This window comes from Chionomys nivalis, chromosome 17, assembly GCF_950005125.1.
Source record: "Chionomys nivalis chromosome 17, mChiNiv1.1, whole genome shotgun sequence".
NCBI classification, from domain to species: domain Eukaryota; kingdom Metazoa; phylum Chordata; class Mammalia; order Rodentia; family Cricetidae; genus Chionomys; species Chionomys nivalis.
In genome coordinates this window covers 18,798,507-18,925,897 of record NC_080102.1, presented here as the reverse complement: position 1 = coordinate 18,925,897, position 127,391 = coordinate 18,798,507, and the positions used below count along the sequence as shown (strand labels likewise).

General features: G+C 45.2%; 2 protein-coding genes across 2 annotated transcripts; both read left to right on the top strand.

Moving 5' to 3' along the window:
* Nucleotides 1-19,663: 19,663 nt before the first annotated feature.
* Nucleotides 19,664-74,812, top strand: Anxa13 (annexin A13). The gene is made up of 13 exons (XM_057792185.1): nucleotides 19,664-19,845; nucleotides 44,393-44,472; nucleotides 46,615-46,751; nucleotides 46,871-46,946; nucleotides 54,919-55,013; nucleotides 57,849-58,019; nucleotides 60,447-60,480; nucleotides 60,602-60,681; nucleotides 61,976-62,044; nucleotides 62,993-63,094; nucleotides 67,800-67,875; nucleotides 71,626-71,738; nucleotides 74,326-74,812. The coding sequence occupies exons 1-13, from the start codon at nucleotides 19,664-19,666 to the stop codon at nucleotides 74,443-74,445; spliced, it is 1,335 nt and encodes a 444-aa protein (XP_057648168.1). The 3' UTR covers nucleotides 74,446-74,812.
* Nucleotides 74,813-90,676: 15,864 nt separating this feature from the next.
* Klhl38 (kelch like family member 38) lies at nucleotides 90,677-99,676 on the top strand. The gene is made up of 4 exons (XM_057791958.1): nucleotides 90,677-90,871; nucleotides 91,475-92,825; nucleotides 98,143-98,248; nucleotides 99,267-99,676. Exons 2-4 carry the CDS (start codon nucleotides 91,476-91,478, stop codon nucleotides 99,554-99,556), a joined length of 1,746 nt encoding a protein of 581 aa, XP_057647941.1. The 5' UTR covers nucleotides 90,677-90,871; nucleotide 91,475; the 3' UTR covers nucleotides 99,557-99,676.
* The last annotated feature ends 27,715 nt before the right edge of the window (nucleotides 99,677-127,391 follow it).

Here is a 127,391-nt window from a genome sequence, read left to right as displayed (position 1 = left end):
ACAAGAAGACCCAAGTTCAATGTTTTTATTTTAAAGCAATGTTTTTAGGTCACGTTTCGTTATACACTACAGCTACGAACTGAAAACATTTAAGACACCTAATCCATACCTCAACAGCTGGCAAGTCTGAGGCATACTCATTGGATCTAATTAATTGAAACTTGGGGTACACACTGCTCTTACGTGGGCGCATTGGTCTCTGGTTGTACGATTGTAGTAGCTTCATGACCTGTTGAGACCCTCCTCAGCGTAACTAAAATTTACTGAACTCTAACAACGGGTCAGTATACAAAAGTACAGCCTGCCTGCTGGGTACCCGTTCCTTAACCTTGCAATAGACAGACTGCCATCTCTCAGGATGCCGTGAAAAGCCCTATTAGAAGAATAAAGTGCGGCCTGGCAGGGTTACATGCCTAGTTCACAAGATTGCTCAGTGTAACGGAGCCCAGTGGGGTTTGATATTATTTTATATAAAAGAGTGTTTTGTTTGCATGTATGTGTGAGCACCACCTGTGTTCCTTGTGCCTTCAGAAGCCAGAAAGAGAACATTAGGTATCAGTTGCCCTAGAACTGGGTTGCAGACAGAGGTGAGCCTCCACCTGGGTGCTGTGAACTAAGCCGGAGTCCCTCACAAAAGTAGCAAGTGATCTTAGCCGCCCAGCCCTCTCTCCAGAACCAGACCAAGGCTGTATAGAACCACCCTTGAATTTCCCAGGGACAGCCTTCCCAGAAGTATTCCGCCTCCTACTCTAGCTTAGGAAGTTCGCTTAGAGTCAGTGACATAAATTCCCCTCTACATCTTTAAGGATTCTACATGTGGACCAAACAGTATTCAAAATCTATGTATCTAGTACAGTGTAAGTAACAAGAACATTAACGACATCTTCGTCTTCAAATCCCTACAAATCTTTATTTCAGCTGCTGGTGCCAATTAAGCTGGCGTGAACTTAGGAAGTTCATTTTTGTTTGTCAAATTATGTTAAATCGAGCTGGGCCTCAGCAGAAGCGGGTCATGGTGGACGAATGCCTGCTAAGTCAGTAAGGTACAGACCCACGAAAAGCAGATATGTGAAGGAGGAAGTAATAGTGGGTCAAAGCTGTGTGCACAGGAAGGAGACTAACAGCAATTCCTTCAGAGTCAGAACTGGCAGCAGTGCGTTGATGAACACACGAGGTGCTAGTGGGAGGACTGGAACTCCTCCGTCTCCCTCCAGGGGAGTGGAAACTAAGCGATTCTGGTTGTTCTTAAACTAACCCACAAGGTCCAGTGACTGCCGTGCGGGAACTCCGGTAACAAGACAGCTCCCTAGGCATCAGGAAGGAAGGGGAAAAAATAGCTGCTAATTGGGTTCCATGAACAACACTGGGGACTTCATTGGTCCTTTTGGAAAACAAAAATATCCATTCTTTTTTTTTTTTTTTTTTTTTGGTTTTTCGAGACAGGGTTTCTCTGTGGTTTTGGAGCCTGTCCTGGAACTAGCTCTTGTAGACCAGGCTGGTCTCGAACTCACAGAGATCCGCCTGCCTCTGCCTCCCAAGTGCTGGGATTAAAGGCGTGCGCCACCACCGCCCGGCTTCTCTGTGGTTTTGGAGCCTGTCCTGGAACTAGCTCTGTAAACCAGGCTGGTCTCGAACTCACAGAGATCCGCCTGCCTCTGCCTCCCAAGTGCTGGGATTAAAGGTGTGCGCCACCACCGCCGGTTTAAGTTTTTTTTTTTTTTGTTTTGTTTTTTAATTGGTTTTTCGAGACAGGGTTTCTCAGTAGCTATGGGGCCAGTCCTGGAACTCACTCTGCCTCTGCCTCCCGAGTGCTGGGATTAAATGTGTGCACCACCACCACCTGGTTTTTTTAAATTCTTGACTGGGGCCTCTGCCTCCTCACTTGGCCTCTGCCTTTCAAATTTTAAAGAGATTGAAACTGTGGGTGTTGTTGGCAGAGCCATTTCACAAGGACACCCTCTAAGTAAACAATAGATTCAGACACGCAAATGAGTAAAATTCTTTCTCAGTCTGCTAGATTAGAACTGATTAAGGAAAATTACCCAATTGGTTTGAGCAACCTGAGATTGTTTTTAAAAAGTGCCAGCTGGAGGCCGGAGGAGTTCTGTGAGTTCAAGGCCAGCCTGGTCTACAAAGCTAGTTTCAGGACTGACAGGACTGTTACACAGAAGAACTCTCTACAAACAAACAAACAAAAAAGTAAATAAATAGTGACAGACCTCAAATGGTTCAGGCTGGCCTTGAACTCACGGTAACTAAGGTCTTTGGATTTCTGATCCTCCTGCTTTTACCTCCCTAGCACTGGGATTATAGGTTTGTGACTCCGCACCTGGCCTGGCAGTCTACTCTTTTGAAAGACTATCAAATTATGGTATTCCCAAAATTTTGAGAGAAATAATGAGACGTGGTAAGTTTTAACTAAGGAGCTGTTGGAGAACCGCACTCACAGAGCCCAGGTTAACACGCCCACGTCTAGAACCTAGAAGTGTTTGTGACAATGTGATTAAATTAAGATATGCTTAAGATGGGGAGATTGTCTGGAGCTGGCTAAATGGGCATAAGGTAACCGCAGAGCCCTTAACTAGGGAACAGAGAGTCTGGGTTCAAGAAGGGATGGATGGAGGAGGGAAGTGAAGTCATGATTTAGAATCACAGCCAAGGCTGTGGAAAGCTACTGGGAGCTGAAAAAGAAAATGAATTCTCCCCTGAACCTCAAGAAACACCCCTGTCAAGACATCTGAGTTTCCAGTCTCCTAGACTGCAAGATGATAAATTCTTAATTCCAAGCTTTTAGTGTGGGGATTTGTTAGGAGAGCAATAAGACATTCTTATAATCTCCCAATAGAATCTTGTTAGCTGCATTCCTCGGCCCCCGATCTGCCAAGGTACTCTTTCGATGCTAAACCCTAACACTACTCCCATACCCAAACAAGTGATGGGCACAGTTCTGTAATTACAGTCCTACAGTTCCATATGCAAATGCCCTCTGGAGGAATCATCCTTTCTTAGCATTAATATTTGAGGAACAGATGAGTTATATCCTTTTCAGAGAATATTTTGAAAGAAAAAGAACTACTCGGGGATTAAATGGGGATCAAGAAATAGTTTCTAAAACAAAAAGAAGGAAGCCACTGTATATATTTTAAATTTCACATTTTTTTCTGGGCCTACCCTCTGTTAGAACAGAAGCCTCCCAAAGTCAGGGGCTTTATTTAGTCTGCTTCAAGTTCAAGCTTACATTAGCTGATAGTAGGCACTCAATAAATAAACACTGGAGGAATGGGCACATGGAGCAAACTACTAATTAAAATCCAGATTAGAGGGCTCTCTTGAAAAGTCCTCAGCATTTCCCACACCAGCCAGGGAAACTGAACAAAGTCTACCTTTCTAAGACATGTGGACCAGAAACACCCCTCAACCCCCACCACCCAGTGGTTCCTACTACCCTCTGCTGTGGTGGCTGTTCATGGTGGAAATCATCTACACTCTGTGCTGAAGTGAAGAAATGCTTCTGAACCTGTATCTGTATTTAAAAGAAGAAAATTCCAACTACACAGGACATCCCAGCCATCCTCTCCTGCCTCCCCTACATACCCTCTTTGGAAATATTAATACAGCTGCAACCCCCTTTACTGGCCCCACTGTTTATTTCCTTTGGGGTTTGGGGCATAGAATGCCCATCTCTGATGCTCATTGCCATTTCTTTACCTGGAAAACTGCATAGTGGCACTAAATTAAATTCTTTTTTTTTCTTTTTCTTTTTATTGTTTATTTATTTATTAAAGATTTCTGCCTTCTCCCCGCCACCACCTCCCATTTCCCTCCCCCTCCCCCATCAAGTCCCCCTCCCTCATCATCCCTAAGAGTAATCCGGGTTCCCTGCCCTGTGGGAAGTCCAAGGACCACCCACCTCCATCCAGGTCTAGTAAGGTGAGCATCCAAACTGCCTAGGCTCCCACAAAGCCAGTACGTGCAGTAGGATCAAAAACCCATTGCCATTGTTCTTGAGTTCTCAGTAGTCCTCATTGTCCATTATGTTCAGCAAGTCCGGTTTTATCCCATGCTTTTTCAGACCCAGGCCAGCTGGCCTTGGTGATTTCCTGATAGAACATCCCCATTGTCTCAGTGTGTGGGTGCACCCCTCGCGGTCCTAAGTTCCTTGCTCGTGCTCTGTCTCCTGCTCATGATTTGGACCTTGAGATTTCAGTCCGAAAAGCCAAAGGCAGCATTGGAGAAGGTGGAAAGAGCAGAGTAATGTCTCCCTTTGCATTATGAAGTTTCCGTGAATAGCAGGGCATTGTGGTTCACTTCTGTAATCCTAGCACTCAAGGGGCTGAGGCAGAATGGTTGCTGAAAATTCTAGGCCAGCTTGAGCTACATAGAGAGTTCAAGACTTGCCTGAGCTAAAAATGAGATCCTGTCTCCAACGGAACAAGCAGAGGATTTTCTGGGCCATTTCTTTTGCAAATGATGGTCACCGCTAAGGAGATATAATTTATTTTAGGGAGAAGCAGATAGGTGCTCTGCCATACAGCCTTTTCAAGAAGTCAATATTTCATATCTATGTATAATCAGGGAATGGTCTATTTCTGACATCTGGAGTCAGTTTATGTTCCAAATGTTCTCAATCTGATGTGGAAAGGGAGGCGCAGGGCTCATGTGCCAAACCAAAAGGCCTCCTCCCCAAAGCGGGACAATTGCAGTAGTGAAGGTGTCCAGCAGGGGCTGATCTCATACAGCATTTGTACATTTAAACCCCTGGCTTCTGCTTTCATCTAAGGCATTCTGATAGGCCTGGCAGTCCTGAAACAACTCCTCTAATTCAACCTCAGTAATCATTAGCACCAACTACTGTTGACTGTCTTCAAAATCATGTCACCTGGGCCCCTGGGCAGTGATCCAACTGAAGTCAGTCTGGTCTCAAGGTCCCCATGCATGCCTTTAAGTAGCTCCCGGCCACAGGACAAGCTAGGCAGCTATAAAGCTCACGTTATTCTTAGCTGAACATATTTTCACAGTATCCACGATGAAAAGTAAAGTCACATTGAGAATGAATGAATATCCTGTGATGATTTTGGCTTTTTGTGTATGTGTGTTTTAATGTTGCTTTGGTTCTGGGTCCTGGGTTAGCTTTGAACTTGCAGCAATCCTTCTGCTCTATCTTTCAAGGGCTGGGGTCATGGTGTGAGCCATCATACCTGCTTGGGAAAATGGAGACAGAGATGAGGTGTTGAAAGCAGTGACAGCGACATAGTCTTGGGGAAGTTCCCCTAGTCTTGTCACCATCTCTTCAGCAAATAAGCTCATGTAAATAAGGAGATATCGTCAGGGGCATAAAACACAGAATGTTAAAAAAAAAAAAAAACACAGAATGTTAAAATGTTAATATTATATTTAAATACAGAGATAGTCCTAATAATACTGGAAGCACTTGGGAAGTTTGTTTTGTTTTTAATTACCAGCGTTCAGACCTCACACCAGATCAACCAGACTTCAAACCAGAAGGCAGCTGTCAGAATCCCCGAGGTTGGAAACCAGGAGCTGAATGTTTATAAAGTAGCGCCGGGATTTCTGGTGTGCAGGAAGGGTTGGCAACCACTCGTAAACATCTTTGTGTCTTTGTTACATGAATTTGTAAAATGAGGAGAGATTGGACAAAGATTAGTAAGATCCAATTCTAATTCTCTAAGTCAGTAATTCTATTGATCAGATTTAATAAATCTATCATATAATGCGCAATAAGAAATTAATATCTTCAACCAACACTACTCATTGTTCAGCATCCTGTGAAGAGCAAGGAAATATTTTCCATCCTTTGATAGCAATCAGGAGAGACGTAAGTCGTAAGTGTACACTTTTGAGCCAACATGAAAGCCACCTGGGTTTGTTTTATTTACACATTGGTCCTTTTTTTTTTTTTTTTTTTTTTTTTGGCTTATTTGGATGTTCTGTCGCAGTGGCTTAGGGCTTGTTGGAAATATGTTTTGTTTCCTTCTACTTATGTCACTCAAAGTTTACCTTTAGCACTACAGTCGCCTTTAGCAACAGGTAAATCTTCACGAAGTACAAGTTCGTCTACTAATGTGAGCTGCGATCAGAGATCAAGTTCAAGCAGAGCAGGATGGCCCTGTGATCTCACCAAATGAGATGTGGGGGATGAATAGGGAACGCTATGGCTGTGGCTATGACAGACTCTGGCAAAATGGTAGTGGCTGCTGCTTGTATGGAAACATCTGTTCCCCACTTCACAGAAATGTGAAACTCTCTTTCCTGTAGGTTTAACTAGTGACTATGTCTTTTAAGGAATTATACAACCATAATAGACAATAACTTTTGTTCTTTTTCTTTTTCTCTTTTTTTCTAATATAGGAAGTCTTTTGAATCACATACCTAGTAAAAATATGCAAAACTATCAGCTAAAAAATTAATTTAAAAGTCCAGAGATACTTATATTGCCTTTGAGAAAATATGAGTTGTTATAAAGACATCCAAGGTCAACTTTTGAATATGAAATAGAGTTTTTGAGTCTAGGTACACGATTTAATATACTGTAAAGTATAATGTAGGAGGGGGCACAAGACACTAGAGCAAAGAAATAAATCTCATTAAGGACTTAGAGAAGTCCTGTTCCGCTGAATATCAATGCTGGGATAGATCAGAATCATATATCAAAGGATGTTTTGTAGCCAGGAATTACATAAAAGATATCATGAAAGGCAAGAGTACATAAATTTTTTTTAAAAAAAATATCCAAATGTGGTAGTACATGCCCATAACCACATAACTCAAGAGGCTGAAGCAGGAGGCTTATGAGTTGGAACAAGCTTGGGTTACATAATGAGATGCTGTGTCAAAAAGACAGAAGAAACAGGATGATGCCGCTGCTAGACTCAGTTCAGTGTTTTTAGGAGCAGAGCCCACCTGGAGATAATTTGTCGTTTATTTTTGACAGAGCTTCAGGTAGCCCTGGCTAGCTTTGAACTACTGACCCTTCTGCCCCCATGTCTCACGTGCAGGGATTATAAACTTACTACTAAGCTCAGCTAAGTCTTTCCTTTACTAATTCAACTGTATGCACACACACACACACAGAGAGAGAGAGAGAGAGAGAGAGAGAGAGAGAGAGAGAGAGAGAGAGACGCACATGCACACTGATTTTTCTTTCCTTTAAAAACTTATGAACATATTCAATAGAACAAGTCTAGTTTATAATCAGTCCTATATTTGCATGGAGCTAACAGCAGCAGCAACAACAACAATAACAACAACAAAAGCCCTTGATATGTCCACACATCAAGAAAGAAATATTTCTGCCTTAAATATTTACAAAAATTGATGATACTGAAAGTTTCTTGCCCAGCTATAAATGCCAAATATGCTTGCTTCTAGTGTGGCCACTGGGTTCTAGAATAACAAGGAGCTGACATTTCGGTTTATAAGTAAGCCAAAGTTAAAGATTGACTGCATATTGCATGAAAACCCAGTAGCTGGTACAAGCTGGTACCATCATCTATTTATTACTGATATGAGAAACTAGACACACCTACTATGGACAGATAATGACACGAAACTGTGGGCGTATACCTGAGCTGGTTGGCCATGTCGCTTCATCACGACGACGATTACTGATGGTTCCTCTCTAAGAGACCACACCATTCCCTAGACCGGTATTTCTTCACAGGTGGAGGTTTTGTTCCCAGGACACATTTGACGGTATCTGAAGATGTTCTCTGTTGTCGAAACAGAGAAAGTGACCCTGTCTTGTAGCACACATCTGTAACCTCAGCACTTGGAGAGAGGTAGAGGAAGAAGGATCGTGAGTTCAAAGTCATCCCTGGTTACATAATAAATTCAAGTTCTCTGTAAAGCATTAAGTGCTATTAACTGTTGAATTACCTCTGCAGACTGCCCCCACACACCTTAGTTTTTGAGACAGAATCTCTCCCTGGGACCTGGAAGTCACCAAGTAGGCTGAGCTGGCTTACCAGTGAGCCCCATAAATCTGCTCACCTCTCCAGTGCCAGCCCCAAGTTTTCATGCACACACCACCATGCCAAACTCTTTAAAGCCTGCACTCTGGAAGATCAAACAGGGGTTACTATGACTTCAAGGTAAACATTTTACTGACTGAGCTACCACCCCAGCCCAAATTTCAGATCTTCAACTGCCTCCTCTCTCACCCCTTGTCGCTGGGAGGCTTGTTTGAGAGAGAGGGTAGAGCAGCCTCTGCCTGGCCCCATGTGATAGTAGCCAGACTTCAGGACACTCTCTTCTGCTAGCTTCCCAAGAGGCAGCCTTATTCCCTGATTACAGCAAGCTATCTCTGTTCAATATTTTTGCTTGTGTTGTTTCATCTTTTAAGGTTTTTACATTTTTATTTCTATATGTATGACTGTTTTGCCTGTATGTAAGTATATGTACCACTACATCCATGACTAGTGGCGTCCCTGGAGGTCAGAAGAGGGCATCAGATCCCCTGGAACTGGAGTTATAGATGGTTGTGAGCCACCATGTGGGTGCTGGAATCTAACCTGGGCTCTCTGAAAGAGCAACAATTGCTCTTAACACTAAGTCATCTCTCAGTGGTTTTATCAACCCTTGATGTAGGATTTCCGTCTGTATGCTGTGAATATGTTTTATGACCATTGGTTAATAAAGAATCTGTGACATCTTTCAAGAGCAGTATAAAGCCACTGTACTCAAAACAGTTACCTAGAAGAGAAAGGAGAAGGAAGGTATCTATCAATTGGTTCTTTCCTGCCCTCAGCCTCTTATTGGTCAACATTTGAGTGCTGAGACGTTAACCTCCAGCCCAAATGCGGTTCCTGGTCTACACAGGCGAAACAGAGCTGCCCCCACCACAGCACCGCGTTGCATTCAAGTCTGCTGCTCAGCAGTTATCAGTGGATGATGGTGACATCTTCATCACTTACAAAGGTGGCATTCTCTAGCGCCCAGCATGGAGGGGAGGGGGGATGTAGGCTTTCTTGACAGTTCAGCAGGCAGTCCTTGGCAGGTTGTCAAGGGACAAGGAACACAGAGATGGGTTGTTGTGACAACTTTTAATATCAAACCTATCTTTTGGATCAACGCCACACTCTTACCGACCCAAGGGTACACTGACCTCCGGCCTTTGTCTGGATCCCAACCTCTCCTGACCGTCTTAGTGAGTGTCACAGGACAAGCACACTCTGGACAGGTGGTGTAGACCAAATGGCCTCAAGTTAAACACTCAGCAAGTGTGTGTACTATCTAAAATCAGGCATCTGGAATCATCCTGCTGCTGATGCTCAGGGCTGGTCTCAGGTTTATACTGAGCACTTACTTTTTTTTTCTTTACAAGGAATTTTAATATCACTTCAATCACAGCTATTTCTCCTCACAGTCTTTGGTGTACAGTTCATTTCCAGTGATTCTTGCCACCAAAACCCTCTACAATGGAGCTGAGTCAGCAATAAATACAACTGCTGTACAGAAAATGGTCCAGAGGTTCCTAACAGTGCTGCAAACAACAAGATGCCCTTCTTTGTCTTTTTAAGTTTGAATGATACTCCATTAGAAATATTTATAAATTTATGTGTGTGGATGTAAATTTCTTTACATTAATACACTGGCAAGTACTGAGGTTGTTTCCCTCTCTTAGATGCTGTGAACATGGAAGTAAAAATTTCTCTATGTGAAATAAGCCAGTCACAGGAAGATCACTGTGTGATCTCACTCACATGTAGGTGTGCGTGTGTGCTTGTGTCTTTGTACGGTGTGTGATGTAGACCAGAGGTCAACATGTCTTCTCAGTTGCTCTCCATCTTACTGTTTTTAAAAATTATTCTTTTGCCTAACCTGGAGCTCTTCAGTTTGTCTACCCCAGATGGCTAGGAGTGGAGGGGCTCATCAGTTTCTGCTCCACTCCCAGTATTGGAACCCCCAGTACTGGAGTTATGGGCACACACCGCCACACCCAGCTTTTACGTGGGTTCTGAATATCCAAGCTCATGCCCTCATGCTTATAGAACCTTTTGGGAAGCCAAAAACAAATAAACAGAGACCAGAAACCTAGTTATTAAGTTCAAGAGAACAGAGAGATGAGACGTATAGGTCAAAGGTTACAAAATTGTAGTTTTGTAGGATGAATAAACCAAGAGGTCTCATCAACATTCAACACAAGAACCAGAGCAAACCCCGTTGTGCCACCCTCTGGAGCTGATTTTAGGAGCTCTAGCTACACACAGATTTATAAGTGTGAGAGATGGTGGCTGCATCCGTTGCTTACTGCAGTAATCCTCTCCCTGTGCTTATGCGCATTAAAACATTGTGCTCTATACTTTAAATATATATCATAGAAAGACTTCAGACAGGCCGAGGAGATGACTCAGGGATTGAAGCACTAACCAGACCAATGGGAGGACTGGAGACACAAGCCCCAAAACCCACTTAAGTGCCACTTGGGTGCTGTGGCCAGTTTATAATTCCAGTTTCAGAAGGTGGAGACGGGATCCCTAGAGAAAGCTCTCCAGACTAGCCATATTGACAAGCTCTGGGTTTAACCAGGAGGCCCTGCCTCAATGAAAGAGGTGGGAGAGCAATGGAGGATGATCCTGACTCTAACTTGGACCTCTACATGAGCACACGCACGCGCATGCATGTGCACCCACATGCAAGAATGCAGAGACACACATGCTTACCATCACTCAGACATGTGCATGAAAAATGGGGAGAAACATATTTTAAAAAGAAGAGAGAAGCCCCTGTCCACATCTTTGTGTTTGCTAGGGGTACAATCATCTTGTACAACCCCTTAATTCACAAGCAATTTCTGTCCGAGTGTGTGTCTGTTTGGTCAGCTGTGGTCAAGCACGGCAGCAGGATAGACATCTTCCACACCTGCACCCACCAATGACTTTTGGGGGGTTCGTGTTTCTAGTCACGTCCCATGCACCCCAAAGTAAAATGCGAGGATCTTCAACTTCCTCCTCCCAAGGTGATGGACAAACTTAGGAAGAGGACTAAAAGAGGAATTTAAGAAATAAGTTCCGAGAAGTAAAATAAGTCACATGTCTGAATTATTATTAGTAATAATTATTCCTAGTAATATTCGATGCATTTCTTGTTTCCAGCATTGACTCTGAAAGTCTCCACAGCAGGAAACAACAGGAAGCTGTCTTTATCTATGGAAAGTGATGACTGCCCCCTCTTCATTTGCACCATGTGGTAATGACATTTCCATCAGCACATTAGTCAGCAGGTAATTTATTACTTCCTGTTCTATTAATCATTTATCTGTTATTGCTCGGCATGCTGATATTATAACTTCCTCCAACCCCCATTGAAAGAGCATCTGGGAAGACACCTACCATCTAAAGCAGCTACCGAAAGGCTCCTTTGGCGCTGTAGGACTTGGTGTTAATGGTTTGCCATTTGTGGATGATCAAATCTCAGCAGGGCTCTTGAGTGGAGCCCACACAGGATGGGTGTGTCAGGGGGAGGGGGGGGGAGAGCAGTGGCTTCACGGGGACCTTTCAACCTGTGCCTTCTTGACAAAGTGCTGAGCTCGGGTGGGCCAGTGACACAGAGCCAAGGAATGGGGAAGTTTGAAAGACAAGCAACTCTTATCTCAGACATCTCAACCCCAATGTCCCCTCATAAAGTGAAACATTTTGAACATAGATCAGGCTTTTAAAAGCCATTAAAAAAAAATCACAGGACTCTGCAAATGGGGCTGTTGCCTCTCAATATTGGCATTCCTTTGCATAACATCACGAAACCAAAAGTCAGTAATAAAAATATTCTTCCACACCGCACTGCAGGCGAGTAAGCACGGTTCTGGAACCAAATGCAATGTTTTGTATGGATGCAAACGCATCTCAGTAAGACAGGGCTCCATGAGTGCTCCTAGTTGGGATCACAGAACCTGGAGATGGAAGTGGGCTCACGCGCGGCCATATGGTCTGTTCTTTTGCTTCAGGAGTATCAGCGTGGAAAATATAAATAGAATGGGCAGGCCTGTCATCAATCACTCAGCTGACGGCAGAAACTGATGGAGGTGAATAAGGTGGCTCCCCAGGGACCTCTGACCAGCCACCTGCTCTTCCTCCTTCCCACCAAGCCAACACTGACTCTCATCAAACCTCTTTGCCTAAAACAAATCAAACTGGCTGGTTTTTAAAACTAAATCAATTAAGGATTTGTTTATCTTTATTTAAAAAATAAAATTGCCCGAGAAGGGTTGGTTTTTGTCCAAATGATACATGTATTTCTAAGAAGCAGTAAGGTTAGTTTTTGAAAATAAAGTGTATTGTGGGTTTTTTGCTCTCTTCACAAGACTCGAGTACTGAATCCCACGAGCAACTTTCTGTCTCCTCTCGTCCCCTCGCCTTGGTTTCTAGGTGCCACAATCTTTTCCCTAGCTGTCTCCCTTGCTGCAGTTAATGTTATCACCTCCTGGGAGAAGCAGGGACACCCTTGATTTTCTCTGGTTTCTCTTTGATCATCTTTCTATCCAAATGGAAGCATTCTTATCTAAACAAATTCCTCAATTCCATTTTGACATCACCTCAGATCCCCTCAACATACCACCTGACTAACCGGCCCCTCATCACTTCAGGGGTATTGGCCACTCCCAAGACCATCCTTCCTCACGTCCCTCCCCACCCCTGCCACTTCACTAATCTCAAGTTATGGTACACACACCCCACCCCTAGGACTCTTCTTTACCACGGTTACTAGTTCTTCTTTCCCAACTCTGCAGCAGCCGTTGCCTGGAACAGTCATTTGATACTTGAGTTCTAGCCTGTCTTCTGTTACACGCTTTAGTGTCTTCTACCACACAGGTGGATCTAGACATCCTGGTGGGCAAGCACCCTTGTTGTTTGCTTCGTTTCTTCTGCCTACTAATTCTGAACACAGTGTCTGCTGTAGCATCCCACATCCATGTGTTAATGGGATTCTGCAGTGTGGACCAAAAGTGTTTTCTGCCTCCTCCTCCTCCAGTTCTCTGATCTCTATCTTTCCTGTTCTTTTCTCTTCCCTTGCCTTCCTAACACTGCTTTTTTTTTCCACTTCTGTAGTAGTTACTTCTTTATCAGGCTGACTTGTGTCACATCCACCCTTCTGTGACTAAACACGAGGAGATGAACTCAGGAATTGCTGAGAGACCATGCAGACTTAGACATTGTTAGTTGATTACCTAAGTTCATCTATGCCTCTCAAATTTTAGGAGCCAACAATTGCTTGTTTGCTTAAATTATTGAGGGTTAAGTTTCTAGTCATTGGTAACCATAAGAACCATACTGAGTATGCCTTCTTCTGTAGACCAGGCAGACCTTGAACTCAAAATCCTTCTGCCTCAGTGTCCCAAGTAGCTGCAATGGCAGGCATGCACCATCAGGCCCTACTCTGATATGGCTTCCTAAACGCAAGTAGTTCTTTGTGTTTTAGTGGAGAGATGAAGTCTAGCTCTTGGTTTTTCATAACAAACACCCGAGAAGCCAGGCAGAAATGACCTTGATATAAGTACAGGTCCCAAATCCAGAGCTTTGTGCTTTTAGTGTTTCTTTCTGACATTAAATGCAGATTTGATTGAGGTGCATTTCCCCATATGATGTGTTATTTTCCCTTCTGGAGCATGAGAATGGCAGGAACCGTCATATCCCTGTCTACCAGTCACATGTCCTATAGTCCAGCAGCAGCGTGCACGTAGGCTAAGTTCCCATTCACACATGCCGCCCAAGTGGGAGGAAGCATTCCATTATGTGAGATTTGGGGTTGATGCTTGGGCGAAGCCCGTGTGACTTGCAGGGTGTTTATTGTTGGAAAGTGTAGAAGTAGACATACGTGCTGCTTTTAACAGCTACAATCCCTTCCTGCCAACGTCAGCATTTTCGTCCTGGTCCAGTAACTGTTTCTATGAAGAAACCTCTGTCTGCAGACACGTGGGTACTGAGCATGTCAAGCAATAGCCTTGTCTCCACTCTGGGGACTTTATGAACTACCATAAAGGCGGAAAGTGTAAACAAACATGACAGAAACACTAACAATTTTGCTTTTGTTTATGTGGAGGAAGATGTCAGTCCAAAAATCAACACCACATAAATGAAATATTTTTTATTCTCTCTGCACTGAGAAAGACTGAGCAAGTGTTCAGCTTTGGAAAATTAAGAGTCTATGTACATTTTTCTGTTTTAACTAAGACTAGATGACTGGAAAAGAGCCTGAGACATAAGTGGTCTTACTGTGGTTAAGTTGAGACCTGCCCGTACTTAGTGAGAGACAACGCTGTCCTAAGTACTGAGGGGACTGCAGCCAACAGATCTCTGTGCCCTCTTTTGTTTAAACTTTAATTTAATTTATTTATTTTTAAAAAGAAAACAAACTATCTTTTTTTCATTCTACATACAAATCCCAGTTCCCGCTTCTTCCCCTCCTCCCATTCCCTTCACAGATCCCTTCACCCTAAACCCCTTTCATTCCTCAATTAGAGGGTAAGGCACATTGCCTTGGGGAAGGTCCAAGGGTAAGGGGGAGGAAGGGAGGAGAACTTGAAGAAACCAGATAGTCGAGATGGAGTAAGGACAGAGATGAGAGCAAGGAAAGAGATACCTTGATTGAGGGATCCATTATGGGGCTAGCAAGAAACCTGGCACTAGAGATTCCCAGGAATTCACAAGGATGACCCGAATCAAGACTGTAAGCAATAGAGGAAAGGGTCCCCGAACTGGCCTTGCCCTGTAGTCAGATTGATGAATATCTTAAATGTTACCATAGAACCTACATCCAGCTACTGATGGAAACAGAGGCAGAGAACCACATCGGAACACTGAATTGACTCCCAAAGTCCAGTTGAAGAGTGGGAGGAGTGAGAATATGAGCAAAGGGGTCAAGATCATGATGGGAACATCCATGCCCTCTTGAGGCTTGTCCCAGTGAGGGAGAGAAAGACACACAAAGGAAAATAGTGTATTCGATACCTTTACCATCACCTTGACCAAAATCCCCCCTGACCAAAATCCCTGACAAAGCACCTTCAAAGGTGGATGGATTGGTTTGGTTCAGGTTCAGAGGGCTCATTCCGTCATGCCAGGGAGGGCATGGAGGAGCAGAGGAGCTCACATTTTGACTGACATGAGAGAATACTGGAAGGAGCGGAGTAGGGTACAGCCCCCCCCAGACATGCCCCCAGTGACCCATCTCCTACCTTTAGCCCCCTCTCGGCGATACCATCGCATCACGGCTCCCATAGGGGACTAACCCACTGAGGAGGCCAAAGCCTCCTTATCTAATCAGATCTGGAAATGCCCTCATAAACACACCTGAAGTTTAGCTGCACTAATCCCCTAAAGTGTCTGTCTCACAGTCTGCTTCACTTGACAATAAAAATTAACTCTCACCAATCCACTGAGGCCGTCATGTTCTCTCTTGCGTGTATAAAAGGGGTAGGGGTGTGGGGGTAACTCGTGATCTAAAAGGGAGCTTCGGTGGATGCAAAGGGGGAAGGAAGGAGAGTTTACAAAGAGTAATAGGAATGAATAAAATCAAAATACCGTACGTAAAGCTGGGCCGTGGTGGCACACGCCTTTAATCCCAGCACTCGGGAGGCAGAGGCAGGCAGATCTTTGCAAATTTGAGGCCAGCCTGGTCTATAAGAGCTAGTTCCAGGACAGGCTCCAAGAAACCCTGTCTCAAAACAACAACAACAACAAACTGTATGTATCTGTCATAATTAACTCCTTTGTTTTAAATAATATATGCTGAAAAACAAGGGGCTCATGAGTATTATGTAAATGGAACTGTGTTCCATACCCATTACCATAAATTAAAATACTGTATGCTGATCTAATGATAGGGAAGTGGGGGCGGGGGACGAAATCCACAAAGGAGTAGGAGCTTCAGAAGGAGCGACAACACAGAAGCAGGGAGGGCTGCAGATTTTAAAAGATGGTCAGTGAAGTCTATTCCGAGGTAACCTGTCAACAGAGGCCTAGAGGACGGGAAGCACATGCCATAGAGACCGGCGACTGCAGAAGAGCTCACCAGGCAGAAGGGATGGTGCACGCAAAGATGCCAAGGCCGGCTGGAGTGTGATTGCTGCATTTAAGGAACAGCAAGGAGGCTGCTAGGCCCAGAACACTCAGCTTAAGGGGAAGAAAATGGGAATGGGGGAGGATGTAAGAGAGGAAATGGGAATAGGGGAGACACCGAGCATTGCAGGGGCTGAGGGGCAGGTGGTTGTAAAGATTGGCTCTCAGGAAAGCCACTGGAAGGTAATAATAGCCAGGAGAACCACCGGAAGGTAATAGCCAGGAGAGCCATAAAACCTAGGTTGATCACCGGCTCATTTGTACTCTAGTGACTAAAGACAGAAACCGGGAGACGCATTAGGGCAGCAATCCTGGAGGACCTCTGTGGTATTCGGGCTGTGGAAGTAGAAAGGTGGCCAAACCCCTACTCTACTAGTCACCATGACAACCTAGATACTCCCACACATTGCCAACAACCACCTTGGCGTGTGTACCTCCACTTTATGAACCCTTAAAATCCAAGACAAAAACCAAACACATCCTTTCTATTGTGCAACACCTATTACAGTTTATAATAATTATTTGTAATGATGCAGGGAAACCATCATCACTAGGTCGGTGACCTTTACCCCGGCAGATTATGTTCCCTCATTCTTATTCTTCCTCTCCCCCTGGAACCCAGCAATCTCAGAAATGCCTTCAGTCCCCAAGACTGCAGCTGCTGGGTGTATCCCAGCTACCGCCATCCATCTCGGGAAGGAGAAGACATCTAGGGTGTTTAATTCCTGCCAGATGGAAACCTGACCTCGGGAACACGCAGACAGCCAGGATTGCTCTTGGTGGTGGTGATCTTGAAAATTAAAGGCTGTGTCGACCTGACTATTTCATTTTCTATCTTTCGCCTCCCTGGGGCCATAAATTCATAACTGGGTATTCACGTGTTCAGTAACTAGGCACCCTTGAACACAAGTTATCTCCACAGCAAGAGGTGTATCTAATCGCTGTGCTCATTCTCCTGACCTTTGAGTTTCTACCGTCAAACCTGAAAGAGGGGGGAACCAGGAACCAACACGGATTCTCTGGAAGTTTCTAGGAGGGGTGAGTGATGCATAGGGCGTGACTCCCAAGCGGTGCAGAGGTGGGGCAGGGAGGACTTGGCCCTGGGAAGCCTGGAGCTGCCGAAAGAGGTGGAAATTGGGCACAACAATTAGAAAAAAATAGCAAGGAGCCACTGTGTGGATCATTTTTGTCTTCTTGTCTTCTTCCCACAGTGAGTTCTTGGAGACAAGAGACTTCTGTACACTCACCACACATCCCTACGACCTAACACTCTGCCTGGAACCCAGTTAGTCTTCGAGCTTTGATTTCCTCCAATTTGTAAAACTTTTGCCTGTTTCGAACCTTAACACAAGCTACTACCATCCAGTCTGGAGTACTTTCAAATGAGAACACCTTGTCCTTTAATTCATAGCTTAAATATTAGCTATCTATCTGGGTAATCCCAACAGTTGGAAGGTAGAAGCTGGAGGATTTCTGCTCGAGGTACAGAAAAATGTGCCTCTCACCTCAGAGGTAATAAGAGACGTTACCAGATTCTGGAGCCAGATGAACATCACCATGGTCTGGGAACACCAATTTAGAGTCTCCTAAATACTGTGTTTTACATGGTAAGGAGTTCTGGACAGTGTTTATAGCTACATAAGATAAGAAAGTCATCAATAAAGGTGCTTTTGAAATACCATGGTGGGAACATCAGGTAAGCAGGTTATAGCAAAGAGGAGACAATGTACATCCAAGCCTTTGGGTTGGTGGACCCGTTACAAAGATATTAGGTCGGATGTAGAGATGGGCAATGGGTAACCATTAAGGAGCCAGATCTGAAACATTCCAAATCTCCATAATTATGAAGTTCTAGCCAGGTAGTCAGTCCTATAGGATGTTTAGCACAGATTAAGACACTTTAAAAAAAATCTAGAAACTTCAATTCACAAGATTACCCTGGGATACATGGAAAGACTATCTCAAATATATATTAAATAAATGTTGACCCCTCTAAAATCCTGTTCCCTTTAAAAGGAAATATGACACACACACATGGTAATCTCTAATATGACATCCTTTCTTTATCTAAAACCTTTTTTCTGATACTGGCAGATACTAGGGTTTATTGGATACCTACCAAGATTCCTGTGACTCAGAACAAGGGATCGGTCGGAGACACATGGGTAGTAGCAAGCAAAGCGAGAGGATTTATGAAGAAAGAACTCTTCAAAGAAAGGAAGCAGGTCAGAGCAGAGAGGAGGAGCCTGGAAACCCAGGAGCACAGTGCACAAAGGAACCTAGACTTTCTGTTACACGCTGTGTGCTTCCCAGCTTATTTGCACATGGACTTTCTCAGGCCAACTCACTCCATTACATGTTGGTCTTGGTGGTGGTGGTGGTGGGGTGTTTCCAGCCTTCCTCTTTGCCAATGGGCTTTGCTCATATGCTAAGCCTGTAACCCTTGTCTAAAGCTTCTGAGCCTCCATTTCTACCCTACCTCAGCCTCGTGTGTACCCCATATAACTCCTTGTTGGTACTTACTTGTTTGTTTCTTACAGAGAACTGTAGCCACGTGTTGTAGGAAGAAAAATAAACCCTTATCCATCTTTCTCAACTAGCATGTCTATGGTCACAATCTATAAAAGTTAAAAAAACAACAAAAATGAACATATTTAGAAGCGTGATTTAAGAAAATTGCATAGAATTTTGGTTTTAAGTTGTAAGAGAATTTAGCATAAAATAATGGTGGCATTTTCACCAACAGAAAAAAAATGAATTATTAACAAGTTAGTAGTTTCAACCACGTAACCAAAAACTAACCCTGGCTATAGTCATGGTGTTTCCTAGCTGGCTAGGGTTGGGACAGAGTGGGAAGCGAGAGTTGGGGTAAGGCTGTACATATTCCTAGCCCCAGAATGGGGGGTCTTATCATCTGACACAAATGATTTTTTGTGTGCGTGAGGAAGGGTGTCATGTAGCCAGGGTGTTGTTCTCAGACTCACTATGTAGCCAAGTGCTGGCCTTAAACTCTGTATTGTCCTGCTTCTACCTCCCGAAGACTGAGGTTAAACGTATGAGCCACCCGAGGGAGAGGGAAAGATGCTCCCCCTTCGCCCCTTGGCCCTTGCCACCTGTGAAAGACAGAGAGCTGACCCTGCCCCTCACCAGAGAGTGGGCCCTGTACCTCTCCCGGGCAACACAGTAGAGGTGATCGCATTGATGGAGGCATGGATGAGCTGACCCTGAGAATGTCAACGTCAAAGATGGAGCCCCGTCCCTTACCTACCATATGGTGGTGTGGGCAAGAGAGGGAAGCCCCTTCCACGTGTCCCTCTAGGCCTGTGGTAGGTGGAAGCGCTGTCCATGAGGTCACTAGAACGAGAGAGCTGGCCCTACCTCTCACCAGGTATAACACTAGGCAGAGAGACCCCTACACCACAAGTAGGCAACATAGCTGGCCCTGGTGTTGTAGGTTCAGGCGATTCAACTTCAGGACATGAGAGCAGGAGAACTGGCCCTGCCCCTTGCTGCTTACTACATAGGATGAGCTCTCTATGGCAGTAATGGAGAGCTCACCTTCATGCTGAGGATGAAGAAGAGCTGAAGGGATGACCAACCCAGCAACCACCCAGACCCTGAACCAGGGCTATGAGTTGGTTCATCCCAACATCTGTCCCATCTATGACCTGTTGGAGCACATGAAGAGGCAGGTCCTGCAGACCCAAGGATCCCCACGACACAGGACAACGGCAGAATATCCAAGAGGACTCCCTGTGAAGGCCCAGTACTGGTGAGGTAGCAAAAACCAAAGACCTCAAACCAGACCAGCAACTCAACGCCATGAACACTTGCAAGGAAGAAAGTACGGACTGAAGGGCTGTGCGACTCACTGTGTACACTACAGCTTCTACAATGAGATTTTTCTTTTCTTTTTCTCTTTTCTTCTAAATTTGATTTTGCTTTATCCTGGAGGGGTGATTGTAAGGTTGGAGGGCAGATGAAAAGGGACAGGAAGATGAGCGGGACTGAGATGCATGATGTGAAATCCACAAAGAATCGATAAAAAGGAAAATTTGAAAAAAAGAAAACAACACTGAAACACCAGGCCCAAGACAGTGGGCTGCACTCGGGACACTTGGGGAGGGACCTAGATCACGTCACAGTGCCCTTTCCCACAGTTAATGCTAGAGCAGAGCTCGCCGACCCCTTTTCGAGAATTCCTTCTACAAATGCCGTTAGCATCTGATGTGTGCCTTGCTCCGCCCTGACCCTGGGTGTAGCAGCAACCAAACCCACAAGGACCCACCTTTGGTAGGGCTCTGAAAAGAGACAAACATAAATAAACATCAATGGTTGGGACTGGAGAGATGGCTCAGAAGTTAAGAGCACTTGTGGCTCTTCCAGAGGACTTGGGTTCGGTTCCCAGCACACACATCAGGTGACTCACAACCACCTGTAATCCAGGTTTAGGAAGTCGGAGGTCTTCTGGTCTCCACAGGCACCAAGCATACATGTGGTACACATATACATGCAGATTAAATGTCATACACAAAAAATTTAAAAGTATATGTTTAAAAATACTTTAAAAATAAAAAGCCTAAACACCTGTGGGATTTTTTTAATTAAGCAATTTAAAGAAGTTTCAGGTGGGGCTGGTGGAACAGATCTATAATTGCCGTTATAATTGCTGCTACTCTAGAGGCTTGAGGCAGCCTGGGCTACAGCGTGAGTTCAAGGCCAGTTTAGGGAAAACAAGTGATCCAACTTATCTGTAGGGGGCTGACCTAGCACCCAAGGCCCCCAATTTAATTCCAGATACTGAAACAAAGGAAACAAAATAAAACAACAACAAAAACAACAAAAGCCTTGGGAAAACACAAGACTTCAGCATCTCAATGCAGAAAAGGGGTTTCTAAGCAAGAGATGGTAGAGACTGACATATTCAAACACACTAAAATCCACAATTTCCTCTCACGTAAATACCAACATATTCAAACACATTGAAGCTCCGCAACTTTCACTCATAGATATTTACACGCTCAAAGCAAAAACAGAACAAAGGCAAAATAAAATATTTTTAAAATCCTAATGAAAAACAGTTGTTCCACTTGGCAATAGCCTCAGTTTTACTATAAAGCGTTTTATGAATAGAAATGCAAAGACCAGTAAGTAACTCAACTAGAAAACAGGTCGTGCAGTCAAGGCAGTGATGGCACATGCCTTTAATCCCAGCACTCAGGAAGAGGCAGAAGCAGGTAGATCTCCGTGAGTTTGAGGCCAGTCTAATCTACAAGAGCTAGTTCCAGGATGACTAGGTCTGTTACACAGAGAAACCCTGTCTTGAAAGTCCAAAGGAAAAAAAAAGAGAGAGAGAGAGAAAGAAAGGAAGAGAGGAAGGAAGGAAAGAAGGAAAAGAACATGTACAAGAAAACAGAAGAAAAATTAACAAAATAGCTTTAAAGGAACTTAATATATTATGTCAAAGATATTAAATGAGGAACTATATATCAAATCACCATTCTTCCTCTTTGAAATTGGCAGGAATGAAACGTTGGGCCGTGGGAATGCCTGCAGCAAGTGGGAAGGAGCACGGTGCCATTCTAGAAGTGTCTGCTCTGTCTTTCCAACACAAGGTCAGTGGGTGAGCTGACCCTCAACTGTAGTCCAGCCTTCTAATGCCTACGTAGAAGACAGCAACCACTAGAATTTTAAGTACCTTTGCCCTTCATAAGCGATCTCATTTCAAGAGTCAACTAATAGACAAATAAAATCAAAGGTGTAAGACATTAATGCAGAAGATCCAAAACGATGGTGGACTGGTTAAATAATGCCAAATTTGTGCTTGTAACAGATTAGCATCTCTTTAGTATAGAAAACACACAAGGCAAGGAGCAAAATGCATCATGAAACCCTTTTGTTGTAGATACATATACCAGACAATAAGATAGATAGATAGATAGATAGATAGATAGATAGATGATAGATAGATAGATAGATAGATAGATAGATAGATAGATAGATAGATGATAGATAGGTAGATAGATGATTGATAGATGATAGATAGATAGATGATAGATAGATAGATAGATAGATAGATAGATAGATAGATAGATAGATAGATAGATAGATGATGGATGGATGGATGGATAGATAGATATGATAGATAGATAGATAGATAGATAGATAGATAGATAGATAGATAGATAGACAGACAGACATACAGACAGACGGACGGATGGTAATAGGGAAACCGACCTGGGTGCATATGCATAGACCATTTTAGGAAGGATTCATAGAAGCAAGGTTCTAGAAGGAGGGACTAAGAGATCAGTAGGCTTACTTCTAATGATTATCTTTCTAGTGAAAAAAAAAAAACCTTACTCAGATCTGCAGCTATAATTTTTTAATTTTAAAAACTATTCAGATTATAAAAATTGTAACCCCATACAACTCAATGTACCCATCAAAAATTATTTGTAATAAAATATCAATAGTGATATGAATAAAATGGGAACTTCAGTATACTTGGTTAATGCCATGATGATGATGGCGATGATGAAGATGGGTTTTGAGACAGGGTTTCATTATGTAGCACTGGCTGTCCTCGAACTCAGTATACAGACCACACTGACTCTAGAACTCAGTATACAGACCACACTGACTCTAGAACTCAGTATACAGACCACACTGACTCTAGAACTCAGCATACAGACCACACTGGCTCTAGAACTCAGTATACAGACCACACTGGCTCTAGAACTCAGTATACAGACCACACTGGCTCTGAACTCAGTATACAGACCACACTGGCTCTAGAACTCAGTATACAGACCACACTGGCTCTGAACTCACAGAGATCTGCTTGCCTCTACCACCCATGTGCTGGGATGAAAGGTGTATGCTTTCAAACTCAGCAATACTTTTGAGATAAATCTATATCTACATATATCTAAACATAAATATGTAGAGATATATTTCTATAGATAGATACAGATATAAAACCCACAAATCCAAGAATAACTTGGTACTATTGAGATGGATCTACAGGTAAAGGTGTCAAGGCTGATCACCTGAGTTTGATTCCTCCTCCTCGCCTCCCCTAGATATACATATCAGGGGAGAATCAACTTGCAAGTTGTCCTCTGACCTGCATATGCTCTCTATGGCATGCACATGTTCATACACATACACAATACATACAACATACATACATATGTACATATACACAGAATTTAATTATGAAAAAAAACTCATGCCAGGAGGGGGGAGTACATGATTATAAGACCAGCACTCTGGAGTTGAAGCAAGATTGCTTCCAGTTCAAGACTAGTGCAGGCTATATAGCGAGAAACTATCTCCAACAAGAAGGGGAGAGAAAGAATAATTCTTTCAACTATTAGAAGTGAGACAAGCTTAACCTTTTAGCTGTGATTATGTAATTCAACTTAAAAGGTCTACATTTCATTTCTCTGGGCGTATTTTCTCTCGGATGGCCTGCCCATACAGCCTGGGTAGCTAAAGCCCATTCAGAACTATGGCCACTCCCTATCCATCCCCAACAGTGTATTCAAATCCAATGGCAAAGTTACTTATTAAACACAAGAGATATTATGCCCTTATGCCCTGAGAAACCCATTATATACTTTATCTGTGGGAGGCCTGGTCTCTTCCTGAAACCCAGGACAGCCATCTCAGAGAAGAGGAGATGGGGAACCGTCATGTAAGTATTCCCTGGCTGTGGGGATCAGTTTTCTGTTTGGTTAGCCTGTGAAAGAATTTATCTATGAACTCATGATTGATATCCTCATGCTTCATCGCTTTGGTGCCTCCTCCTTGCTGGCTTAAACAGGAGTGTACCATGCTTTTTAAATGTACTTGGAACATATGTCTCTCCTGCTGGGTGAAAGTCTTGTAAGAGGGACTTTTAAAAGGTGTCTCAGATAATGCTATGAAGATTGCAGAGGGCGAACGGCTTGCATGGATCTATCTCTAGGATGTATAAGTAAAGTTTTTAGTTTGTGGCAAAATTGAGCAAAAACTCCTAGACTATTCCTATTCGGAGTTCATGTGATAGACAGATTCCTATTGTTGAAAGTATCACTACAGCAGGGTAAAGATACTCCTGTGTGGCCATATGATTTAGACTACATGGTGAAAATCTTCTAGTGTTATTTCAAGCAGCTTCAAAACACCCAATATTTGCAATTATTCATGGCACAGACTATTCCATTTTTCCTTCTGAAATGTCTAGGCTTATGAATAGCATGTCTGAAATGATCAAAACTGACCAAAACACTTAACTGTTCGGAATCTTTGGGGCATAAGGTGAATAAGAATTGAATTGGATTTTTAAGTTGAGATAGGAATATCTTAAGCTAGTCCAGTAAGAATTTGAATAAGGTTGTGTGCAGCTACCATAATTTCTCACGTCAAGATTTCATATATGCATTATATTCAATAAAGATATTTATAGAGTATGCCACTAGGATAAAGTGTCACAGGTTAAAAAAAAATACTCCAATTTTTCCTGCAAACTAGCTTTGCATATAAGGGTTTGCCTTTATTGGTATGAAAGGGACACGCAGTGGTCACAAACCCACAGTGCTGTTTTCAGAGGGTCATTAATTTTTAAATCATACGTAAATAACCTTTTTCTGTCTAGCAAGATTATGAGTAATCTATTCATTATCTCTCCCAGAAGTCAAAAACTACGTCTATTATAAATTCTTCAAACACACACAAGGGGTTTCAGAAGCCCACTGCCCCAACACCTGCACTTTGGAGGACAATTTTGTCCCTTGAAAAATTACCCTTCACCAGGGCAGCTGCTTTTTTGAGACTGGAGCAGAATTTTTTTAAATTTCATTTTTGAATGCCAGGGCCCCTTCTTACTCCTCTGAGAAGGCAATTAATGGTTGTCCAAAGAGGACATCTCAACTTTGATAACTTTGCACCCACTCAAGTACAGCCCACAGGCATTTAATTTTCCTTTCAAATTACAAGATTTCACATGGATGCAATATCACCTAGCTACAGTCTTTTGTTTCAGGCTGAAAAGCTCATTATGGGGCATCACTTGCAAATAAGGATCAAACACACACACACACACACACACAGAGAGAGAGAGAGAGAGAGAGAGAGAGAGAGAGAGAGAGAGAGAGAGAGAGAGAGACTAGTTTCAATATTTGCTGCTAATGGGAAAATATAGCTTTCTTGGACTTCACTGCTCCCAGCCCCATCCCATTAATAAACCCTTAGGATGCTTTGCCCTAAGTTAAGTGACAATGTAGCAAGGAAATTTAACAAGCACAGGATTGAGTACATCCTAAAAGAGCAGAAAAACAAACTTAAAGAACAAAATGTTATCCCAGAAATGGCTCAAATTGATGGCCCGAGCAAGTTTCTTGACTATCTCCAAGCCAAAACCCAAATGCTGAAATTGAGTCACAGAATACTAGTAAAGTACTAGTTCCTGCAGAATATTAGTAAAATACTAGTTTCTGCAAGCCTAAAATACGAGGTGGTGTCCTGCTTACTCCAATCAATCTATCGAGAAATTTTAGTCGTGGTACTTCCTGAAATGCCATTGGGCCCTTCTCTTAACTCTAATATTTGATCTCCACATCAACGCATACACACACACTCTCTGATCTTTGCTCTTCCCCTCCCATGATTATGAAATGAAATTTGACCTATTTAAAATTTAAAATACATACATAAAGGCAGGCACTGGACTCGTGTGCCAGTACTTGGTCATCCTTACGATCCAGGGTACTGTGTACTAAGTTTTAGGCCCTCCAATACCTAGGAAAGTCATACATTCCTAAGAACACTTCCACAGACCAATATCTACATAGAACTATTTGTATAACATTATTGTACAATCAAGAGAATAATGACCAGGAGATGCATCTTCCAAGTACTGACGTCTGAAATCTTAGCCAGGCCAGAAACCGAAGAATACTTACACTTTTGCTTTGTGCTTTTCTTTTGCCTCCCCATTAGTGATTTTATTGCTTTTAGTTTTATATATGTATATACATATACATATATGTGGTTTTTCGAGACAGGGTTTCTCTGTAGCTTTGGAGCCTGTCCTGGAACTAGCTCTTGTAGACCAGGCTGGTCTCGAACTCACAGAGATCCGCCTGCCTCTGCCTCCCGAGTGCTGGGATTAAAGGCGTGAGCCACCACCACCTGGCTTAGTTTTATTTATTATTCTTGTATATGTGCATGTGCGAGCATGCATGCCATGAAGTATACATAGAGGTCTGAGGACTACTCTGTGGAGTCAGTTCTCTCCTTCCCCTTCTCAGGCCTTCCAAGGCTCGAAATTAGGTCTCCAGGCTTTTGCCACAAGTGTCTTTACCCACTGAGCCGTCTCACCTGTCCCGGTTTTCTTTTTTCTTTAGTTACTTTTCTTTATTCTTCCTTCCTCCCTTTCTTCCTACCTCTTTCTTTTCCTTCCTTCCTTCCTTCCTTTCTTTCTTTCTTTCTTTCTTTCTTCCTTCCTTTCTTTTTTTTTTCTCTCTCTCTTTCTTTCAGCAGTAAAGACATAATTCTTTGTGCCTAACCTGTTTGGAATAGTAGTAATCGAGACACAAGGTTAGTATCCTCACACCATAGTCAAAGAGTCTGTACAGTGTAATCTGTTCTTGTGCTGCTGAATATCAATTTTTTTTAATATTTATTTATTATGTGTACAATATTCTGTCTGTGTGTGTGTGTGTGCCTGAAGGCCAGAAGAGGGCACCAGACCCCATTACAGATGGTTGTGAGCCACCATGTGGTTGCTGGGAATTGAACTCAGGACCTTTGGAAGAGCAGGCAATGCTCTTAACCTCTGAGCCATCTCTCCAGCCCCGCTGCTGAATATCAAACACAGAAGGATAAGATACATTGAAAATTGTACTTAGGTTTAGCTAGACGGCTTATCACTTCTGTTATGTTGTGTGGGTTGTCTCCAAGAGAACTGGCATCTAGAGGAAAGTAGGAAATTGAACTGAAATGTGACAAAATAATAGAGAGCGAGAAGGCAATCTAGGAGGGACACAAAAAATGTGGAAGTGCTCACAAGCCAAATGGAGGAGTGGTTTCTGGGAAATTATTTGCAGCGTTGATAAAGAGAGTCTAAGGGGACCCACAGCTTTGCTATTCAGCGCTGGGCCCTTGGCCTAGGAGAAACATCTGCAGTACCAGGACACTTATCGTAAACGCAATACTGGGACGACAGACGGCTCGGTTGATAAACTGCTTGCTCAACCAGCATGAGGACCTGAGTTCAAAGTCTCAGCACCCCGGTAAAAAGTAAGGCATGGCATGGCAGCACATACCTATAATCCCAGGATCTCCAAGAGACAAGGGGATCCCTAGAGATTTCTGGCCAGCTAGTTTAGATGAATCTTGGCATTCCAGATTCAGTGAGAGACCCTGCCTCAAAAATAAGGTGCCAGGCTAGGCAATGGTATCATACCCCTTTAATCCCGAGAGTTGGGAGACAGAGGCAGGTGGATCTCTGTGAGTTCAGGGACTAACTAGTGTACACAACGAATTCAAGGCCAGTCAAGAGCACATAGTGAGACCTTGTCTCAATAAAAGAAACAAAAGTAGAGAAATGATTAAGAAAGACACTAAGTATCAACCTCTGACCTCTACAGAGGTACAAAAACAGGAGGAATGTACACACACACACACACACAAAACACAGAATCTTAGTACCACCCAGAGCTACTGAACTTCAACCTCTATCTCCTGCTCCTTCGGAAAGTCTCATGCATAGGAAAGGCTTACAGTCTTGGGTTCAACTTCCCAAGATTGGATGGACATTGGACTCTAAAATCTGCTGGTGTCCAGGCTCCACCCTAGAGATTTGAAATCAATTGCTGTAACTGTCGTCCTAGACATTAGGACCTACACATGTTCCCTAAGTGACTCAAGCCTCATGCTTCCGTCTAACCTTCAGGCGAGCTCGGCATATTGCCATTAAAAGCGGGAGTCTCCAGGAGTGTCTTTGAAAGAGAACCAACTGGTAAACAGTAGCTCTGTCCAGTGCCCTGTTGCACTTCCCATGAACATGCCAAGGGAAAGACTTGCTTGGGCTAATATTTAGCCAACATAAACATTATCTAATGGGGAGAACGGTTGGTGACCAGCAGCAGATGAACACAAAGGAAGCTCAGGTAAAAGTGGACCAAGTGATACCTTACTTGGGAGGTGCCCAACAGGCAGGGAATTCTGGGAAAAGAAGGCAAGCTCTCGAGGGAAGTGAAAATACTGTAGGGAATCTCAGGGAAGAAGGGATAGTTTTAACCAAGTGCGTGCATTAAATTGTGACCTATCACTCAAGGGTACCAAAGGCAACCCCCAGCAGATACACCCTGCAACCATAGTAGGAAAGTATTTATGGTGGAAAGCTAGTCAAAAGGACCGAAGATAGTAAAATACTCCATGCACAAAGCATGCCTCATTCATTTACAGATAAGATTTCATTCAAGGTCTAGATACTTTTCAACTGATATTATATGCCCTGAGTTTCTAGGATTTTTGTCTATGGCAAATAAAAGCAGCCACATTGAAAAGGTGGTGAGGGCTGCCCAGAACACACAGGGTAAGCACTGATACACTCACATAGGATGGAAATGAAAGTAACAGATTCAAACAAGGATCTGAGGACTGGAGGCAACAGGAGCCACTTAGCCTACAGATGCATTCAAACACAGCCCGTTGACGCAACCAAAACCGAAGACGGACAGAGGTTAAATGGGCTCTCGGAAGTGTTGACGACAGCCAGTGTCTATCCAGGGCTCACTGGGATGGGAGTTACATAACACACACTGTGATCTTCAGTGTCTGAGCTTTCATTGTACCACACTCTGGACAGAGTCCTCATGACAGTCCCGGGGGACACTGGTGTGATCCCTCTCCCAAAGAGAAAGTGAAGCAACACCCCCACACTGGGACCCAGGCAGCGCAAGGGTGTGTGTGTGTGTGATCTTCTTGCTCAGTTACTGAAATTTGCGTGGTCCTCCTCGAGCTCCTCTGTTATCCCAAAGGCTGGGACTAGGACACAGCATCCCAGGCTGGCAGGAGCTTGTCCTCTGTCTTTCGGTACCTTCTTGCTTTTAACTTGTGCCCTGCCCCACTCAGTTCTCCAGGTGCTTAGTATGTGCGAATCCCATGTCAGCTCCTGTGACTTAGTTTTCTCAAATGGCATAGGAACAGGATCTGCTAATGGGATCTGAGGCCTTCCCCAAAGTCTGGTACCTGCCCTATGGGACACCTTCATCAAACAGGGGCTTCCTTATCTTTCCCATTTCCTTTTCCTGCTCAGCCCTCTACTGTATCCAGCACCACAGAACCTCAGGGCTTTGAGGCCCAGGGTGGGGGAAAGTTGTTCCCATCTAGACTATCCAGGCTAGGTTTGCCGTCCTCTTCCTGATCCTCTCAGGCCCTCTGAGGGAGGAAGCCCCTTTGGGACAGGAAGGCAAGGCTATCATCTCAACAGAGGCTGAGGAGGGGTGGGAGTGTGTGTGTGTGTGTGTTTGTTGTGACATGTTAGGGGTTGACGTTGCAGAGTAGTTTACATCTTCACCTTCTGAAGACACTTGAACTTAGGACCGATGTATCTGTGACAAGTATTCCAGGAGTGGCAGGGGCCACCAGAGCAAGCCACTTCCCCATCACCATCTTCCAATGGGATCCGAGACCTGAGATAGAGGCAGCCTGCCAAACCGAAGCTCCTTCATCCTCTGCCTGTGCAGGGTTGGCCATTGGCCTGGGCCCAGCAAGGAGCAGATTGTGTTCTGCCCTCTGAGCCTCAGAGCAAATGTGCTGCTCTAAGAGAAGGAAGCCTGGCCCTGCTCCAGCCTGGATCCGGGTTCAGACAGAGGTGCTGAGCCCCATGTCAGATTGTTAAATGTTTTCATTCTGTTGCTCTCTCCCACTCCTTTTTGGTGACATTTGCAAAGGAAAGCAGCTGCTTGCAAGGTCTGGAAGCAAGGGAAAGGGTGTGAAGACAAGGCTAATGGTGGAGTTTACCGGAGGTTTGGGTTACCTTGTATGGGAGCCCCAGAATACCTCTCTCGTTAAAGGGCCCCTGATTATCCCCAGCCCCACTCTCTCCTCCAGCTATGGTGACGGCAGAGGCAGAATTGAACTCTCAGCCCAGTTCTCACAGGAGAGGAAAACTCCTCATAGCTTTTCAGAGAAGGTTTTTACCTATACTCGTACATCGTCTTTACCATGTGCTAGGATATCACATTCAACAGGACAAAAAAAAAACTATAAAATACTTAAATGAGCTTGTACCATAACACTAATATTATTGAGAGTGTCTGCTTCCCAGGCTGAAGTGATTCATTCATTATTCTGGTCCTGTTCTAGTCCTTTATAATTGGTGGTAATTATTATGCTTTTCTTTTTAATACAAAAAAATGTGTAAAAATAAAAACTTGAAAAGGCAAAAAAAAAAAAAAAAAAAACAAAAGAAAGTGGGGCAATTCAGACATCCATTAAGAGGTAGATTATGGGGACCAGGGAGACAGCTCTGTGGGTAAAGTGCCTGCTGTCTGAGCTTACGAATCTGAGTTCAGATTTGAAGAACCCACGGAACAGCTGGGCATGGCAGTGCGCATCTGTAACCCTCAGGACTGGGCAAGGGATATGCAGGCAGGAGAGCCCAAGATCTTGCTGGCCAGCCAGCCTAGGCAAAACAGTGAGCTCCAGATTCAACAAGAGACCCTGTGGAGATTGATGAAAGGAGACACTAATATTGATCTGTAGTCTCCATACGCACATGCACAGGAGTATGGACACGCCCTCACAAACATGTATACGCAGCACACACAGATACAGCATGAATATGGACTTAGCAAGTTCTCATATTGTGTCTTACGTTCATTTAAGGCTCATATTAAAACAAGAAGCTAGCCTACCGACTATGATTAGTCAGGGTCCTAGTGGCAGATATACTTCTAGCGTGGTGATTTCTAAATGTTAGCTACAGATCAGCATCATGGGTAGAACATAGGACCAACTGAATCAGTGGCCTCATCTGAACAAGCCCCGTGGGTGATTCAGACGGACACTTTGAATGGGCTCCGGCAGGCCCCAGCATGGCAGACATGACAAGCATGTTGTCAACAGGTTTTGCCTTTTACCCTTATCCCCATTCCCTCGGCCTTGCAAATATATATATATATACACACATATTCCTAAAGCTAGCTACCAAGGTCTAGTCTCTTATTTGGCCACTTCCTCCTCCTGATGCTGACTACCAAGGTTTGGCTATCGAAGTATTAAAGTCCAACAATCAAAATCCCCCTTTGGCTTATCAAATCAATATTAAACACCTCATCCTAACACAGGGTTTCCCCTTTCCCTTTATAAACTGCCATTTCCCTATGTGCCACATCTGTCGCCTCTCTAACCAGAGGCAGTCCGTTGTCCCTCTGGAGCAAATACCCCTGCCCCTCTCCCTTGTTCTTTTCCCCTTCTCCCTCATCCTCTATCTCCTGCCTTTGTCTCTTATTCTCTTCCCTTTGTCCCTCTGGGGAAAAATGAATCTCACTTGTGCTGAGAACTTTAGGGGTATCTTGTGCCAACTTCATACACACATGTCACCACAAATTCTGCCGTATTCAAGCCTGTGTTTGCCAACCAGATAGATGGTCTACTAGAGGCCTTCACACTTTACTGCCGTAGCCCTGGTCAAAGCATAAACCTCTCTCAGGCCCAGGGAAGCTAGTCTCAGCTTTCTCTATGGGTCATTCTCACCACGAAGCCTCTAGAGATGCCAGATAATGGCCCTGAACGTGTGCATAGCTCCAACCTTCCTCCTTGCTTTAGGCAATAGGGAACCCCAGTCAAGTTCACTTTATGAGGTGACCAAATGTGGGCTGCCTTTAGATTGGCCATGCTAAGATGTGGGAGAGAAAGACTGGGAGAGGAACGCTTATCGCAAGTGCAGCACAGGGAAGCAATGGTCCTGGAGACAGTGAAAGGCCTCTACCCCTTCCAGCAACCAAAACAGTGGCACTGGCTTTGAGAGAGTAGGGCAGCTGAGAGGGTCAAATCACTGTGCGGTTTGCTGACTGTGTATAAAGAAAAGGAGAAGCCGACAACTTCGGTGCCTGGCTTGGGTACCCAGATAGCCGGCCTTCCGTCTCACAGATGGAAGGCAGCATGGGGGGGGGTTGCAGAATCAGAGTAAGTTCAATGCTGGTGTCTGTTGAGTTGACATACACCCAGCATCACCTGCATCAACACCTCGGAAAACAGGGAGCTTGTTGTATTTTAATTCAGCCAAGAAAATATAAGTCCCAGGTTCCAGGAGGAGCTCCACCTCAAAAGAACAGTCAGAGGGAGATAGAGGATCCCCGGCACCCTTTTCTGTGCCCTGCGTTACCCTCAAAGACACATATACCCCCCAAACACTCACAGAGAGAGAGAGAGAGAGAGAGAGAGAGAGAGAGAGAGAGAGAGAGAAATAGCTGTATTTTTTGATCTTGTAACTTTGGGTCTTCAGGACCAATCCCTTTACACGCTCCAGCACATCATAGATGGAGCAGATGATGGGATGGGCCAACTCATAGCTCTGGTTCTGGGTCTGGGTGGTTGCTGGGTTGGTCAGTCCCGCAGCTCTCCTTCATCCTCAACACCAGGGTGAGCTCTCCAGCACTGCCCCAGAGAGTTCACCCTATGTCAGAGAATTCTGGCCGGCTTGCGTCATGTCCTGGATGGTGGAAGGTCTCCATGGCCAAGGCTGAGTTTACCTTTGGGAGTGGGAGTGTTGCCTTACCACTGCCAATTTCTTCAAAGTGTGGTTTTTCCTAATGCCGTGTCTCATGTCCCCGCCACTCACACTAACTTTCAGGTGCCTAAGAAATAATAAAGACTCAAAAAACAGATAGGAAGTAAAGCAACTCCCTCTTCTCGTGATGGGGGATTTGAGTAGTTATAGCGGGGTGTAGAGGGAGAGAGAAAAACACAAAAAGGCATTTTAAAGAAAAGAATTACTAGGCCTGAAGCCAACGCACATTCAAAGTCTCTTACTGGGGGAAAGAATAACATTCATTGTTTTGATAGAGACTGAGATAGGAATTTGCTAAAGTGAACTCAGCTGTTTCACCTTGCTTCTTGCTCAGCAAATCAGAACTTGTCTACACCGTTGTTTAGACCTCTCTCTGTCCATCATATATAATACCACAACAGCCTACCTTGGCCGCCAATATTTTCTCTCTTCAATACCAACTGCCAACTTCTCTTTGACTCTTCAGGCTTCTAGAACATGCCAGTTATTTTTTATCTTATAGGAAACAAATCCCAAGTTTTTGCTCTGGGTGAATTGGCTAAAGACAGTCTTTGGCAATATAAAAAGGAAGCAGATCATTCCTTTCTAATGAAAAGAATATTTCATTTGCCATAACCCCTGGAGACATGACTCCTGTCACCATTGAGAAACAGCCTTCATCCCCCAGTGGCCACCCTGCCCTCCAAGCTCCCTTTCCTCGGTGCAGTACAGTGGTAGGTAATTAGATATCTGGAAATTTAACACCCTTCTAAGGTCTCCAACTTCCAAAACAATCTGTGGACAACCTTTAAGTAGACAGTCACTTTCCCCACAACACAAATCTCATTTCTAGATAGTTAATGCTGCTCCCCTTCTAGTAGACACTCTAAGTTCTTGGGACCAACACTTTACTAAAAGACCTGAAAATGGGCCAACTGAGAGCTGTCACATAGACATGATATCCTGCCACACAGACTGTGGTGCCCTCAAAACCAGGATGCAGAGAACAGAGGAGGTAACAGCAGGTTTCTTGTTGAGGTCTATACTCAGCTCCAATTTTTCTTCCTAGTTACCCTATCCTATCCCGTTACTCATCTTTCAGATTTATCCCCAGAAAGACACAGCCTGCTTTTAAACTTTCCTTTGATGGCAGCCCAGTTCTTTGCTCCTACTGCCTGGAGATCTTGCCATAGTCAGTCCCCATTTACCATTAGAAGCTCAGCCTCTCAACACCTACTAAAGTGATGTGTTGGCAGCATCATTACAAGCACAAGCTGTCTAGACCCTGGTCACGTAGGACCTTGGTACTATTGACATTTGGGCTCAGATAACACTTGGTCATGAGTGGTTCTCTATGGAGAATGTTTAGCAATCCATGGCTTCTCCCCTTGGCTGTAAGAGTAGTCGTGCCCTATTTGGAATCATTGTAAATGTTTCCAGGTGGTGCCAATATTGCCCAGAAGGAGAAACCACTCCTGGTGAGTTGAGAGCCAATGATTTTGTTACACACCTTCTGGAGAGCAGGACACGGGGCACAATCTGTCCCTATAAGCCTTCACTTCTCTAGATCTGCATCAGTGGTCATATCTGTGACCCTTTGCCTTCACATCGACCGTAGCCTAGCCCTTATCACAGGGGCAAAGCTCCTGAAGATTGACCCTTGTCCTCCTGATGAAGACACTGGCAGTTCTGGAAAGCAGTTGTTCTCTGTCAATGATTTTTGGTGGTCAGGGAAGGAAGGCTTCACCACACAGGTAACGAGGAGGCTGACAGACTGCTAAGCTGAACAGAGCGATACTGTAGGGAAAGGCAGTGGTGTAATCCCCCACAAGTTCATTTAACACATCTTCTGCTGGGTTGGCGCCCACTAAAGGTCTCCCAGCTTCATCTCCCTCTAGCCTCACTCAGCATGACAGAGAAGTTGGCCACACATTTGCACTTCCAAATGTCCATTGCTGCCCTCAAGATCAATGGTGCCTGCTACTTGAAGGTGCTGGCTATAGAAGAGTCTTAAGTCAGGCTTCCTCGCCTCTGGCCAACACCACAGTCACCTTTGATAGATAAATGTCATATCAACACACATAACCTAAGAATGCTTGTCTTTCTAGAAAATTCCCTAACTATGCTAATTGCCATTAAAGAGTAAGGCAGGCACGGTAATGTACACCTTTAATTCCAGCACTTATGAGACAGAGGAAGGAGGATCTCTGTTGAGTTCCAGACCAGACTGGTCTGCAATAGTGAGTTCCAGGACAGCCAACTAAATACAGAAGCCTTGTATTAAAAAATCAATTTTAAAAAGTGGCAACATATAGAATAGATGTAGAAGGGGGTTTATTTCTTTTTTTTTTTTTTTTTTTTTTTTTTTGGTTTTTCGAGACAGGGTTTCTCTGTGGCTTTGGAGCCTGTCCTGGAACTAGCTCTGTAGACCAGGCTGGTCTCGAACTCACAGAGATCCGCCTGCCTCTGCCTCCCGAGTGCTGGGATTAAAGGCGTGCGCCACCATCGCCCGGCGGGGTTTATTTCTAATACAAGAATTTTCACTCATTTTTTTCAATACGCAGTCAATCTATAAATAAGACATATCGAGTTCTGATCCAAATTAATGTCTTTTTCTTTTCCTTTTGCATATGTCTCTCTTTGTGTGGTATGTGTGTATGTATGCATGTCAACCTGTGTATGGGCACATGGGAGTGTGCATGTGTGTGGAGTCTTGAAGTTGATATCAGGAGTCTTCTTCAAATGCTCTCCCCATTGCAACAGGGACTTAACTGAACCCAGAGCTTGCCAGCTTCAGCTACTCTACCTATTCAGGTTGCTCCAGGAATCCCTTGCATCCTGCTTCTCCACCCTGGAATTACAGGAGGACCACTACACCCACCAGGCATTTACATGTGTGCTGGGGGGGGGGTCTCGACCCCAGGCCTCGCATTTGTGAGTCAAGCGCTTTAATCACTGAGCTGTCCTTCCAGCCCCCTTTGCCTTCTTTCAATCTCGTTTGTCAAATTATCCAAAATGCTTACTCATATAGAGTGATGCTCAATCACTTAACAATCATAGTGTCACATAAAAACTGCGACTCTGAAAGCAGAATGCACAGCAATCCCTGGCTCTGTGACACTCCCAGCACCCCAGTGTGGACAGAGCTCAGGTTTCTATATGTACGTCCTGGCTCTCTGATATACCCCAAGATTAGTAACTGTAGATACCTATGGGAAGGGGCACTGAGACTAGGGAAAGATCCCCTCTTAGCTGGTGTGATCATGGAGGATTCCCTTAGAAATAAACCATAACCACATGGCAGAACACCAAATATTCCTGCAAGATTCCAACTGGGTTTAATGTGCCCAGCAGAATGCACAGGAAAACAAGGATTTCTGTTTAGTAGTCTTCGTGTTTGCCATACAAGCACTTACGTGCATTTTGATATTTAAAAAAATGAAACTTTTGATCAGATTGATTATCCAGGGAAAACCATGACCAAAAAACAATCAACTTAGTGAAAGCAACATGTCATGCTTAAAACGCAAATGGCCCCTTGATTGTTTCACGTTGTCTCTCAATCTCTACTGCCCGTGTCTGAGGCTACGTCATGAGGATATTTTCTGGCTCTGAATTCATGAACTTTAACTGTGCAATAATTTGTGTTCAGACTAACTGGCTCAAAATATAAATAACTAACCATTTAGAGGTACGAGGTCATTACAGGGACAGGAATCTAGTCCATGAGCAAGTGGGTGACTGCCAGTAGGTGACTTCATAAGCAGACCGAAAAGGACAGGATTAGACACATTCCTCCAGCGCGTCCCAGAGTTCAGACTTAAATACAGCCTTCGTGATGTGGGGTGTATACACATGTCACTTGATCTACTAACAGGCCTACTAATGACCGCTTTTAAATCTGTTTGCTTTTTTGCATCGGTGAATGAATCTTAAGCAGAAACTCTAGATTAGCACCATGAGTAGTGAACTAGCATCCGTGTATATCTATAAGAGAAAACAAAAGACGGTATCAGATTCTAACAAAACTTGGTGTAGCCTGCTGATGGCTCCGATCCTGTCACGTGCTCTCAGATTTTAAAGCGAGGGAGAAAAATGTAGCTTGCATGGAAGAGAATAGTCATTGACACAGCAAATACCTGAGGCCTCGAGGGCCACTGTGTTAGTATTTATATCCTGTTAGCATACAGAAGTAGCCATGGAGACATAACTGGACAGGCTGACTGTTGCAACTTTAGTTCCCCAAACAAATGATGGGTTGGTGATGGCCCTCAACCTATGATGCCCATCTGCTCGGTTAGAAGAGTGCGAAACCCTAACGTGACCTGGCAAAGACAAGCAGAAGAATTGAGAGAGAACCTAAAAAGGAACCCTTTTTCTTTCTCTTATTAAGTTGTTTGTTTGTTTATTTATTCTGTGGGATGTGTGTGTGTGTGTGTGTGTGTGTACATGCACAATTACACGCCGTGGTATACATATGGAGGTCAAAGGCACATGTGTAGACTTCAGAAACCAACTTGGGGAAGCCAATTCTTTCCTATCACGTGAGTTCCACGAATTCAACTCAAGTCTTTAGGCTTGATGACAGTCACATTCACCCACTGGGTCATTTCTCAGGCCTGGCAATTCCTTTTCTATGACTTCCAATGACTTCCAGGTCTTGGTATTTTATGTCACCTATTGGAAAAGCCTCTAATTATATTCGGCTCTAATATTCTATGATAAACCTCTTCCCTCTGTGTCTAGCATTTTGAATAAGGTCCAGGCTTTCTTATCTAGGTAAGCCCTCAGTACATTTTCAGCCCCCTTTTCCCTTCATTGGAATAATAAGAAATGTTTATAATTATTGTTAGATCAGTGGCTCTCGACCTTGACTGTCCATTAGAAATGCCTGGAAAATTTCAAACTTAGGTAAGACTGATCTATACCTGCCTTTCCTGATTTAGTAAGACCAAAGTGGGGTTCTGTCTGGTGTATATTTTGCACATCCAAAATAATGGTGATAGCAGCCAGGGTTGAAAAACTAATCAACTTTATTCTGGCCAGGCCATCTTCCTCAGAGCCCATTTTCCCTCCATATGGCATTAATTCTAAGAGCTCTATGTTAGCTCAAACTGCCCCATATCTGAACATCTGAGACCTTTCTTTTGAGTCTGGTCTTCCCTCAGGTAAGGTCTAAGGGAACCCCCTTTCAACTAGCATTTTCTTTCATTTCCCTGCTCCATCATCCCAGGAAGCCCGATGTCATTTTCAACTTAGGATAACTATGCTGATAAATTTTCTCTTCCCTTCCCCTATCCTCACATTGCCCTTGACCCCTGACAATGACATGAACAAGGCCAAACTATACATCGTATAAGGAAGAGGGGCCTCAGCTCCTGAAAAGACAGAGAAATGTCTCGGGTCTGCCTAGAAGAGTTCCTCCATTGGCTGTGTGCCATATGCTTGGAGCTGGCAGCATGTGACCCAATTCCCTTCATGCATACATGTACATTGACCAAGTGTCTCAGTGAGTGGCCATTGTGCTGGGTATGGGGGATGCGACAGTGAACATGGAGTGACTCTTACCACCAAGAAATCTATTGTCTAAGGAAAAAGCTAGGCTGGTAAATAGTGAATAGATTGATATTTGGTGAACGGAAAAGAACAGAAGTCTCTAATGTAGAATATAAACACAAAAGACAAAGTCACTGGGTGTGCTAGAAAATAAGACCGTAACCAAAAACCCAGTTTATAGGTTTGCCAATCATATGGTTGATTTCCAATAACCTGTATGACCTCTCTGGGCCCAGAGTTAGGAAGAGAGGCTCACAGCGGGCCCTTGCAAACTTACCTAGTCAGGTTCAGACAGGATGATGAACATCAGTCTCCCCAGAACTGTCACAGATTTAGTACTGAAAGTCCTGTAGCCCAAGAAAGCCCCAGGTCTAGGCAGACAAGTTAGAGATGGTTTCAGAACAGAGTTGAAGTTTTAGTATATTCTTGTATACTATTACTGGTTCTTTGACTATGCCCAGAATTAATGGCAACAGCAACCATTTTTTTAAAAACAAATGAACCCGAGTGGTGGTGGTGGTGCACACCTTTAATCCCAGCCCTCAGGAGGTAGAGGCAGGTGGATGTCTGAGTTCAAGGCCAGTTTGGTCTACAGATGGAGTTCTAGGACTGCTAGAGCTACAAAGAGAAACTCTGTCTAAAAACAAACAAAAAAGAAAACAGCAACAACAAAATATGGCTCACTAGGCTCCACTCTGCCAATCAGCCCCAGTCAGGAACTTTCAGTTAGGAATCCACTTGAAATACCTTTCTTCTTCCTCCCTTGCCTCACCAATATGACCCCTCGGGAAATACACAAAGCAGCAGTCACTTTACATGGATTCTGTCAGACAGACAAGTGACATTTTGCCTTTTGTCAGTATTTGACAGTTTGTCAGGCTTGAACACAGTCACTTCCCACCTACCCCCCAAAAAACACATTAGAAGTGTCCTTCTACTGGCCATGCCTTTCCAATCCTCAGAATACCTTTGCTAAAAGCACACACACACACACACACACACACACACACACACAGCAAGCTGTAGTACTTTCTGTTCTGGAAGAATGGAGAACTTGAAAGTGTAGGGTAAGATGGGGAGAGGAGGAGGAAGTGTTCTCAGAGCTTGTGGAAGGATTGAAAAGCTGATTTCTCCTCTGCCAGCTCTGGGTCATCACACCAAATGGCCAATATATAATCTCCCTGAGGCTGTTGGGTAAGGCAAATGTCCATCTCAGTTTCCAAATGAGAAGCAGAACACATGGTTCTGCTTGAGTGGAAAGGAACGCTGGGAGACAGTCCTGGCCACAGTGGCTCTCCTGAATGCCCAGCCTGCCTAAGAAGAGATGGAGGTTCATGCTACCTTGTAAAAAAGTGGTACCCAGGCTTCAGTTTTCATTTTACTTTCTATTTTTGCTCCATTAAGCATCTCTTGATACTACAGCTATCTAGGCAAGAGGCTCTTGACTTCTCTGGCCAGGGGACAAAGGTCAAATGATGCTTCTGTGAAAGACAATATTTCAAAGAGTCAGACTGCAGTTTCCATCACTAAAAACCCTCATTTCACCAGGGGCCCAAAGCATCAGTCATAGGAAGTCAATAGCAAAGTGTCTGGACCCAGAGCGTCGTTCCATCACTTGACCTTGGATGGATCACGGACCTCTCTGCCTCAATCTTCTAACTCACACAGCCATACCACCTGTCTCCACAGCTGCTGCGAGGATTAGAAAAGGGTTTTACGTAAATGACCTAGACCAGGGCCTGCCTTGTAACAAGCCATCTGTTTTTGGTTGTCATTCTCATTGCTAAGTTTTCCTCCCCTAGACTTCTCCATGGCTTTTAATCCCTAATGCTAATTAAAAGTACAGAGTGGTTTTGGATTTGACAAAATATACAGTTAGTAATTTTTAGTTCACTGTAGTAAAGGTAGGTTTCACCTTTGTGTGTGTGTGTGCACACTCGAATGTTCGTCAGTGAAGGTTCAAGTGTACACACACTTGTGTAAAGGCCAAAAGACAACCAGACAGCTTCAAATGTCATTCCTAAGGTGCTATCCATATTGTTTTTAGATTTTGTTTCTTTAAGACAGGATCTCTCTAAGTACATCAGGCTAGGCTGGTTGGCCAGTGAGTGCTTGCCTGCCTCCCCAGGCCAAGATTACATGTGTGCAATGCCATACCCAGCCTTTTTTTATGAGGGTTTTAGGGATTGAACTCAGATCTGTATCCCCGCAAAGCAAACACTTTACCAAAGAAGCTATCTCAACAACCTAACTTCCAACTTTGAAGCCTCCAGGCTAAGCACCGCGGGAGGAACTCACTCAACTCAGTGCAAACTAAGTAAAAACAAAAGGAGATAACCGAAATAACAAGTGCCCACCGCATGCCGACCATTGTGCCAAATGCTCTGTGTCCGTGTCCTCATAGCAGGCCAATGGGAGGCAGGATTCTTGCTAATGTTCAGAAGGGAAAGCAGACTTAGAAAAGACAAGACGGTAGACAGCTTTGTGTCTGGGTCAAGGGTAAACATCTTCAAGGACAGTCCTTTTTCAAGCCAGACCTCGGTTTTCTCAACTTCACAACATTCTGAATCAATACAAGGCAATTTTACAACTAAATGTGATTTAGCATTTAAAAAAAAAAAACAATTGTGCCATTTGTGACAACTCTCATGAGCTCTGGGAGCATCCTGCTAAGTAACCCTGCGAGTCACTGAGAGATCAACACCGCGTCCCTCCACTGACGGGAGGTACCTACAATAGTGGGACTCATAGAAATGGTGCATGGAGCAACTCCCAGGAGTCAAGGCAGTGAGAGGAGACTGTTGATCAGCGACTGTAAAGTCTCAGCCATGCAAAACAAGCCAGTTCTGGGGATTCACCCTGCAGCATGCAGCCGCTAGTCAACAAAATTCTAACACACACTTAAAATGAGTCAGGCGTGTAAATCTAGTGCAAAGTGCTCTCCTCACGCATTCAAGGGAACACAGGAAGTTGGGGAGGTGAGGATGTATGTCAACCCTTGATCATGGTGAGAGTTCCGTGGGTTTTTGTGTGTAACTAAAGGCATCCTGTTGTATGCAGTGCATTGTGCCAGGTACCCTTCAATCAAATTGTTAATTCTTTTCAAGAATATTGTTTTGTTTTTTAAAAAATAGTACAAGGTAAGTTCGGTCAGAATAGCCAACATTAGTTCCTGGTGCCGTAAATGGTAGCAATGGTAATTGCTGCCTCTGAGAAGAATCTAGACATGCCCAGGGCCATCCCCAACACAACTCTCTCACTCTGCTCCTATTTCATATATCCAGAAAACATCATCTTTTAATCCTGGCTCCTGCTTTCAATATCTTCAGCATCATTTACTTCACCATGGCCCCAGCAGCAGCACCTGGCGGCTCAGCAGCCCTCTGCCCTCTGTGCTTCCTGAGCCCTCCTGGCTCAGAGCCCGGATACCAGGCAACCATTCTCAAATATTTACTAAGCAGAACACCCCAAACCAGGACCTCCAGAGACCTGTGGTAGAAATATTAAATCCCAGGGCCGCTCCTATTACATTGCAACAATGCTTCGGAGCCACAAGTGACCCTTACATCCTTACGTCACCAGGCAGCCCACCTTCTACGTGCTACCAACCAAGTGATGTTTGTGCTACCCTGTTAGAGACGTGACTGCATCTGACCACCACACTACACATGAGCAAGTGCAGGTCTGCTTTAGAGATGAGCCGGCAGCTCTCATTAAAAGGATAATAAAGTATTGTTTCTGAGGAATAAAAAGAGCCAAGCTGAAGAGCCAGGCTTTCTAGTCAGGCTCAATTCGAATCCCATTAACTCAGCCGTGCCTGTTCTCAGTCCCAATTCTCTGCTTAGGTAACAACAGGATTGGAAAATAAGAGTATACTGTTATAAATCTGGGCATTTCCAGGACTCCAGAGGCTGAGGCAGGAGAATTGCTCTGACTTTGCGGTCAGTCTGTAGGAGAGAGTAAATTTTGGGCTAGTCTGAGATGGAGTGAGACTCCGTTTCAAAAACAAAACACCCAACAACAATGACAACAAAAGACTAAAAAGGAATAAATAGTATGTAGGAGCCACGTGAACTAATTAAAATATATCAGAGACAATTAAACTCTCTGAACAGTGCTTTCCTTTCTCTATCCTTTCTCGCCTTTTTATTCCTCCTTCCTTTTTCTTCCTCCCTCCTGCAAACAAGTGTTCAGGACCAATGGTGGCCCAAATAGGCGTTTGAATATATATATATATATATATATATATATATATATATATATATATATATATATATATATGTCTGTGCACCCTGTGTAAGCCTGGCACCTGCCGAGGCCAAAAGAGGTCACCTGATGCTATGAAACTGGAGGCATAGACCATCGTGAGCCGCCATGTGGTTGCTGGGAAACAAATCCAGGTCCTCTGGAGGAGCAGCCAGTGCTCCTAACCACTGAGCCGTCTCCCCAGCCCGATAAAAACTTTGAAAGCAAGATAACAAGTGCTCTTTTGTAAATAAAAAAATCCCCTTCCTTAAATGTTAGATGGTATGATAAAGTCAACAAAGAGTGTGGTAAGTTAGAATGTTTGCCAGCAGGTAGATTATACAGCTAGTAATGGGTAACATTTCACAATCTATTTACCTTAACTACTGGGTCTTCAGTGGTCAACTGCAATAAAGGATACTGTTTGGACATTATGATATAGAGAAACATATATAGGTATATATCTATATACATATATGTGCATCTATGTACAGAGATGTATATTAAATATACATGAATCAAAATATTCAGAATATGAAACTTATGTACATATATGTGTGTATGTGTATATAAATACACACACACATATGTATATATATATATATATATACACACATTCAACTTTCCAAATTTGTTGATGAAATATGCAAAACTGAGCCAGGCATTTCGGCATGGTTGTGACACCTATAATCCCAGCACTTGGAAGTCTCAAGGGTCAAGGTCATCCTTGGCTACATAGTGAGTTCAGGAACATCCTGGGATATGTGAGATCCTGCCTCATAAGCGTGTGTAGTCGATATCTCCACAAATATCCCTTCCTGAAATGTTGTAGACATCACTACAAGACAGAAAGGCAAGGGATGACTGAAGAAGCCAGGTCAGGCTGACATGGATGCTCTGTGAGGGCGGGATGCTTCACGTTGGCGTGGAGCAAACATGTGGCACAAAACTGGCATTTTAAATGTAGTCTCATGACAGCCTGGACCTTGCCAGAGAGACATTGTCTGTTACAGAGAAGGACACCAACTCCCAGGGAGCAGCCAAGGAGCAGAATCACAGAATCACAGTTGAAGCATGATTCCCCTGGCTCAGGCCCAGGCCTTCACACTGATTGTTACTGGCATTCGCTCTCCTGTGTCAGCTCTGCTTCCTGAGTGTCCCTGGGTGCCAGGACTGCTCAAAACAAAGGCATCGAGACACAAAGGCTGTCACTCCCCCTCCACGTTCAAAGTAGGCAGGGTGTCTCTGTGCTCATTCAAACCCTGGGAACATGCAAACCTGTGCTGGCGTCCCTGCCACCAGCTCTGTAGCTAACCTAGTTCCTCCCCTCCGTGAAGTTCTGCCCCGTGGCTTTGGTTCCGAGACTAAAATCTCTTGACTGGCAAACAGGACTAGGACCCAAAGTCAACTGCCCATTTAACAATGAACAAAGGCTCTGGCGTGCCTGCTACCTGTGCATTCCAGAGGAAAGCCTGTCCCAGCTTCTCCAAAGGAGCCCCAGGACATCCCGCAGTCAGCCAAGGAGCCACTGAGAGACATAAATACAGTCATTGTGGAGACAGACCCAGCACAAAGAAGAAAAATCCAAACAGGCTGAGATTCCCTTTCTCCCCCCCCCCCCCGTCTGTTTTCCTCCCTCATTCCTCTCCCTCTGCCTCTCTCTCACACTCGTTCTCTTAAATCAGGACACGACACAACATTAACCCTGCTGTTGCAAAGAACAAGACTTCATTCTCTTCTCAAATAGGTTGGAAAGGAGAGTCAGTATCGCTAACAGTGATTCCTACATGGAGCAGGACTTGGTCCTTGTCCTTCCTGTCGATGATGGTATTTCAGATACAGAGTCCACTCAACATTATGTGCCAGGCAAATCCATGCCACACACACACACACACAGAGGCATATGCAAGCACAGATCAAAGAAGAAACGTAGGGTGGGTTCCATGCGTATGTCTGTGTGGCCTGCCTCATGGGGTCCCATGTTCAAAGAACCCCATGTTTGCCCAAGTGCTCTGATATCACCATGTTGGAATTCATCAATTTTGAGCATCTCTTGGTAGTGAGTCCTGAAAATAGTGTGGCAAATCTTGCCAGCAAAAGCAGCAGGTACACTTTCTCAAGCCCGCACGAGAGCTGGGTAAGGAGACTGGGAATGCTAGTCCTCTGCCTGAGCAGAAGGCTTGGTGAGCGGCAGGACGGTGCAAGCTGAAACCAGGTATCCTTGCCTATAATAAACACTATGAGAGTCGTGGTCATTCTTCTCTGTAGATAACAAAAGAAGGTCTATAAACTGGCTGGCATGTAGCCATGTTCTAAAAATGCCAGTCCGTCTCCTGGCTTGTTTCAAATACTTCAATACAAACCATGTCGGGCTGGCAAGTGGGTAAAGACACCTGCCACCGAGACCGGCGGCCTGAGTTTGGCCCCATGGTAGAAGGATAGAACACTACAAGTCATCTTCTGGCCTCCACACAGACACTCGCGTGCACACACCCACAAATACAAACAAAATTAATAAATAAATATAAAATTTTTTTAAAGAAATTGTTTTTTTTTTTAAACTGAAGAACCATGCCTTCATAATCAAAAAAAAAAATGGTGAGGGGTGGCCCAAGGACTTCTTCAACTCTCAGAACCTAGGATTCTCCATTCATGTCAGACTACAGACTGGGTAAGGACACTTAGGATCACCAGGGCAGAAACCCAACTCCTACTTTCTCGGTCAAAGTGTGAAGTCTATAGTTGTCACTAATGAAACAGAAAGTCAAGGGTCCAGGCACTGCCATGCTGGGGATATTTTCCCCCCTGCCCTCCTCCTCCTCCTTCACCCAGGCTCCTCTCTCCTTGCTAGCTCTTGCCGTCATCTTCTCCCTTCTCGCCCATGCTTTCTGTCTTGGGTATGCAGTGGGCAAAATAGCCACCAAAACAGTTGTAAATTAAGAGTCTCTCAGTTCCACATGACCAGTTGAGAGTTTCATTCCTCTCTCTGTATATTAACCAAGGGGAAGGTTGATTCTGTATGAACTGTAATCTCAGTCCTGAAATAGTCACGACAGCCAGAGTGACAAGGCAGGTGTCCACATGCTGACCGACAATGACGATGACCAGGCCTCGTGACTGTCAACCCCGTTTGGGACATCGAAAATGGGGGTGGGGCAAGCCACCCAAGAAATGGTGATGCTAAGCAGATAAATATCACACGCCCATGGGCCCATGGTCGGTTTGCTCTTCGTTTCCTCTGCGCAAGGAGCCGAAATGGAGCGAAGGTGATGTGGCCCCTGTCCCCTAACCCCCTTCACTGAAGGAAATACGTGGGTGCCTCATAGAGTGAGGAAAGGCAACGGCTGAGAGAGCTCAGGTGTACTCAAGGTTATTAGCTGCAGAATGGCGATCTCACCCACCTTTACAATTTTAATCGGCATCTGTTTACGTTCATGGTACCTGTCATTTATGCAAATGATATTTGTTTTCCAGGTTACTGCTCATGAAAGTGCCTTTTAAAAAATAGCTAAATAAAAACAAAGTGTGTTGATTGAGTGAAGAAAGACCTTCACACTCACAGCCTTGTTATTATTATGCAAATAATAAGGATATCGGCATAAATAAAAGAATACATCGGTGCGTGCCCTAACTCCAAAGACTGAAATACCAGACAAAGCTCAATATACAAACAGGACTTTTCTCTCCCAAGAGAACTGAAAAACTAAAATTACTTTCTTGTCGGCACCCATATAGAGTCTCTGACAAACTTAATGATGTTCTTCCTGTGTGGGTGGCACCAATCCAGGCCAGCAAAAGAATCTGTAATAAGATTTCCTCAGCTTTGGCCAGCAAGCCTGTTTCCTGGATGTCCTTGGCATATCTGTCACGGAGGACAGATTCTCCAGGGACACTGGCCCACTGTGTCAGGCTTTGTTTGAGAGAAAAGGACACCCAAAGATGGGCTGATATGAAAATCACTCACCATAGAGTTGGCCAGAGCAATTATTATTGGGCACAGAGGAGACCCTTCTCCCACGATCACCCAAGGCCAGCTGCCCCAAGGAACACTAGCCATCTCTTTGGGGCCAAAACTTTCCCAAGTTGATTTCAATAAAAATCCACTTGTAGACTGGAATTTGTCCTTTGTTTGGTTGGCGACGAAGTCTTCTAGTTGAACATCAATTCCAACAAAATTAATTAAAGAATGTCTGTATTGTCCCCTTTTGAATTATTTCCTCTCCAGGCCAAAGAGAAAAGCCATCAGGGTTTTGATGCAGACCGAGATGCCAAAAACCTGTACAAAGCCTGCAAAGGAATGGGTATGAAATAATTTTGTTCATTTATTTGTTTTTGAAATTGATTAAACTTGATGTCATGGCCAACATTCCCATAGCGACAGGAGGTGACCTACCTGTTATAAGTATTCTAAGCTAATTCAAGTTGATCTCTTCCAATGAGGTCTCAAAGTTATACTGGGGGCTCATTGCTTTTTAGGGTATTGGAAGCTAAATCTTGTGACATTTAATTTGACCTTGAAGTCATGGGGAACTTCTTTAGGAGTCAAGCTTATGCTATCTTCATCTTGTCTTACTCACTTTGGCCTTTTCCATGGGAAGTCATGAAGAATCAGATCTGACAAGAGCTGGATTCAGGGCCAGGAAGATGCATCTAGAAGTGACAGCCCTGCTGGGCAGTGACAGCTTGAGGAAATCAGAGAAAGCGTAGAGGCGGTGGCTTCCTGCTTACGTACAGCTGTGGCCCATCTCTATTCTCACGTCCAGCAGACAGCATGGAAGATTCAGGGTGTTTGCTACATGGAAGGGAACCCCAGGGTACTTTCCAGGCAGCTGAGACTTCCATGATGCTCTGTGGCGAAGGCCAGATGCCTGACCAAGGGGTGGAGATGGGAGTATGTTATTGGGTATGGTGATGATGCAGCATGCTCAACATGAACTTTTCCGTTCTCATCTAGAGTTCATTCTAGAACATCCGGGCTGAGCATTTACTGAATGCCAAAATCAGAGTTCTCATGTGACTCAGAATGGAGCCAAAGCGCCTCTTACCGTGTAGAGAGCCTGTGTGAGCACTGCCCAGCTCAACTCACCTGTCCATCATCACCTTGTTTAGCCACCATGCCCAGCTTCACTTTAATTTTTTAAGAAGCCAAATTTTAAAAGAAAAAAAAATACAAGATGTATTATTTTGATGATACAGTTCCCTTGATCCCAATTTATATAAAAAATTTTATTTACCCAATATTGACAAAATTATAAATGAGGTATTTTGCATTCTGTTTTGTTTCTTTCTTTGTTGTTTTGTACTAAGTCTCAGAAATTTGTCATGTGCTCTGTACTTACGGAATATTTTGATTTGCATCAATCACCCTTCAAGTACTAAATAGCCATGATTGGTCAATTAGTAGCTGCTGGGTTGAACGGAAGGCCAGAAGACCCAAATGTAGCAAAGATTACAGACACTCTCACCTAGGCAAGTCAGAATTATAATGGTCAATGATAAAATGATGGGCTGGAGTGATGGTTCAGTGGTTAAGAGCACTGCTTGCTCTTCCAAAGGTCCTGAGTTCAATTCCCAGCAACCATATGGTGACTCACAATCATCTGTAATGAAATCTGGTGCCCTCTTGAGGAAGAGACCTGGTCAGTCGTCCTCATCAACTTAGACCATGAAACCCAATGGGCAGGTTCAACAGAACCTCCATATATGGGCTGCCCAAGTATGCTTCAGCATTGCCAGGGCATAAATTTATTTTTTCATTTCATGATAAAATTATAGCTTATTTCTCCAAGTGAGGCAAAACTTAGGTTACAGTTTGGGGTCTTTTTGCTCTCCTGGTGTCTTATGATGCCCTAAGTATGTGGACAATCTGGGTCATGGACAACCCAAAATGGTTCCCAACCTCTTCCTAACACTGGCTCTCCTTCTCGGCCTGGGTTCCTCTGCTGCCCCTCTCCCAGTTCCTCAGCACCACACCCTCCACCAGGTTCTGCTTAAACTAACCCTTTATGGTGTCATCACCATCAGCCAATGCCACCAAAGGGAACGCCTTAATGCCCAGTACATGGACCAGCCTTTTAAATAACAAAGTCACTGGAGATGGTCTATGCATGACTCCTCAGATGTCCAAAGGCATGCTAGTCATCAAAGGGTCTTTGAGAGACATGGGGAAGGAGGGGACTGTCCATTTTGCATCTCCAATAGTTCTCAGTAAGAAGACTGCAGAGCCTGGGACCACACCCTTGGGTCAAGCTCGGGTCTGCTGAGGTGCACAGAGGTCAAAACACTCAGCCACTCCAGAGCATGCGTCTGGCCTAGAACTCAGGTCCTAACCTTCAGCCCAGCACTCTTCTCTGCACTATCAGTATGTGCTGTGTACAACACCCCCATTGGCCCTCATTACATGGTAACCATTAAGCCTCTCCTTAACAGTGTGCTCAGATCCAATTAGGTCAGCCTGTGTATTAAGCAAGCCCAACCTGTTCTCCATCACAAAAGGTTGAATGGAGGCCTCTAGAAGGTTTAGGCCCCCAGAATCTGGGAGAATGGCCTTGTCCTTATTTGGAAAAGGGGTCTTTGTAGATGTGATTGAGTTAAGGATGCTAGGAAGAGGGTAACCTAGGTAGGTTCTAAATCCAATGATGGGCATCTTTAAGAAAGACAGAAGAGAAAGATGGTGGTAGCCAGGTTGGGGACATGGGAACACAGATAGAGACTGCTCTCATGTAAATGACAGGTCAAAGAACACCAAGAAGCTGGGAGAACCAGGACTATGACCTATCAGTACAGTGACTTCAGATTTCCAGCATCCAGAACTATAGGGGCACAAGTCGTGTCATTTGAAGCCATTGAATTTGTGGTCATTGACACAATAACCTCTAGAAATGAATGTAGGGAACAAATGCCAGCTGGTGGTCCCCTCCTGCAGACAGGATCCAGGCCCACCCATCACTTCTCTTGCCTTCCCAGTGCTCACCTCCCCACCCCCGCCCCGTGTGAGAATGTGAAGCCTTGCCTTAAGCTCCAGAACTAGGAACACAGGTTTCTGGGGTCAACCAGGTCAGCATAGGCTGGAGCTTCTGCTGCTAGTTTAGCCTTGTTTATCTGCCACATGGAACCTTGCGGCCTTCAAATACTGTGACTCCCTCCTGCCAAATCTCCATACCATCCAGTTACTCTCCAGAAAATTGCTGGGGAAGCATACCACAAATGCCCCTGGGTGCTTCCAGGCTGGTGATCACTTTGGCTCTAACAGAGCGATGTAATTACTCCCCTCCAGTATCTGAAGTACAGCCAGCACAGAGGGGCTTTGTTTTGTTTTGTGTTTGTTCAGTTTTAAAGCCTTTCCCAGAACCACTGGGCCAGCTCAAGTGCCTCAAACCATTACAAATGTTTACAGGAAATCGCTCAGCAGCCAGGCCTGCTTCTAAGACACACAGACCATGAAATGCGGAGGGAGGTCACCTTCAGCAAGCTGCTTCTTCTTTGGGTTGTAAAAACAGTTTTCAGGATCAACCTGAGATTTGGTCTCAAATGACTTCAAGGGTATCTATGTGTCATTATCCTGTCCTTCCTCTACTTATGGGCTGGTGCTAAACCCTCCCACAACTACCGTGTTCTCTGTGTTTGTGTTTTTGCTGTTTGTTTTGCTTTCCTTTTTTTTTTTTTTTTGTTTGTTTAACATGGGGTCTTGCATAAGCCAGGATGGTCTTGAACTCATTATATAGCCAAGTTGGTCTCAAACTTGTAATCCCCCCTGCTTCAGTCTCCCTAGTACTTGAATTACAGGGGTATACCAATATGTCAGATCTTTCTTATTTAAAAGAAAGGAAAATCTACAGAATCAAATTTTTTCTAATAAGCTCATGTCTCCCTGATTGTCCAGATACAGGTTGCATATCACATCACAGTGGAGAATATTTACTATCGGCCTTTGCTATGCTATATACAGTCCGTTTTAGTATCACATACAGGTCAAACCAATGCAGAGTCAAAGTTCTATCAAATGGTATACAAACTTCTCCTGCCATTCATACATACAGATATGCGTTCACTTATTCAGAAAGACGTGAAAATACCAAATGGAGGCAGGAAGGTATGGGAGGCTCTAGGATCTAAGCCTGAAATATTGAGGTCCTTGACAGGGACAGGAAGAACCCCCAATGAAAGGAGGGTCTGAAGAACTGAAAAGGTACATTCTATGATATTTCAAAGAATATGAAATCTTTTCTGAGGTGAGATTTCTGGCACTCAAACACTTAAAAGTTAGCCACGAAAACGTCGTAGGGTACACAGATACATGTCACCTAGGTGAAAGCCCTGGGGGACACAAAGAGAGACAACATGAATAACAGTGTTGGAACCAAACCAGAAAGAGAAGAGACTGGCAATTAACTCCTGTTATTTTTGCGAGTGAGCTCATCCTAGGATGTTCTCTTTATGTGGTTGAACCCAACTAGCTGAAATCTTCCCACAGTTACAGAGGTGGAAATAATCCTTGAGATGAAATGACCGGCCCAAGGACAGCGGCTACCCCAGGGCTCTCTGTCCCCTGGGCTGCATCTCTCTCCTTCTAAGTTCTGGCTGGGTCTTTCCAAAGACAGTCTTAAGTGTTGATGCAAAGCCAAAATGAAGGTAGAACACAGGTGTTTTCCAGGCTCTATTTCTTCCCTTTCTCATCTCTAATCAGAACCTTTCCACATTCCGTCTACAATCATAGCCTGTTATGCTCCCAGCTCCTCCATCAAAATATGTCATCTCCGTTTACTGGTCCCCTAGAATCCCAGTCTCTCAGTAATCTTCACCCACCAATTCATTCATTCATTCATTCATTCATTCAGCTCTATGCAGAGGTCACTGTGCCGGTTCTCTTCCCCCTTCAACTGAAGGTAGTCACCACAACTGCAGGTCTCTCAGGGTTTGGGGATGAGGAGAAAAGTATTGGTTCCTGCCGTAGAATCTGAAGACATTGCTGAGTACAGCGATTATAGTCATGTCTTAGAATCTCATAATGACTCGCCAAAAATTACATGGTTTAAAACCATGGAAACACATTGATATTACAGTTCTGGAAGTGAGAAGCCCACCATCAAAGGGTCAGTGGCTCACCTTACATTTCTAAGGGCAGTGGCCATTTCAGAAGAGGCAACAGGCTGAGTGGGAGAAATGCTAGCCCAAAATCCCAGGAGCTCGGCTTTGCATCACCTTTCTTTGAGTAAATAAGTGCAGGACAATGCAATGTGTGCGTTCACAGAACATGCTAGAACTACCATAATCCACTGTGTAAAGAGACTCAAGTCTATGTCAGACTCGCCCACATCCCTGAAGAGTCAATAATCCATTGTAAGGTTTCTGGACCACTAATATATGAACTTTCCCAAAGTTTTGCCAATGCAAATGTTATTGACTTAGTATTTCCTTCTTATTCAATTTATTTTTAACTCTTGTTCTCTTACAAAACACAAGCTCACATTAAAATTAAATCATAATTACTAAATGTAAAAATAGTCATAGATCAATCTTTTTAATTCAGTTTCATATTTCCAATAATATGGCATAGGAAACACAGGTCAGTGGACCTGGCAGAACCTTTAGCTCCCCCAAGCTCCCAGTTATGGCTCAAGCAAGATGGCTGTGACTGCCACGCAGCAGTGCCCATTACAATTAAGTGACCACTGACTGCCCAGGGCCCAGTCACAGCTTCACATATATGCAATCCTACAACGGGCTATATAACTGGCTATGGGAGAACATAGAAAACAGGAATTTGACTCTTCAAGGCTTATGAAAGTAACTGATCTACAGGCAAATATCATTAAGAGAAGCTAAGTGAGCCCCATGTTAGTCATCACAGAGATGGGTCTAGAAGATCAGCTTGAGACCAAGTTGCAGGACGTCTTGTTCCATTTTTGGGATTCTGATCTAACCCTAGGAGACATGACTACTCGTTAATGGTATTTAGATTATGGGGTGAAATGAGCCGGACCTTGCAGAGATCAGTGTCTTGCATCAGAGAGACTAAAAGCAGTCAGGATTTGCTGGCAGTGGCATTAAGAAGCAAAGGCAACAGAGGTGAACTCTTTGGGTGACTTTGGTTTTTCTAACTAAAGTGATGTCATGCATGGATATGAAATAATAGGGCAGAGAAGGGGCTTAAGGATTTATCAAAGGAATCCAGCTATGCTACATTGCAAGTAGAAATACCTTGGAGAGCCTTGACAATGTGACCGCAGGCAGCTGGAAATAAGAGAGGAACTCAGAGGAAAGAGCTCAGCTGAGGGGTTGGTCTAGAGCTCATCAGCAAAGAGTAGAGGCCATCTGAACAGAGGATCACAACCAAAAAGGCCAACTGGAAACTGAGGTTAGAGGGCAGGGAAAAGAAGGGCCAGGCAGCATGCGACACCAAGAAGAAGGTAGTGGGGTGGAGAGAAACTAACGGGAAGCTAGGGTAAAGTAGTGACAGGGTTTGCAGCTTAGAAGGATGTGTGCAGGAACCAGTGCAATTGCCTTTCTCAGTTTCTTCATCTATCATTATGACCTAGGACTAGATGGCCTCAGAAGTGCCTCGTAGAGCTCACAACTGCTGAATGTTGTTGTGGGACCCTAGCGTACTCTATGATTGGTGAGCGTCCCTAGCAGAGTGGCGTGGCCCCAAGCCCGCTGTGGATGCGAGGCAGTGCCAGGTCCTTGGGCATTTATATTGCGCTTTGTCTGTGGTATACAATTGTTGCTGTATGCGCTCTGAGCTCTCCCTTCTCATTCTCACCTACCCTTGAACTACATGACACCAGGTTGTAGGTGAGGAACTAGAGGTGTCAAAGTCTTTTGTGCATGTGTGTGTGTGCGTGTGTGTGTGTGTGTGTGTGTATGAGTTTGTGAATAAGATCAATATTCTGTCAATTTGGGCTTCAATCTTGTCTATTCAGATAGATAAGAGGATAAGGAACAAACCATACCCTTTATTAGGTTTCTTTAAAAAACTAATTTTATTGAGATAGAATTTATAAACCATATAATTTCCCCACTGAAAATATACAGCCCAGTGTTGTCTTAGTTAGGGTTTCTATTGCTGTGAAGAGACCCCATGACCACAGCAGCTCTTACAAAGGAAAACATTTAATTGGCTGGCTTACAGTTCAGAGGTTCAGTCAATTATCATCATGGTGGGGCATGGCAGCATGCAGGTAGACATGGTGCTGGGGAAGGAGTTGAGAGTTCTACATCTTGATATGCAGGTAACAGGAGGTAGTTTGTCTCACTGGGTATAGCTTGAGCATAGTAGACCTCAAAGCCCACCCCCACAGTAACACACTTCCTCTAATAAAGTCACACCTCCTCCAACAAAGCCCCACCTCCCATTAGTGGCACTCCCTCTGGGGGCCATTTTCTTTCAAACTCATACAAGTATTTTCCTGCATTTATAAATATATGTAGCTCAACCATAGTTAATTGATTTTAGATGAGATTGGGTATGTCCAGGATGGTATGGCCATAGATAGCTGATTGATTTTAGAATACTTTCATCTTTGCATACACCCTGTCCTCTCTGTCAATCCTTAACCCACTTTCTGCCTCTACGAAATCCTTTATTCTAGGTTTTCACATGAATAGAATCCTACAATTTGTGGTCTTTTGTGATTGGTCCCTTTCACTTAGTCTAACATTTCCAGGGTTTATTCATATTTTTCTGTACTCTAGTCCTTCTTGAGACCCAGTAGCACTGTACTGTATGGGTACCCCATATTTTGTTCAGCCATTTCTCTCCTGATGAACTTTGGGAGCCTTCTACCTTCGGCCAATTTTGACCAATGCTTCTGCTCAGAGTTAGTGCAGATGTTTTTCCATTCCCCTGGGAATTAAGTTTGGGAACTTGCCATAGACATTTCTCTTTCTAACCATGCCTCTTACTGCACTGCACACCAGGGTGGTCTCCATGGATATTTGTCTGAGTGGAAAGAATATGGTTTTCAGGATCATCTAGCCCCATTCTAGACCCTGGCCCTTTCTAAGTCGGAGTCATGGCTTCTTCGATGACAGCAGCGTTAATCACATTTCTTTTCTTTTCTTTTTTTTTTTTTTGGTTTTTCGAGACAGGGTTTCTCTGTGGTTTTGGAGCCTGTCCTGGAACTAGCTCTTGTAGACCAGGCTGGTCTCGAACTCACAGAGATCCGCCTGCCTCTGCCTCCCGAGTGCTGGGATTAAAGGCGTGCGCCACCATCGCCCGGCTAATCACATTTCTTGATGACTGAGACTTTGTTTCTGTCTCCTGCACTTCAGGAACGGATGAGGCGGCCATCATCGAGGTCTTATCCATCAGGACATCGGAGCAGAGGCAACAGATAAAGCAGAAGTACAAGACAAAGTATGGCAAGGTACGCAGGGTTGAGCCAGTTCAGCCTCCTCTGGAGGGACAACATGGCTAGAGTTAGAATACAGTCTGAGAAAATGCATTTGGAACTTTTAATTGACTAGACCAAAGACTGACATTGCTAGGCCAACTTAATGCCTATAAATCAATACCCCTTAAGTCATTGGGTTTTTTGTTTTTGTTTTTGATTTTTTGTTTTCTTTAGTTTGGTTTGGTTTTTTGAGACAGGGTTTCTCTGTAGCTTTACAGCCTGTCCTGGAACTAACTCTTGTAGCCCAGGCTGGCCTCAGACTCACAGAGATCCGCCTGCCTCTGCCTCTTGAATGCTGGGATTAAAGGCGTGTGCCACCACTGCCCAGCAACTCATTGTTTTCTTAATTGACTTCATTTTTCTATTACATTTACTTATTTTTCATTCAATTTATACTACTTCCACACAATAATTCATAAGCAGGATAGTGATTTGAAAACCAGTTCCCACAAGTGGGGCTTAATATAGAAATATTCTTATACTCAGCTGTCTTTGAGTATATTCATACTTCTTCATAAACTATTGGTTCAGAAAACTAAAATTCTTTCTTTTATTTTTGAGATGATATAATTATATCATTTCTCTTTTCCCTTTATTCCCTCCAAATTCTTCCATATAACCGTCATTGCTCTATTTCAAATTCATGGCCTCTTTTTTCATTGTTGTTCCATACATACATATGTACATACATACATACACACACATATATGTTTATACATGCATATATATATATATATTCTTAAATATACAATGCAACCTGTTCAGTCTGTATAATGTTGCTTGTATGTATGTTTTCGGGGCTGACTATCTGGTATTGGATAGCCAATTGATAAACTCTTCCCTGCGGAGGAGAATTTCTCCCGCTACCAGCTTTCACCAGTTGCCTGCGGAGTTAAGGCCCGTGGTGCCTCCTCCCCCAACTCCGTCCACTTTGGCATGTCTATTGCTTTTGTCCCTGTTCATCTTGTGTTTGGGCAGTCATGTTGATGAGACTCTATGGGTGTAGCTTCTGATATTCCTAGGAGACCCAATCTCACGGCGAACTCCTGGATTCTCTGGCTCTTACATCTTTTTTTCCTTGAGCCTTAGGGACAAGAGTTGTATTGTAGATGTATGCTTTGGAGCTGGGCTCCACAATTCAGCATTTTGATTGGTTGTGGCTTTCAGTACAGAAAACTTTTTAGGAGCTCTCAGTTTCCTTGACTTTTAGCATTTACTTCTTTCTCCTTTTTCCTTTTATTCTTGTTGTTGTTGATGTTGTTATATATATAAAATCTTCAAGTGTTCATTAGGTTTAGTTACTAATTTGTCAACATTTAAAGAACCAGGACCCATGTCCAATTCTTCAGTCAGCGAGGCCAGCGTTTATTCCCAGAGAGACTGGTGCCATAATGGGGCTATTTATTTATATAACAGATGGTCAAAGGCTGTGCTATTGCAGGTGTTGCTGTTTGCATCTCTCTTAATAATCAGGCTTGGTGATGTCACTTTTTATGAAAATGAGTGAGTATCCAGTTCACCTCATTGGGTAGAAGTGGAATTTTCATCCTTTTCTCCATGCCTAACTCTAAACAACTTACTTCTATTTATAACCCAATAAAATAGAAAGTCAGACACAAGACACCTTGAACTCTTGTCCAACACAAAAGTAAATGTGGGTCTAGGGACTCGGCTGAGAAATAAGAGAGCATGTTCTAGCACAAAAACTGGGAGACTGTCCTTTGCCAAGCATTTGATGATCCCCTGAGAGCTGAGACCACCAAAGAGATGCTTAAAACTTCAGAGGAGGTCAAACACTCATCCCTAAATCCTCACACCCACTGAGCCCCGAGAATAATGACAGCAGGGAACCATGGGCAGTTATTAGAGAAGCTGGGACAAGCATCCGAGCTTCCTGAAGCCTGCTTCTTAGGCATGGAAGCATATAAAATACCAGCTGGGCTTTCATGGCTGTGGGTCAAGAGACAGAGGAGCTGCGGCCTCTCTGCAGTCCTAAGCATTATCTATCTGAGCTGGGAAAATGTATTTCAGATATCTTAGTGGACCCCTGTATAGTCTTGAGGCAGGCTTGCCTTCACAAGATGTAGTGGTAGGTGAAGTGACAGTAGGAACAGAGACATGATACCTCAGTCCCCTTTGAACACAGCAGATCCCCTTGTATAAAAGTTTCCAGCTTTTTCTCCCTAACCCGGAGCTCAGAGGTATGTATAATCAGAGAAACAGTTGATTTGTGTTTTCTCAGAAAATTCTTTTCTGGATGGATTAATAATATTCTTGCATAATATATATTACCATGAATACTTTTTGACCGTTGAATGTGGGCACAGTGCAGAGTTTTTCATGGATTCTGACTCCCTCATGACCCTATGGCATAAGTCTTGCTACTCTCCCATATAAAAACACCAACCAGTAGTGGAAACTGTTGAGTCTTTTCTAGCTGAATGTTTGGGGCAAATTCTTCATTTTCTGTGGTCTATTGGGTGGAGATAACGCAGTTCGTCTGCCAGCTTTGCAGGCCTGTGTGGAACTTCGCTGAGAGAAGCTCTCAGAACTCTAAAATGTTCTGTAAATATTCTTGCTGTTATAATTCATCTTGGGGTGGGCACCTCAGCCCTGAGCAAGATGCCTCTCAGATTGAGGGGCAGGGGAGAAAGGAATGGGTGATTGCGGTGACCACTGTCCTCAAGATCAAGTGGTTCTTGATGTCTAGAGCAGGTGCGCTGGTCCTGAAACTCACATAGTAATGTAGGCAGACGCTCACCTCCTCTTCCCACGACACTGCAGTCATCTTCTCTGTGCTCCCTGCAGGACCTAGAGGACGTGCTCAAGAGCGAACTGAGTGGAAACTTCGAGAAGACAGCCTTGGCCCTTCTGGACCGCCCCAGTGAATATGCCGCAAGGCAGTTGCAGAAAGCCATGAAGGGCGTAGGCACCGATGAGACTGTGCTCATAGAAATCCTCTGCACGAGAAGCAATAAGGTCAGTCTCCCTCGAGCCCTCAGTCCCACCTCCTGCGGGACAGGTCACTCAAGCGTCAGAGATGGCTGAGCCCCCTTGGAGGAAGCTCATCCCCTACATGGTATCCATAAGTGGACAAGATTCTGGGCAGAAATACGTCTGCTAAGCTCAAACAGGTGTTAAAAACAAAGGGGAGGGAGCTGCATAAACAAAACGACAGCCCTACCACCTGGCCTGCCCTCCCTCCCCCATCACAGCCCACACCTGCTCAGTTGGTGCCCTCCCCACACCTGCTCCTGTCTGACTTTCCTTTCCACTCCCTTATGAGCCGGGTACCAGGAAATGACAGCTCTTACTCACCGCTGGCTGGAGCGTAAGCTGAGACGGCTCTGAGGCTTGACTTGACAGGGATGATGTCAAAGGATTGCTACCAGTACACATTCTAGAGGGAAGCTTGCACTGCTGACCCTGCCCGCTGTTTAAAACAGAGGCAAACTGGAAACCACCTAAGCGGCCACCCGTGGGAGGCTAGCTAAGTCAACTGGGGCGTCTCCTAGCGTGGGACACTTTCTGTCTCTCCCAGAAAAACATGGACGATCTGCGTTAGAGGCTAGCTGGACCTCCAGGACAGTATGGAGCTAGAAACAAGCCACAAAATAATCAGCACTGTTTTCCACTGGCTAAAATATGATGTATACAAAATAGTTCTAGAAATTCTCTTGCTAAGGTTTCTTTCCTCAGGGAGATGGGAACAATGTCTTCCTCTATGGTCCCAGTGACAAACCAAAGTATGATTCTACAAAATTGGCTCTGGGGAACCAATGAGTTTATTAGTCTTAAGTATAGAGCAGAGAGGGAGGAGTTACATGCAAGAGTATGGGTGGCAGTAAAACAGCCACACTGGAAGGTCTGCACCCAGGGTGTATGCCCACTCCTCTATAACTGCATAGATGCGGCTCCCTTCCCTGGTCCCTCTTGGCCTATATACCTCTTGCTCCTCCTTGATGTCACCATTACAATTAGGGAAGAATTCCATAGAACTGGTTGGAAGGACTGGCTGTATGTTTAGGTAAGGGCTCTATGATCCTCTACACCCCTTCTCCCATGAGGGAAGGTCAGTAGTCAACAAGCCGGGCTGTGATGGTCTTCTGCAAGTGGGCATAACTGAACCTACAAAGATGGCTGAATCTACAAAGATGTGTCTTGGAGGATAGTACACTAAGCATAGATACAAGCATGCAAGACAGAGATAGGAACCTGTGAAATACACACTAGACTCTAACCTTGATTGTACGGGTGGGGAAGAGAGAATGAGCCTGGATTAAGAGATAGGGAATGGCATTAGCTTAGCTGTAATACTTCTGCCTTCCTAGTACTAACTGGTATGCCATCCATGTAGCTATGTTTGGGCTAAGTTGCAATAGTTTGATACATATAGACAAAGTATCATGGCCAAGTTTGAATAGCCAGTGAATCCCTGGTTATTCAGTGAATACCTTAAGTATCTGTCATGCCTTTATGGTGAGAACATTCAGGATCTCTCTTCTAGCCATGTTGAACTATATGATATATTCTTGTTAACTCCAATTATCCTACTGTGCCCACTAGAACATCTCATTCCTGTCTCATGGGTACCAGTTACTTTTCTGTTGTTGTAATAAAAACCAAGAGTAGCTCAGAACAGGAAGGGGTTATTGTGACCTATGGTTCCAGGGGGATAAAGCCCGTCACAGCAGGAAGGCATGGCAGCACAAACAGGAAGCTGAGAGATCATATCTTCAACTGCAAACACGAAGCCATACAGCATGAGGCTATAAACTCTCAAAGCCCCCTCTCAGTGACATACTTCTTCCAGCAAGGCTGTGCCTTCCCATAGCCTTCACAAACAGAGCCAGCCACTGTTTAAAACTGTTTAAATGCCTGAGTTATGGGGGACATTTTTCATTCAAACCACCATACGATGCAACTTAGCACCATGGACCCCCATCTCTCCAGCCTTTGGTAACCACCATTCTGCTTTCCCCACCTATGAGGTTATCTTTTTTATACTCCATAAATGAGTGAGTTCATGGGGTGCATGACTTTTTGTGTCTGAATTATTTCATTCCATGTACTTTAGAATCAACCATGTTGTCACAGATGACAGAATTTCTTTCTTTTCATGGACAGATGTTATATTGTCTTCATTTGTCTGGTGACAGATCCCTCAAGTTGACTCCATGTCTAAGGAGACTGTATGCATACACTACTTATATGTTTGAAATGTTTACACAGAAAGGGTCGTCTTACCCTGGCAGATTCCCCATAGCCCTGTGCCCTGTGTTGTAGGGACAACCATCTCAGTAGGAAGTCACAAAGGCCCCCTGCATCAGGAGATGGGCATCTGCCTCATCTCTGTTTCCTACTGGCTCCAAGCTCGGACACTAATTGTTTCTACCATTTTCCTAGGAAATCATCGCCATCAAAGAAGCCTACCAAAGGCGTAAGTAACTTTTGTTCTGGCTTCGGATTAAGTTTTGTTTGTTGGGTTGGTTTGTTTTGTTTATAAAATTGCTGGTAACTCGGTCATCCACTTTCCCCTTTCCCTTTTTCTTCCTCAAAAGTGTTTGACAGGAACCTTGAATCTGATGTCAAAGGCGATACAAGCGGAACTCTCAGGAAGATTCTGGTGTCCGTGCTACAGGTGAAGATAAACAGAACGGGTCTTTAAGATCTTCTGCACCACAGGCCCCGGAGGCTCCAGGCAGACAGACGTCATCCAATTCTCACTGACAGACCTCTGTCCACTCTCCACATTTCCCTGCCCCACTTGGGCACACTGACAGCAGAGAACACGACTGTGTACATTTCAAGCACAGAAGGAAGAGCGGACAGTTGCCTTATGGCTCAGTGCCCCAACCATCACAGCTCAATGCATTATGGCCCATTATCCCACCAAGGCCCGTAGGCCAAGGGTCCAGATATCTGATAGCAAACACCTTCACGGGTAATCAATCTCACCAGAGGGAAAATCAACATGTCAGCCCCCCAAGGCTCAGGGGAAAACTCACCTCCTTGGAGCCCTCTGCCTGATGTGACTGTTTCCTTTCTGGCTGTCGCCCAGAGGCCATTAGGAGTTCCTGGAACTTTCTCCAGCCTCCTGCTGCATGCCCCTCCACCCCTGCCACCAGCTTATAGCCCAGCTGCCTGCTTTCTCCAAAGCCAGCAGCAAGAGTTCTTCCTTAAGAACGCCCATCTGATTAGGCCAGGGTCTCCAGGACAATTTCCCTTTGGATTCATTTGCATTAGAGGCCTGTTTTATACCAGCAAAACACTGCCATGCTATCTGACATGATGTCACTATCTGACATGATGTCATCATGAGATACCATTCCATCTGCTTTACTGCTCCATCCATACCCAAGGAAAGGTCACTGGGGTCATTTTAGCACTCTGCCATTTACCCATGTCTTTATTTACCCACATCCATAGTCTCCCATGACCAACTTTCAGAGTTCTTTAACATTGACCCCCCAAATGAAGGCATTTGGTATTTGTGGAAGGAGGATGCTTCCTTCTTAGTGCATATGAGGTTACTATTAGCTTTCACTGAAGACTGTGGATTTGGTGAATGACCATTGGGTATAAGAGAGGAGAGAATGAGGGGAGAGAGAGGGAGAGAGAGGGAGAGAGAGGGAGAGAGGGAGAGAAAGAGAGGGAGAGGGAGAGGGAGAGGGAGAGGGAGAGGGAGAGGGAGAGAGAGAGAGAGAGAGAGAGAGAGAGAGAGAGAGAGAGAGAATAACACAGACATAAGACTGCTTTCAATCTTTCCCAAAAGGTGGCAGCAAAGAGCAGGCTATGCCACTCTGTCAGGCTGAGTGGCGCTTCAGCACCCACCTCTTCTTCCCCCTAAAGTCACCCCTGTAACACAGGGCTCACTCAGCTTTTCTGTGATCAAGCAGGCACTTGAGCTAATGGCAATACATCTATCTTTGTAGGCCAATCGAGATGAAGAAGGTACTGTGGACAAAGACCTGGCTGGTCAGGATGCCAAAGATTTGTATGATGTAAGTGTTTGCACGCACCTGGCTCCACGCATTCTTTTGGTTTTTCACTTATTAGTGCTGTTATAACAGGCATTTCTTTGTTTCCTAAAAATGGGAGTTACTTTGGAATGAAATATGTCTTCTGATAAATGAATATATGCTATAATCTGCAAAGATCATATTATAAAGACTCATTCCTGTTCTTATACTCTGGAGCCAACCACCTCAGATCCATTTTGGAACACAGGATGGAATAAATACCAATACAGGCAGACATGTCGCATATCTGGAGGTGGAGACTTCAAGTGCTCCATCTTTCCATGACTTCTATCGCATGCAGATTTTGTCCTTCTCTGTAAGTGAGGCCTGCTCACAGTTTTATGGGGGCCTCTTGGCTCTTGCCTTCATAAAGGAAAGAATTTGGCTGAACGGCATAGATAGTTTATGCCAAAGTTTATTAATAAAGTGTGTGCTCCCAAGAGAGATTGGACTCCCCGAAAAGTAAATACCCCAAGTGGGGTCTGCTTTGTGGGCTTGAAGGGAGTTTTGTTGAGCATTTACAAGAGGGTGGCACACTCGTGGGGTGAGAGAATAACCTTCCTCTCTTATATCATGATGGACCATTATTTCTTCTCATGAACCCACAAGGTAGAGAGTCCAAACCATAATGTAAGTGATATTGTAATAACGCCAGGGGCTTTTGAGGACACAGACCTTGGGTTGTTGTACAAGGGTAGCAATAGGGAGCGTGCCCTGTCACATTGGTTCCTGAAACATTGAGAACTGCAGATTTAAGGATGTTTCACCACATTCTGACAGTCGGGAGACATAGCTGTAGCGTGTGACATGGTAGTCATAGCATTCTACATCACATTATACTTAAGTGCCTGCCTACCCAGCGTCAACAGCAATATATGTTCAGTCTCTTTGCATGGGTTCTTTTCACGTTGTTTGCACTTGGCCCCTAAGGCAGGGGAAGGCCGCTGGGGTACCGATGAGCTTGCCTTCAATGAAGTCCTGGCCAAGAGGAGCTACAAGCAGCTGCGTGCCACCTTCCAAGCCTATCAAATTGTAAGTAGTGAAGCCCTGAGGCTCAAGGGTTCCTTCTGACACAGTCCTGAGCTATGTCTAAATGAAGCCAAGATCTGGGATGTAGGACCAAGTATTGGAGATGGGATCATTTACATCAGTGGTTCTCAATGGTAGGAGAAGGAAGGCCCAGGATACTGCTAAACACATACAGAACAGCTCAGCTGTGCAGAATTGACCAGCTCCAAATGTGGGACTGAGGTTGGGATACTCTGGGTTATGGCAGAGCTAAGCCAGCAGAGAAATATCATGTTTAGGAGCAAAGCTTTAAATTTAGAGGGTCCAGGACACAAATCATGGATCTACCAATAGCAAATGGATAACCTCCCTCTCCTCTTCTGTGAGACCCGATCATGAGCTTAGTCTTTGCTCACAACATTGTAAGCATGGGATCAGATACAGGCTCAGGATCATATCTGGTGAGACCCGATCATGGGCGTCACCATCCCTCACATGGTCGTAAGTGTGGGATCGGATGCAGGCTCAGGACCAATCTGCCATGCAAAAAATAAATTTGCTTTTATTTTTATGATTACAATTTACTGTCAGCCTCACAGGACTGATTGCTATACCTCAGAAAAAGGCTCCTGAGAAAAACAAGCATAAATTTTATGTTTTTAATCTCATGATTGCCATGAGCCAGCAGAATGAGCTGGTTGTTTCAATGTCCTTAGTGATAAGTCCCTTTCCAAGAGAAAAACCTTTAATTTGCAAGAAAGCCTACAGGGAGTTTCGGATTTCTTTTGTCTTCTGTTTTGTTTCTGGAGAATGCTTCTACCTCTTCAAAACATTTCTATGCTCTGGCCTGATTTCAGTTTCACAACGCTATCAGAACTACCACATGGGCTGAGTGGCTATTTTATGGTGGCCCACAACTGCTGGACAAGGCCAGTCTACAAAGCAAGGAGCCATCTGTAACTTATCAGGACCACACAGCAAGTCGGTAGCAGAGAGTGGATGAGAACGCCAGGGCTCCCAGCTGAGCTCTACCTCGGGTCCGGCCGGAGCTGGCTGCTCCTCACTCAAACTAGCCTCGTGTGTGTGTGTGTGTGTGTGTGTGTGTGTGTGTGTGTGTGCAGCCAGCAAATGAAAAGACAAAGCTTTGGGATTGTGGCCTTACTGTACGTAAGCCTTAAGGGCCCCCTGCTTTCAAATCGTGCCCAGTGTCTCATGATCAAAGGCAGCCGACCCCATCCTCCCTGTTCTCCATGCCTGAAGCCCGTGGCTACTAAGCTGGAGGATTTAATACGTGATCTATGTCCTCTTTCTGCATCACAGGGGCCACCACAGTTGGAGTTTCTGAGGGTGGCTGACATTGGTGATCACTACAGATCACCTTCCCATCCCCCAAATCAGTGACTATCTCAATAAATTACTAAAAACAAGCAACTAGGATCTAGGCCATTACCACAAAATTTGTCCCCAAACAGAGACACCATAGTCACTTGAGAACCCACTAAAATGACAATTCTCAGCCCAGTCTTTGGTTCTACTAAATCACATTTCCTCAGGTTGGAGTCTTGAACCTGACACATGCTTAAGTTTGAGAAGCCAGCTCTAGACTTACTGGGGCTCTGTGCCTTGGTTTCCCCAGTTGTCAAATCGAGTTAATACTACCGAGAGGATTTAGATTGCATTAGGAAGGATTCAATGAATGAACCAGAGCGCCTCAGTGCCTGCCCCGTGGTAGGTCTTCAGTAAACATTAGCCACTGTTTGTTGTTTCCCTTAGGGACCAACAGTGACAATGGACAAATTAGGGAATCATCTGATTTCATGATCCTGTATAGAAAAGTAGCTCTAATCTAAAGTGTTGCTGGACTGTTGTTGAACGTTGCTGCTGTTTTTCTTTAAGAGCTTACCCTGCTGTTGGAAGCCAGGCCCTCCCTGTAAGGTTTGGATAAGTCACTAGCTAAAGCACAAAGACACTAGTATGTGACCACTGGAGTTCCGTAGTGCGTGGTCCTGGAATAGAGGTGGCAAGACAGCTCAGGGGTTTGCCCTTGTCCAACCCCTCTAAGCCCAAGTCTTAGCTTCTGACTCACTCCCCAATTCCAGATCAAGCAGCAGAGCCTCTGAAACTGCCAACCATGCACAATGATCATGGCCCTGGCTTTAGTAAGCACAAAAGACTCACACAGTTAGAGAGCCAAAGTGAGTTCTGCAAACGGGGTTCATTAAGAACAGTCCATGCACATACCCACAGCCTCCGTCCTATGCACCTCCCTAGTCAGCATCTTCACATATATATCCCTAGGTCCACGCAAGGGGCTTTGGCCCATTCACTGCTGGCATGCTGTCAATTTGGGGGAACACATGTGAGAAGAAGAGCGTGTGTCCCCTACTCTTCCTGCAAATGCCATACCAGCACTATAGCCCATTTATCTACTGTGAGATTAGTTTGTCCCTAAGATCAGAAAACCTAAATTAATCCAGAGAGCACCTTAAGAATCAGGTATTCAGCCGGGAAATGGTGGCTCATGCCTTTAATCCCAGTACTCGGGAGGCAGAGGCAGGCAGATCTCTGTGAGTTCGAGACCAGCCTGGTCTACAAGAACTAGTTCCAGGACAGGCCCCAAAGCTACAGAGAAACCCTGTCTCGAAAAACAAAACAAACAAAAAAGAACCAGCTATAAAGCTTGCAAAGGAGGGTCCCAATAGCATGGGCCAGCATGCTGTCTTCAGACTATGTTCATCCCTACCTAGGCAGGGACAAATAAAGGGTGAGGCCCAAAGAGAAAAGACATCGTGTGACTATCACCCCCTAGAGGTCAGAACGTGGCATTGACACCGAGAACGCGGGTGAGGAGGCCACCTCCCGCCTCCTCAGAACTGCAGAGCTCCTCTTTTGTCTCCTTTGGAGGCTGAGAGTCTACTGAAAACTGAAAACCACTGTTCTGGTTCAGTTCTAACAATAGAAACAAAAAGTAGCTTAATGTGGGTTTGTTTTTTGTTTTCTAAACCCAGACCTGTGTGAATAAAACATCTTCATGAAATACAATCTCAGTCTGCACAATAAGAGCCCAGTTTCCGGGGAATGATACCCATCCTACAAAGTGCCGACTCTCACATCAAACCCCAGAAAGGTGGCAGAAGCCGGGGCAGGTGGGGGGGGAGGCTTGATCTGATCTGATGTCCTCTACTTCAAAAAAGACTTCTAGATATGTGGATGGTGAGAAGACCTTTGTTAAACAGCCCCACATACATACACACTTTGTCCTTACATAGCAAAGAATGTTTGGTTTGCCTTTGTTTTTCCAATAATCCCCCCCCCCCAGTCTATTAGTGTGTACTCAAATGTCTCGATTATTTTTAGGATCAATTGTGTCCTGTCTTCAAAAGACAATTTCTAAGAAAGAGACAAAAGCCCTCAAACCCAACAGAGCATATTCCTTTCTCTTTATTTGCCTTCTCTGAGCTTGGTCCCCGCAGTATTTGTGCTAAGGATAGGCACAATTTACTTTAACTTTAGTTTCTGTAAATATTTAGAAAGAAACCTAGTGTGTAATACGGTGCCAAGCGACGTGAGCCAGTAGTGAATGTATAAGAGCATTAGCAACCACCCAGTAGTAAAGGAAAGTGGCATTTTGATGTGGTCAGCCCCTGGCTTCCGGCCCTTGAAGCCCCGCTCTATGATGAACCATTAGATCAAGTTTCACCATGAACTTCACAGCCTCTCCTTACTTTACCCAGACTGTAAATGGTGGAGTCTTCAGTTCCCAGACAGGTGAGAAGGAGGAGACACAGGCTAGAGTTTCAACCACAGCTTCCCAGGAACTTGAAAAGGGGGAGGGAGCAAACATAACGCTATACAATGTAACGCATTGCATACAATGTAATGCATTGTATACAATGTAACGCATTGTGTACAATGTAATGCATTGCATACAATGTAACGCATTGTATACAATGTAACAATGTATACAATGTAACAATGTATACAAGATACATGTATACAATGTAACAGTAATGGCACTGTCTGAGGTCAACAGTCAGCTCCTCAGCATTGAGAGTCCCCTCTTGAATGGGGGCAGGGACAACCATGACACCTTACAATGCGAGAGGCAGGATAGGGACCCTCAGGGCACAGCCCTGTTGTCGCAGCCTGAGGATATGGCTCAGTAGGTAAGAATGCTGGATGAGTGAGCATGAGAACCTAGGTTTGAGCCTCATCTCCACGTAAAAAGCCATCAGGAGTGGCCACTAGTGCCTGTAACCCAGAGCTATGGTGGGGGGCGGGAGACAGAAGGATCACCTGGGCTTGCTACCTGCTGACCTAACTCTGCGGTCAGTAAGAGACCCTGTATCAAAGGAACAAGGTGAGGCGAGATAAAGCAGGACACAAGTCATCCTCCACTGACCTCTGCACACACTGTCTGTGAATGGGTGCGCCTCTCTCTCTCTCCCTCTCCCTCTCTCTCATAGACACACACACACAGGCACACATATATACAAAACATATTGTTGCAAGTATATATCCATTATCTCTCTACTCCCTAGTTTTAGAGTCCACTCTTGGATGGGGGCAGGGACAACCATGCCACCTTGCAATGCGAGAGGCAGGATAGGCACCCTTAGGGCACAACACTGAATCTGGAAGACAGCAGCACTTTTTCTGAAGGAAGCTGAGGGATGCTGAGGCCCACAGCAACACTGGAGTAATGGCTGGGTTTCTTTTGTCTTTCCAGCTCATAGGCAAAGACATAGAAGAAGCCATTGAAGAAGAAACATCAGGAGACTTGAAGAAGGCCTACTTAACTATAGGTAAAGTAAAATTAGGGGGTCCTGCCCCAGGGTGGGTTCCCCAGAAACTATGCTGAGAGACGGGGTTCTCCTTATAGGAATCATTTCGGAAGCAGCACCTCTAAGCAGCACTGGGAAGGCAGGAGGGGGATGTGATGGGGTTTTGTTCTGTAGGGAGCTCTGAAGGTGGGGTGTCCATAGTGAAGCAAGCAGCCAAGTCTCTGCACTCTGTTAGTGACTGCACACTTACCAGCCACTGGACACAGGCTGTGCCTCCAGGACCATTCGCAACTTTGAGCAGCCAGTTCCCTCACTTGGAAAGGGACTTCTGAGAAAGGACCCAGCTATCAGCACTCAGCAAGCAGCCTTGGCACTGAGTGCCTGGCCCTAAAGAGAGCATCTAAGAGGCCCAGCATAGTGTCTCCTGTGGTTGGGACTGAGGGTGTAGCTCCCCGATAGCATCTGTCAAAGCCTGGGACTGTTGTCTAAGCTCAGGTAGCAGTGTGGTGATAGTTTATGACATGCCCTGAAAAGCCCCCACAGTTAGGAACTCCGGACAAGTTTCTGCACATGCCTGATGGCCAGAGGATCTCCTTTTTTTCCACTGAATTCCCTTCAATGTTCTCAAAGAATGAGGTCTGTTTAGAAACAGAGGAGAGGGAGGCTAGATCTTGGCCATACCAAGCCAACCCCAGAACCCTCTCTGCAGGTGTTGCCCAAAGGCAGGAAATAGCAAAGAGATGGGCATGGGGCCATGTCTGGCAGGCTCCCTTTTCCTTTCTCCAAGTCTTGGAATGAAGACACTGCCCATTGTCCACATTGCTGTGGTAGCGAGTCCAGGGAACCATCCCAAATGGCACAAGGATGGAGAGACGTGTCCCCCAGAAGAGGAAGAACCAAACTAGCAGCCCTGGAACCTAAAAAATGTGCTCCCATTGCCAAACTCCTTTGTGGAGTTTGGAGGATTCTTTTTTGTACGAGTTTTGTTTTAAACAGTGTCAGCCATTGACCTTTTCCCATTATGTTCACTCTATATTCAAACCAGCCAACATCAGTCTGGTGTGCAGAACTCTCAATGCTACCCACACTGCTCACGCCCCACACTGAACACACATGAGCCCTGTGTGAGCAGCTGTCTTGGGACTTCATGGAGGATCTCCCAAATGGTTAGAGTGCTTTATGCAATGACGAGTTCTGAGGGCCCAGACCTTTCCTGAACTGGCGAGAACCAGAAAGACCCCAGAGTCCAGTCAGAAGGTACAAGTGACAGCATTTTCCTGAGTTGTGCTCAGTGTGGGATCAGAGGCACGAAAGATCCAGTTCTTGTTCATAAGGAGTTGAATGTCCATAAATGATGCACATGCACACACGCGTACGCGCACACACACAAACACACACAAATATATTAAGCCACAGTGAAAAAGAGAGAAAACAGACAATAAGAATGGTAGAGAGGAAGGAAAAAGCCAGGCTCTGGAGTTGGGAGCTGTGTACTACAGGAATTGATAGACTCAAGGTTCCAAAGATGAAAGCAGTTCAAGAAGGCCTTGTACATGATCCTCACAAAGACTCTTTCCTAGATATCCCAGCCCTACTCCATCTACTGTAAAGACATCCCTTAACTACATACAGGGAGGCCAAATCTATAGGGGTTGAGATCACATGATCACCACGACGAACACTTCTCCAGTGGAGCCCACGGACTGCCTGCCTCAAAATCTCCTTTTAGGAAAGTTTCCAGAACCCACCCCAGGTTTACCACAGAGAAACCAGAAAAGGGATGGTGCTCAGAAAGCCACTGTCACAAGCTCCTGGGTGATGGTTCATGCTCAGTTAAGTTTGCAAAGTCCTGCTCTTTGAAGGAAAGAGGATCGAAGTATGGAGAGCCACGGCTCTCATTTCTTCCACTCAACAGAGACGGTTCTATTACAGATATTTCCTAGCTGTCCTGGTCCAACCTTTTGAGGGATTTCTACTACTTGTTACTGACAGAGAGATGACCTTTGGACATCCATCCGTGCTGTGTGGCATAGGAAAACCCTATGGATGCCGGCAGCTCCGATAGCCTGGGGACCACAGGGAGCCTCAAGCATGAGCTTGTCAGAGTAGCACAGGGTTTCCCACCCACCTCAAACCAGGAATTTGGGGATTATTCTTAGGATAAAGAGAGAAAATACCTGGCACTCCAGTTTTCCACTGAAACTTAGGTGACGGTTGTACGAACTAAGAAGAACAGCTCTTGACCTAGGTTCTGCTCCTCTCTCTTGCTCAGAAACGCCAATCACACAGAGAATGACTAGGAAATGAAAGCTCTGCTCCAGCACAGATTAAGGTTCACATTCCACACTTAGAGTGAATGCATTACTATCACTAACACTGAAAAACTGCTGTAGTCCTAGCACTATGACTCCTGTCTGAGGCAGGAGGATTCTTGAATTCAAGGCTAGCCTGGACTATAGAATGAAATCTTGTCTCAAAAAAAAAAAAAAAAAGTAAAAAACAAAATACTGGTATGCTTTCTAAAAAACTGTCGACAACCTAAGGAGTAAATGGTTCGTTTTTCTTAAGCATTTGATGTGGTGGATGCCTATGAGCCTGGGAGGATGGGCGAGAAATGCTTCCATACTGTCTTAGTTAGGCTTTCTATTGCTGTGATGAAATACCACGGCCAAACCAACTAAGGGAGGAAAGAGTTTATTTGGCTGATACTTCTGTATTGTAGTCCATCATTGGAGGGGGCAGGACAGGAACTCAAGCAGAGCAGGAACCTGGAGGCAGGAGCTTATGCAGAGGCTATGGAGGAGTGCTGCACACTGCCTTGCCCCCATGGCTTCCTTAGCCTGCTTTCCCCACCTATGGGACCTCCAACCCAGGGATGGCACCACCCACAATGGACGGGGCCCTCCCACTTCAATTACTAATTAAGAAAATGCTCCCATAGGCTTGGCTACAAGCCGATCTTATAGAGACATTTTCTTAATTGAGGGTCCCTCCTCTCAGATGACTCCAGCCTATGTCAAGTTGACAAAAAACTAGCCAGCACACTTACCTCCAGTATGGAAGTCCACCCTATTGCTTGGCTGATGAGCAAAGACTAAGCTTCATCAGATTGTAAATAGAGCAAAGATGGCAGACAAAGGAGGACCAGAAAGGAGTGCACAGCAGAAGCATAAAGAGGGAATCTTTATAGTAGGGACGAGCATCTTTGTCCCACAGACCAGATGAAAGATGCTGGGGTCCTGCAGGTGATAATACAGAAGACGCCCAAACAAATGCAGTAAGGAAAACAAAGAGCGCAGAGCTTTCTGGACACAGAGGGCAGGGCGTGGTCCAGCTGAGCAAACCTCCTAGCTGTGAGGTTCTATTACGGAAGGCTGCTGGTCAAGCTGTGTTTCCCACAGAGGCCTGCTTTAGTCCCAGAGGTCCCGCTGGGTAGCACCAGCCATGTCCGTGAGTGAGACCCCAGACCTCCACAGTATGAGTGGGAGAGGGGCCCCTCTCCTTCTCCAGAGCTTATGAAGAATAGAGGCCATCCTCCTCACTCTGCAGTGGATTGGACTCTGTTCTGGCTGGAGAGCCATGCTCCATTGACCCAGGGACCTTTCTAGATCTCATTTCACAGTAGTAGAAAGTCAGATCCTTCCAAAAACCTCTGCCTGTCAAGTCCAGATGGCCAACGGACAGCCTGGACACTCTGTGCCTATGCAGGGTCCCTAGATTGTTCTGCAAACCACGAAAACATTTCACATCCTTCTTTCCCTTCCCTCCCAGTGAGATGTGCCAAGGACCTCGAGGGCTATTTTGCTGACCTACTGTACAAGGCCATGAAGGGTATGGGGACAGATGAGAAGACATTAATTCGTATCATCGTGACCAGGGCTGAGGTAAGATACACTCGATCCCCAAAAGGGGACTTTCCCAATCAGTGTCTTTTTCCCCAATTAATGTCATTGGCAATTATTATCATTATTATTGTTGTTATTGTTATTGAACTACATATCAAAAATGTAAGACAAAGACAGTCCTTTCCTTCCCAGAATATGCAGAACGCGTTGGACTCTGCTTCAGCCCTCTTCTTTTCATTAAAATACAATAATAAGTGTTGCTTCTATTTTTGTCATCTGTGGCTCCAGAGAGCTGGTGATGCTGTGTAAAGGGGAACTGGTGGAGTTGTTCCAAGGTAGCACAGCCACGCCCAGCTCTATTTCAGGGAAGACAAACCAGAGGCAGGGAAAGGGGTCATCCTGCAGCATGACGGAGATAGCACGCAAATGATCTCCTCGGTCGCTTCATTTAACAGAGCACATCTTAGAAGTATGGCTTCTCAGAAAACAAACAAAAACATCGAAACCAAACAAACAAAAGACCAATAGAATGGCTTCTTGGTCTTTTTCTCAATCCTGACCTCTCCAAGAGCCATGTTAAACAAACAGACTTAAGTCTAATTATCATCTCTCCCCACCCAAATCTGACAACACAGATAAGACCGAGTATCTGTCTATGCACTACACACATATTAGTACTTTACACATAACAGAACGGGGCTTCTTTTACTCCCCAAGGAGTTTGCACCCCATCTCAGAGAAGAACAGGAGCATTAGAAAGAGAGGGGAAGATGTGCCCAGGAACTTGGCAGCAGCCACCAGGCCTCACAGCGAACGCTTAGGCTGTCAGACCACAGTCAGAAGGGGGTGTGCAAAGAAGGGGAAGTGGTGGGCATTTCACTGCTGTGGAAGAAACCAAAGGAGCTAAGCTCCTGAAAACCACAGACATCTTTAAAAAAAAAATGTTCAGCAGAGAGGGAGAGGTACCAGCCCAAATTCTGATCCATGTCTTTCGACAAACACTTAACATCTGACGTTGTTTTTAAATATAGCCTCACAGCAAGGCAGTTCTTTCCTTTTTATTTCTGTTCCTGGAATTTTTCCTCCCCCTCTTTCTCCTCCTCCTCCATGCCCTCCCATCCCCCACCCCCTTACTCCAGTGAGCAGCTTCTCTGCTCCTTGGAAGTTTGCATTCTCTAGCCTGTGTGAGTCTCTCTCCCTCCCTTGGGGAGGGGGGCTTACCTTCTTTGTCCCTCCAGCCCTCAGCAGCACAGCCCCTAGAGAAGTCTTGAGAGGAGCAGGGCTCTACAGGCCCTGGGAGAGACTGGATCTCACCAGAGGGCTCTTCAGCATTCTAGATTCCCTTGAATACAGACCATGGGATGTTCAGTTCCAACTCAGAACAGACCCCTATGTGAGTGTAGGCAATCTCCACCTGTGGTCAGTCTCCTCGGAATGCTTCAGGCCCAGGCACATATATGTTTAGGGGACCCGCTCATCTTCCTTGTGCACTAGAACCGAAGACCAGCTTCCCCAATCCTGTACCCCATCATCCTACCCCTCCCCCACCACTGGGCCTCCAGCCAGGCAGAGGATGCCCGAACAGGGCAGCAGGGCCACTCACAGCATCCGTCCTCCAGTAGTCTCCGGCTTGAGAGCAGCATCCTCTTCAGAAACCCCTTACTTCCTGACTCTCTCCTATCTTTCCTTCTTCTCTCTGTCTCAGCCTAGCCTCTCACAGAAGCAAAAGAAGGGAGCCCGATGGTTGTCTACTGTTTGTAGGCCTGGCTTGTAAGGCAGAGTTCAAACCAGAACCAAAACACAGCAAAAAAACCTGTTTCGTTGTAGGACTAGTTTTGTCCCATCTGGAGTCTGGAGTTAAGCCCCCCCCCGCCCCCGCCTGGACCCCCCTTGTGCAACCCTTGCTTTTAAAGCTGAAAGAATCTGAAGCAGAACAGTGAGTCTTTGGAGCAGTCTCCTCCTAATGGTCCTACAAGCCCGCGATTCTTAAACTTTCCATGAATTAGATTCAAAATAAGCCCTACCACACGGTGATTGGTTTGAAATGTGTCCACTGGAACTGTTGTCCTGCCTGATGCCCAGGGAAGCAGGAACAGGGCACTGGATCCCTGTGGAATTGGAGTTATAGGTGGTTGCTGGGAATCGAACCCAGGTCGTCTGGAAAGGCAGAGGGTGCTCTCAACTGCTGAGCCATCTCTCCAGCCCACAATGCTTGGTTTCAAATCTCTAGCTGGAAAATCTGCTTACCTTTCTACCATATCCTGTCAGACTGTCTTGGAAAGCAAATGGGGCTCACCTCCCACCTACATGTGTACAGCTCTGCCACCCGTGAATGACTCCTTCTCAAAAACTTATAAAAAGTGCAAAAGAAAAATACTTTGTAACACATGAAAATATATGCAATTTAAATTTTAGCTTCCTTACATAAAGTTTTAATGGAATACATGTGCAACGCTTCTACTTTTAGGAAACTAAAGCAGGCTTCCCTTTTCTTAGCCTCAAGATGTAAATAATGCCAGCTCAGCTCCTACGGGTGGTTTAAAGCTATAATAAATGATGGCGATGGCTTAGGACAGTCAACATACAATCAGTATTGTCACCCACGCTGTTGTCGTTGTTCCTACAGGTCGACCTTCAGGGGATAAAAGCCAAGTTCCAGGAGAAGTATCAGAAGTCTCTATCTGACATGGTTCGCTCCGACACCTCTGGGGACTTCAAGAAATTGCTGGTGGCTCTTTTGCACTGAGTCAAACCAGAGCAATAGGAACGTGGGGAGAGGCTACTTTATCAGGACTCCTGAGCATAACAAATCAAGCTTGAAAATGGGGCTTTTCCATGAAAACCCTTCACCTCCTGGATTGCTTCCTCAGTCCCGTAAGGTACCCCAAGGCCAAACTGTTTAAATCAATAGCGCATCCTCCGAATGCTTGAGCGGTTCACCTTGAATGCCGGATTAGCAACAACCTTAATTGCCTCTGGATCTTCCTTTAGCATTTTAAGTGAATGCTTTCTAAGCACATACGAAATCAGCAGTTGGTGAAAAAAAATGAACATTTATAATAAAATGTTTAGAAAATTATATGCCTTCCAGATGCACAGGGTCAAAGCAGAGATTAAATGGCTAGAGCGGAATAAAGACAAGATTAAACAGTTTGTTCATTTCCCTTCTGTGTGTTCAGTTTCAAAGTCTTTCTGTTAATCACAGCTATGGTTTGTGCCTCCATCAGCTGCTTTTCCAAATTGGCTTGATGACCTGGGGTTCTGGCCTGGGGAAATATAGAACTTGTGAAATTCAAATGTACTGGGGGATGGCAAAGAGTGACATTTATCAACCATCACCTGGATGGCAGACAAGGCCAGCATTGAGGACAGAGAAGACCAGCCTCTGTGAAATGCAACTCGAAGGGAAGCTCACTAAGTGTTCCTGGTTCAGCTGGGTTTCCTTGCTTCTCTGGGCATAGGGCTCACCTGAGTCTTCCTTCTGATCTTCAAATACAGGTAGACTAAGCAAAGTGCCAACAGGCTCAGAGTCAATGCCCTGCTTCTCAGGTGGATTGACTCTGCAATAAGAAAGGTGGCGCACGCCTTTAATCCCAGCACTCGGGAGGCAGAGGCAGGCGGATCTCTGTGAGTTTGAGACCAGCCTGGTCTACAGAGCTAGTTCCAGGACAGGCTCCAAAGCCACAGAGAAACCCTGTCTCGAAAAACCAAAAAAAAAAAAAAAAAAAGAAAGTCTCCATTCCCAGATGCTGGTCTTATAGCCTCATGGAGCCAAGCAAGAACTGTCATGATAACTTGGACATCCTGGGCGAGCCGTCACAGCTATCCTGCACTGGATGAGATCTGTGCCTGGTAACTGCTCAGTATCACAATTTCATACCTAATCCATAACCCTATGGCGTTAGAAGGACCTCCATATATGACTTGAAGAAACTAAGGTATTAGTTTACCTGGCTAAAAACCCATTTGTAAGTAACAGAATTAGAATTTATATCCCAAACTGGATGACCATGCTAGAGACCACATTTCTGAGGAAAGTAATGTGAAGGATGTGTGTGAGAACGAGTCAGCGGTCATTCACCCGCTTATCCTCTGTCTTCCGTTCACTGTGGTGGGCTCCACTGACCAGGGTAAGAAAATACGGGGCTGCCCCTTATGTCATATTGAAGCCAGTATTAAAAACAGATGCCCCCATTAGTGCACAGAATGTTGTCAGTTCACCAAGAAAAGCAGATAGTTCAAATGCTGAGACTATATAAGTGTCTACGAAGTGCTCAGACATAAACGGGACATCTGTACCACGCATCCTCCTGTCAAGGCTCAAGAGCATCCCAGACAAGGAGACAGAAGGGTTGTAGGAGCCACTGTGGTCAAACAGAGTCTTCTACATGCTAATGTACTACTGCTTATTGTCCCCAACACACATTCCATGACATGGCGTCAGCATCTTGAAGCAGGCTCCGGTATCTACAGTGTGGGAGCTGACAGATGCTGCAGATCGGGTCCTACTGTTAGGTACTTAAAACTGTAGCCCAACACATCTCAGACAACAGGGCTCGATACTCAGTCTCTGCATATACAAATATACAATACACATGTCAGCATAGACAGATCAAAATCCATGTGCGTTTCTATTAAATGGGTTCATATGATATCCTCAGCTATTATCAGGACCACATGGTTCTTGCTAGGAGGCCAATTGACATCTAAGAACAAGACAATGAGGCGAAATATTAGGAGGGAAACTTCTAGAGTAAATCCTAAGAATCAAGAAAAATCACAGTGTCCAGCAGTTGCCACTGACTGTCTTTCCATTCCACTCAGCAGGATTTTCTTTCTACTTAATTTACAATCTAGAAATCTCAGTTCTACAATCCGGCAGTACTCCGCTGGAACCCACTAAGTGCCGTGACTTTGCATCACAGCATGACCAAGTCATGGAAAGGAAACCAAGAACACATAAGAGGAGTGTGCGTGCATGAGCCAAGAAGTAGGAGATGCCAGAATAGCTTACAACAACCTGGCCACTCAGGACTCCTCATGAGAATAAGAAGCCTCAGTCCTTACAAGACAATCCCCTGGGATCCAATCACCTCCACTAGGCAACTTGTAAAAATCCTAACAGGTCATCAGTCCACACCACAGACCAAGACTCTAGTGTCTGAACTCTGAAAAAGCACATCAACATTCTGTCTACCTACATGCATGTGTGCATACAGGGAGAACTTAATTTGTATAAATAAATCCCATTTGCATAAACTAAATGTATGATGTACTATTATTTGTGGAAGCCAGCAACCTTTTGGAGTTTGTAGGAGAAAGGATGGGCCATTGCTGAATGTCCCTCAAATTTCCATCCCCCCGTATACCTAAGGGATTGTATAGGCTCTGAAGAGAACATTCCATGGCTTCTTTGTAACTAAAATAAAGATACGGATACCTTCTGCTTTTAAAGCAACCAACTCCATGAGTTCCAAGCATGCTTAGCCAATACTGACTCCACACAGAAGAAGGAGGGAATCTGAGAGATAAGCGCAAACGGGAGAAATCAGGGGAGCTCAAATTAGGGCTAATCCCTGGAAAGTTTACAAGGCTTCTGGTGTGGGCCGGGCCTCTTCCCAGCTGGCAGGAACCATCTCTTCGGTGAGCACCTGATTTGTGTGGAACTATTGATTTATGTGGGACACCTATACAATAAGGTACCGATCACTGTCAACTTCGGTAGGCTTAGGGTCACTTACCTGTTAGTGATTTTTTTTTTTTTTTTTTGGTATCTAATAAGTGACTCATTAGAATTGCTTAGAAGATAGGCAGCTCAAGACAAAAGAGATGTGAGACAGTTTTAGACTCTGGACTAGAAGACAAGGACTGATTCTGGATCCTTCCCCACAGGGAAGAGTGAGGTAGACTAGGAAATTGTGACTCACCAACCCAAGTGGACGGCACTGGCTATCTGAACTCCAAACCTGACCCAAGGATTAATTTTTTTACTGCCCTGAAAACAATATCGATGTTGTTGTTTTTCAAATCCTACTGAACCAGTTCAAATTAGAACCAGTCTTTTGAAAAGGTTAGGCCAGGGGGAAAGAAAAAGAACCATAAAAGCAAAATCATTTCCACACAAGTATTGCATTCACGTGTTTGCCCAACACCAGAGTTAACTGAATACATGTATTTCCGTCCAGAGTTCTCCTCGTTCAACCCCCTTAACCTATTTGTCTGAACAGCTGTTGACCTATTCTCTCTGCAAAACCTATTGGTGGGTTCAGGATTGCTGTTTGGGCTGGCAGCTTGTGGGGTGTGAGTAGGAGGTCCCCTATCTTCTGGAGGATCATGGATTTTGCAATACCAAACTGTATTTGTGTCCCAATCTATTTATATCTGTTGTGTTTGCCAATGTTGTAAAAATAAAGTCATTAATTCTTAAATAGGCTGATCAACTATGAAGAGAAAGACCTGTCTCGTTCCTATGAAAGTCGAATTGAGTATGCTGAAGGAGAGGAGGAGGAGATGAAAGAGATGATTCACCTTACCATCAACTTGACTAGATTGAAAATCACCTAGGAAACATTCTAGACATGTCTGTGTGCAGATTTTCAGAGATGTTTTAACTAGGGAGGGAAGATCTACCCTGGGTATGGGCTGCAGCAATCCACAGGCTGGGGACCCAGACTGGATAAAAAGAAGGAGCAGACTGAGGGGCAGAATTCATCTTTCCCTGCTTTCGGACTACGTATAGTACAGACCAGCTACATGCTCCTTCACGCTCTTTCCTCAGTCCTTCACCACTACGATGGAATATGTCCTCAGACTGTAGGCCTGACTAAGCCTTTCCCTTCTTCCTTCAGCTGCTTTTTCTGTCATCACAAGAAAAGTCATAAAAACACTGCATGCCTGTTTGTAGCTCGTTCTTCAGCCAAAGTTCTCAAACATAAAACTCTGAGTCGCTGCTACAGGCTAAGATACAGAGATCCATCACCCATCACCTGCACTAGAAGGGAGGGTTTCTACTGTGTGCACACCTTTTCCTCCTTCTGAGAAATGAATCCCTCTGTGATCACCACCCCAGCTTCTTTTCTGGTCAAAGGTCTCATGACCCTGTCACCAGCTGCCCCTCTCCCATCCTAGCCCTGACTGGAGTGAGTGAGAACAAATGAGAAGACACACACCTTATGTCTGCACACCTTGCTCTTCTGGGCCCCAACTTTCTTATCTGTAACATAAGAATGAACCTTCCAGAAGCTCCCCTACTTAAGAGTCCAAAGCGAAAGAACCTTCATAGATGAAAACAAACTACCTCTGGAGAAAACAGAGCAACTCTGCTGGCTAACAATAGATATTTTTAAAGGATGAATATTTAATGTCCTTTTGTTGTATGTGAATGTGTGTACAACCATGTATGTGCAGGTATACATGTATGTGGAGTCTAGAGAACAACCTCAGTTGTTCTTCAAGCACCATTGATTTTCGATACATCATTTCTCTTTCTCCTGGAGTTGACCAAATGACTAGGCTGGTATCAGGGATCCACCTTTATCTCCCTCCCCAGCTTTATCTAGAATTACAAATGTGCATCACTATGCCTAGAGGGGTGTGGGGGGGAGAAGAGGGGGGAGGGGGAGGAGAGAGGGAGAGAGAGAGAGAGAGGGAGAGAGAGGGAGCGAGGGAGAAAGAGATAGAGAGAGGGCGGGAGAGAGAGGGAGCGAGGGAGAGAGAGAGAGATTCTTATATGTGTCCTGATTCTTATATGTGGCTTCTGCTGCCTGCTGCCTGCTGCCATATCATAAGAGATTCTATCCCTCTGGAACCACAGCCAAAATTAACTTCTTTTTCTTAAGCTGCTTTTGGTCATAGTTTGGTCACGACTGCAGCAACAGAAAAGTATACAACTGTCAACCAGCATGCCCCTCCAGCCCCTTCTCCATCACAGACTGATGTCATAGCACTGACCTCCAATCCTAGCAGCCTGATCGGTTGACTTCATCTACTCACCTCTCCCCTACCTCTTCCACTGTCTCCCTGATGCCTAGAACAGTAGCTGAGACATAGCAGTACTCATGGCACACTGGGAGATAAACGAGTCACCTGCCATATTTGTTTAATAAAGGAATAATTAATTGATTAGCCATCATACTGTACTCCAAAATCAAGGCCATTCGATGTTATGCCTACAGGCATTTATTTGTGCCTTTCAAAACAAGACACAGGAACATGAGTCCTAAAAATCACATTCCGAATCAGACGTTAGAGAAAGGGTAAGAAGAGATGTAGCTAATGAGAAAAATGTGTTGGGGGGGCTCTGAGGAGCACCCACTGCCTAATTTACTGACTGCTTGTTTCTTTTGTTTGGCAGGAGGAGTCTGGGCAGAGGCCTCCCTCAGCCTCTCTACTGTTCTTCTAATACGGCTCAATGGGACCGCTTAGCTATCAGACGAAATAAAGGTAGTCAGTCACCTAGGTTTTTGGTTCCAGCAGACATTACACAGCATTTGCCTCAAGACTAACATTTTTTTGTTGGCCAACAGAGGAAGGAGGAATGGCATGCAGAGAACAGGTTTCCAAGGCAGATTCCAAGAAGAGCAAAGGAGTTTTATCTGCCTCTTCCCAGTACGGATCCCCCACATCTGCCTTCCTCAAGGTCAGTGGGTCATCGGGTATGTGAGATCTGTTGGTGAGCTCAGGCTAGCACCTCTCATATGTAACTCATGCCACATCAGTCCCGTGGATCCACAGCGCTGATGAAGGGACGTCCGATACACTCTGACAACGTAGAAGCCACAAAGAACAGTGAGAGTGGAGAGTGGGCCTGACCAGCCCATAAGGTCAGCAGAATAGAGGGTAGCTCAGGGCTGCCAATAGCTAGCCCCAAAACTAATGTTTCATCAAGATGCCGTGTGGCCTGTCATAGGTCCATGGGAGGAGAAGGAAACGTATGACTGATTCCCAAAACAGACTGTCAAATCTGGAAATGCACCTAAGAACTTTACTGGCTGTCTTTACCATTGGATAAGCTCTTCATGCCAAACACAAGAAGAAAAGTCAGCCCCCATTCTCATTACAAAAGCACTCCTGGCAGAAGAGGGAAGAGGGGCTTGTTTTGTCTCATAGTTTAGAGGGTCAAGTTCATTAAGGCAAACTGGGAGGAATCTGCCAGTGACAGTAGGTGTCTGCAGTGTGGCTTGTTCACATCTTGGTGGATCAGGGGAAGTAAAGGAGTCAGGCCAGAAGTAACCTAGGCTACAACTCTCAATATTCCACCCCTGTGACCCAAGTCTGTCAGCCATCTCTACTGTATGAGAGACTGTACGGTCTTCCTCAAAAGACTTCTGTCAGATAAGGACCAATGTTCAAACACCTGAGCCTGTGGAAAGCATCCCAAAAGGCAATGGCTTCTATTTCCTGACTCAAAGTGACTCAGAGAAGCAATGAATCGTGCCTACAGTAGCCAGGAATGTATATGGTACAGAGAAAACAGTTTCCATAGCGACCCTTGGCTCCATAGTGACTCCCTGAGATGCTCAGAGAAGGCTGAGGCCCCAAGGGCACTCCTAAAGATCAGATTTGGGATGTGGTACAACCTGGGAACTGAGGAGCTTCCCACTAAGCCAGAGGAAAACCTGCTGCCCTGTCAACCTCGGGTAGAACCTTGGTCCTGAAACCAAGGCTGCCATTTCCCAAGAAGACCCCCTCCCTAGTCACTACATCACTCCATCCAAGACTGCTTTAAATCCAAGAAGAGAAGAACTGGTGTCCAGATGTCTACTGTATCAGACATCTCTCCACTTAGGTCTTATCGATGCTTTTCGTAATCTTCTATAAAACCGTAAATCCCTTAGGTTAGGCTTTTGAGGCTTCTGTCTGCCTGCTACATATTCGCCCAGCAAGTAGTCATGTGTGCCTACTGTGGGCGCTGTCCCATCTGCTCAGAGCTTCTTATCAAGGAACACAGAGAATAAACAGGAAGGCACTATACCCGAGTCGTTTGCAAACCCCAAGTGCAATGAAGCAGAAGAGTGATGGGTACAGACAGGCAGGAAGGAGACTCCTGCCGCCTCCAGCTCAGAACATTGGATAAAACTACCTGCACACTTCTTTCACCTGGGAAGTTGAGAGGTCAGGTGGCTGTGGTTTTGGTCCTTGATCTCTCTGATCTCTCAGCATTTTCCCCAATATCTGACTCCAGGCTTTTATTGCTAAGACCTATTAGAACTTGTGCTACACCTACGCTTATTTGGGGGCTCGGATGAGAACAGTTGTGAGGGGACTCACTTTGGAGGTGCAGGGCCAGAACAGGCAAGATCTGGAAAGGCATGGACTGGGCCAGCGCTTCTGCCTCCTCTTGTGGTCAGAGAAACCTTCGCTTGGATTCATCCCAAGTGATAAAGGAGCTGAGGAAGAGCTCCTTGTAATGAAGGGAACTGTCAAGTCACGTGGCCAGGGGAGTGGAGAAATGTGAGGTGATCTACCTGACTTCCCCAGAGTCCCGGGGGTGTGGGGGGGCGGGGGACACGGACACTGGGCACTCCTTCAAGGAAGTCCCCGCGTGTCTCCCTGTACTGCTGGAGAAAAGCACGGTCACTACCCACGCACGTTTTTGCTTCATAGCAATCTTTCTGCACCCAGATTTCCTGGGACATAGTATGGGGTGTTCCTCCCCTGAAACGCTGTACAAAGATGGAAGGTGGGTGGAAGAAGGATGGGACTGGACTGCACCCTGACTCCTACCTCCACGTCAAACCTTTTCCTTTTCCATTAGATAAATAAAACTGTCAACCGGGACAAGTTGATCAAGTGGGGAAAAACTGATCTGCCCTTGAGTCCTGAGCATGAAGGAGTCAGCGTTAGCCTCAGCTAAGAGAAAAAGTTTATAGCGCAAGCCTCCAGACTGCCTCCTGCCCTCCCTTCAGCTCCCCTTCTACGGGAAGGGTGTCTCTGGATCCCCCGCCTCCGCCTTTCAGATTTGCTCACCACAGGTGTCATTCATTGTCCAGTCCACGCCTATCTATCCCCACCCACCCCAGAAGCCTTCCGTGACCAGCCAGCTCCTCAATCTGCCCACTCCAATCCCCTTGCACCGTCTTTGAACTACAGTGGGCACAGACAAGTAAGACATGAATGCCGCTGTTTACACCTCTGTGGCAAAGCCCTGAGTTTGTTGTCAATCACCACACCCTTGGCTTTACAGTCTTGTTGTTTCACCTGGGCACTAGGCCCCAGATTGCTGGTCCTTCGGACCCGAGTTCCTGCTCCTTCGGAAGCTCCGACCTAGAACAGGGCAAGCATTCATTCCCAGCCCCCCTACAGAGCTATTTACAGGAGGGCTCGACCAGGCTCTCAATAAGAAAGAGCTTGTTTAAATGAAAGACCTCATTAGCAAACCCTGCCTCAAAACCACCTGGCCTATCATTATCTCCACTTTCTAGATGAGGAAACCAGGTCTGAGGAAGCTCCTGCCTCTTGACCACATGTCACACAACTAAGATTCACATCCACACATGTCTGGGATCAGAATGATTTGGGGGGATAACAGAAGGGTGAGGTGGGGAGCAGCGCCTAGGGAAAGAAAGAATGACCTGAAAAGTCAGGAGGGAAAGACCGAAATCAGACCGTCTGGGCACCTTGCATGGTGAGCTGGAGGGAGGGAGGGGGTTCTCAAAGGCCCTCAGAGAATCCCGGGCGCATCTGTGAAGCCAAGCCTTGGTTTTGCTTGGCTTACCTGTCTAAGGATTTTTGTTTCAGACCCTAACCCACTCTTCTGACCAGCAAAGAACCTGCCTGGAATGTTCTTTCTAGGGATAATTCACATTCTAATAATGCCTCCTGCAACAGTCTGTTTTTCTTTATCCCTGAAACTTTCCTCCATTGTTGGGTAAGTCCTTGTCTGAACTAACTCAGGGAAGGGATGATTCCCAAGGGAGGCTGTGTGGCCTGCCAAAAATGGGATCTTTGTTTCTCCAACCTAATCCACAGCCAGTAAACACAGTATGGGGTAGTCTGTGACATCGCATGGGACAGAAGGATTCTGGTAGAATCAGAGACAGTGGTGCCCCAACTTTCTGAAATAGCCGCCCTGTGACCGCCATTACTGGAGAACTCTCTTGACAACTGGAAAGCTCACACTCATTCCATAATGTCCTACCTCAGCCACCACAAACGGAGCATATTCCTTACTGTCACTTGGGTTGGGTTAAAGGAAATTCTGGACATGAACAATATATACCAGTGTCACAGGTGGCAGAGCCGATCCCTGGTTGCGGTTCCTATCACCAGCATTATGCACCATCTACGAGCAACTGGGTGAGATGGAGACTTTAAAACAGCAGACTCTCCGACCTCCAGGTCATGTCTGAGAGTCCCTGCCTGTACTAGCCTGTCCCCAAGAGTGAAAACACAGGAAGGTGTTTCCTGCTTCCTTATCCAAAGCCCTGGGGCCTTTGGCAAGTTTTCCTCGGAATGGAGGTTACCAAATCAACTCTGTTTGGCTTTGCCCACTCTTCCTACCTTTTGATTACTCAGGTGTGAGAGAAAGTAAAGAAATGGCAAGGAAAGCCTTTGCCATCCCAGGAAGGTCCGGGGGGCTCAGCCTCAAGAACTGGTGTTCTAGTAAAAAGTCACATATATTTTCATAATAGTTTCCATTGTCCATACAAAGTTATTTACGAGACTGGTGAGTACTCCCCACACCCCGGAGACTGGATCTGGAAGTCATGGAATACTGACAAAGAAGTTGCAGTGGCTTGAGAAAACTATTGGGTGACCCTGTCAGGCTTTGCCTTAAAGAAAAGAGGAATTTTTGTGTCTCTAAAAGTCAGTACAAGGAGAGTTCGTTTCTTCTATGTGTGTACCCGTTGGCTCAAAGACAAAATGACCACAGCAGTCTTAAAACTGTCCAGTTCTTAGTCTTTGGAAGAAGTTAGACTGTAGTCTCTCTTTCTCACTCTCTCTCTCTCTCTCTCTCTCTCTCTCTCTCTCTCTCACACACACACACACACACACACACACACACACACACACACTTCACAAAATCCCTTTATCCTTTCAGAGACTGCAATGCTCAAGCAGGCAATAGGACATGTGGAAGACAGTAGGATGTGCTCATGCCAGAGGAATCCCTGGAGCTCATTGGCTGGGCAAATCTAGTGAAATTGATAAGCTCTAGGTTCAGCAACAGACCTTGTCCCCCCAATTAAGGTGCAAAACAGGAAGATGGATCAGTACTTGCTGTGAAAGCAAAAGGACATGGGTTTGGATCCCTAGCATCTGCGTAAAATTCATGCATGATCACGCATGCCTACAGCCCTAGTGTTGGGAGGCAGGGTCATAGGTCACAGGAGCTCCCTGGCCAGCCAGTCTAGCTGAAACAATAAGCTTCAGGCTCAGTGAGAGACTCTAGTTCAAAAAAACAAACAAAACACCAAGGTAGAGTGATAGAGGAAGACACTGGACATCTTCCTCTGGCATCCAAGTGAACACTGCAAGTTACGCACACCGGTGCACACATACACATGTGCATACATATTACACACCACACAGATATAAACATACACCAAAAAATAAATGAGTAAATGCAGGGTTTTTAATTTAAAAGGAAAGATCGCAAAGATTAAAAACATTCTGGGTTCTACACAAAAATGATCCTAGCCACAATCAGGCACGAATGGAGAAAGGGCTCAGGGGTGCCACCGCTCCCTGCTGAACTATTTGCTACTGACAGATTCGGGGGCAGGGGGTGGGGGAAGTTGTGCACCCACCAGTGAACCCTCCAGGCTCCGATGTATAGTCCCGATCCAGTGCTCGCACGGGTGGTCCCGATCATACTAAATGAGTCATCAGACGAAACCAAAACTTACGGACCTGGCAAAGGGACTGGTAAGGAAGATGACGGGTTGGTAGACACTGAGGGATGGGGGTGCGAAGGGGCGAGACATCAGAATATACTACCCACATGTGCGCGTGAAATTGAAAGAAACAAAATTAGTAAAAAGTGTTTGGGGGAAATTTTTAGAGACATAGTAAAATTATAAACAATCTAAAGGAAAAGAATAAACAGTCTCCTACATAATATACGCTAACAGTTCCAACACACTTCATGATGGAGGGTGGGGACCAGAGGTCTCCCGACCTTCAAGGGGTTCTAAATTAGTGTGTGTGTGTGTGTGTGTGTGTGTGTGTGTGTGGAGTAGAGAAACACTAGTAGAGAAACACTTGATTGAAACAGGCTGCTGAGAGCTCAGCAAGGACGTGTATGTGAGTTCTCCTATGGGTAGTCAGAACGCATGGGGGTGAGGAAGGACGGCTATGTGGGGAGGAGAGTTAAGGAAGGCTTCCTCTCAGAACACTTCGGGCTCTTGAATTATTTTTCTATCATCCCTACCAATCTCTGTCTCCCTAGTGTCTTCTTGGATGGAGGAAGAGTTGGGGCTAGAGCCTGTAATATCAGGTCTTTGATCCCAGGGAACAGTAGTCAAGGAAACCCCTTGATCAAGGGACAGATTCCCCTCTAGTTATTGTGGGGACTACAATTCTTTGTCCAACTTGCCACAGTCTGGGAGGAATAAAAAAGTCAGAGCAAGGGAGACGAAGACTCGGATAGAAAGATGCTACACACAGTTGTCCCTCAAGACCTGCTGGGGATTTGTTCTAGGACCTTCTGAGTATCAGCATCACCAATGCTCAAGTCCCTCGGACTAGTCATGTGGTATTCACACACAGCCTTTGAGGATGCTCACACACACTTTGAATACAGCTGCAATTGTTCCTCAGTGTATTAGCTGCAGGTGGTTGGCCCACAGAGTGGCACTGGTGACTCAGGATGGCTGGCATCACCCAACAAACTCCATCCTCCAGCTTTTATAGATCCAGTTGTCCCAAACCTGTCATATCTGCTCATCACATCTGTCTTCCACTTGCCCTCTGTGGGACCAGGAAGTGTCGCCCTTCCAATGGCAGTAGCTGCTGTGGAATCTTCACAGGCAGTATGTCCTTGCGGCATTGCTCCTCGAAGTCACCGCCACCAGGGTTCTCTAAAGGCAGGCAGGGTACACACCCTGAGGGCATGTGTGTGCGCGTGCACATGTGTACATGTATCACATGTGTGCATGTCCCTGTGGTCACGTTGTGCATGTATGTACTTGCTTGGTGGGTTCTTGATCCCAAAAGTCAAGCCTACTGGTGACACACTGACCTACCCTTCCCGTGAGAATCCAGCCCCGCACACACGGATGGGAAAGAAAGGCCTCCAGAGCCAGAACAGAATTCTATCAGGAAATGGAGGCTCCCTGGATTCACTTAGAAGGGCAAAGTCATAAAAGGTGCTGGCTGACATTCTGCTCTATACTTGGCTTCCGGCCAGAGATGAGCCAGGAGTCTGAAAAGGCCTCAGCACGAGGCTCACCCTTTCATGGTGCCTTTCTATCCCTCATCTTGCAGAGGATTCCTGGAGTATAAACCATAGCAGGACAGCTGAAAAGGTCAGGGTTCACACCTTCAAGGCCAGATGGGTCCCAGTATATAGAGATGTGTGACTTGCCCAAGGACATGCAACCAGTTCATGACAGAGCTCTGACTAGACTTCAGGACCGCAAAGGTTGAGTCTCTGCGGGATTAGGAATAGGATATCTCAATTCTTTGCTCAAGACTGAAATAAACAGCTAAAATGAACAGGAAACCAAATCAGACCATGCAAATCAGATACCATGATCTGCCAGACTCTGATGAGATTATGCTCAGAGCAATAGGATTATATTAATTAGGCCAGGAACATTACCAGAGCTACACATGTTACTAGTGTGTGACAGGGATGCCAAACCCCATTTAACACATGGGAAGTCAGGGCTGGAAGAACATAAATAATATGCCCGAGATGGCATGGATTCTGAGAGAAGAATGCCAAGATTGTCCCCAGCTCCCCTGTTCCCAAAATCTAGGCCTTGATTCACTGTGACACTGGCTTTCCTCAAAAGGAAGGACATAGAGCTGGGTGTCCTCATTTATTTCAGGTCACCATATGCTCAAACCCTGAACTAAGATATCTTCTTAAGGAAATGTAAGACAAAAAGAACTGTCAGAGAGAAACTGATGTATGAACAAGTTGGCTGAGAATACTCGTGGGTAGAGGAGACGTGTGCGTGTCTGGGTGCGTGCATGCGTATGCGTGTGTGTGTGTGTGTGTGTGTGTGTGTGTGTGTGTTTGCTATGTGTTAAACAGCTCAGCTCTGTGTCTTTTCCCAAATTCTACTTGGTCAGACCATCAGAATAGAGCCTGATTTTTCCTAAGTATTAGAAATTAAAAGATTTGTTTAACTGGTCAGACATTATCCATATATACCCAGGCTCATCCAAACATTTGACAAGCCTATTCTGGAAGGCCTCTGCTCTTTGCCTTCAGAACATCCTCGGCTTGTTTAGCAGCCAGAGGAAGAATGGTGATATAGGCATTCAAAGCCCTGAGGAAGCTGTGTTTCCATTGTTCCAGCTCCCAAAGACCAAAGCTCGGTCCTTAGCCCACACTCTGCTTTCACTCTGATATACAAAGCGATTATTTGCCTCCAGCTTATCACATTAGTGACATTGTTGGACTTGATTAAAGTAAGGGACGTTGGGGGTCACACTGCTGTCTGCACACAAAGCGCAAGTGATAACCCTCATACTCTTACAAAGCAGGTGGGCCCCGCATGGGGCTCCCCTTTTCCCCATTACCCATTCCGATTCTGTTCAATTCTGCTCAGTTTAGGAACTGAACAGAACCCACCCACTCGACGCCACATCCTGCACTGGACTCTGGGAAAGGGGGAGGAGGGAGAGGGCCAGCACGCAAGCCATCCACATTCAGAGGCTCCACACTGATGGGAGAGACGCAGCGGGCCAGCAGACTGCTGTGAAGTCTGGGGCACATCCTGCTCCAAGGTGCAGAGAGCGTGAGGACAGCGCAGACCGGTGAGGAGGAGCAGGGCAGACTTTCAGAGAAGCTGGCACAGGCTACATTTCGAAGGACGAATGGGGGCAGTGAAAACAGAAGAGGGGATCAAGAGAGGAAGGCACAAAAAAGTCCCAAGTACAGGACAGAGGGTCACCAGGCCTCTTTTAGAGAGGCAGTCGCTCACCTGCATCATCAGCATCCCCAAGCCTTGCCCTCGGCTCTGATCTCTACTCCATCTCCTGGGTCCCTGACCCCTTTGGCACAGGCTCTCTGCTACCCATACTTCTGCTTCTAGACCCCTGGACCCAATGTCATGCATTGGATGTCCACCATGACCTTGACACCTGAATTCTTTGAGGGTATGACCTATAACTGAGTGTGACTGCTTTTTCTACACTGCCCCGAGTGCCCTAAAAGCCAGGCATCCAACAGAAATACTGTCAGATACGTGCATGGTTCTATAAGTTGTTTGCGGGAGCAAATATAAAAATACGGAAGTGGAAGACACGGTTCTGGGAAGAGCCGGAGACCAGCCTGACCCTGCTAAGAAGTACTTCTGACATGGAGAGCCAGCAGAGGTGTGGTTCGGAGCCTGGCAGGCTCTGACTTGTCTGCCCAGGGGTTACTCTGTGGCAACATGGTAGAGGTAGTGGCGATGGGAAAACTACAAATCAGGGCTAAAATCAGCAGGAGAGGCTGCTGTGAAATTCCAAGCAGTGTGGGGAAAGGGCTTAGACCTCGCTGCCACTTGTGGCTAGAGCAATAGTGGACAGCAGTGAAGGGAGGGGACACACCTTCCACTCCAGGTCTTCCAGGCTTCTGCTGCTCATCCCTGGGGGCCTGGCTGCCTCCTGCCCTGTCACCTCCACCACACCCCCAGTACTTCTCTTCCTTCTTGTCCTCCTCTTCCTCCTCCTCTTCTTCCCTCCACATTGCTTTTTCTTCCTCCTACTCTGCTCATTCTTTCTCCCCCTCCTCCTCTTCTTCCTTCCATCTCTGTCTCCCTCCAACTTGTCTTCTCTTCCTCTTTCTCCTTCCCTCCCTTCCTCGCCTTTACCCCTCCTCCATATCTCTTCCCCCTCTTCCTCCTCTCTCCCTGTTTCTCGTCTTCTCTCCCTCCCTGTTTCTTCTCTTTCCCTTCCTTCTTTCTCCATCCCTCCCTTCTCCCTCCCTTCTCTTCTTTCTCCTCATCCTGTTCTTCACTGTGCTCTTTCTCCCTGGACCAAAGTGCCTTGCCTCCTGCTCCTAACTCACTTCTCTCTGGTGAGAGGAGACAGAACAGGAAGCCTGGGGTCTAAGGGAGCCCAGCTGAAGAGAAGCTAGAAGGTGTGCAGAAGGGGCAGGTGACAGGGAGAAACACAGTGCAAGTCAGAATACACATCCACACAGGGAGACAGGCAGAGAGAGAAAGAGAGAGAGAGAGAGAGAGAGAGAGAGAGAGAGAGAGAGAGAGAGAGAGAGAGAGAGAGAGAACACCATGGGGACAGGAGACCTAATTAGGGTCAGGACTTTCACAAGTCTAGAAACCCCAGAATGATTGACAAATTAAAAAGTAAAAATAAAAAAGGACCAGAGCATTTGCTATGGATTCCTTTGCCTTGGGGCCTGGAAGGGAAACCACAGCCCTCACCACAGTCCTGCCAGGCAGGGGTGGTGGATGGACACCTACTGATTAGCACCCAAGGTTCTGTCCTTTCTCTGCCTCTCCTATGACCATCTGCCACCTCTACTGTGACCCAAAGCTGGCTGTCTTCAATGATTCTGCACAGGTCATAGCAGCCTGTATATAGACATCTAGAGTTCCAAGGCACTCTTAGGACAAGGGACTCGGGATGTGTCCAAATGGACAGCAAAGCCTTGGTCAGAGAATTCGTTCCTACCTTTCTATTTATGCCGATGTAAACACTCGCCAGGGAAACAAGGCGTGTGGGCATGCGCGGCCCTGCAGGCCCTCGGGTGGCTGCAAAAGGCAACTGGAAAGTCACATGTCATAACATTGGAAAGTACATATGCAGCTATTCTTAGGCTTGGAATGTATACACTGTCTGCCTGCCCGGCAGCCCTTGCACTGAGCCCCAGAAGCTGTGAAAGTGCCTGCAGCATAAACAAACCAGGAACTCTCCTAGGACGGAGAGTTTGCCAACAGAAGGCAAGGCCTGGGGTTTATGGCTTTATTCTGAGCCTAAGGTAGAGATAATCTTCTGAGGGGGCGAGACAGACCCAGCATCTGTGGATGTCACTGCAGTGAAGCAAGGTAAGTGTCCCTAGCACTTCATCCCTCGGCAGGCAGACTGCCTGTGTCACCAGTGAAGCCACAGAAGTGTTTGGTCTTTGTTCTGTTGATGCCATCTTTAAAAACCCAAAGCCCATGCAGTTTTCTCCCTAGATTTTGCAGCAGCCCCGTGTGACCCCTCCCTTTTGTCTTGTGACCAAAAGACCATACCCCTAGAATGTCAGTCTTGCGGGATAACTAACCCCCAGAAAGAGATTCATAGCTGTGTTTACTGACAAGCCTGCTGAGGATCTGGACAAAAGCATACATTTCTTGTCAAATGCCACGCACTGTTCTCGCGTGTCAGGCTCATATGTGAGTCCCTGACCATCAGCTTGGGTTGGAAGATGCCTAAGATTAGCCAGAGATGCTATGTGTCTTTTATCTCTGAGGATAAGCACAGCCTGAAGTAGATCACTTTGTGGTCTGTGGGGAGCGTGGTTTCCTCTTTCATCTTCAGTGTGTTCTGTTTGTGGTCCCACTTGGTAAACAGATAGCGGTGAGTGAGGCTTGGAGCCCCCACAGTATGCACTGCCAGAAAGCCTTGCCCTTGCTTCCACTTAGGACTTCCCTCCTTCTTTGTAGGATGGGTGAGGAGTTACCAGATGGGGTTGTCTTCAAAGACCACAACTTCTCCTCTGACTTGCTGAGACAGCTCAACAGCTTAAGGCAAAGCAAGATCCTGACGGATGTGAGCATCTGCTCGGGAGCCTGGGAGGTCCCTTGCCACCGCAACGTGCTGGCCTCCAGCAGCCCCTACTTCAAGGCCATGTTCTGTAGTCATTTCCGGGAGAGCAGGGAGGCCAAAGTGCAGCTGCAAGGCGTCGACTCCACAACACTCGAGCAGGTCATCACATATGCGTACACGGGAGAGGTGTGTATCTCTGCTGCCAACGTCCTCCCACTGATGGAGGCAGCTGCCATGCTGCAATACCCCAGGGTGTTCGAGGCCTGCTCATCATACCTGCAGAGCCAGCTGACCCCCGGCAACTGCCTGGGCCTGGTCAGACTCGCAGAAATCCTAAGCTGTGAGAGCCTCAAGAAGAAAGCCAGGGAGGTGGCCCTGACTTGCTTCCCGGAGGTAGCAACATCAGCCGACCTGAAGGAGCTCTGCGCCACGGAGTTGAGAGGCTACCTAGGAGATGACGCACTCTGCGGAGAGGAGGAAGCGGTGTTTGAGGCCCTCATGGCTTGGGTCAAGCACGACCTGAAGGCCCGGTGGCAGCACATGCAGGAGCTGTTGCAACAGGTCCGCCTGCAGTACATCCACCCAGCCTTCTTCCACCACTTTATTGCCAGTGATGCGCTTCTCCAGTCCTCGCCCGCCTGCCAGGCCATCCTGGAGACAGCCAGCAAGCAGATATTCTGTTTGTACAGCCCCAGCGCCCAGGACTGTGAATTTCTGCAGCACATCCCCCCAAGGAGCTCCTACCAAGACTTCCTCCTCCTCCTGGGAGGGCGGAAGGACAGCCAGCAGACCACCAGGGACGTCTTGCTCTACAGTGTACGGACGGGTCAGTGGCAGAGCCTGGCCAAACTCCCCGCGCGGTTGTACAAGGCCTCCGCCGTCACCTTGCACCGTAGTGTCTACGTGCTTGGGGGCATGGTTGTCAGCGAGGGGAAGAGTCTCATCAGTAGCAGCGTCTACATCTTCTCTCTGAAGCTCAACCAGTGGAGGCTGGGGCGGCCCATGCTGGCAGCCCGCTACTCTCACAGGGGCACCACCCACAGGAACTTCATCTTCTCCATTGGGGGCACCGGAGCAGGGCAGGAGCTCCTGGGCTCCATGGAGAGGTACGACAGCATCCGTGATGTCTGGGAGAGCATGGCTAACATGCCAGTGGCTGTGCTCCATCCTGCCGTGGCAGTGAAGGACCAAAGGCTCTATCTTTTCGGGGGTGAGGACGTCATGCAGAATCCTGTGCGCCTTATCCAGGTAATCAGCTGGTCCTTCTCACCATGTTAATGCCAAGTGTGTGTGCACACGGACACACACATGCACACACACATATATAAACATACCTAATATAATGACTATACATATACACGCACACATGAGTGCCTTCAGTTATATGCACATGCATTCACATGCACATATATAACAGCATAAGCATGCACACATAATTATATACAGATACACTGATATAGGAACGTGCACATATATAATGGGGTATACATACATGCACACATACATGTGCATGTATTCAGTCATGTGTACATTCATTCACATGAACATGTATAGCAAACAGTATAAATATGCATACAGACACATATATGCATATATATATAATTACATGATGTGCTCATATATGCATGTGCACATATATAGTGACATATGCAGAAATACATGCATATAATGATGAACATATGTGCACACATCTATACACTTGCATGTATATGTGTGTACTTGTGTATATATGCATTTGTGTGCACATATATAATAGCACATACATATGCACAGATGTCATAAATATATGTGCATATATGTATTCTTGTATATGCATATACATAAACATACCTATATGTATTTGTGTGTATATCCATATATTCTTACTTATCATGGCATGTACATATCTATGCATATATGCACCTATGTACATTGCACACATGTAGACATAATGGAATATACACATGTGCACATATACATGCACACATGCCATATATAATAGTATATGCATATGAGAACAAATACATATATGTTTGTGTGTGTATATGTATATATACACATGCCCACACAGGCAAACACACATATATGTAGGCACACACATAGCATGCACACACACATGCACACATTTGCCTTTTACAAGGAATGAAGAGAAGGAACTTTTTAGTGCTTTTCGGCTTATGGATTTTTATTATGAGACTAATACAAAGTTATGTCAAGTACACCCCCATCCACAAAGAGTTTGTCTTCACTTGAAGGAAAAATAACCTAGAAGTTCAGGCTGAAACATGTTAAAAAAAATAGGACAATGAAGTCCTAGAGGACATTAGTGGTACCATTCACCCCATTACAAGTCTTCTGCACACCAACAAATCCCCTAGAACCTGACCTCGGATCTGCTGAATCAAAATCTCTTTGCATGGGACCCTGGCATCTGTGCTTCATGAAAGTCTCTAGGAGGCTCTAAAGCATGACTATGCCTGGTAACCTGGGCCTTAAATGACAAGAGAAATTCATTTCACTAACACAGTCTCTGAGAAGTGTGTTTGAAAAAGGCCAACCAGAGCAGTAAGTTTGACCATCCTCATGCAGGCTTCTAACAACTGCTCCACAAATGGTAAGCTTCTCTTTACTATAGAAGACCCCCAGGAGTGGACTCTGCTCCTCCATATGCTCTATTCTGAGCATTGGCCACTGTAAAGGCTCTGGAGACCTGGGAGGAAACAGAAAATTACATTTAACCCTCAAGGAGTTGATAAGACAGTTGCAATTTGGAACCTGAAGACACAGGTGCTGAGAACTTAGGAGGTGTCTTAAATGGGACCAAAGAATTGCAAAGAACATGAGGGTGCAGAGACTTTGAAGAAAACTGTGTTTGGCTTAAGCTGGGTTGAGCACAGAGAAAGAGAGCTGACAGATAAGAAAGAAGGGTGAGAGAGGAGGGAGACATCAGAGCGGATGCTACGATGCTAAAATAAGCAAGCAGCAGAGGGTCTGAGTGGGAGCAACGAGCTGACAGCTGAAGATGTCAGAGTTATCTGCAGAGGGAGAGACGGATCCTGGGTAAGGGTCCTTTGTATAAGGGCCCAGAAGAAAAGAGGAGGTCAGCTCACTGCCTGAGGGACTGAGCACGGCACACAGTTGCCAGACGGTAGCTGGGGAGGGACCAGGTGTTAGTCCCCATGTAATCTTCATCATGCCCTTCCCACACTACCCCAGCAACCTCCTCCACCCAGATGCTGCCTCCAAGCCCCTCCTATCAAAAATCTGGAACGTTCCAGAATGGCTTGTGGAGATGAAGCTGCTACAGCTGGACTTTGTAAATCTTGTCGAGAAACTGGGATGGTAACCTGTGAGGGTGGGGCAGAGAGAGCATCCAAGTGTTCATAGATGGTGGGGCAGCAATCAGTTTTGTATTTTTAGCACCCTCTAGATCTGTGGTTCACAATCTGTGGGTCAGGATCCCTCTAGGAGTCAAACGACCTTTCCCCAGGGGTCGCATATCAGGTATCCAGAATATGAGATATTTATATTAAGATTCATAACAGTAGCAAAAATTACAGTTATATAGTAGCCATGAAATAATTTTATGATCAGGGGGTCACCACAACATGAGGAACTGTATTAAAGGGTTGCAGCCTTAGGAAGGTTGAGAGCCACTACTCCAAATGCTTGTAGAGAAGGAACTGGAGGAGATCCAGGGAGGAGAGCTGGGAGAGTCTCCCAGAAGCCCAGGCAAAGGGGCCAGACACTGAGCGGCACTGGAGGCTACTTCCACAGCTTTCTGCAGCCCATACTCCCCGTGACCGAGCTGGGAGAGGCTCTACTCTGACCCTCAAAACAGATCCACCAGAGGACTTTTGTGGAAAGCTAGACCTCCTCCCACCTCCCCTGACTGTTTTTCCAAACAGAATCAACAAATGGGCTGGTGACTTCACGCTGCAAAACTGTCACCAGTTCCCTAAGAATAAAATGCCAAGCTCAAATAAACTTCCAGTTAACAGGTCAAGAAATACAGAGTACAACCAAACCAAGATCCCCACAAAGCCAAACAAATACAGACTTGGGAGTGATCCTTTTGTAGTACGGCCAAGGAAAGCCAGGAGTGGGTGGAAGCGTTCATATGCATGCTTTCCTTACCAGCCTAGTCTTAGCTTTGAAGTGGGCAGTCTGTGCACTTAAATACAGTTTAAATGAATGCTGAGAGTCACTTGATAAAGCAGGTTGGGTTTTTGGGCAGAGGCGGAGCCAATGTTCTTCCCAGCGCTGTCTTTCAATGGCGTCACTGGACAAGGTAGACATGTGTATGGTCCTTTTCTACATGACTTGTGTTCCACCTCTGCTTCTGGATGACAGGCAGCAAATCCCACAGCATGAGGGAGTATCACTTTCTACCTGGGTCAAACATCCTTTGTTACCTGGCCACAGTCTCTCTGAGGTACTGTGAGGCCTGAGAGGAAACTAGAAGTCTGTCTCTGAGACCTGACACCAAGCTGAGAGAACAGAAGGTCAGGAGACAACCGTCACTCGAGTAGAATGCAGCCAGCTTTTGCTTTTCTCCCCAGGATGCCACATCCCAAGGAGTGTGTCACCAGTGTAGTTTCAGATGAAGCAATAGGGCTTCCCAGCCATTGTGACTACTAAGCCTCCTCTGGGCTTCAACAGGAAAAAGGAATGATGTGGGTCTTAGGGGGTCTTGGTCTCAAAAACATCCATCAAGGCACCTTAAGACATCTCAACTGATTCGGGACTTGCCATCAAAGTCTGAACTGAGTTTGATTCCCAGAACTCAGTAAAAGTAGAAGGAGAGAACAGACTTCACAAACTTGATCTCTGACCTCCACACATGCCATGGTATGAGAGTACACACATATACACAAGCATACACACAATAATAATAAGAATAACAATAATAATAATAATAATAAGCTAACTATCAGGAAATGCCATACTCCCTCAACAGATCCATGACCCTAGTGATGAAAAGCATGGCCTCTGGATTGAACCAGAAGCTATCACTGCCACTCAGCCTAGCTGGGCAAAGTCACTCAGCTTCTGTGAGCATCAGTTGTGTAACCTGAAAAACGAGGAAGAAACAGTGGCTGCCTGAAAAGTGGTTTGTGAATGCCAACTTCTTCCTGCTACTTATTTATTTTAAAAATACATTTACTTTTATGTCTATGGATGTTCTGCGTACATATATGTCAGGACATCACATGCATGCTGTGACCCTAGAGGTCAGAAGAGGGCATGCGATTCTCTGGAACTGGAGTTAAGGACATCTGTGAGCCACCATGTGAGCTGCTGGGAACTGAATCCAGAACCTCAGGAAGAGCAGCCAGTTCTCTTAACCACTGAGCTACCTCTCCAGCCCCTATTTATTATTTTAGAAATACAGTCTCATGTAGCCTAGGCTGATCTCCCTATGTAGCCAAGGATGACCTTCTGATCTTCTGCCTCTATTTCTTGGTTGCTAGGATCACAGGTGGCATCAACCACACCCAGTTTGTGTGCTTCTGGGGATTGACACAGGCCTTCATATATGCCAGTCATCCTCAGCCCCAAACTGTTATCAACTAGGGTCTTTGATGAAGCTAGAAATTATATTTTATATAGAAAAGTTTCAGTGACAACTACTTTATTGTTTTCTTCTGTAAACGAATAGGTTTTTGTCTTCTTTTCTTATGTGCTAAATTTTTCCTATGACTAATGAGCTTACATCTGATATTTGAATTTTAAACTGGGGAAATCAACAGAAGAAGGAATCATGGTTTGATCCACATCTCAGAGGATAGCTAATAAGTCTGCCTTCTCTTTGATTTGTCTTCTTCCCTTGCTTCTCTTCTTTCTCAAAACCCTAATTCCTCTCAGGCACAAACTGTTCCAAAGCCTTCCTTACATAGTCTCAAACTTATTCTTGGTTCTCTGACCCTCTTCACTACACAGGGACATTTAGAAATATAAACATGATCTAGAAATAAAAAATATTGGAAAAATAATTGGCTTCCTAAGTATCCAAGTTGCTCCGTTTCTCAGTAAAATAATCAAATATCCCAAGAAGGTAAGTGAAATGCTTACCACAATGCAGAACTCTTGGTCCAGTTAAGGAAAATACAGTCATTGGCTCATGGGGGTCACATGAGCAACTTCCAATACATTCTTCTTTCTGCCAGCAAGAGTTCATTTATTGATAGTAGCACCTGCACCTTAAAACCTGAAAAGAAATAGAAAGAAACAAATCCATTTCTGATTCACCCTGTAAATGACTATGTGGCCACTGAGATGGCTGAGCAGTTAAAGGTGCTTGTCACCAAGGTTGTGGACCTGAGTCAAGTCCTGGAACCCACATTGTCGAAGAAGAAAACAGAAACCCAAAAGTAGTCCTCTGACCTTCACACTTACACACACACACACACACAGACACACACCCCACTACATCAAACACCAAACACACACATTCTCTGTCAGTCTGTCTCTCTCTCTCTCTCTCAATCTTGTAAAAATGTAATAAACAATTACTTTTTTTTTTTTTACCCTTTTTAAGACATTAGCTTTAAAATTTGGTACAATGATTCTGTTTCCCCCTCAGGTTTACCACATTTCCAGAAACACATGGTTTAAGATGGAGACGAGGATGATCAAGAATGTGTGTGCCCCCGCAGTGGTACTGGGAGAGAGGATTGTCATTGTGGGAGGTGAGTGAACAGAGCCTGACTGTGGGGAACAAACCTGGCAGCTCTGAAGGGAAAATGGCTGCTGACAGATAAGCCAGGTCTTCCGAGAAGCACATCCATCCTCTGAGGAGAGTGTGCAAAACCGGAAAAGCTATTCGCCTGGAAGCGTCTTCCGGTCTCGCTCGATAAACAAGAGATGGAACTGTACCCACTCTGCAGAGCTGTTGCCAGGATAAAATGTATTGTGTGGCTAAAACCAGCAGGATCGTTCCAGACACAGTGAAGAAGAGGTGTTTCCTGGAGTTAAGACTAGCTAAGTGTAGTGGCTCACACCTATAATTTGAGCACTTGGGAGGCTGAGAAAGGAGGATTGTCACTAACTAACTAACTCAGAAGCCAGTCTGTATTACAGAGTAAGTGCCAGACCAAACTAGTGTGAGATCTTGTCTCAAAAAATGTAATATATAATAATAATAATGATACTATTAATAACAACAACAATGGCTACCAATGCATCATTTCTGGGTAAATGCATTATATATATATAAAGAGGTCTGGTTTAGGGGTCAAAGAGACCCGGGTTTAAATGACTATCATTAAGAGATTATATACTTTTTGCAAGTTACTCATCTTTCTATGTCTTGGTTTGCCTGTCAGTAAAATAGTAACCCTTAAAATAACTTCCTGCCATGGGAATCCATTTCTGTGTTCCTAAAGAAGGTCTCCTTCCTTGAACGGCAATGTCTGTTGGGCCACGTAGGAGAGATGAAAATGCCAACCGGGCTGCAGAAGCCCCCGGAAGGCAGAATTACCCCCACTCTACAGACGACTTAGATGGCTGCCGAAATGTGGACCATAGCCAGAGAGATCCAGATGCCAGCCTCAGTTCTTCCGCATGCCAGGCTGCAGCAGGGTGCCCGAACACCCAGGCCTTGGTCCAGAATCCCACCCTTGTGTAGGCAGGGATCAGGAAGCTGCAACCGCTGGCCCACAGCCCCAGGTGAGCCACCCACCGCTGTTCGTGTTATTCCATTTTCAGGTTACACGAGGAGGATTCTTGCTTATGACCCTCGGTCCAACAAATTTGTCAAGTGTGCGGACATGAAGGAGCGCAGGATGCACCATGGGGCCACAGTGATGGGGAACAAGCTTTATGTGACAGGTGGGCGGAGGCTGACCACAGACTGCAACATTGAGGACTCAGCCTCCTTTGACTGCTATGACCCTGAGACGGACACCTGGACATCCCAGGGACAGCTCCCTCACAGACTCTTTGACCACGCCTGCCTGACTCTCCAGTGCATACCCCACACGGCTGGCCTCACATGAAGGCCACGGGAACCTATCTCGGTTAAAATGCTGTGTGATGCAAGAAATCGCAACCCAGCTCCAAAGGCCTAGAACTGAAGGAAGTCAAGACTACCACTCTCTAGAGTAGTTAAAAAAAAAAAAAAAAAAAAAAACCTGTGGATGCTTTTCTAACTCTACCCCTACTTCTTGAACCATTGCCAGAAATTGCACTATGATAACGGGGAAGGTCTGTATCACATCCCTCCAGATGGAAGTGGGGTTAACTACTTGATTGACAGCCCAAACTGCATGGGAAAGACAGAGGATGTTTCCCAGAGGAACAAAGAATTATGGACATGAAAAAAAAAAGAATTATGGACATGGATGGATGAACACACACACACACACACACACACAGGTCATCCTTAACATCCAGAATGGTAGGGCTAGCCCAAGAGGATCCTTAGAATCTCTCAGGTCAGTTGTCAGCATGTAAAACTATTGTGGCTATGACTGTGTGTCCCTACATTCTATGGATATGGTATATTGAAAGTAGGCTCAGTTCAGTAGCTACCTAGGGTCTGTAAAATTATACTGCAACGAAAAACGAAAGAGCAGAAAAAAAGCTTACTTTTGCTAGATGATCTTTTAAAACTGCAGAATTAGTGTGGGGTTCCATTTCAGTAAGTGTTATAAAAATGACTTTTCTGGGGACAGCCAACAGATTCCTCAGCAACAACAGCAACCATTGCCCTCTGGGTATCAGGGTTGTCCCTCCCTGTGGCCCCTTTACTTCCAAGTGCCCCTCATACTCACTCAATGTCAGGCCCATGGAAAAGCTGAAGTACCCATACTATGCTCTCAGTGACACCAGATGATATAATCACAGGGAAGACATTTGGAAACATCACTAAGTCCCATTCAAGATGGATGCACAGGGGTTCTCTTCTGAAAAGCATCCTAAGGTGACCCCCTCACTCAGCCTGGTGGAGAACTAGAGTCCTGCTCTGCTGTGTGCACTGAAGACCACCATGGCTACTCTCTTCCTCGTCCTGTCCTGGCCAATGCCAGGCAATCTCAGGGTGTAAGCAAAGTTGTTTCCCACCCACAGAAGCATCTGGAATAAATTTCGCCATTCTGCGTTGCATGCTGGAGTCTCTCTCCCTTCCCAGTGTTGCAAAAGCTTCTCCTTTCTTTGTGCTTTCACCTCAGGCTCTTCATGAGGTAATATTGTGGTCCAGGGGCTCTACCTTCCCCTCAGCCTGCTGCCCCTTTCTCTATCTCCCTCCCCCTTTTTGAGACAGGATTTCATGTGTCCAGGTTGACCTCAAATACACTATGTAGCCTTGAACTTCTAATCCTCCTGCCTCAACCTTCTGAGTTCTGAGATTACAGGTGTGTGCCACCATTCCTGGCTTATGCTTCACTGGGGACCAAACCATTCCACACGCTAGACAAGCATTCTACCAACAAATCCATTTTATTTGAAGATATTTTAATCAGGCTCTTGGTCCCATTTCTTCTTGGACACAAACTTGGAAAGGTACCCAGTGATGCGAACACTGCCCAAACAGTCCACTTTCAGCCGGGCAGTGGTGGCGCACACCTTTAATCCCAGCACTCGGGAGGCAGAGGCAGGCGGATCTCTGGGAGTTCGAGGCCAGCCTGGTCTACAAGAGCTAGTTCCAGGACAGGCACCAAAGCTACAGAGAAACCCTGTCTCGAAAAACCAAAAACCAAAAAACAACAACAACAACAAAAACCAAAAAACAAAACAACAACAACAAAAAAAACCAAACAGTCCACTTTTACTTCCTGCCCCCGTCAACCACACAGCACATCACTGCCTGCCCTCTACCTTGAACTACTTTCCTCTTCCCGCTTCCACAATGCCTTTTGCTCTTGCTTCTCCTCACTATGGCTCAGTTTTGTCTCCTCATTTTCATGACTGTTAAATGGGGATATGGCTGAAGTCTCAGTTCTTGTATGTCTCTCTCCTTGGATGGGTGAATCCATAAAATATATGTAATTGTATATTATCCTCTTCAGAGCTCTGCAGGCACCAGATATGCACATGGTGCTCATATATGCAGATAAAATACACATACACTTTATGTGTGCATGTGTGTGTTAAAAATAGGTCATTTCTGTTTAGAATTTTCTCAAGCCCTTTCAGTTCATGCAGGTAAGTGTTGCAGGAGGCTGCTAGTTTGTTCCTGGTCACTTAGACCCAAAATAACCACACAGAAACTGTATTATTTAAATCACTGCTTGTCCCATTAGCTCTAGTTTCTTATTGGCTAACTCCTACATATTAATTTAACCCATTTTTATTAATCTGTGTATTGCCACATGGCTGTGGCTTACCAGGTAAAGTTCCGGCATCCATCTCTGGCGGGGCTACATGGCTTCTCTCTGACTCCACCTCTTTTCTTCCAGCATTCAGTTTAGTTTTCCCTGCCTAGCTAAGTTCTGCCCTGCTATAGGTCCAAAGCAGTTTCTTTATTCATTAATGGTAATCACAGCATACAGAAGGCACATAAGGATAGGGTAAATCCAAATCTTAATTGTATTCTAGTCATATTGCCTTCCAGAATTTCTCCCACAGGAATTTTAATGCAGAGGGATAATATTATCTTAGAATGGATCTTTTCACCACATAAACCAAGGGAAAAAACTAAAAACCTATTTGGAAGAAGTCTCTGAATTAATTATATAAACGCAGCCGAGATTATAGCTCCTTTTACTATGGATGAAATAAAAAAAGTTATGTTTCTGCCAGAAATATTGTCATTGAAACAAGAAAACTAATAAAGACCCTTATCTTGTGTGCAATGAATTGATGAGCCTCCCCCCTCTATTATCTGTTATGCTGTCTTCTGCCTTGCCATGGCTCTCTCAATGACTGTCAATGTAGATTCTCCATAAACATATAACAAATAAACTAAGATTTTGGTAAGTGAAGAAAGTTGTTAGATCCACAGCATCTCTGAGATCTCTGTGTGTATGTGTGTCTCTCCCCCTCTCTCTGTCTCTCTCTGTGTGCATGTGTCTGTAGGTCTCTGTCTCTCTCTCTGTCTCCGTCTCTCTCTCTCTCTCTGCCTTAGAGGGAAGCTTGTGTAGGTGCTGGATACAGGCCCAAGCTCCTCAGCTAAGCGTCATTCTGTCCTTCCCTCTGGCCCCCTTTCTCACCCTGAGCTGAATTTGGTGGGTCCAGGTGGGTATGACACGGCATGGCCAGGAGCCTAAAGACTGAGATACTTTTATAGAAGTCTTTTCTCTGGAATGGGAAAGCCACGCTGTCTGTAATATCCTGTAGGAGACTTGACTTTCTTTCCCTCTCTTCTGTCTAATCATTAATAAGCCGCCCTGGGCTGTGGTTATTCAAAGTTCATCCAAGTCTCTCCGGGAGACAGAAGAACTATGCGAACCACTTCCTAGGGTTCATAAAGAAAGGTGGCATGCCACAGGCCAATTCTGGGAGTCCAGGGTGCCTTCGCGGAAGGGGCATCTATGCACCTACACATCTAAACTTCTCCCTGCTGACCAAACCCCAAGTCCAAACTGCACTGCAAAGCAAACGTCAGTGACCCTTTCCAGTCTGCAGAGGATAATTTCTATCCAAAGCGAAAGAGAAAGATGCTTTGGGCATGAGTCTTCCTTGGTCTCACTGGCTAAGTACAGCTCGCAGGCCTCTGCTGAGGTCACAGTATATTTAGTTAGCAGCAGTTAAACTAAAAGGTTTCAAGTTTAAAAAAAAAATGTCAAGCAGCCTGACTAATCCTCTCCACAGACAGCAAGAGAGGGAGGAGGAGATGAAACTAAGGACCAGCAAAGACAGCACCAAAGAAAATATCAACCCCCCTCTGTCCCATGATGAAAGAGTAAGCAGAGAGAATAGGGAAGGAGCTGACAGAGAAAAGACAGTAGCAGAGGGGGAAACTGAGTCAGGGAGTGTAGACGATGGGAGCAGGGTTGGAGGAGAGGCCAGTCCTCAGGGCTGGGCCATGCCTATTCAGCCCAACTCACAGTAGATGTCTAGGAAGGAGGTCTGGCTGCCCTGGGGTCACCATCACACACACAGACATGTTCACCCGGATACTGAGTCAAAGACCCATCAGACGCTGTCATGGTCCATCCCACACAGACCCTTCCTGATTCTCTGTCCATAAGCACCAGGGGCTCCAGAGTGACACTCACCTCCAAGGCCTAAAGTCACCACTCGTCCTCCCGAAGGCTGACTCCTCTGCAGCCACTCTCTGTAATAAAGAATACAGTCTTAAGTATCTACCCCTCACAACCAAACCCCCCAGACAGGAGAGACTGACGTCTAACAAAAGATGAACGTCCGGAGGACACCCTGTGACTGGATTTACCCACACACTGTACCCTTCCCAGATCTCCCTCAGCCCCATCATGCCATGCCCACCATGCCACACCCATCACACTCCTGTGTCTTAGCGCACACTTCTCCCTCCGCCATGATGACTTCCCTTGGGGTCACTTTCCCAACCTTCATCTCCTCTGTTCTGTGACGCTCTCTCCAGCTTCCTACCCTGTCTTTCCTCCTGGGTTCTGGCCTTTTCCACATTGTACCATTACAGGAACTTATTTCTTTTCTATGTCTATGTGTGTACATATGCGTGCATGAAGGTATATGGGCAAATGAACAAGTCGGCGCGTGTATGTGTATATGTGCGTGTATGTGTGTGCAAGTCGATCTTAAGTGTCATTCTTCCTTGAACCTCGAATAGCCTTGTTTTCTGAGATAGGGTCTCTCATTGACCTGCAACTTGACTATTAGACTAAACTGGTCAGCTAACAAGTTGCAGGGATCCTCCTGTCCCAAGTCCTGCCCCCATCTTATCCCCAGTGTTAGGATTACAGGCATGCCACCATGCCCAGCCTTTAACATGGGCAGTAAGGATTGACTTCCAATCCCTATCCTTGCACGGCGAGCATTTTACCAACTGACCTACTTTTCCAACCCTCCAATCACAGGATCTTCTTGGGCCAAGTTGGAAGAGAAGCTCTTCATGGAGGCAAAGCAGAATCTTGGTCCCTGGAGACCCCAGGGTCATGCTCACTGAGTTCTTGGCAAACAGATGGTGGAAAAAAAACGAGAAGATGAAAGGGCACTGGCCTCCAGGGCACTGGATGGTCCATGCAACTCTGGAGCAGCAAGGACGTAATTTCCAAACTGACTGACTTAAATGAGGGAGGAACTCCGATGATGTCTGAGCTTTAAAGCTGATCAAAGATGGGGCTGGAGAGAGGGCTCAGGAGTTCACAACACTTGCTAGCACCCAGACAGACATGCAGGCAAAAACACCCAGACATATAAAATAAAAATAAAATCTAAGTTGTTGAAGATCTGAAGATAATGAACATCGTTCTGCAATGGAGTGGAATCTGATAGGGAAGAAAATGACAGCTTTACCCAAAGAATCCTCGAGACCGGCTGAAGGTACCACGTGATTGGCCCTGAACCCCCGTGCTCTGCCAGCTCGCTATCTTCTTGGATCATTTTTCCAGAGAATTCCTCCTCTGGTGATCTAGACTTTGGAAAGCATTAAGCCCTATGTCAGCCTCGGGGACCATGACTACTACCCCTTCCCAAAGGCTGCTGATGACGTAAGCAGCGCAATGCAGAGGACACAAACTTGGGAGCAGAAGACCCAGGATCAGATTCCAGTTCTGCTCCTCGCTGGCAGGACAGTGGTTTCCCAGCGGCCTTCTCTCTCTAAATCTCACAGTCCACATCTGAAAATGGAATGTTTAACCCCCTGAGGGGTTACCACAGATAATGAGCCATCCGGTGCCTGCCATAGAAGGACACCGGGTGCAGCTCGAACACTTTCTCCTTGTTAATGCGTCTGTCCACCTGCCCTTGCTACTGGCTAGTCTATACAATCTCAGTGGGAAACCTTCCTAATTACTTTTAGCAAGGGTCAGCAATTGGCCCTGCTGATGGAAGGTTCTCCCGCTTCATTTCCGCATTACCCCTCTCTCTGCTCATGCATTCACTCAGACACTCATTTAGAAGCTCAGCAAATCGTACCCAGAATCCCTTGTGCTCGATGCATTGTGCTCAATCTGAAAACCACAGAGAGTACAAGGAAGAGTCTCCCCACCTCCAGCCACTGGTCCACACACAGAGCCGACAGAGCAATGGAGTCCACCTGCATATTTGGTTCAGATAGAAAAGGGACAAGGGAGCAGGGACTGGTGCCTGCTGGCTCTTCTTCGGGACTGTCTTGGGTCCTCAGGTATGACATTCCTTGTTGAGGGCTATGTTTACAAGGTACATGAGTTGGACATTTTAGGAGAATTGAATGCATTCTTCGCGGTTCCGGAGGAGGAAGTACCTGGTCCCTGCAAGGCTCTAGAGAAGGACTTTCCTGCTTCTCCTCCTTCTGTGATTCCAGGAACGCTCAGTGTTCCAGGACTGCCGTTGTCTTGCTCACTGGCCTCTGCCCTGCCTCATATACTTTGCCTTCTCCTCTTGAGCCATCTTTACAGAGATGTTCTCATCAGGTTTCCAGACCTAAATGCAGGCAGCCATCATCTGTTTCCTCCTTTATGCCCGCAAAGTCTCCACTTCCAAACAGGACCAGACTCTGGGCTTCTATGTAGACATGCGTTTGGGAGAAGGCACAGCTTAACCCACTGCAGATATCCTGTGCTTCAAGAACTCTTAATGGTCTTCATGCCACCCTGCCCCTGCAGGACCACCAGAACACATCTCTACAGTCATCGGGGGTCATCTTTTCTAGATCCCACATTTCTAGCACAGGGCCTGACACCAAGAAGACGCTCAGCAAGTGGGTACTGAATCATTTTACAGACTCAAAGGGCAAAGGGAAAATAGGCACAAGAGAAAACTTTTAAGCAACTTCCTACAATCCCAATGCTTGCCAAATGTCCATCAAGAAGAATCAGAAAAACAGTGAGATGCTTCAGCAGGTAGAGCACTTACTGCCAAGTCCAGTGACCTGAGTTCAATCCCCAGAACCCATATAATGGAGAGAACTAAGTCCAGCAGGTTGTCCTCTGCCTCGAACACACCTACAACCACACACATGTGCACAAGCACACACGACAGACAGACAGACAGACAGACAGACAGACAGACATAGATATTTATAAGAAGGAGCTGCTGAGGTCTGTGAGAGGTTACAGGACCAGGCACAAGGACTTATCTAAGGGGATTCTTCTATGTGCACAGTGTCACTCACCACATCCTGCTCTTGCCTTTCAGCTGTGACCCTTTGTGGTGACAGCATATTGGAGCAGAATTTAGCTCAGGAGCTGCTGGGGGTGGGGTCAGCTTCTGAAATGCTGGCTCTCCTGCAAGCTCACAGGAATTCCAGAAACCCATTCCAACGCCATTTCACTCTCTTCATGTGGGGAATTTGGTTTCTGTTTTCCCTAAAGATCTCCACGAGTCTCTTCGTTTTTGTTTCATTTATTTGATTGAATTAAAGTGTCAAGGCCTATGAACCCCAATTCCCCAGTCACCTTCCCATAATGTCAGTGGTCCAGAAAATGGAGCATTCGGGACATAGCTGGGAATCAAAGAATCCACAATGATGGTAACTTAGAAAGACATAAGCCTGGAGGCCTGCCTTGTTCAGAATCAGAGGCTGTCTTTGTCGTTCCCCCAAAAGACCATCGTTTCCACCCACGTGCTGAGACCAGAAAGTCTCCTCCAGGCAAAGAATAAATCAAGGCCTGTGGAAAGGGCTGTGTGGGGAGCCAGGGAGTAGTCCCTTCCATGCTGACGGGAGAACCAAGGAGCAAGGCAGGCACATCCTTAGCAGGACTTCTGAGGTGGAACCTTTTGTCCAGGGCTGGCAAAGAAAACAGAACAAACCTCCACCTTGAGTGTGTTTTATTTGGCTTGCTTATCTGAAGGGAAAAAGAACGCTAACATGTTTAAAGGGACCGTGACTCTAGGTATAGACCTAGAACTAAGACCACTGGTGGCTCACCACAGGAGTGACAATTGTGGCACTCTACCCTGAAGAAATAGATCAGAGAGTGATAATGGAAACCTAATGGAAAACCTTTGCTGCTCACTTAGCCTGCCCAGGCGTGGCGAGTCACAGGACAGTCTTCCAGCACCCTACACATCTGTCCCCAGCTGCCCTGTCTACATTATCCCCTCCCAACCTTCCCTTCTTCCCATTGTACCTTTAATTACAGTTATTTACGAGTCTGTTTTCTCTCCTGAGTTTAGGGAGTTGACATGCAACCTAACAGTTACCTCATGTAGATCAGGGCAGGCCTACTATGTTCACAGGTCTGTGCCTGAGGCTCCAGAAGCAAAGCAGGCCACCAGGAAGCGGGGGTTAAACACACATAAGCACACCGGTGTGCAGATGCTTTGCGTTGACTTTGAAATGTTCCTCCACAAGCTCATGCTTTGAGTTCTTAGTCCCCAACTTGTGAAAACTATTTTGAAAGCTGTGGAGCTCCTAAGAGATAGGATGTACCTGGAGGGAGGGAGTCACTGGGGGGCGGGCCCTGGAAGGTTCTTGTCAAAATCTCTGCTTTCTGCCCACCGTGAAGGGTTGAAAGCTCTATGAAACTGTGAGCCAAGATTCACCTACCCTCCCTTTGAGTGGATTCTATGAGATATTTTGGTCACAGAGATTAGAAGGAAAATAATACAGCTAACATGTAGGATGCAGCACAATTGAGAAAGGACACTGAGAGTGGGGAGGAGAAGGGTAGAAAACCTCTTGAGCCTTCAGTTCAATTGCTAGGAGCCACGTAAAAGCCCAGAGAAGTACCTGCCAATAATCCCAACACAGGCAGAACTAGAACGTTCCTTCGGTGTATAGTCTATATATTTATAAATAGGATTTAATAGAGTGGCTTACTGTTTATGGTCCTACTGCCCCAACAAGCTGTTTCTCAAAGTCAAGTCCAAGAATTTAATGGTTGTTCAGAAGAGCAAAGGCCCGCAGGCAAAGAGAAAAGCTCCGCTCTCCCATGTTCGTCATACAGGATATCACCAGAAGGTGTGGCCCAGATTTAGGCTGCGCCTCCCAATCTCAAATGATTCTGTCAAGGAAATTCCCTCAAAGGTATGTATACCTAGCAGCTTCGGGTTTAGTTCACTCCTGATGTAGTCAAGTTGACAACCAAGCGCAGCCACCACGCTTGGAGTCTGATGGCCAGCCAATGCAACCAATCAGCAAATTCTAGTTCAGTGAGAGACCCTACTCTAAAAAATAAGATAGAAAGTCATCAAGGAAGACCCCTGACACCAATGTCTGGCCTCCTCATACATATGCAGCCCATGTACACACTCACCTCATATATACACTCATCCCATATACACACTTACCTCATATACACACTCACCCCATGTACACACCACATATACACACTCACCCCATATGCACACTCTCAGCTCCAGCACCACGCCTGCCTGCCTGCCTGCCTGCCTGCCTGCCTGCCTGCCTACTACCATTCTGCCTGCCAAAATGGTCATGGACCCTAATCCTTGGGAACCATGAGCCCCAAATGAAACACTTTCTTGTGTAAGTTGCTTCAGTCATTGTGTTTTATCACAGCAGTTGAAAAGCAACTAAGAAACAGTTTGGATACTTGGTATGTATGGTATTATTTTGAAGGCGTTGGGCGTCTTTGGAAGGTTAGGATCTGGGTGGCAGAAGTAGGTCACGAAGGGCAGGCCTTAAAGGGATATCCCATTCAGTGTTTCCAGCCAGCTTGCTCTCCTCTCTCACCTGTAGCCATAGAAACCACCTCTAGCCATGCTCTAACCATGGTGGACACTGCCCCTGCAGCCAAATCTCCCAATGATGAACTTCAACCCCATGAATCTGTGAGTCAAAGTCTTTCCTTCTATACACTGTTTCTGTGACTGAGTCAGAGTGATACCAATAGAACCAACACAGCTCCGTTCTCTCTTCTCCTCACCCACTTTCCCGGCACTAGGGTCCTCCAGGCAGTTCCAGGGGGAACGGGGGAGAAGTAAATCCACTTTATCTGATGTTTAAGCCCCTAAGTGGTCTCCCACCTCAAAGATCCTGGCTCGCCTTCTGGACCCATGAGTCCTTTTATGTGCGGAAGAATTAACAGTTTCCACTTGATTAGATTCTGCAGTGTTTTGAATAAGAAATGTCCTGTCCCGCCCCCACGGGCTCATGTATTTGAGCACTTGGCCTGGTTGGTTGCTCTGTTTGCAAACCTTTAGCAGGTTGAGACTTGCCGGAGGAATATGTCACTAGGGGTGGGCTTGAGGGTTTTCAGTCTCACCCCACTTCTAGTTTGCTCTCGTTCTATCCTTTCTGAGGTTGAAGATGTGATCTCTCAGCTTCCCACCCTGGCCATCTTCTTGCCGCCAAACCTACCCTGATTGTATGGGTTATACATCTGGAACCGTCAGCCAAAATAAACTTTCCCATAAATCCATTCTTGTCACAGTATTTTAAAACAGAAAAGGAGTAACTGATACAGATTCCAACTAAGAGTGGCAGCAAAGGCCCTACGCTACAGGGACAGTTTTCCTTGGTGGCCCGATAGTCCCTCCTCTCTTCAACTGCTCAAAGTGCTTTCCCGCTTGTCACGGACAAACAATGTTCAGCTATTCGCTACAGTTACAGATAAATAGAAACAGACTAACTAGCTCTGATGCTTAGCCTCCAGCCCTTCATCCGAATTGGACAACGTGACCTTCACATTCGTGCCTAAGGCACAGGACACTTATCCCATAATGGCTTGCTCCCTGTGGATGTAGCCAAGGCTTCTGTTTCTCAACAAGTCTTCAAGGAAATACTTTTGCCCTCAAAATTGCCCCCTTCTCTTTGTCTGGAATGACGATTTATTCCATTATTCAGTGACTGGAAATTCATGAAATTTTGTGGTTACAGAAAAAAAAATGTGTCACACACAATTTCGTATGCCCATGCACTTGGAACTGAGAAGACCTGATGGTGAAAATAACCGTTTCTCCCAAAGAGTTTAATGGGCCTCCGACCTGATTTTGTTTTAACAATATTTTCAACCCTCCTAATCAAAAACATTGTTTTTGCTTTTTAAAGGTAGTTAGAGATAAGACTGTATAAATAGAGATAACATCTAGAACTGGATAAGTTTTAAAACTGGACTGCTCCAAGGCAAATGTAGCTTTTCGGGAGTCCTGGAGCTGATGGGGGCCTAAGGGACCAGTTGTTCCCATCTAGAGAGGCATCGTGGAGAAACAGAAACATTAGTAAGCCTCAGAAGAGATCCAAGGACTTGAGTTTGAGATCCATCTCTCCCTGGAATAGGAATGGGACTCTAGGAAGATTTCCTTGTGTATGTATCTCATCTGCCCACGACCCTTGAGAAAACTGTAATCATAAATGTAAAAGTGCATGACAGTCAACAGTGGCACTAGGTAAATAGTCCTCCATCTTTATCACTCCGTATCTCCCAGATCAAAGCCCATTTGGCTCGGGCAGGCCAAGAACAAGAAGATATTTAGAGAAGTTCACCAAACACATTCCTGGGAGCTGCATCCAGATCAAGAAATAAGTCAATATTGGATCCCAAGCCCCATCTGTTCCCTTTCCAGCCGCTCTCCAAAGGTAACTACCACTGATTCCTAGCTTGTTAGAACGGCTGAATTCTGTACAGATGGAGTTAGTTTGAGTTTGTCATTCTGGTATATTTTTCTCAACATTAAGTTGTAAAATTCACTATGTTGTCATATGCACTTAAAGCTCTCGTTCATTCTTGTTGCTTATAGTATTGAGCTTTGCAACTCAGCACCGTAGATACATGTGTTAAACCCTTAGTAAGCATCCACGAGTTCCTTGTTTGGAGTTAGTGCAGCACTCTTGTGCAGAACTTCAGTGGTGTGCGTATGCAGATCTGTTCAGTATAGAATGGGGAATGAAAGGGCTGCCTCAGAAGGCAGACACGGGTTCAGCTTTACAGACCAGTCAGTCAGTTTCCCAAACTGGTTACGCCAATCTCTACTCCACCAGCAGTGAGAGTTACCATAGCCCCACGGCTTCAACATTTGTATTGTCTGGCCATTCTGGTGGTGGGAAGAGGTATCACACTGCAAAGTGTTTTACTTTGAAATATAAATCAGATTAGGTGACTCTGTCATTGCGCTCAGTATACAGCCAACTCCTAAACCTTATCTCAGGGGGCAGATTATGTCTGACTTGCTCTCCAAGTGCTCTGTGTACAGCACTGTGCTCCAATCTGTTGCCTCCTTCCTAGTGTTCAAAGCTAAGGTCTTCCCCACCTTGGGATTTTTGTGTTTGCTGTTTCCTGCCTAAAATGTCCTCCCTCTAGTTATTCCTGTGGTAGACTCCTTCCTGTTCATCCATACAATCAAGAAATATTATGGGTGACCAGGCTTCGTCTCAGCTATTACCTCCTTTTAAGACCTTTTCTTAGCCATCAGGGAGTGTAGTAATGGTAGCCCCTTGAAGCACCCACGCTCCCTCCCATTTCCTCTCTTAAGATGTGTTTTCTGGGAGGTTGGAGAAATAGTTAAGCAGTTAAGAGTGTGTACTGCCCTTCCAGAGGAAGCCAGTTTGGATCCCAGCACCCACATCAGGCAGCTCAAAATTATCTGTAAACCAGCTCTAAGGGATTTGACACTCACTTCTAGCCTCTGAGGGTACCCACATGTGGCAGCCATTCACACAGACACATGTATATACACGGAAAGGATATGTTTTCTTCCTCCTTAAACTATAAGATAACAACAGAATTCATGTATTTAATAATGCCTAAAATGCTGAACACAATAAATATTTCAAAAAGTCTTCACTGAGTGGAAGGGAAAACATTGGTAGATAGTATTTGCAAAGAAAATTAAAAGATGGTAAAACTAATGGAAAACCTTCTGTCTTTGTTACTGTTCTATTGCTATGAAGAGGCACACACCACAGGTTAGCCCATGGTCATCATGGCAGGACACACGGTGGCAGGCAGGCAGGCAGGAGGCTGAGCGCTTACAGCCAGATCCACAGGCAGTGGGAAGAAAGAGAGAAACTGGCCTTAGGGTGTGCGTTTTAAACCCCAAAGCCAATCTCCAGTGTGCCACACCTCCAATCCTCCCCCAAAGAGGTCTATTAACTGGAGACCAAGGATTCAAACATAGAAGCCTATAGGGACCATGCTCATTCAAACCGCCACACCTTCTATCCTTCCCCTCAGCTGATAAAAATTAAGTCCAGAAAAAATATAACAACTTGACTCTATTCACGACATGTCCTTTACAGAGAGGTGGGGTTTTAAATCATGTCCATTATTCTATTCTAGTGTCCTACATCGTCTACAAGGATAGGAGACAAAATCTTCCTCTGTATAAATGCATCCACAGTTACTGGACGTAGGGCATTGGTGGCTGAGGCAGCCTGAGACATCTTTCCTATACCATGAAAGCCAACAACACTGCAAGAAGCTAGGAGATGAAATCAATGATGGGTCTCCCCAAATTATCTTTGACCTTGGTTCAGAAGGAAAAGATAATTGAAAGGGTAAATATAGGTGCATTGTCCCTCCTCTGAAGCAAGCAAAGAGAACTATCCTGGCTGGAATAATTTCCCTAGGCTACAAGAACCTGAGCTCCTTTGGGAGCTCTTGCTGTGCCAGGTGAGAGTCCTGTCCCACATGCTTAATTGGGTGAGACTCAGATCATACCACAGTGTGGGTCTAGGGGCCAGTTGCATAATTGGAGGAGTAATCAGTACTTTGCAGAATGTCAGCCAAAACACTCCTGACACCACTTTCAGTCTTACTGAATCATCTCCAGACCCCATGACTGCATGATTCACTGATCTTTGGGGTCATGACTATCAGGTGCTGCCCTAGAAATGAGAGCTAAATTCTTAAGGGGAAAGAGATCCTGTAACTGGAACGCTGGCTTTTCCAGTGGTTCAACCTACCACCTCTTTGGGTTTCCGGAGATTAATGGAAGACACGTCCAAATAATTGAAAGAGGATAACAGAAACCGACTAGAAAGAAGGAGTGGCTATCTGAGAAGTAACCAATCTGGAGCCTCCACACTCAGCTGAGCTGCTAAGACAATTCACCCACAACGCAGGGGGTCTCAGATGCTTGCATATTTCCACATAAGCGCCATCCCAGCTGCGTGTCTCCCATATAGAGCAACCTGGAGAGAATGAAGTGGAAACCACAGTGTGTACGGCCGCACTCAGGGGTCACATTCCACCATCTTCACAGTATCTTGCTAGTCTAAGATGGGAGGAAACTACACCAGACATGCCAAAGTGTGGACACGGTTTGTCCCCAGAGCATTCATGTGCTAGATACTTGGTGTTCACTGAGGTGTTCTTAAGGGGTAAGACCTAGAGCGAGTTAACTAAGTCACTGAAGAAGGCTGCCATTGGGAAGACGCTATGTCAATTTCCCAGGGTAAGTCTCTTCTCTGGAGAGTTGCTTAGAAAGTGAAACCAGCCGAAGTCATGATGTCCTCTTTTTGTCCTTGCCATGCTATAATACAACTACGGTGAGACAGTCAAGACACTCCTCATCATTGACTTTTAGTCTCCAAAAGCTAGAATTTTTTTTAAGTGTCTACCCTCAGGTATTTGCCATTGCAATGGAAAGTGGACCTGGACCAGCGGACGTGAATCTCAGGAAGGAAGTATCAATGTGAACAACATCGGAAGAATGGCAACCACATCTGGGTTGAAGTCTGAGGAACTGGCCAGAGATTATGTGACTTAGCAACTGCCAACAAGGACTGTAGCCAGGCTGGCAAACCCAGAGCCCATACTCTAGCTATATATAACTTGATATGACCTTCTTCAGCTCTTGTCATTGCCCTAGGCAAACGCACAGGAAGACCCAATTGCTAGATCAAATTGTATGGACCTTGCTGATGCTATTAATACATACTGCAATAATAATAATAATGATTAATAATAATTTAAGAGCAACAGTTACAAATAAGAGAAGCCGATTTTTCCCTCTTTTTATTGAGACATAATATTTGCATGTATTTATGAAGGACAGAATGATAATTTTATACATGTGTACAGCATGTGGTGCTCAAATCAGGGTTAGAAGATTTTCTATTTCTCTCTCTCTCTCTCTCTCTCTCTCTCTCTCTCTCTCTCTCTCTCTCCTGATTTCTTGAGACAGGATTTCTCTGTGTAACAGTCCTAGCGGTCCTGGAACTAGTTCTTGTAGATTGTAGACCAGGATGACCTCAAACTCACAGAGATCTGCCTGCCTCACCTCCCAAGTGCTGGCATTAAAGGCGTGCACCACCACTGCCTGGCTATCTATCTCTTCTATTGTTAGGGAGGAAGCATTTGTTTTTTATGCTAGAAAGCTTCATGCTCCTTTCTGGTTCTCTCTACATCTATTGTAGATTGGCACACATAATAGCTATCCTGTTGTGCTATGAACACCAGTGCGAATCCCTCCTCTATGTCTTGGTGCCCTCCATGAACACCAGTGCGAATCTCTCCTCTATGTCTTGGTGCCCTCCATCTGATCTAGTTTTGTCTTCGTTCTCATTCCCACTCTCCAATGACCACAATTCCATTCCACTTCTCTGTGAGTGTGACGTATTAATCCCTACAGATTAACAAAAGCATGTGGTGTTTGGGTCTGACTCTTCTCAACACGATAATATTCACATACATCCATGTTAATATAAATTAATTTTTTTAGCATTTCATTCTTTTTGTAGCAAATAATATTCATTTTGTGTATATATCACCTTTTCCTTATCCATTTATCAAACAATAGGCACCTTAATTGATTATATATTGACTATTTTGAGTAGTGCTGCAATAAATATAGGCATGCAAATATTTTCTTGGCATAATAATTTTATTATTATGTCATTCCTTAGCTGGATTGCTGGGTCATATGGTCTTATTTTCATTTTTATGGGATTTCCATACTGTTTCCTATACTAATTTACATTCCCACAAAAATACTGTCTGGGTTCCCTTCTCTCTGCATCTTGCCGACACTTATTTTGTTTGGGTTTTTGGTTGGTTGTCTTTTGTCTTTTGATGCTAGCCATTCCAATGGAGCTGAAGTGATATTGCACTGTGGGTTTTCATTTGTATTTCCCTAATGATCAATGTTACTGAACATTTTTTCCCATATTCTTAGCCATTAATCTGTTTTTGAGAAATGCCTATTCAAATCTTTAGGCTATTTTTAATTGGATTCTTTCCTTCTTCTGACTGTCTGTGATAAGATTTTTTTTTTGTTCCCACATATTCTGGATATGAATTTCCTGTCAGGTAGCTTGTAAATGTTTTCTCCCACTCTTTATGGTGTCTCTTAACTCTGTAGATTGTTCTCTTTGCCAGAGAGAAGATTCTTCACTAGAAATAATCCAATTAACTATTTTTATTGTAAATTACAGAATTGAAAGCACACCAGATAGCTCATGAAATTTAAAGGAAATATTAGAAAATATATCTGAAAATGAGCCATAGTCAAAGCATCAGCAGGGCTCTAGGCAACAAGGAAAGACAGACGGTGGCCTTGCAGGCCACTGTCACTGGGATGAATCAGTTTAATATTCCATCCCCTTGGTCACATGTCTAATTTTGTGTAAGGTGATACAGGAAGAGGTCACTTGATTTGACCAAAGCAACCCTTGGAGGGGGATCAATTACTGTCTACAGAAAGGTAGACTAGATCCTGGACAGCTAATAAACAATAAATGTCTGCTTGGGACTTAAAGTTGATGGTTTCCAAACCTATAATCTTTTCATCCAATTAAAAGTTCTTGCCTCTTTATGCTGGGTTGTTGCCAGAGGCTGTTCATCCATTTCCTGACCATCCTGACTCAAAAGAATCACAGAGAAACTATATTATTTGCAATACTGTTTAGCTAATAGCTTAAGCATATTTTTAGCTAGCTCTTATATCCCAAACTAACTCATCTGTATTAATCTGTGTATCTCCACAAGGCTGTGGCTTACCGGCAAGGTTCCAGTGAGACAGTCGCCTGAGAGCAGCTCCATGGCTTCTCCCTGATTCCACCTCCTTTCTCCCAGCATTTGGTTTAGCTTTCTTGCCTAGCTATATTCTGCCCTATCACAGGACAAAGCAGCTTTATTCATTATCTAATAAAGCAACACATATACAAAAGGACTTCCCACACCACTGGGTCATCATCTGCTCTACTAAGTTGGTCAAATAAAATAAAGGATGTTAACCTTTTCAGCGTGCTTAGAGTCTCCACCATGGACAAGCTAAGGGAGAACCTCTTTGGTGGAGAGAAATATCTAAAACCACAGAAATATGGAAATAAGACTCCTTCAACTTGCCCACTGAATTAATCAAGAAGGAAGAGAAAAGGCTAAACAGATCAACCAACCCCTTGACTACAGGTTGGCAAACATTTTCTGCAAAGAGCCAGGGAGCAAATAGCCTGTGTTTTTCTAGACCACAAAGTCTCTGCTGCAAATACTCGCCAGCGCTGCTGTGAGACATTGATAATAAGGAAATAAATGAGCATAGTTGTGCTCTAATAAAGATTTATGTTAAAATCAAGTGACAGGTGAGCTTTTTGCTGGGGCCACAGTGATGACTGCTGCTTTTATCAAACTGCAAGCAAATGCTGTGAGAAAGTCCAAGCTCCATGGAGAAGTCAGCTGGGGAGGAATTGAGGTCTCCTCAGGAACAGTCCGGTTGAGCGTCCCTACCTGGCCACTTGCGCCAGACGCTAGTCATATGAGGCCATCATCTTGGAAATGGATCTTTTGACCCCCAGATTCTACATGGAGCAGAGATGAGTGACATAACTAAGCCCTGTCCAAATACATGGCCACAAATTGCAAAACAAATTATAAAATAAAAATGAAATTGTTGTTTTAAACCACTATTCCAGGACCCTTTGTCATTCCGTGGTAGATGACAGGAACATGAAGCCAAACAATTTTTGTCTTCAGTTTGGTTGGAGATAAATAACCTTTAGAAAATTTAGAAACTGCATTTCATTAAAAGCGGCTTGCTGTACATTAGAACTACAAGGGCAATCGATGCAAGATGGAAAGTTCTAGACCATCTCCCACCCAAATCCCCATTCTCGTAGGATTAGAGTGACCCCAGAAGTATTGTAAGCAAGTGTCATACGATTCTGATTTCATGAACTAAAATTCTTGTTTGCATACTCAACAGGGAAACCCAATACACACATACATCCACATTTCTCTCACCCTGTATCCCCAAATTACCTTTGACTTGAGCCCTAATAATTCAGTGTGGGCTGTTTGTAGCCTCCAGTCTGGTTAGGTCTCAGGGTTAAGAAAATCCTGTGTCAATAAAATCTCAGCAAAGGAGATGGTTAAGCCTAGGTCCTCATGAATCAGTAGTTTAATCTAAATTGAAACTGAAGACTTAACTGTCTTCCAATTTTTGAATCTTAAAATATAGATGCTTGCCAGATTAAAGATCTCTGTCTAAGACACGGTATGGAAACTTTTATAATCCTCATTATAATTCTTCCTCCAAAAAGGCAAATCTCATCAGAGACCTTGGAGATTTTTCTGGAGTCTGTCACGGACAACAGGTCCTTTCTGGAAGGCAACGCTGCTGGGACTCTGCCATTATCTGCAGATAAAATTTCAAAGGGCTAGTCAGTGTGGGTGAACTCTGGCTAGGGTTGAATGTCTCTGGAGGTTTGCTCCAAGGAGTTCCGACGGGAAAACTGATTTACAGGTACAGGGCTGCCCCAGTTCTGTCACAGTTGCACAGGAACGAGTCATGGTCCGTGTGTTCTTTCCGGCTTAAGTGCTCATTTGGGAACAAGAAAATGAAAAAAAAACTGAAGAGTTAATTGGTGGTCTGTTGACCGCTTCCCACAGTCAGTTGGAAGAAGCAAATACGATTTAAGTTGCTTTTGATGTGTCTCTGGTGATGAGCTTGGAGTTTTTATTTTATTATAATATTGATGCATATTAGTTGTAAAAACAAGACATTTTTATACATGTATACAATGTTATTCAATGGTGCTCTCTTCACCCTAAAATATCTATGATTTTTGAGCCTCAAATTCTCTCTTTTTAAAATTGATTGGCTACTATTTATTACCCATTGACTCAAATGGGCCTCCCAGTTTAGCTGGCCCATCTTACAAAAGACCAGCAACTTAATAGTTCTTAGGAGGGAAAGACCTCAAAAACTGAGTGGAGAAGATTCCTAGGAGAGACCAGGATGCACCAAGGGGATGTGGACTAAGTCTTTGGGTCCCTGTGTTGGAGATGCCAAACAGAAAAAAAAAGGAGGGGGTATTATAACCCAGGTGTGGTGGTGCATTCTTGTAACCCCAGCACGCCGGAGGCAGGGGGATCTAGGTTCCAATGCTGCCTCAACAATGCCAAATAAAGAGGGTGGAGGGGGTGGGGAGAGAAAGAAGGTACAAGGAAGACATGGAAGAGGAGATGGGAAAGAGAGGAAGGGGGAGAGAGAGATAAGAAAAAAGGGTAAAGAGGGATGAAGACTGGTGGGGTGGGGGAGAGAACCAGAGCACAATGATGCTCCCTCTCTTTTAGCTAAGCCTTAAGAAAACTCCCAGATAAGGAAACTCTCCTGATAAGAGCCTGCTAGACCTGTGTGCATATTCATTAGACGGTAAATAGATATGGTCATAATGATCCTAGAGATTTTTAATCCTTGATACCAGTTAACATAGCTGCTCACTTTCTGTTTAAAACCCGGTGCTTGCTCATGTGTGGCCAGGAAGGGTTGAGAGGGAAACAAATAACCAGCAGGTGCCATTACTCAGCACCCACTCAGGACAAGGCACTGTCCTGGACACATTGAATGGATGTTCCTGTCAGCTTCTCAGACAAACTACAGAGACATTAACCCTTCCCATTCTACACATTCAGAACGCTTGCTCAATATCTGCCAGACAGGGATGGCTTGAAATTCAGATCTGGTTGAAACCAAAACCCACACTCCTTCCATCATGCCCACCAAAAACCAAGAGCAAGTTTTAGCTGGTCAACACTTCAGTGATAAGCAAAGTAATAATTATGTTAGCATTCCGTGAAGGATTATGATTTATCAACCATTGAGCTAAATCTGTCACTTACTGAGGCATTCAATCCTCACTCCAGTCCTGTAAACAGCTAATACTGTCCTCATTTCACTAGTAGGAAGCTGAAGATAAGCCTTTTGCTTGGGAACACTCAGTGAGACAGCAAAGGTTTAAGCCAGACAATCTGATACCGAACACCAGCGACTTAAGTGCTGCACATTGCAAACTTATTTTAGTTCAATCAGCCATAAATAAAAACCTGTTATTGCTCAGTGTACTAAGGACAGAGACAGGGGAGAGTTTAGCCACAATCCAGGGGGTTGACAAACTGAGAAATGCCTCTTTGCCAGGATCTGGAGGTTACTGAGGGCTAAGCTCGACAGTGACACGGACCAGCCTGCGATGGTTTCCCCCACAATTTCCTTCCTTGACCCAAAATGCAGTCAGTAATCATGAATTGCATCGGATCAATCATGTCTGATGTTCTTAAAGAACACAATGCTGGTTCCACCCTCCTGTGACTATGGCTGCCACAGGAACCTTTTCTGCAAGAACAACACCCTGGCTCTCTCCCTCGGGGCCTGGAAAATGTCTCTGGCATCTTGGCAGAGATGAGAAAATGGAGGAGGAGATGGGGCTGGCATGCCAATGTTTACATTTAGACAGCGCGGCAGGAAGCTGAACTCATGAAAGAACTTAATTCCAAAATTGGAACCAAAGCGCATTTCAGAAGTTCTCTTGGCCTTGGGATGGCTCAGCTGTTAAGGAGTACGGCTCTGAGTACCACTCTGCTTATAGGCTTGCCCTCTGCCCTCCAGGTAGACGTGACATTCTGTATCCAAGATGAGGCCTAATGATCTTGTCACCTGGGTTGCAAAAACCCAAACAGTCTCCAGGGCAAGGCTTCCGGAAGAAGGGCTGCTGGAGATTGCCTGCCCGTGGGTGGACTTTCATATCCACTTGGACATACACACATGGTAAGGTGAGCCCAGCATAAAGTGCTGGCCTGTATGCTGCAAAATGCTAACGTAGGGACTAGGGAGAGGGCCCACTCAGTAAAGCCCATTGTGCAAGCATGAGAGCCTGAATTCAAATTTCCAGCACCCATGTCAAAAAAAACAAAAAAAACACTAGTGATCACCTGTAAGCCTTGTATGCAATTTGCTGGCCAGCTCACTTAGCCAATCAGCAAGGCTTAGATTCAGCTAGAGACCCTGTCTCAAAAGAAAAAAATAAATAAATAAAATGGAAAGCAATTGAAGAGGATTCCTGAGGGTGATTCCTAGCCTCCGCATGCCTGTCTACATGCACAGGCTCTAGCACACCCATGTGTGTTCATTCACGAACACAGGAACACAAACACACATACACACACACAAGTTAATGTTCTGAAAAATAAACAAAACTGGAAGGAGTGTGCAAAACAAAAAGGTGTAAAAGACATGGCCACAATGTGAAATGCATGACGATCTTCATTGCAGTTGGGCCGGGGAGAAGGAAGAGAGAATTCCTGTGAAGGATACAACGGGCAATTATAGAATTGAATATGGAGGGCTAGTTAACAGTGTTAATCCAAAGTTAAATCTCAGCTTGAACATTATGCTGAGAGACTGGTTGTTCAAAATGATAATAAACAAACCACGTTTAAAAAAAAAAAAACAGAAATTTAACCCCCAACTGCAACCCTGGTCTACCCAGGAAGCCAAGCACATACCTATAATAATCAGCCTGGGAGGTCATATAGTTATTCAATGTGGCCTTGTTAGAAGCCACATGGCCACCCTCTCATGACAGTCCAAGAAATGAAGCCGTAAGTAACCTCTAAAGTCTTAGACCCCAAACGGCCAGGTCTTAATGAATAACTGTCAGCTTTTTCTAAATTTCATCCTTATTTACAACTTAGGCTCAACTACACAAAGCCACCTCCAGCTTCCCCCACTCCCCCCCCCCCGCCATCTGCCCTTTTTCCAGGGCAAATCACTCTCTGCCAAAATGTTGGCGCTTCGCATCCTTGCTGCAAAATAGCCTGTGCCTTGCTCACTTGTTTGGTTCCTGTTTTTTTGCCTCATCACCGTGTCATGTGAATACTCCTGTTTATTGGAAAGATGAGCCAAAGTGTTTGGTTGTTAAGAGTCTCCCTTCAATCCTCAAATGATTCAGGAAAAAATATGTCTGCACAGACAGAAATAAAGCAGATGTGACAACGGACTAACAACTCATGCATCTGAGCTGATGGTATGAAACCTCTTTGTACAATCTTTATTATTAGCTCTCATGGGCACCATGGACTATGTGATGCAAGTATCTCACAAACTGGGGACTGGCCATCAGTTTCTTAATGTTAAAATGAGTTCTTGGAACTGGCTGGTGTTAATGTCACCCTCCAAAGTTGTTACCCATCCATTCCAAAACCTGGTCTTCAAGCCCTTCCTCCTTCCTCACAACATATTAAGACATCCTGTTATGTGTGAGTATCTCCTGTCCATTAGTGCATCAGTTCTTTGCCTTGGTTGTACACTGAGATATCTAAAAGTCTTGCAAGAGTACCCATGCTGACCCTATGCCCCAGATACTTAATTGTTCCCAGGCACAGCCTGGGACTTCTTGTATGTTTGGTTTGTTTGCTTGCTTTTTAGCTCTCTCACCCCACCCCAGGGTTCTTAATCATTCCAATGTATGCTGTTGAGACTGAGAACCAATTCTTTCACACATTGCTTATAGGAAATATACTCTGAAGTGTTTATGGGTAAAGGGATGTCTGCTCTTAACCCTCAAATGGTTAAGAAAAATAAGTTCATTTGTATAGACAGAGAGAGGAAGGAGGAAGTAAAGCATATATCCAGGAAACTCTTCCTTCCAAATCCTCCATTACTTTAGGGACATGCCTGAAGTGAGACCATTTAGAGATCCATTTGATATCATTAAAGACTCCACATAGAAGCAACCGTCCTGAGATGGTCAGGGTCCGTTTGATTTTTGCAACAGTGATTTATTTGAAAGTCTTTCCCAGTAAGAAGTTAAGGAGAATGAGCAGGTCAACAGCCATCAAAGCTAAGCACTGTCATTTCCCATCTCTGAACTCACAGCTTGTGTTCACAAACCCCCAGTGACAGCCCAGGAAACATCCCCTTGTGACTGTACAAGCTGCTGCAAGACAGAAGACAACAGATTGTTCATCCAGATGCAGTTATAAGATACTGAAAGTACACGGAGCAAAGACATGATGAAATCGCCTCAGATTTACAGCAACAGGTGGTAGCCTCCGAGAAGGCGTAGACATGGTCATCTGGCCTCCTGTCCTCACAGCAGAGAGAACAGGGAGACCCAGCACCAAGAAGTCTGTTGTAAGCTCTGTGGCTAGCATTTAAAACTGGCAGGGGAGGGCACAGGGGTGTGGGGAAAGCATACGTGTGCCCACTTGGCTCTTAGTCCAAATACACCTAAGTGTCACAGTGGGGGCTTCCAAGCAAGCACTCCTCCTGTATCAACCCTCAGCCCAATAAGATCAGTGACTTTAGATCAGCTGCCTCAACAAATGCATTGTGCCTGACTTTGAACATGACCTGACCTCCATAGGGAATTCTCTTTTCCCCCAGGCAGGTAGGATGCCGAGTTCCCCACGTCTTCAGCCTCCCATCTTCCATCTTGTCTTTTCTTCACTATATAGCTTACACTGTCCTTGGACTCCTCACACACTCTCTCTCTCTCTCTCTCTCTCTCTCTCTCTCTCTCTCTCTCTCTCTCACACACACACACACACACACTCATAGCCTCTCACACTCAAACACAGAGCAAGCATCACAGCAAACCCGTAGAACTCACTGCAGGTTCTTAAATACAAGCATGTTTCTAACCACACTGGGAGTCTGGGGGCGGGCAGACTGGCTTACACTGTGGAAGTCCCTGAAGCATCTAGCAGTATCCAGTTCAATATGAGTGCCACTGAATAAAAGGTTGGTTGATTTATCCCACCAAAAGTGAAAGAAGCTAGAGAGATTCCAGACCTGGTGTGCGCATGGGGTTAGTTTCTGATAGCAAGCATCACGCTGAGAATGTGTCCGCTTGTTCTGAAACAGGGTCTAGGACAGCCCGTGATATTTGGAAACTCACTATGTAGCCAAAACTAGTCCTGAACACCTGATCCTCCTACTTCCACCTCTCAAGGGCTGGAACATCATGTGACCCCGTGACTCGCTCATAGAAGCTATGTGACTTTAAATTAAAACATGACCTTTTTGTAGCTTAAGGCCTTTATTCAAATCCGGGTTTCTGTGTCAACAAAACGGGAGTAATATTAATGCCTTTATAAGCATTAATTCATAAGCCTTTAATAACAAAGGCAAAGTTACCTGACAGGCCACTGCCAAGGACCAAAGTTTGCTCGAAAATTCCTGAAGTCCCCCAAAAGCCAAACTCAAGCACACGTTTCGTCTTTTCTCAACAGTGACCGTGGTTAGTTAAAGTTGTCTCCAGATGGAGCAAGACCCACTCCTCCGTGCTTTGCCGCTGAGAACCCAGGGTCGGTCTTGTCTGGGGAACCGTGCACCTCTAACTCTGATTATTCTCACTTGAGAAAAAAAATCAGTGGGTGGGGGGATAGCTCAGTGGTTAGAGAGTACACTCTTCTTGCAAACCAGAGTTTGATTCCCAGCACTCACATAGGGTGGCTTACAACAGACTGTAACTCCAGCTTCAGAGGCTCCAAAGGCCCCTTCTGGACACGTCACTCGTGTGCACAAACCTACATACAGATACACATATACACATAATTTAAAATAAAATCTCTTTGAAAATGATAATAAGCAGCCAAGATTAGTCAGTCCGTCTGGGTTCACTGGTTTCCATCCCTCATTACGACAGGATCCAGAACAGAAGGCGAACAGGCCGAGATCAAGTCTAGAAATCAACGCTCCAGTATCTGGAGGGTTTGGAGTCTTTAGGGTATTTGAGGTATCCATTGGCCACCCCAGAGAGTTCCAGGCATAAATGACGTCAGAAGCACCTATAGAATCTGCCACAGAGGACAGCCAGGGTGGCCCTGCTCTCTTAAATGGACTTCGCATATTCAATCCATGAGTCTTCCTAACAAGGAGCCAGGTGGCTGTGAAGCCCCACCCAGGGAAACACTGACCTTACAGGATGACAAACAGAGCGCTCTAGGAAGCCAAGTGCATTATGGGAAGAACCTAGTCTCTGACACCAGAGATGGCTTAAGTTTGAACCGGTTATTTCATCTCAGCCTTAATTGCATCATTTGTAAAATATTGGTTTCATCACTTATAGATCAAGAGTAACAAGACCCGTTTTATGGAATTATTAAAAATGTTACATGGAGGCTGGAGAGATGGCTCAGTGGTTAAGAGCACTGACTGCTCTTCCAGAGGACCCAGGTTCAAATCCCAGCAACTACAGGACAGTTCACAATTGTCTGTAACTCCAATTCGAAACCCATGGCAAAACACTAGTGCACATAAAATTTTATAATTTCAATGTAAAAATACCTGAAAATCCTCCAATATAGTACCCAGTACACTGATCCTCAGTTAATTTTATTCATTGTGGACCAAACCACATCCCAAAATAACTTGGCTTTCATAACTTGGATACTGGGCAAGAGAGATGTCCTTAACCAAGCTGTCAGAGATAATTAGAATTAATGGGCTGGAAGTATCAAAGGATTTGCTGCAGACCAACATGGCCCTCCTGTGCCTAAGGAGAATCCCCAGTTCTTCACCTCCCTAACTCAGGAACTTCCTTTCTTTTGTTCTGGGAAAGTCTTTCAAAGGCTGGGAACAGCTTTATGTTCTAACAACTTGGCTGCCCCCCAAAAATAAGCAACAGATAACAAGAGTCATCTTCCAAAATATACAGAAAATGCCACAAAGCTCTTGGGCATTTTTGAGCATTCCAGCTTCTCTCTGTTATAGTCCGCTGGATCTTCTCAATGCTTTCCAACTCTGTATGCAGGGGATGCAGTAAAGAAACCGAAATGGCTGCTCCATTCGCAGAAAAGGAAAGGTTTTTTCCAAACTGCCAAGGCTGTCTCTTGGGAAAGAAAGAAGTGAAATTGGAAAAAGGAAGAGTAGCCAGTGAGATGAGTGAGCTATGTATAGGGGAGGAGGTGAGAAGGGCTAGGACGCTAGCTAGTGTGTACTTTGAAATGTGTAACAGGTAACTGAGATACTGAGGGAGCCTGAAGGCCACCGTGGGCTTTGATATACCAATCGGCACTGCAGGAGTAGGTCTGAAGCAGGTCAGGTTCCAGTCTGGATGGACGACCGGGTGGCTAGGCAGGCAGTCAAGGAGCCGCATCAATAGCAGGTGACCAAGTGATGCCATCGCTCCAGGAACAGTCAGAGCCCACATCAACATTAGCAATAAATACGCGCCCGATTGTTTTCCAGCACAGTTCTGACCACACTGGAGGAGCTGGGAATGCCAGGATGAATTAGGCAGACACGGGTCAGACCAGAACACGCACTAAGGATGCTCCTCAAAGACCAAGCAGGCAGCAGAGAAGCCCAGAAGGAAAGGTTTCGTTCAGGAAGTTCCAGTGGGGTAAATGAAATGGGGAGGGGAGGGGGTGGACCCGCAGTTCTTCTGTTAGTCTACAGCAGTGGATTTCAACCCTCCTAAAGCCGCGACCCTTTAATACAGTTCCTCTTGTTGGGCTGATCCCCAACCGCAAAATTATTTTCGCTGCTACTTCAGAACTGTAACTTTGCTACTGTGATGAATTGTAATGTAAATATTTGATACACAGTATATCTGAGTGGTGACCCTGTGAAAGGCTTGCTCAGCCCCTAAAGGGATCGTGACCCCCAGGTTGAGAACCTGCTAGTTTACAGGAACTCTTTAGGGGAAAAAATGAGAAAGATTCTTGCTTTCTTTTCCCTAAAAGACCATCCTTGTAGGACAGACATCTTAGCAGAGTATGCAGAATGAACTCAAGGTGACCTGGCCATGAAGGATGAATAAGAGCTCCCACAGAAGGGGAAGGGTGTTCCAGACAGAGGAACACAAAGGCCAAGAGCTGAGGCAGAACTGCATGCAAAGACTCTGAGAAATTTCCTGCCTAGGCAGGAAGTGGTCCAGTTGTGCAGGTTCAGGGTCACATATATAACTGTAAAACAATGTATATCAGTTCAAAGGCAAAGGGGAAAACTCCACTACCAGAGGCAGCGGTTCTAGCAGGGGTGCAGTGAGAGGTCAAAGGGCAGAGAACTCTGCCAGCGATGGAGTCTTCATGGAACTTCAAAATATGGAGACCACCTGGGGCCCACCCACCCTTTACAAAAACAAAATCTTCCTCTTCTGAAGTACGATTCAAAGACTGAACCTCCTAAATAATTGTTCTTAGCTCTTCCTTTCCCTTCGTGGGTTTGGGAAGGAACGAACACATCTTCCTTAGTCGGACCTTTTTGTTTGTTTGTGGTAGACAGGCCCTGCCCCCCACCCAGGATGGGTCACTGGGAAGAACATCTTAATCAGACCACCACCATCCCAACAATTTGAGGAGATAAAACACATGTTAGCGTGGGCTTTTAAAGCTAGCTTCTCACAAAGCAGAATAATCCCTTGGCTTACTCTCAGTCTCCCAGAATTCACTAAAAGAAAGGGTGGAGGAGGTCCCACAAAACCACAATGGGGGCAGCGTGATTTGAGGGAGGTAAAAGGGGTTCAGCGGGCTTCCATCCATCATGGAGGAGAAGACATCGTGGATCAACTTAGTTAGAAAGTTATGCCAGTATGCGGCAGAGGCTGTTTCCCTAGTGGCAAAACAGAAAGCAACGAGCAAGGCAGGAAGGAAATGGGGCTAGGGCATCGAAGGTTGGTCCCTA

Excerpts from the sequence above, each read along its gene's own strand:
- Anxa13 (XM_057792185.1), top strand. The coding sequence starts at position 19,664 with ATGACCAACCCAGCAACCACCCAGACCCTGAACCAGGGCTATGAGTTG. Across the intron at positions 46,752-46,870 it reads ATTTCAATAAAAATCCACTT|GCCAAAGAGAAAAGCCATCA; the intron begins GTAGACTGGAAT and ends TTTCCTCTCCAG. Across the intron at positions 62,045-62,992 it reads ATGCCAAAGATTTGTATGAT|GCAGGGGAAGGCCGCTGGGG; the intron begins GTAAGTGTTTGC and ends TTGGCCCCTAAG.
- Klhl38 (XM_057791958.1), top strand. The coding sequence starts at position 91,476 with ATGGGTGAGGAGTTACCAGATGGGGTTGTCTTCAAAGACCACAACTTC. Across the intron at positions 92,826-98,142 it reads ATCCTGTGCGCCTTATCCAG|GTTTACCACATTTCCAGAAA; the intron begins GTAATCAGCTGG and ends TTTCCCCCTCAG. Across the intron at positions 98,249-99,266 it reads GAGGATTGTCATTGTGGGAG|GTTACACGAGGAGGATTCTT; the intron begins GTGAGTGAACAG and ends TTCCATTTTCAG.